The sequence below is a fragment of the Aphis gossypii genome, chromosome 1, assembly GCF_020184175.1.
Source record: "Aphis gossypii isolate Hap1 chromosome 1, ASM2018417v2, whole genome shotgun sequence".
Taxonomy (NCBI): domain Eukaryota; kingdom Metazoa; phylum Arthropoda; class Insecta; order Hemiptera; family Aphididae; genus Aphis; species Aphis gossypii.
Window position 1 is genome coordinate 65,638,960 of NC_065530.1, and position 114,962 is coordinate 65,753,921.

General features: G+C 26.4%; 11 protein-coding genes across 17 annotated transcripts; 4 read left to right on the forward strand and 7 right to left on the reverse strand.

Moving 5' to 3' along the window:
* The first annotated feature begins 3,431 nt into the window (after nt 1–3,431).
* Nucleotides 3,432–12,292, forward strand: LOC114119510 (alpha-tocopherol transfer protein-like). The gene is made up of 6 exons (XM_027981085.2): nt 3,432–3,717; nt 8,439–8,592; nt 9,403–9,655; nt 11,015–11,125; nt 11,665–11,767; nt 11,948–12,292. Exons 1-6 carry the CDS (start codon nt 3,573–3,575, stop codon nt 12,085–12,087), a joined length of 906 nt encoding a protein of 301 aa, XP_027836886.2. The 5' UTR covers nt 3,432–3,572; the 3' UTR covers nt 12,088–12,292.
* LOC114119474 (uncharacterized) lies at nt 12,251–15,576 on the reverse strand. Of its 2 annotated transcripts, XM_027981035.2 has the most exons (4): nt 15,300–15,576; nt 14,837–15,199; nt 13,424–13,617; nt 12,251–13,033 (listed from the first exon to the last, which is right to left on the reverse strand). In XM_027981035.2, the coding sequence occupies exons 2-4, from the start codon at nt 15,137–15,139 to the stop codon at nt 12,919–12,921; spliced, it is 612 nt and encodes a 203-aa protein (XP_027836836.1). In that variant the 5' UTR covers nt 15,140–15,199; nt 15,300–15,576; the 3' UTR covers nt 12,251–12,918. The 2 variants fall into 2 exon arrangements, with proteins under 2 accessions (XP_027836836.1, XP_050066932.1); XM_050210975.1 differs by having other exon boundaries at nt 14,837–15,576.
* A 126-nt stretch (nt 15,577–15,702) lies between these two features.
* On the forward strand, nt 15,703–19,563 carry LOC114119473 (zinc transporter 9). Of its 2 annotated transcripts, none has more exons than XM_027981034.2 (3): nt 15,703–16,014; nt 16,773–16,863; nt 17,359–19,563. In XM_027981034.2, exon 3 carries the CDS (start codon nt 17,366–17,368, stop codon nt 19,007–19,009), a length of 1,644 nt encoding a protein of 547 aa, XP_027836835.1. In that variant the 5' UTR covers nt 15,703–16,014; nt 16,773–16,863; nt 17,359–17,365; the 3' UTR covers nt 19,010–19,563. The 2 variants fall into 2 exon arrangements, with proteins under 2 accessions (XP_027836835.1, XP_050066923.1); XM_050210966.1 differs by lacking the exon at nt 15,703–16,014 and adding an exon at nt 16,095–16,256.
* A 2,415-nt stretch (nt 19,564–21,978) lies between these two features.
* Nucleotides 21,979–33,090, reverse strand: LOC114119487 (facilitated trehalose transporter Tret1-2 homolog). 3 transcript variants are annotated; one of them, XM_050210969.1, is made up of 4 exons: nt 33,067–33,090; nt 24,067–24,219; nt 23,450–23,564; nt 21,979–23,347 (listed from the first exon to the last, which is right to left on the reverse strand). In XM_050210969.1, the coding sequence occupies exons 2-4, from the start codon at nt 24,166–24,168 to the stop codon at nt 22,074–22,076; spliced, it is 1,491 nt and encodes a 496-aa protein (XP_050066926.1). In that variant the 5' UTR covers nt 24,169–24,219; nt 33,067–33,090; the 3' UTR covers nt 21,979–22,073. The 3 variants fall into 3 exon arrangements, with proteins under 3 accessions (XP_050066926.1, XP_050066925.1, XP_050066924.1); XM_050210968.1 differs by lacking the exon at nt 33,067–33,090 and adding an exon at nt 32,142–32,328; XM_050210967.1 differs by lacking the exon at nt 33,067–33,090 and adding an exon at nt 32,120–32,328.
* A 7,432-nt stretch (nt 33,091–40,522) lies between these two features.
* Nucleotides 40,523–55,787, reverse strand: LOC114119476 (uncharacterized). Its single transcript, XM_027981036.2, has 30 exons — nt 55,478–55,787; nt 55,086–55,368; nt 54,915–55,028; nt 54,578–54,661; nt 54,278–54,480; nt 54,019–54,187; nt 53,748–53,926; nt 51,899–52,139; nt 51,631–51,840; nt 50,968–51,153; nt 50,423–50,596; nt 50,209–50,344; nt 49,945–50,139; nt 49,630–49,873; nt 46,751–46,908; nt 46,566–46,675; nt 46,366–46,492; nt 45,053–45,255; nt 44,821–44,978; nt 44,635–44,728; nt 44,487–44,577; nt 44,287–44,419; nt 43,570–43,739; nt 43,310–43,504; nt 42,685–42,902; nt 42,406–42,610; nt 41,410–41,603; nt 41,199–41,333; nt 40,989–41,109; nt 40,523–40,920 (listed from the first exon to the last, which is right to left on the reverse strand). Exons 1-30 carry the CDS (start codon nt 55,483–55,485, stop codon nt 40,688–40,690), a joined length of 4,971 nt encoding a protein of 1,656 aa, XP_027836837.2. The 5' UTR covers nt 55,486–55,787; the 3' UTR covers nt 40,523–40,687.
* Nucleotides 47,416–48,789, reverse strand: LOC114119477 (probable enoyl-CoA hydratase, mitochondrial). Its single transcript, XM_027981037.2, has one exon. The coding sequence runs from the start codon at nt 48,395–48,397 to the stop codon at nt 47,519–47,521; it is 879 nt and encodes a 292-aa protein (XP_027836838.1). The 5' UTR covers nt 48,398–48,789; the 3' UTR covers nt 47,416–47,518.
* Nucleotides 55,788–56,057: 270 nt separating the features above from the next.
* On the forward strand, nt 56,058–58,545 carry LOC114119509 (MKI67 FHA domain-interacting nucleolar phosphoprotein-like). The gene is made up of 5 exons (XM_027981084.2): nt 56,058–56,209; nt 56,348–56,509; nt 56,584–56,695; nt 56,761–56,978; nt 58,388–58,545. The coding sequence occupies exons 1-5, from the start codon at nt 56,186–56,188 to the stop codon at nt 58,397–58,399; spliced, it is 528 nt and encodes a 175-aa protein (XP_027836885.1). The 5' UTR covers nt 56,058–56,185; the 3' UTR covers nt 58,400–58,545.
* A 9,041-nt stretch (nt 58,546–67,586) lies between these two features.
* Nucleotides 67,587–73,545, forward strand: LOC114119480 (KICSTOR subunit 2-like). Its single transcript, XM_027981040.2, has 8 exons — nt 67,587–68,953; nt 69,024–69,170; nt 69,250–69,518; nt 71,451–71,589; nt 72,267–72,454; nt 72,592–72,748; nt 72,812–72,901; nt 73,253–73,545. Exons 1-8 carry the CDS (start codon nt 68,870–68,872, stop codon nt 73,403–73,405), a joined length of 1,227 nt encoding a protein of 408 aa, XP_027836841.2. The 5' UTR covers nt 67,587–68,869; the 3' UTR covers nt 73,406–73,545.
* A 126-nt stretch (nt 73,546–73,671) lies between these two features.
* Nucleotides 73,672–85,029, reverse strand: LOC114119481 (platelet-activating factor acetylhydrolase-like). Of its 2 annotated transcripts, XM_027981041.2 has the most exons (9): nt 84,869–85,029; nt 81,183–81,286; nt 78,967–79,084; nt 77,070–77,235; nt 75,738–75,870; nt 75,532–75,645; nt 75,148–75,239; nt 74,080–74,390; nt 73,672–74,000 (listed from the first exon to the last, which is right to left on the reverse strand). In XM_027981041.2, the coding sequence occupies exons 1-9, from the start codon at nt 84,915–84,917 to the stop codon at nt 73,879–73,881; spliced, it is 1,209 nt and encodes a 402-aa protein (XP_027836842.2). In that variant the 5' UTR covers nt 84,918–85,029; the 3' UTR covers nt 73,672–73,878. The 2 variants fall into 2 exon arrangements, with proteins under 2 accessions (XP_027836842.2, XP_027836843.2); XM_027981042.2 differs by lacking the exon at nt 81,183–81,286 and having other exon boundaries at nt 84,869–85,009.
* Nucleotides 85,030–90,288: 5,259 nt separating this feature from the next.
* On the reverse strand, nt 90,289–102,134 carry LOC114119511 (platelet-activating factor acetylhydrolase-like). 2 transcript variants are annotated; one of them, XM_027981087.2, is made up of 9 exons: nt 101,957–102,134; nt 97,682–97,785; nt 96,083–96,200; nt 92,932–93,097; nt 92,176–92,308; nt 91,994–92,107; nt 91,806–91,897; nt 90,687–90,997; nt 90,289–90,610 (listed from the first exon to the last, which is right to left on the reverse strand). In XM_027981087.2, the coding sequence occupies exons 1-9, from the start codon at nt 102,000–102,002 to the stop codon at nt 90,489–90,491; spliced, it is 1,206 nt and encodes a 401-aa protein (XP_027836888.2). In that variant the 5' UTR covers nt 102,003–102,134; the 3' UTR covers nt 90,289–90,488. The 2 variants fall into 2 exon arrangements, with proteins under 2 accessions (XP_027836888.2, XP_027836889.1); XM_027981088.2 differs by lacking the exons at nt 97,682–97,785; nt 101,957–102,134 and adding an exon at nt 96,318–96,446.
* Nucleotides 102,135–107,970: 5,836 nt separating this feature from the next.
* On the reverse strand, nt 107,971–109,903 carry LOC114119495 (uncharacterized). Its single transcript, XM_027981067.2, has 2 exons — nt 109,839–109,903; nt 107,971–109,759 (listed from the first exon to the last, which is right to left on the reverse strand). The coding sequence occupies exons 1-2, from the start codon at nt 109,863–109,865 to the stop codon at nt 108,302–108,304; spliced, it is 1,485 nt and encodes a 494-aa protein (XP_027836868.1). The 5' UTR covers nt 109,866–109,903; the 3' UTR covers nt 107,971–108,301.
* Nucleotides 109,904–114,962: the final 5,059 nt, after the last annotated feature.

Consider the following 114,962-nt stretch of genomic DNA (forward strand, 5'->3'; position numbering starts at 1 on the left):
AAAAAAATCTGAAATAACGTCCCTGACTGAACAACAGACGAAAACTTTCTCCGCCACTACACCACCTGTAAGCTACGGTCCGCCTATTTATCACCTGTTGCTCTAGAGTTTAGAGCAACAGGTGATAAGTACTCCGAGTGAAGACAGGTTTAAACTTTAAAGTAATACAGTGTTATATTTTATTGTAGTGATTATACCTGTATTATATATTTTATGTTGTTCCTCACTTCAACCATATATATTATTAAAGAGGAATTGAATTGAGATAAAAATGTAAGTGGAAATTAGCTTGCAAGTGAAGCGATTGTGTTTATGACTACTTTCTGAAATAATCAAAAATGTTGCTCTCTTTATAGACTTAATAAAAACTTAAATGATGCCATACAATTAATCATTTTAATCACATTGACTGATAATATAATGTAATATAATTTTTAACGATCTTATTATAACTATTAAGAACTTAAAAATCTAAAATGTACCTATTTTTCTTATTAAATTCGTTCTTAATGTATTTCGTTCACTGCATGAATGCATATAATGCACTATGCACTATGCAATATGAATTTACCATATACTAACCTATATACATGATAATAATATATTAATAAATGCATGTACCAATCATATATTAAATACATTATGATATTATGTACCTATACTGAAATAATTTAAAATTAGATAAGCAAATAGTTTTTAGTCAACATTGCACATTAATTTCTATACAACTATTTCATATTTGTATGATTTGTCTTAATAAGTTAGGTTAGATTAAGACAAACTTTACTTCAAATAGTTACTTTTTAGTTTTTTTCCGAACAATGTTTTTGAAATGTAATAAACATTTATGTAGGTGTACCTTTATAGTATGATACAACTAATAATATAATTAATTGATAAGTAAATAAAAATTTTAATTTATCTTAAATGTATAACAAAATTTTCATCAGTAAAATGTATTTATTTTGATGATTATTTTTAACTTGTGTATACCTGCACTATTGCACTATAAATCTATTTTAACAAATCGTTAAAATATTGTTTGCCGGTAGATATAAATGTATAATAATAATTACCTTCTTAGAATAGATAATATTGTTTGTTAAATAAGTAGGTAATAAGGTATAACAATAGTATTAATAATAAAATAATAAACAAGTTTCCATGTATTATGCATATAGATATAGTAATATACTATATAGTATTATAAGACAAGGGAATTTATAACTAATAATTATTTTTAAGTACCTAACTACTATTTTGTAAAAAATTTAAAGTTAGCACCCAGTCGAAACCCATGAATCGAGCTTTACTTGTATTTAAATTTAGTAAATTAATGTATGATAAAATGAAGGTACCTATTTATAATTTTTCTGGAATACTTTTTAAAGTATTTAAATAATACTTAATACAAAAAAATTAATACTTTTTACTATACACTGCAGCATTGATTTATACATAATAATATATAATAAGTATATGCGTATTATACCTAAATAAGTATTTCTTTAAGATTGTGATGACATATGATGATTTGCGTGTTTATGGTACTCGTATAAAGTATCTAAAGTTGACATAATAACCTTGTGGATCATTTTATATGCGATTATTAAATCCGTTTACGATAAGATAATGATAAGTAAGTATACAAAAAATTACAATTACCTGAGGAGTAAGATAATATAGTGTAGGTAATAGCACAATAAATATCATTATTATCTAAACCATTAACCATTCCTTTGTTTCATAAAAAATTCTTTTAATCTTAATGTTTAGGTAAGTACATACAGATTTTTTTTATAAGACAAAGATTATGTGGACATAATATGATACTTCAGTTAAAAGATAATTTATTAATACTTATTAAAAATACACTATACAAGTACCAACTACCAGCAATATTTTGAATATATACAATATACCTACATCGGATTTCCTAAGACCTAAGTATTTCTAAAATATTTATTTACAGATTCAATTTTTACATTATGATCAATCATATTTAAATTTTAAATTTTAGCAAAATCTCTATTTAACGAACTTGTAGGTTCTTTAAAAATTCATTAATTAGAAAATTTTTTAAAATTAATAAATATTTTTTTCACTTAAAACACTCATTTAAAGTGTAAAAAATGTAAACAAATAATAATATATGTATAATCTGAGTCACCACCATACGGAAAACCTAAATACCGCCATACCGGTAAATTAACTTTCTCAAATTCCTCAGAGATACAGAACTACGTGGAAATATTTAGAAAAGTATCCAAATAATATGTATTATAAACGTATTTACTATAATATATTATTTATCTATAATATATATAAACAAATAACCAGGATCAGGGAGTAGTACTCCCTGGCAGTCCCTGCCCCAAAATACCTATAGATATATCATAGAAATATACTATACTAATTAATTCAACGCGCCACTGATAAAGTATATGTGTTTGTTATTTTATTATGTTAGTTATATAGATAATTAATTAAAAGTTAGTATTGATAGCCAAATCATATAAAAAGTATGAAATTCAAAAATCAAAATTTTGTAGGTACTTAATATTTATACTTAATCCTATTATATTTGTTATCTTAAATTAGATAGGTAAGTGAATATTTAGCTATATTATCTATTGAACACGGATATTGAATATATTTTAACTATTTCCATAATCTAAACGTTAATATTTAAAAATGTCAATTTCATCAAACGCTAACCAGCTATATTGTTTAGCAGTCGGTATTATATTACACAACTTAAATAATTTAAAAATTAAACAGGTTCAATAATTTTTAAATATCAATATAAGTATACAATATATTTAATAGTCAATAGACACATTAAAATAAATATTAAATTGTACATTTTTTTGTGCACAGATTTTACAATAAATTGTTGTTCTACAATTGTATACAATATGATATGTTAAATATAATATACGATATACCAATAGAATACGTATAAATACACCATTAATGATGTACTGACTATTGATGTGGTCGTCGAACGTTCAAAATACTTCTCGATGATTTTAATTAATCATTCATTTTTATACTGAGTACAGATTCTATTTTTTCTCAATTCGGGATGAAATAGGACAAGTTTACAAGAATTAATATATTATATAGATATAAGCACACAAACAAAGGCTTCTATAATACAAATTTCTTGACTATATTTTTAATAACTCGAACAAGTCGAATATAATATATATGACTACAAGAAGTACAATTTTTTACGAACAATGAATACACGCCACGCCCCTCCTCGGTGGTGGCTATAGTCATGGCTTTATATATATATATATTAACAATAACAGGTACCTATATTAATTATTTTAGTGGTAGAAAATAAAACCAGAATCGACAAGAAGGTTAGCGAGTCTATGTGACTATATATATATGTACGTATATATATATAATATAGATGAATGTTTTTAAACATACGTGCTATACCTTATATATTGTCTTATAGTCACAGTATTCAAAGTGACGCCGATTAATCTGTTACTCTGGAAATTAAAAAAATAAATAAATTGTTCATATTAAAATAATATTTTTTTTTATACAATATGACGTATCTCATACCACCGAACGAAACCCAAATCGAACACATAAAAAATGAAGAATTCTATCAACCGTTATATAAACTTGAGGAAGATGTCACTCATCTCATGGAATGGTTGACCAAACAACCACATTTACCTAATATTACTGGTGAGTACTGAGTTAGTATATCTTAGTTTTAGATAAGTAGTATATACTTTGATGTTCGCAGTACTTTTCAGTAAGGAGATTTTAAAAGTTTAAGTGGAAGTATTCCGCTTAAGCCAACTATTTATCCCTGTAACACGAAAAAATACTGATTTTCAAAAACCATGATGTACCTATATTCACAGTACTTTTAATGAACATATAAATAAATACTACTTAGGTATTTATTATATTACATTATAACTATAGGCCTAAAGATATGAGACAACAGACACATTAATACAGTTTATCTATGAAAAAAATAATGAACTAAACTTATCTAAAAATACTAAGAAAATAATATTTTTACTAAAAATAAGAATTATTGCAACACTTATTTTAGTGTTCAGACGTTCAGTATGAAAATGCAAGTGTGCAGTTCCTATACAACTATAATAATATAGAGATTAAATAAAATAAACGCATTTAAACTTTCTTAAATGTATTTACAACTTCCAACTTCCAACTACAACTTTGCACACTTAAAATTTAACTAGGTATGTAGGTACTATATAGCAAAAAGCGTGCAATACGGATTTTTTCAAAATAAAAACTGAATTATGTATTTCAACGTTAATCGTACAGTTAAACATACAACGATAGAACCAAAAATTTAAGCTCTATAACCCTAAGTCCTAACATTTAGGAATTATCATCATTTTTATACTTCTAGTTTATTAAGTGTAAGTCATTATACAGTATTCACGAAAAATAAAACTAAAAAAAACAATTATCCAAGACATACAATTTTCAATATCTAAGGCTTTAAAAATTTAAATGATATCCTAAATTCCTAACCTGATGCATAATAATACACACTAAGCACACATACAAATCTTATGTAGTAGGTATAATATTATTATTTATTATTCACTATCACTATTTGTTTTATAAATAACAAAAAAAATTTACATATTTAATAAGTATTTAAACTTTAAAAATCATAAGAGTTGGGGTTAAAATTGATCATACCGTACAATTTTAAGTTTATAATAATATTATAAGTGATTTTGTAAATCACAACGGAATACAAAATATTACCAGGAACTCATGAGCAGAAACAAGTATGAAACTAGGTATCAATATATGCATCAGTATATTTGACGATTATGTAGCATGAGCATGTTATCATGATAATATATTATAATATATATGTAGCCATGTAGGTAACCATAGACGTATTATAGGAGGACTATGCAATTTGATGACACGCTGTAAATCAGTTAAACGGCTGTGGTGTAGGTAGTTATATACGTATACTATCTTTACGTAAATAGAATACGAAATTACGAAATGCCCACGCAACTGAACAGTTTGAACTACTAAAGTGGGATACCTTGAATTTCCAGACACTTGACAGTTTCCGGGGTAATATATAGTTTCGTGGAAATAAAAACGAATACAACAGGATTTAAAATAGTTATAATTTTATAAATATTAATTTCAAGTTTGCATTTTCCAAGGGCGTTTTATTAAATAGGTACCGGCGGTACCGCATTATTTTTACCTACTATATAGTATATATATATTATATCAGGACAAAATTGGTTTTTAGTTTGTTTTTTTTTTTTAACGTATTTTTGTACGTTTGTTTATACCTTTATACTTAGATAAATACTGGTTTGTTAGTAATTGAATTAATTAAACTTTGTCCATTAGCAATTTTATATCAAAACATCGAACCTATTCGAACCTGTTATTGTATTTACATCTCTTATAATAAATAATGTTAATAATAATATTTATTTTCTAATTAAACTTACAATATAATAACGTTCAAATAAAAAATAACAGTGAATACACCTATGTACGATGAAAATATGCTTGTACGAATGTACTATAGGTATAGTTATATTTTCAAACTCATGAGTTATGGGCTATTTGTCCTTTTTTATTACCTAGTTAAAAAAATTATTTTACTTATAGTCTATAAGTAATATTATAATAAATTATATACTAAAGCAGATTATTTTCTATTACAACAATACTGTATTATTCGAATTTAAACTTGTTATATGTGTTTTAATTGTGACTCCAGTAACAAAATATAAAACACGTTTTACAGGATTATATTTCCTTGTTTAAAAACTAAGTACCTAGGTATACTTCCTAACTACACGTTTACACATATATCTATAACTGGCTCCCTACGTTAAATATTTCTTATAATTAATACAAACAAAGATATCCTTGAAAAATGGCAATAATAAGTATATTTAGTTGCCATTTTATTTTCACCCCGATACAATAAAAATACATAAACATTAAACATATAATATTTTTTTTTTATTTATGTTGTTACCTATATAGCTTATTTTAAATAAAAATTATTAAAAAATGTTAAAACCGTTTTGGAAACTTTTACTTATTACAAAATTATACAATCGTACAACTTTTGAATTATTAATTATTAAACTAAAGTCGAAAAAGTGAAAATAAATAATAACATTTTATAAAAAAAAATCATTATAGTTTTATTAATTAACTATATAGGTAGTAATATCTGTATTTCGTACAGTGTACATTGTAAACCGTAGTAGGTACAGCAATGGAATATATTATATTTAATACCTATACGGTAAGACATATTACATTTATACCTTATACGTTAACATTGTTTGAATACAGAATTAAATCTACGTATAATACTAAAATAGGCATAGGTATGGTAATATAGAATTTACTATTCAGTTTATTTTATACACAAATATCATCAGAGTTATTGTCTATTGAGTGGATGTTTTTACCCTACATGGGATTTTGCTTATTACTATATATTTTGATATATATAATATATATTTAAAGTCCTCGTTTAAAAATGTATCAAATAATATTAAAATTAGCTTAGAGAAAAAAGTACTTTTTGAAACTAAACAAGAAATACTTAAGGTCAACGACAATATTTGTAATATATAGTATGTACCTATATCCTATATACTGCCATACCGGTATAATAGAAGTACCTATCTATCGTAGTACAACAGTCAACGACAATTTTTGCACGAATCTAATATAATATATGAATACCTTGAAGTTTAAGTAATGCTTTGTACATTTATAGGTACATTAATTATACCTACTACAATATACAAGAATATCCGGTTAACAAATAAAAATCATAAATCATTTTCTTATACTCATAATCCCTATATGCATATCTTTTGATTGCTATATATGTTAAATACGTAGGTAAATGAGTTCATATTATGATTTATATTTAATCCATTACGCATGAGTGATGAATCAATGAATCGATTATTAAATCAATCATAATATTAACCATACGCATAAACATATAAAACCACTATAAATATAGTTGTACTGTTGACGGTGGATTTGAGCTTCGACATGTGCGATATGACAATATTTTACTTTTTAAACTTACTATAGTTCTATATTTTTAATTAATTACCACCGTAATAAAAATGTATATTAATTAATTAATTATTTATATAGATATAATAGGTGCCATTATATAAGAAATGTGTATCTATCTACTTATAGCCTACATGGATGTCCCTAGATCCATTTGTACAAAGAAAAGGAAGGAACCGAAAACTAAATGGTTAGACTTGGTCTTAACATATAAAAATAAAATATATTTAATTTTAATGATAAATAATTTATCTATTTTGATAAAGTCCTAACCACATTATGATTCCGTATTATCAACACGTAACATAAAGCAAATTTTATAATATTGATATTTTAATGTTGATTATAGACTATAGTATAAATAACTATTACAAATTAATAATTTTAAAATACTTATAACTTGTTTTAAAATAGAAATATTAAAAAATAATCCTATACAAAGGGCCCTAAATAATATTCTTACCTTTAAATTTGATAAAGCTGTTCTAATAATACTTTAATTCCAATATTAATAACAACCATAAACTAACCAACTGAATAAAATAGATTACACTGAATATAAAATATTCTATACACCTAAGCGTTAATTTCGATATACCTAATATGTATGACGTCAGTTGTTATGAATAGTCGAATAGAAAATATTGTAACCATAATGAGACAATGCCACAATGGAATATAGGTAGTAAAAATGTATTAAAATCGAATTATTGAACTTGTTATTACTAATAAATAATAATAAATTAGTACAATTTAAAATAGGTATGCCATTAACATTTTTCGAAGGTACACAATTTTACTATAATATTAATCATTACAATATTGTCATCAGAAACGATAATAATTCAGTATCTAGGTACCTATTTCAGTTACATAAAAATGAAATACATCAAATACTTAGGTACCTACCTATATAAAAAATGCTACAAGTTATAGAAATGGTCACGTTGACCCCCTTCCCACCAGTTGAAGACGTTCCTGAACTCTAATTACCACAATAACTTGAGTTTACCTAACTACTAATAAGTCATTGCATAAAATAATATTATTATATGAATAAAAACTATTGTAATTTTTACTGTCCACATAACTATACTCTAATAAATTATAATAGTTTTATTATAACTTGTACTAATGATGTAGGTAGTAATTGAACAAAAGTTAAAAACTATTATGAAAATGAAAATGAAAATACCTAGTTTGTTAATTATTAGTTATTACTTATTAGTATTCATGTATAATAATAATAATTTTTATTACAGACGTATATAAAAACTACATCTAATCGCATACATGTATTTAAATTTCAGATAGAAAATGGTTAGCACATTTTATAACTGGATGCAAGTATAATTTGCAAAGATCAAAACAAGTTATTGAATCATATTTCGTAGCGCGAGCAGAATTTCCAGAATTTTTTGGCTCTTTTAATAGAGAACAGCTAAAAGAAGCTACTAAACAAGGGTAACTACTAAATTATTACACATTACTTCTTATCATATTATACTTACATCACAATGAATTATAATATTTAAAATTATTAATATAAATACCATAATAAGCCATTTTACCTACCTATTGGTTAAAATTTTAAATTAGAACGCATATTCATGCATATCTAAATTCTAAACGAAGACCACAACATTAATATTTAATTAATCATAATTCATATAGTAAATACCTACCTAACTAATAGAAGTTTTAAATTATGTAACTATTAGGGAGTTATTTTTCAGTACTTAATTATAATAGGTTCACGTATAGACTTGCCTTAATTTTTTAAATTGGAGGTGCACAATATTTAGGTAGGTACATACAATATACATGTAAAAATTAAATCCGAATTATTTAATATTATTCATCATACTACGGAAACCTAATGATACGACAATTCCTAATGGTTATTAACAAATTTTTTTTTTTTTATTAAGAATAAGGCTTCGATAACTGGATCATTAGCCTGCTAAGTTTTACATAAGATTAGTTTTATACATTTTTTTTTTTTTAAAGTAACAAAAATTATTTTTATACGTTCTTAATAATTATTAAATAGTAGGTAAGCAGCTGACTAAATTCTAGACCCTCCCTCGGTTCAAATTTAACATTTTGTTACCACTTAAACTTTATACAAATTGAATAATATACCTAAGTCAATTATTTGTTTTATTTAAAAACTAGATTAGATTCGTATACTGAATTCAGCACTGGTTCTATAGGTATATACCTACCTATCTATGAATGATAATAATTACCTAACGTTTTACACTTTTACAGATCAGTATGTTTGTTCCCAAAATTGACTCCAGAGGGTAACCGAATTTTCTGTACCACGACCCGACCGTCGTCGGACGATGACGATTATGATGTCATGCTGTTTTGTCAAGTATCCATCGCTATTCTAGATTTGCAACTCAAATTGGAGCCCATGTATGGCAACATTATCCTTTACGACTTGAAGCATGTCCGATTAGCTCAATTCATGGCCTTCACACCCACCTTAACAAAAAACCTGTTGAGATGTTGCATAGTGAGTGTATTTACTATAATACACTATACTATATTGGATATTATTTTTAGTAACCAACATGATTAGATATACAAATAATAGATAAGTATAGAGAGATACCTAGTAAAGATTTTTACCAGACACTTTTTTTTTAATATTCGGAAATTTACCGTTAAAAATATGACCAGAGCCCAACTTATAAGGAGGACTAGGGGGGCTGCAGCCCCGGGCCCCTGTTGATATTTAATTATTAAAGTGGCACTTGTGAAATTTTATGATATTCACCAAGAACAATCAAACTCATTCATCGTTAGTCTATTTGCTGAAAGGGAAATAACTAACACACACGATTTTTCAGATCTAATTCAAAAGTTTAGTGAACTCTAATCTAGAAAAAAACCGTTGTCTTAAATTCTAAATCGTGTAAATTGTTTTATTATTTACATTGACTATGTTGAAAAATGAATTACCACTTTGACTTTGTGCACAATGTACATGATGTATATCAGTAAACATTTGTTTAAATTAAAAGCTATATCTACACTTCTTTACTTATATTAATATTTTTTATTTCATCGTTTTATTTATATTAGGTAATCATCATTAAATAATTACTTATAGACTCATGGTATAATTTATTTATAATTTTATAAAATAAATTTAATATAAAAATCCATAAAGCAAAAAGACTGCATGTATAATTTAAGTTGGTAATTTAGAATTTAGAATTTAGATAATAATTAATTTTGGGGCTCCATCAAAAACTAGATCCGAGCCCCAAAATTTATAAGTTGGGCTCTGAATATGACAATAGTGTTGTGACCTACCTGAGAGCTGAGTTCCTTGGTAGTTTAGCATATTATTTAAAGTTGAAAAATATTTTCAATTTCAACTGTCTATAAGCGAGTATGTGACCCAGTCAAACATATTTGGAATAAAATTATCGACCAACTTTTAATTGACACGACACTAAGGAACGGTAAGCACTATAGCCACTAAGTACAATTTTATCAAACATTTTTTAATTCAGCATACAAAAACACATAATTTGTAAATGAAAAAATGTGTCTAGTGAAGTAGGTTTGATTTATGCCTAAATTAGACTACCTAGGTTATATTTTAGGTTATATATCTGTATTCGTATTTCGTATAGATAATAGTGTAATGATTTTTTTCTAAGATTATATACGTAGGAATAGTAACGTCTAATGGGTTGAGTTTAAAATATTTAAATAAGGTCAGTCATCTTGCAATAAAATAATTTATACGACTATATAGGTAATAGTAATATAGGTATATATAATATATTTATGTTTTATATCATAAACAAGGAGTTAAATTTATTAATTATTATTAAACAGGATTATTTTCCGTTTACAGGATTCGTTCCCGCTGCGAGTAAAAACTGTCCACTACATAAACCCACCTAAGTTCATGAGCCGCCTCATTACGTTCTTCAAGCTATTTGTGTCAAACAAAATAAGAGACAGAGTAAGTTTGGACAACTATAATAGTATATTATTGAAATACTAGTGAATCAAAAATGTCTGCAAAGCAACTAAATTCATCCTAGCGTATATAACCACTCTCACCACAAGTACTTAGTAGGTACCTACCACCTACGTAAATAGGTCGTAAGACGTAAATAGGTTTACCTATAGTTATACTTAGTGCCGGCGAAAGGGGTTGTGACCTGTGCGATCGCACAGGGCAGCAATTTGTTTTTGGAATTTTAGGGGCGGCATTGTTTATAAATAATAATATATGGCACAGGGCAGCGAAAAACCTAGCGTAAAAATAGTAAAGTTTGCTTATGCCAATTTACCATTGTTTGTTAATATTCTTCACAAAAATTTCCAAAACATAAAATATTCTTACCACCTTTATTATACAAATAGTTAAATTATCAAAATGTTTATCATCCCTATACTGCAACATACACATAATAAACAAATTAAGATCTTAATTCGTGATGTTACCTATATATTATATAGGTATATATATAATATCATTGTCTATTTGTTATATAGATATTTGTACATGATTCACTAGAAGATTTGTACCAATACATCCCAAAAGACGTATTGCCAGACATATACGGAGGTACCGGTGGAAATCTCGAAAAATATGAAGGTGAGATATACCAAATTGTAATATGTACATAAAATGCTGTGTTGGCAGTAATTACCTATGTATCGACTATTGAGTAATATAATATAGGTTCACAGATCATACAATTATATTATTTTATATATTCGAGTAGTAGAAATTCTTATCCATATTGTTATTCAAAAATGATTTTTATCCTTGCAGAAGATATGTTGGAACTTTTGATGGCTAACAAAGAATGGCTGGAAGCACGACCAAAGGCCGACTTGTCAAGACGACCAGAACATACAAAAACAGATGAATTGGATATGAATGGTACATTCAAAAAATTACAGATAGATTAAAATATCTTGGTTTGGAAAAGAATCTATAGTGATTATTAATATTATTAGTAATTTATTATAAATATACACTGTTGTCTTTATTTTTAATGTTACGTGGACAAAAATCATATTTAAAATCAAATAAACTATATAGAAATATGTGATAAATAAAATTGTTGCACAATAATGTATAAAATAAATATTTAATGTCTACATAAAAAAAAAATGTCTTTTCAAATTATAATGGTACCTACTAATGGTACTTTCAAAAGTAAAATAATGTGAAATTGTCTATCACTAGTAATTTGGTAATTTCTAAGCTGATGATACAATATCAATTCTATCACAAAATGAGATAGAATGGATCTAGAATCATTCTGTACACTTTTATTATTTATTATATTTATGAATTTATTATGAAATAAAATCAAAATATGATTGACATTGAGTTAAACACAAGTGTTATTAAATTATTACACAGTAGATTTAAATCAAATGTTTAGTCTATTAATAAATATTAAAAGTGGACACAACAATATTAATTTATATTCAACAAATAATTTGTCAAAATATTTATTAGTTATACCAAAAAAAAAAAAAACAACTATAATATTAAATATTTGCAACAAATAAATGATATGTTTATGAAAAAAAAAGAAAATATAATAGCCATGTTTTCTAATTATATTGGAAAGGAACATTAATTAAAATATTTAAAAATTAAAATAGATAGTATAAAAATAATACATAAAATGTGATACGCAAAAACAGCATAGCCAGTATACAATCAATATACTCTTAAGTTTCCTGCAAAAAATACTATAGTGTGTAGTACTTTTTAGAAATTAATACTTAAATTAAACTTCCATAATTTTCTTCTTTATTTGAATTATTATTTGGTTGCTTATTTTCATTATTTGTTGTTTCATAACTGTTAGATTCACTTTTCCCATTCACAGATTTATTACTGTAAACAATTAAATAAGCGAATTAGTATCATTAAAAAACACAGAGTAAAAATTTATTTTCAATACATTCAACAAAACAGCAAATAAAACATTACCAACACCCAATGTCTCTACATAAATAATTAAATCAATTTTAATATTAATGTAGTAAAAAATAATATAGAGCTTTGCATCCAAATTTACTATGAAAATTTGAATAACATATTTTAATTAACAAATAAGAAGTTTTAAATAGGTAATTAAGTGGAATTTTTAATAATGCTAACATAAAATTTATAAATGATACTTGAACAAATAAATCTTATAAGTTGCTATGTTAATTACTGTATATGCAATTATTGACTTGTTGAACAAATATATTTTGTCAACTTATTAGTTTAATAAGTTACCTTTCGGTTTCAATAAGTTTATTTCTTCTGTAAGCAAATCGCCTACGCAACGACGGTGGTGTATCAATGGCAAAAGGACTATACATCTTGGTCGGCGTTCTGCCCAACAAACACTTGGACCGTGTTCTAGGTGTGTTAGGAGTCAGAGGCGACTCATCCAATTTGAAACGACGTCTAGTCGTCGGTCGTAATTTCTGAAACAAAATAAAATTTGTTAGTTTGATCAACAAGTGGTAGTAATAATAGTTTGTGTAGTATAACAACGAGTACAACAAGCAGATTAAGTGAGTCATCTAGTACTCAACCAATTAATAATAATGAATAAAAACAAAAGACTGTAAAACTACATTATTTTAAATAAATTAAAATGAAATATTATATTATAAGTTCCAATAACAATATCACTCAAATATTTTAAATCCCCGAATATAAAATTATTGTGTTGATTGGTATGAAGGTGTTTGGACTCTGATAGCAAAAAAGTAATAACTGACTCAGAGCTCCACAAAGTGCAAGACCAATATTGAACTGACGCCAGAAGCATATGGCAGTATAATAATGGTCTATAGTTATTATTAATAATATTATCAATACCTAAAACATCATTAAATAAGTCTTTGTTTTGTATGTTTAACACGTTGACTGCCATACGACCGTCGATGGTCATACAATAGGTATTTGTTATACTCCAGGCATATTTTTCAATGTCTTTCAAATTTGTATATACTATGTATTTGAAAAAAAACTTTAAAAAAAATGTACTATATCAAAAGTTATGATTCCCGCTTTACCACGGTCCTTTTTTTAGTGGATTACTGTAGCGCCATAGAACATTTAATAATTAATTTAAATCAAATTCAGAAATGGTCACCAGCGGTCACAAATGTATAAAATTTGAGAATTACAGATGATTGCCTGTGGTTATATGGTAGTCAATGTGTTAGTGTTAAGATAAAATTATAATAAAATAATAATTGATCTACGAGCAATATTTTTTTTTAATATTTGTATCCCATTGCGGCATATAGCGATTACTTTTCCTATGATAAAGGATAGTAAGGTTTTTGACAACTAGGGTTGGAAGTTTTTTTTTATTAAAAAAAAACCGTTCTCATTTTAATTAAAATAAAAAAACCAACTATGGGGAATACTTAAATTTAATTAAAACAGAGAAATTTTCATATTTGTATAGGTAATGTAAAATATGTAAGTTGTAAATGATTGTAAAAAATTGCCTGAATCTGAATTGACGAATCACCTTGCAGGTATTGCTATACATAAACTTTTTTAATTTTACATGTTTTAATAACAATCATTTTTTATGAACGGTATTCGATACGGCCAACCCGAACAATGGCATTTAAAACACCAACAAAAACATAACCATCGTACGTCAAACTACCCACGACATACCTGTGCGGCCACTTTGAATCCGGTTCTGAGTTTGTTCATCGACCTAAACACCGAGCTCACGCTACGCCTCAGCGTGTCGCGCTTCTTGGTCACCGTGTTGACGGCCACCTGCCATACTTGCGAGTTGCAGTTCCGCGCCCGAGGGCTGTTCCGTACCGACTTCCTAGTCAACGAGTACGGACACTCTTCGTCGAACCTGTCGCGTATCTGCCGCTGGATGTCGGACTCGACGATGCACTCGGTGAGCGATCCTGGTTCGCAACACTCGTCGTTGCCGATGAAACTCAACCGACGGCGCATCATGACTGCAGAAATCTGTGTGTGTGTGTGTGTGACGATTTCGGAACACCGGACGGAATCCTCCTGAACGATCGCGTCGGAAATGGAAAAAAAAAAAAGAATTTATTCGGAACCGCGAGATCCGAAAGCGGACGCGAGACCAGTAACAAACGAGAGTACCTACAGAAAACACAATAGGTCACGGCAAACCGGTGTTCGGAGCGCGTGTTCTGGTAATTGTCAGTTACTGTCGCTCGGTAATCGGATGTCGAAGTGGCTCCTCCAGTCGACGCCCTCGATTAAACAGATACGGAGCTCCAGTACACAACAATAGTATGAGTAGCGACTCGTGCGGCGGTCGTTAACCGTTAAAATTCAAAACAATCCAATGCGGCGTCGTAGGCGTGTGTATGACAATAGATAACTGTGTGATCGTGTTTTTATGGTTACCGGTCCCGTCCTTAATCACTCCGCGGACGAAACGAAAACATTCTTATCGTCGTTTGATAACAATAATGTTTTTGGTTTTTATCATCGTAGGGCAATGAACATCGGATAGGTAGATATTAATAATTAATATTATGTATACACAGCGTTTGAGTAGTAGAGTTAAAGACGTGATTCAGCAGTGACTATTGAACGAGAAAAGTGAAATGTAAGAAATTTGCTCAATAGGTACGCTAATTGCACAGTTCGATTTTAATCGTTTCGTTTCGAAACTATTATAATATATTAACACGTCGGTCGGCCAAGTACCAATTGTTGGCCGTCATAATGTTTACTAGAGCGAAGGTCGATGATATTTGTACTACAAAACGACACATTCGGCATACTACTTAGTAGACAAACAAGACCAGAGAATCTCGAGACTATGATAACTTAGCTTATCATACATATTGGTGAGTATATCATATTTTATGTTACATAATAAATGATACATATTATTTAAGTTTATTAATGTTTTTATGACCATACTGTAATTGCATCATATAATCTACTTCATAATATTATAGTCTATTTTACCTAGAAGAAATTATTGTTGAATGAAATAAGCTTTAGTATTTTATTCATTATGACTCTACCAAACCAGCAGCAATTTTATTTATTTGTTTATTTAAAAATATATCAGATTATGAATCGGGTAAATGTACAAAAATATTGATTTTGCACTGCTATGACTGAGCTACTTCTTATGTACATTTTTGATTAATAACTACAGTAAATTGTTATTATTATCATTTAAATCTTAAAATTATTTTTATTTACTAACAGAATTTAAACATTGTTCTTATAACTATTAAATATACATACATATACATACACACATATATATATAATATTATTTATCTATTTACCATTCATGTATACTTTGAGTCAAAATATATTTTATAAAATAAAACATAAATGATAGTTATATAAACTATTATGTTTAATTTTTTACTTCTAAATCCATAATTCTAATCATATTTAGCTAGATTATTAGTTTATTGACATTCTAAATTTCTTGTTTTATGTTTTACAGTTGCTTTTATTATTTGTAATGTAAAATATTACATTTGTTTTTAGTTATGAAATAACTTTTTGTACCTTCATTAAGAATGATCCTACTTTTAGAAATATTAGGCATTACACAATGTAATACTTCATTTTGTTATAGGTAATCTCCTTGGAGCAGTATTGATCTACATTGAAAATCTAGAATAACGTCGTATCAAAAATTATAATTTGTTACAAAAAGCATAAATTAGGTAAGTAAAACAATTTTATTAAATTACTATTTCTAAATATATTATACCTATAATATTTGTATAAAAATAAATAATCCAAAAGTTTGTGCAAGTTTTTAAAGTAATAATGCACAAAATAATCATATGACGCCTAGTACTACCTAGTACTAATTGAATATTTTAATGATTTTAATAATTCTAATTTTATCTTTGTTTAATAGAAATTAGTTTGACAACTATAATTTTAAGTAAAATCATAAATGTTCCTTAGGGTCTTACCTAATATTTTTTGTATTAAAATTAATTTTAATGTGTAATGCGAATAGAGTAATTGGAGGTTTTTTTTTTTTTGTGTTATTTAAGAAAGTTCTTAATAAAGAAAATGAAAAAATACCCATCTTGTACATTTACTATAATCATATATTTATAAAGTACACTAATATTATTTTTAAGAAATAATATACTATTTTGGTTAATATTAGGAATCAATTTTAATTCTATTATCTTTTAATATAGAAATAAAATGACGCTGTTCTACAAAAATCTTGGGGTGCCATGCAAATGCATCATATCATCTATGAAAAGTGATGCTGTATTAATTCGCAAGTTATCACGGTATGTTACTCGATACCAAACTCACGAGATATGTATTGCAAAAAATCAATTATGGCCAATTCGATGTTTTTCTTCCATTAATGATGACAACGGTGATAATATAAAACCAAAACCAGAAGAAAAAGACCCATTGTTGAAAAGTGTCCCAGTTAAAACTGTGTTAGATAAAGTAAGCTTTGAAAAAAATGTTGATAAAGTCCAAAGACCTGAAAAATCTGTTGATAGAAATTATATTACTGCTCGTCGTGCAATGACCGAGTTCATGTTGAAATCAACTGATCTAGAAGGGCTTAAAACTATCAAACGGAGATCTCCTTTTGATGACGAGCCCCCAATAAATGTTTATTGGCGGAAAGATGTTGTAGCCAAAGCATCTGAAGTTTGGGGATCTCAGGAAGGTTTGGTGACTCAACTAATTAAAAGAGAAATTGAGAGAAAAAAAAAACAACAAACAATGTTCACTATTAAAGCACATAGAAGAAATAACCGTCGACAGACTCTAAATAAAAATGATCTCAAAACACAAAAGTCATCAGGACTATTTGGTGATTCTGGCCGTGTTGTCTTGACAGCAGTTTTCATAAACGGTATGAATACAATTTTCAAAGGTTTGGCTTGGTTTTATACTGGAAGTCACAGCATGTTTTCAGAGTGTATACATTCAATGGCTGATACAATTAATCAAGTCATTCTTGCATTTGGTATTTATAAATCGGTACAAATAGCAGATTCGTATCATCCATATGGATATTCAAACATGAAATATGTTGCTTCTTTAATATCTGGAGTAGGAATCTTCTGTATTGGCTCTGGACTTTCTATTTACCACGGTGTAACAGGACTTATTCATGCTGAACCATTAGATTCTCTATTTTGGGCATATTTTGTGCTTGGTGGCTCATTTATATCTGAAGGAGCAACATTAGCAGTTGCTATCAATAATATTAAAAAATGTTCCAAAGAATCCAATATTTCTTTCTTACAATATGTTTTACGAGGTCATGATCCTACTGTCAATGTTGTATTATTAGAAGATTGCGCTGCTGTATTATCTATTGGAGTTGCCGCTGTGTGTATGTCATTAACTTCGTACTTAAATACTCCTATACCAGATGCTGTGGGATCATTGCTAGTTGGTGGAATTTTAGGCACAGTTGCTTCCTTCATTATTTATACAAACACATCAGCTATAGTCGGCCGCTCTATTAGTCTAACATATTTAAACAAAATCAATGCTGAATTGGAGTCTGATGTTATGATAAGGGCTATTCACGATGTTAAAGGTATTGATATGGGAAACAGTTTGATTAGGTATAAAGCCGAGTTGGATTTTGATGGAAGAGAATTAGCTAAACAATACCTTGACAGACTCGATCCTGAAGCATTGATGGCAGAAGTGAAGGGTATTGAAAATGCAGATTGTGCTGAAGCATTCTTATTGAAACACAGTGAAAATATAATTGATATGATAGGTGGAGAGATTGATAGAATAGAATGGCAACTAAGATCAAAATTCCCTGAAATAAGACACTGTGACTTAGAAATACTTTAGACATTTTCTTTATTTTCTTTAACTAATACACTAAGAACATATTATCAACTGCAGACTGTCGAAGCTTATGATCAAATAAGTTTTTGCATAACATGGGAAAATATGATCTTATTCTACATGTTTATTTTAAATTTTTATTATTAGCTATAATAAATTAAAATGTATGCATATATTTTTTTTTATAAGTTAATAATGCTTACTGCATACCTAATTATTGAGTATGAGAACCGAGAAGAATTTATTTATATTGAAAATGAACAATATGGTGATTAAAAGAATGATGCTGGTAATTTATGGTATTCAGCTTGGAGACATTTAGTCAGTGTCAAAAGCAAAACGATTTTACAAAATATATTTCTTTAAATTAATATTGTTAGTATTAAACAGCTTTTAATAATATGTCGATCATATGTATTGTACTTTTTTAGATTTATTTTTATCCAAGGCCAATTAAATTTTATTTTGTATCATTCTGCAGCTAAACTGTGATTTGCTTGCATATTTATAATATAAATGTTATCATCTTTAAAATAAAATGTTTTATTTTAATTAAACCCGATTATATAGTGTAATAACAAAAAATATACACAAAAACCTTTTCTTACCTATTTTGTGTACCTATGTTAACTTTATTAATTTTAATATTAGACTTAGTTTATAATAAATAGTATTACAAAAAATAAAAATACTAAATAGTAAATTAGATCCGTTTTGTCTTATACCATTGAATAACATTTACTACTCCATAACAAATACTAATTCTATTTAGAATAATATTTCCGTTTTCAAAAAGATGTCACTAATGTATGTTCAGCAGTGGACATAGTTATTAAACGACGTTTTATAAGATATACATTTTAAATAATGATTTAAATATTAAAGTGAATTACGTATTAATTAGATATTATTAAATATCCATATTATTGTTTTTTATTTTAAAGCGAGTTATGATTATTTTTCAATAATAATACTTTAAATACTTATAAGTTATAACTTGTAAATTGTACATACAAAGTGTACTAAATGTGTTTACAACATTTTTTTAATTGAAAACAGAAATTTAATTATATGATTTATATGCCATAAGGGTGCTTTTAATTTTTAATTGAAGTTATATGTTAACATTATTATAAACAAAGATATTACAATTTATCTCATAACTTCTTAAAAATTAAAATATAGTAAAATTGCCGATAATGTTTTTACATTTAAGTCTAGTAAAAGGTCAATTCACTATTATTAAAGGTTACAACATTATATTACACAAAATTTTAACTGCGAGTATGTATCCTCTAAAAGTCTAAAAAGACCAAAGGTTAACAATCTCATATTTTGAAATTGATGTTTGTAAAATAGTGTTTGTTCATAGGTACGTATCGTAATATTTCGTGGTTTGTGATATTCATTGACCCCCTCCCACAAAAGATCACCAGACTAAAAGTGTACCATTTTATCTTTGGTACCTATCTCAAGAATATACTGCATACTACTTGTCCTACAACAATTAGCGAGTTAAAAATTCATATTCAAAAATAAATTGTTGCAATTCCCAGTGAGATTATACATGAGCTACGCACAATTTTAGCGTTAGATTTATTGCTCATAGTCAATAGGTAAGATTATTATAATAATATTATTTGAATAAGATAAATATAAATATTTCTAAATAAGATATCTGTTATAATTAAATTAGATAGGTAATTTAACTATACACAAAATATTACCTACAGTATCAAAAAAAAGGAATTATTTGATGTTCTATTTATAATAGGAATTACGTAATTTTGCATCAAAATTTTATTTAAGGGGATTGGTGACGGTGATTTCCTGTCTTTGTCTAACACACGCGCAACATAAGAATTCAGACGTTTTTTTGTCCAACGTACCGATTGATACAGTAAAGCGATAAGAATTCTGAAAACAGATTTGAATTCGTTGTCAAGTCTACTTGAGAACGGCCAGTCCACATTTTTGATATTATCTGCCAAAATCTTAAAATTATTATATTACAAACGAGTAATTAAAAAATTTTCATATTTCAATTATTTAAAAAGTTATATTTTAATATAAAAATGTGGACTGGCCGTTCTCAAGTAAACTTGACGACGAATTCAAATCTGTTTTCAGAATTCTTATCGCTTTACTGTATCAATCGGTACGTTGGACAAAAAACACATCTGAATTCTTATGTTGCGCGTGTGTTAGACAAAGACAGGCAATCACCGTCACCAATCCCCTTAATGCCGAAGCTTGATGGTAATAGAAATAAAAAATTTACATTAATTTATAACATAAGCTTTAAAGAATTTAAGACTTAATTTTAAAATTAATTGATAAATGGTAATTAACTACCAAAGAAGTAAAAAATGTTTTATGTCTGTGAGTATGGAGTACCTACAAATGGCTACAGTCCGGAAACAAACTTTATCTAGCCTGCAGAGTGCGCAGACAAGAAATGTATTTTTCAAATAATGATTATTTTGTTATTCTATTGAATATAGATTTCAAAAATTTTCATTTTAGTTAAGTTTTGGATAAACACGCGTGAGCAAATTTTGATGTCATCACCTGAAAAGTTGTCGGATTCCTATGAAGCAGCTCTCCAAAAATTTTAATCAGCAGTGGTCCCTGGTTTTATACAGCCCCGTCCTTATTATAACCAAAAAAATTAAATAATTGTTATGAATTCAAGCTCTCAATCTGCCGTATAACTGTAGGTGTAATACAAGAATTAATAGTTACTACCGAGAGAAACGACTAACATCTCGTCAGTTTGATTTATTTTTCATAAATCATAATAATTAGGTATACGAGAACCGATACAGAATCGTAATTTTTTTTCGACTAACGTTTCACCATATAAACGAACAAACACAATTTTTATATGTTATAATATTATAATTTATATTATTTAACAATAATCGTCACGAACGTAAAAAAAAAAAAAAAAAAAAAGAAAAGAAATCACATAATATTATATTTATAACGATATATTGAAAAATGAGATCCTAGAAAATCAAAATATTATTATAAAGATAAAACCGATCGTGCGCGCGCGCCGCGCTCAAAAGACTTCGTCCGCGGTACAGCTCTTCTTCCGGTAAACGCCATCGACGCCGCCGTCTGCAGTGGACTTCTTCCGCAGGAAATCGTCGCCGATCTGCTTGATGGTCTTGCCCCGGGTGTCCGGCACGATGGTCGCGACGAACACGAGCGTGAGCAGCGCCAGGGCCCCGTACACCGCAAACACGCCCGGGCCCAGCCATATGCGCAGGTACGGGTACGACTTGATGGCCACGAAGTTGAACACGGACGACATGCACGCGACGACGGAACCCGCGACGCCGGCCACGTCGGTGGGGAACAGCTCGCCGAGCATGGCGTACGGTATGGGCCGCAGTCCCAGACCGTTCATGGCCATGTTGAGCAGCACGCAACTGATGACCACGGCGTTTATGACCACCGAGTCGCCGCCGCCGTAGCACAGCAGGAACGCGGCCAGCAGGACCATGGACGCGGCGTAACCGGCGCACGACACGTACGACAGCTGCTTGAAACCGAACCGGGTGAGCAACACGGACAGCAGGACCATGGCCGCCAGGTTGGTGAACCCGGCGAGCAGCGTCACCAGGTAAGCGTCGACGGTGACGCCGAGGCCGCCGAGCAGCTGGATCATGTACGCGGTCAGCACGAACGAACCGCACGCCTGCTGGAAGAACAGGAACGTGGTCATGATCGCCATCGGCTTGTACACGTCCGGCTCGGCCAGCCGGTCCACGATCCGGGACCGCAGGCGCACCGCGGCCGCCGAGTCGCCGTCCAGCGACTGGGCCCGGCGCGTCTGCAGTATGGGCTGGGCGATGCGCAACACCCGCTGCGAGAACTCGGCGTCCACGCGGCGGCCCTGTCCGAACAGCCAGGGCGGGCTCTCGGGTATGAGCGTGCCGATGAATATGAACGCGGCGAACGACACGAACGCCGCCACGTAAGCGACCACGTACGCGGGCATCAGGGCGCCCAGCAGGTAGGTGAGGAACATGCCGAAGTTGAGCATGATGGACGTCATTATGGTGAAGCACCCGCGCAGCCCCGTGTAGTTGACCGTGATGCACTCGGCCGCGTACACCGTGGCCGGGGTCGTGGACAGGCCCACCGACAGGCCGACCAGCAGCTGGCCCACGTACAGCACGTACAGGCCGGCCGGTTGCCTGGACAACAGCAGCCAGCCCAGGCAGGACGGCAGGTTGGTCACCATCAGCGCCGTCTTCCGGCCGAGCTTGTCGATCAGCGGCCCGCTCAACAGGCAACCGATCGGCATCATCGTGGACGGTAGACTAGCTGCACCGGAAAACAGACAAAATCGTGAGTTTTGTATAGGCGATTTTCACCTATATGCGCTAAGATTGTGTAAAAAAAAAATAATGTTTCAAGTATAAATACCAAACCAAGATTGTTCGTCAACTGTTAATTGCAATTGATCCAATACGATAGCAGAATATCCAAAACTCATGCCCGGCGCCAAACACGGCATTGTTACTACCAATGCCAGCCATAACTGAGACAAACGATAAATGATAGTATTAGTAATCGCACTAATCGATGAGGACATTTGATGAAATTAAATAATAGATATATATTTTAATAATTAATCATACGATATTATACATAAATATATAATTAAGCATTAATCTGAACGGACTATAATTATTTAATTCAAAATAAACAGTTAGTAAGGTACCTACTTAACACAATGTGAATTGAGATAAATGTTGTAATTTTTTTAATAAATAAAAATCGCAAAACGTATGGGTAATCGATTATATTAAGGATAGCAAATAACGATTAATCGGTTAATTGGTATTTGGTAACCTCAATATAATAAAAATTATGTATTTATATGTAATGTGTGTGTGTGAATAAAAATATTAAATTTAAAGTTTAATTAAATAATTAAATAGATAATTGATAAGTAGGTATAATAATGTTTGTTAATTTTTTATTTTATAAAAATAATTTAATAATACAATCTAAATAATTTTTTATAGGTAGATACTAACCACTCTGCTTATTGTGCTTGTATAATGCAAATGGTGTGGTTTATTCGAGTAATTTGTGTACAGATTACTAGTTATTAAATTGGTTTTTTCATTTGACTCCATGTATATTTTGATGTTAAATTCTACTATTTGAAAGAGTCAGAGAATTAATATCTGAAAATCAGAAAATATAATATACTATTTTTAATAAATTTATATAAATCCTATTAATATTGTAGGATAGTGTACACCACACACTCATAATACATAATATATAGTATATAGTATAGGACTATATAGCTAGGTAGTAGGTACAGTAGCGTATTTAGGGAGGGTAAACTGGAGAGGAAAAAACTGATACTTATTCTTGCAGTATAGTTAAGTTATAAGAGTAGAAATTGGTATTCTATGTATTCTAACGATGGTTTCCAAGTTACGGCTAAATATAATGTGTCATAAAGGTGATAGGTATATAGTTATCATAGTTTACATAAATTATTTAATTATGTATAAACTGTGGACCCCCCCCCCCCTCAGAAAAGTTTTAAAAATACGCCACTGGCTAGGTGAAACTTCCATACAACAAACTTCCATTTAACGAATTTCTCTATAATACAAATTTTTTTCGTACCCCGTGAGACTTCGTTAAATAGAAGTTTCACTGCACATCTGTACTAGTAAATAGTAATTATACATATTAGATATTACCTAAGTTGCTTTCAAGAAGTAATAAAGTTATTTTGATTATTATCTACTAAAATAAAATGGTTTATTCATAATTCACAGACTCCCAATTCTTCGACAATAGTTTTTTCGACCAAAAGACCAGTTTTTAGTCAGAAAAAAATCAGAATTAGTTAGCTTATAAGTTTACGGACGATTACAATGATTACTTAACAGTTAACATAAACTTCAGATGATAAGCAACGCAAGTAAGAATAAAAAACGGTATAGGTTAAGTACAAACACTTAATATACAACAAATATTAATTTTTAAATATTAAAATACATTAATTCTAACTCTTAATAGTTAATACATATAAAAATATAGAATTTACAAATGATAGTAATACTTAATAGTTAATAAGTATCAATCTGATCTGAATTTCATATTACTATTTAAAGCTGAATTATAATTAAAATTATATTATCTTAGCTATAGTAAGTACTGTAGATATTGGGTGAGCATTGCAAGTTTTGCTTGATTATAACTAAATAGTAACGACAAAAATACAAAATATACATTCAAATAAATCAATATCAGTTACCACAATAAATGAAGCCCATTATTGAAATTAACAGTAAAATTTTTACTATTTTTTTATTTAGTAAAATATTAATTAATACAATTTTTACTTGTATCAATTCCCGTGGTCGTACTTGAAAAACCGGTTTCATTTTATTGTGCACACGTAGCAGATATTATATTATTTTAGTTGATTTCTTAAGTGATTCTGTTTTTATAATGTATAGGACATAGTTTAATACATATTTACATTAATAATAAGGCAGTTTCAATGCATTTTTGCAGACAATATTACATTTGAATGTATCATTGTGTGTATTTAAATAAAATATAATATAATAAACTAACGTAAGAGTTTCAAGTCCTCGCAAATACTGATGTCGATATTTATAGCTTAGGTTAGGTTAAACCTACCTATAGGTAAAAACCTTAAAAATGTCAAGATATTTTGAAAATTATACTAAGTATGTTTAAAAATTATTAATTAAACATTTGATGTAAATTTTAAGTATCTACGGTTAATAAAACCAAACGTGAAAATCGATTTTTCAAAAACTAGTTTTACATAAAAATTGACACTACGTACGAGTATTTTCATTTAAAACACTCTTTTAAGGGTCTTTTACCCTCCCTCTCCCTTCTCTACTAACTGTTTAATGACACACAAAAACATACATCATTGTAAACTCAATGTATTCATGATAAAATCTAAAACAAAGAGAATTTTTAAATCAATGAAGTATACTATGAATTATTATTTATTTAGTCATTTTCTATTTATGCTATGCTCGACACCAATGCATTGGTCAATACTGTGGAAGATTTTAGAACAAAAATATTAAGCTCAATATAAATATAATTATATAAAGCGATAATAAATAAATTAATAGTAAAAATGACGATTGCAAAATTAGAACAATTATATGAATATTTAAAATGAGTTCAATGTTTTTAATGTTAAATAATAATAAGGTAGATAATAGTATACAATACATTGTGTACTGTACCTACAAACATATTATCATTTACCATCACTGATTACTGAAATCATGATATTTATTCTTTTACGTAATTGTCGTAACATCGCAATAAAATTAACATTGTATTAACTAATGTGTAATTTATTCTATATTTTTTTGTAATTGTATGCGATATTGAAATAGTAGATTGAATATATTTTCCAGTTTTTAGAATGAATTAATGACTCATGCATCAATACTATAATAAATAATGATCAACTGCTGGTATTGATTCCCGATAACACTATTATAAACAATTACGTTTTGATAACCATAAAAATAAGTTCTATTGTCTTTATGAAATTACGTGCTTGGTACTTGGATTTTCTGGATGTATAGGAACCTACCTAAACCTAATAGTATCTACTTATATTTTGTACTGAATACTGACCTCACAGTAAATATAAGAGACAGAATCTTTAATCATATGATTTAATTATAATAGGTATAAGTCACACATCATTGTATAAATATATTAACTTTAAAATACTAATCAATCTTACCTGTTGGAAATTGATTAGTACAGTCAACTCAGCATAGTTTTTGAACATTTAAAAGTAAATGGAATAAATTATTAATGGCATATAAATGTTTTTATGGTTAAATATATTTGACATTGCTATAAAAATTTTTAAAAACTGAAATAATATACTGGATTTGAACAATAAAATAATGAATTGAATTTTGCATGATAACTTTATATTGTTAAATAATTAGCACTAAATGTTGGTAACTCGTTGAGGAATGCGTTGTATTATATTTATATAAAAATACGTAAAGATGAAATCCGAATATTTACTTATTTTGTTTTAATAACCGGCAAAAAAAATATTTCCTACTTATTTGGTACGGGCAGCAACCAAAATTTTAAAAGAAAAAAAGGTCACTTATTTGAACCATGATTGGATGAGACACCACATCGTATACACCTACTTACTTATTAATTAGTAATTACTATAGGTACTACTTATATATAGGTATTATACCACTAGTGCAGAGATTCCTAACCGGGGTACCGTGAACTTTATTTAGGGTTCCGCGAAATTATTTGAAATATATTTTTTATTATATTATTTCTGCAATAATAATTAAAAATAAAAATATATACCTATAGTTAATTTTCAATGTAAAAATTTGTTTTATAAAATATAATATTTGTACATACTATATATTATACCTACATATTACTACTTTTTTTTATACATATGCACTGCTAATCAAAAACCAAAGTAGTCGATAGGGTGCCTCCAGATTATTAGAAAATGACTAATAAGGGTGCCGTGAGTCAAAAAGAGTTGGGAACCTCTGCACTAGTGGCTATCGCTTATTGTGATTGTATATATTATATACTTTTGTTCTTATAGGTATAGAAGTACCTATATTTTTCAAAGAAATTAAAAAAGGTACCTATAATTTTAAGAATAAAATAAAATATTGTCATAATACATAAATATAAAAGTATAAAAAATTCAATCATTTATAACTATGTCTGCCTGCTTATATCTTATGAAAATATAATATACACGTAACGTATATATAAATTCAAATATTGATGGTTAAAATATGTTATTTTTTTTTAAGATATATAATAATGTAGGTAATGGTCATTGGTCACAAGGTACATAGTTCATAACTATTCTATATAATTGTATACAATTAATAATTTATGCGGTTATAGGTATATAATCTATAATATCTATTATAATATTTTATCAAGTATCTATTGTTCATAATATAAACAATTATGAACTAACTATAAAATCATTTTTTTTTTTATTATTTATGAAATATAATGTTGATTTTTCATAACATTTATTAATTTTATTAAAATTAATTAGAATAACAATCAAATAATTATTTTAATCATAATAGATAAAGTTATCACAAGTAGGTACTATTATAGTTTATACAGTTTGTACCTACTTAAAACGTAATAATTGTATAGTTACACTAAATAATAAATATTAAGTAAAGATATATGGAGAATATTATATTGTATTAAATTTAAGATCAATTAAGTGCTTTTATTATAACTATTCAAAAATCTGCTAAAAATTAATTAATTTATGTTATACAACAATAAATAGGGACTTGCAGTCACCAGAGGTGCAAATACACAATATTACAATAATTCCAACCTAATTTTATTAATCGATATTCATAATAATATCAAACATGAAATTGAACTATATGACAACATTTTTTTATAAACTGCTTATCTAAAATATATCATTAACGGCTGTTGCGGGTTGTAATTAAAACACGTAAGTATATTATATCACTGCTAAGAACTAAGAGCAAGGGCGTCTCTGGCCCTATTTTCAAGGGGGGGGGGGGCGACTTATTGATACAATTTAAAAAAAAACCAAAAATACAAAAATGTATATGTTAACCTATTTAAACAACTAGGAGCGCTATTCTAAAATGTTTAATTATTTTACGTTATTCGGTGTACACTTTTTGTATCATAATTACATATAATTACGAAAATATTAAAGTAGGTAGGTACTATTAAATAGAAATAAAAACAGAGGCTCTGGGGAGGGCGATCGCCCCATCGCCCCCCCCCCAGAAATACGCCCTTGGCTAAGAGTACATACTAGTTTCAAATTTGTAAATATCAGAGGAAAAATGTTATGGATACCTACCGGCTACCTCAACACGCCTGTTGTTACTTGTTATAATATAAATGTAAAATATAAATATAAATTATAAATTATACTTTTATTCATCAATCAATAAATAATTAGAATATAATATACTATACTACTTAAACGGCTAGACATTTTAAGTATATTATAGTAGATACTTACAAAAAATAGGTAGTATAATTAGGTACTAATAAAAAGTTTGATTATAATATTATGATGATCTCTTAGCAATCGTGTTTCAACGTTCAGGTATGATGTGTTACATAATACATTTTAAATATCAGACATTTTATTGTTTAATTAAGAAAATAGCCTTGCAATAATGTTATAATAACAAAAAAAAAAATGTTATCAATGAATTCTCATTCGCGTGACACGTATCTAACATTGTAGCAAAACGTGTTGAGAGTAATTAAAAAAAGTAACGCTCTGCTGTAGGTACAGTAGGTCACTATTATTTATGTGTTAAATTTAAATGTAATGATAGGTATCATTGTATGCGAAAAACGATTCTGAACGGAGATGATTTGTCAGCCTAGGATATATTTACCAGTGGATGATAAAAAATTTGGTTTAATGTTTAATGACCTAAATATCTCAAAATTAATCTTGTACAGAAAATGCCAATTTAATAACTGGTGTATGTTTCAAGTTTCTATGAGTTATGACTAGTAATTTTTAACTATAACCAAAATCTAAAATTATTTGATAGTAAATCGTTATTTTACAATTTTGTAAAAATTTAAACCTAAGATAAAATATTATTAATTGGCCAACGCTAAACTTCTTTTATAATTATTGCATTCTTATAATTTTTGAATCAATATAAGATTAATTCATAAGGTACCTTATTAAATTTTCAAGTATTTTGACTCAGCCAAAAAATTTATATCAACATTTATAAAAAAAAAACGAATATTTCAAATGCCTATAAATAACCTACTATTTTTAATTGTTGAAAATTTCAAGTATTTAGAAACAGTGATTTGTTTTTGAATTACAATTGTCAATTATATTAAAAATCGATTTTGTTAAAATTCCCGTTTCTGTCACTATTTTGTTGTCTTTCATGACATTCTTGAATACATTCTATAAAGACACATAATATGTCTATAGGTGCAAATATATCGTTTTTTATTCTCTTTACCTAGTTAATATGCAGCCATATAATCATATAAGTACAATAATTTAGGCAATAGGTACGTACCTAAATGTCATAATTTACAACCCATTAAAGGGGAAAAATGAGAATTGTAAATTAGAACCAATTATTTAGAAATAAAAACAGAAACTTATTATAAATATATAAATAATACCAGAATTTTCATAAATTATTTAATAAAACGAAAAAAGTATGTAAATATTTTTGGAAAAAGTTGCCATTGTGGGCTTCTAAATAATGTTAATAATACTTTGAAAATAAAAATAAAAATGTCATTTATTCACATAATTTAAAAAATCAGACCTTAGTTTACGTAATTATCAGAATTGTACTAAATCAAGATAAAATGTCTCTATAATAGATACACAATCTTGTTATCTCATAATTTAATCCCTATATTATAATTTATAATTTTTATAAATAATATTGTACCTATATATCTTTAATAGTTCTATAATAATAATAATAGCGTCCACTGTCCAGAGGCTGAAATATTCTAAGTTTACCTCTATAGCTGTATATAAAATATAAAAATACGAAGTATAAATGTTAAATTTTACAATTAATATGGTTGTCATACATCATATACATTTTAAATATTATATTTCAAATTAGTAATATTATTGTACTACAAATATGGTATATTATATATGTGTGTATACTAGTATACTGTATATGTATAATATGTATAATTATTCTATAATACAGTGGTATATAATTGATATACAAATTATGATAAAACAAATAATATTATTTATCTAAGGTCTAAACCGTATAAAAAATATATATAATACCTATTAATACCTATATATATGATTATTAAAAGTAGTTCATTAATAAATAATAATACATTTACTATTTAGATACATAAAATATTTTGAATATTAAAACATACAAAAAAAATTTTAGTTTTTACTCAATTTTTTAAATTAAATTTACCAACAAATTAACAGCCAATTGTGCAATGAAAAAAAAAATAAACAGTGAAATATTTAAAAATTTTAAATCTCAAATTAATTCACGGATGAACGAATCTATAATTTTTTTTTTTAAATTAAATTTTGTAATACAATTAGTTTCGACAAAAATCTATAGCTTAAATCGTTGTTTTAACGCCAAACAACTAAACTATGAAAATACCAACACACGTTTTGTTAGCCATTTTTAAATTTATATTATATATTATTGTATCAATACACCGAATGTATCACGATTATCTAACAGTTTTTCATTGAAATTATACTTATTTCAGGTCTCAGATGTGCGCACAAATTTACTTTTGCCACTAGTATATTCCTATTTATATTTTTATAATAATTTAACCTTAACCTTTCCCTTATAACCACTCACCACAAAATTTAACACAAAACTTGTTATTTAATATGATAAATTTAAAATACTACTAGGTGCTGGTGGTACATCTTCCCGAGTGCACATAGATAATATTTTCGTTTATTTATTTAATTTGAATACGAACTAATTTACTAATAACTAATCTACTCCATTGATTTTTATGAGTATTCAATAGTTTCTTACTTTTATTATTTTTATCTCATAAATCATAATAATATAAACCTACAACTACAAATCATAAAATATTACAAACACATTATTAATAAGATCTTATTTATTTGATGACATATTGATTTTATTACAACAAAATTTTAGATTACCTAGGTATTAAAATAATACTTAGATATTTGATTTTATACAATAATAAATATTGGACCAGCTACCACCAATACCAGCTATATTAACATCGTAGGTATACAACTATATTCGTATATTATATACCTATATACGCCATAGGTATACATTATAATATTTTTATTAGAAATTAGCATATGTATTAGGTTATATTAATAATACATTCTGAATTATTTAATCTCAAATAAATAAATACTTTACGAGAGCATTTTATAACATAGCTAATTCTTTGAATTCTTAATACTTAATACCTATATAATTTATAAAGTTAGTGTTAATGGATATTTACCTTGGAAAATAATTTTTATTACCATGCTCAATGAAAATCACAGCCGTTTTGTTTGACATTTACATAAAATAAATAATAACTAAATATCTAACACCAACATTCACAACGAGCGTCTACCACCAGGTACAGTGGACTACTGACTAGTGATGAGAAAAGAGATTGGAGTGAGGTGTGTTCCTCACTGGTACTGCGTTATAATAGCACATGGCGATGGCATTCAAGCAGACAACATAACTTACATATATACTTTTTTTGTATTGTATATATTATTAGTAAACTAGTGGGGAAGTTGGGAATAGTAGAGAGACGAGAGTAAAAGTACAAAACTGTACCTAACTGATAAAATATTAATTAGGTTTAGGTAATACTAAAATGGTATGAATGTGTGAGATGTATTATGTAGGTACCTATGTAAAATACAAAATAAATAACAATTTATTATAATTATATGTATAAAGTATACATTCAAATAACGGCTTACTTAGTTACATTATAGATAATAATATAAAGATCACGTGTTAACTGAGTAATCAAAAAATAAATAAATAAATGATAAAATTTCTAAGGAACTGCACAAATTAATTTCTTGAATACTATGTATTACTATCATAGTAATTAATATGTATTATAAATTATAATAAAAATCAGTTATACGTTTAATACATTGATAGATTTTATAATTGCTTTTCAAAATTATTTATTTATTGCTTATTCACCGAGAAAACGTAACAGTAATAAACCATATATTTCATATAATCATAGTTAATATACCATATACCAGTACGTTGTGCATATGTATTTATACATAAATGTATTAATAATTAATTTCAGTTTTTTATAACATTGCGCGCGTTTTCACATTATAAGAAACGCAAAAATAACATTTTGATTTTAAATTAATTAATTAAATTTAAATTTTAAATTTTATAAAAGTACATACGACTTACCTAAATTATTATCGCGGATTGTCCATTAGGTATACCTTGGAAACGGCGTACAGTGAACTTGATTGTTATTTTATAGATGTCTGTGCAAAAACCAAAATAACCCAAGTAAGTCGTTATTTACATCATAGCAATAGTAGGTAGACCGCAGGAACAGTAAAGTTGAAACTCTTCCCCATTAGGTACATACTTTTTTTTCAATACACAATAATAAAATTTTATAGAATGTAGTATTTTATTCTTATTATTTAATTTATAAGTCAATAATAACAATGATATAGTATACGCGGTGTTTATGGTAAAAGTGAATTCAACTTACAATACTACAAACTGAAAAATAAATCACTAATAAAAATATATAAACATAAATCATAAAATACATTCAGAATTATATAATTTTCTATGCATTGATTAAATTAAAATGTTAAAATGTATACGTACGTGGTAAGTATAAAGTAGATGATAAATTAATCATTAATTGAGCAACAATTTTCACGCATTCGCATATTTTTTATTTCTTATTACCAAACTTTATCGTATGCTTAGTAAGTACACAAAATATTTCATAACGTTTGTGATCAAATAAATAATAGGTACCTAATCAAAATTTTTAGTGTACATTTTGATAATTCATCGAAAATCAAAGAACTACGCGGTAAATATTTTTCATAAATCAAGGTCAATAATTATATAAACTGTGAAATTTGCCATCACGACAATAGACTAGTTTTTTCCTGTAATGAAGTATGTATATTATAAGTTAGCTTATAATGTTGTGCGTATTGCACCGTTTGAGTTCTAGATGAGTTGATGAGGGAGACGTTTTTTTTTAAAGAAATTGTACAGTAACTCTGTATGAGTCCAAATTAAAAGTTTGAAGTTTAACTACTTTAGTGGAAATATTGAATGCAAAACCATCTAGTTGCGCGAATTCATTTATTTTGGCGGTAAAATAGTTGAAATTTAGTTTGGATTTTATGAATATCGGTGGTGGGTTAGTGGTTTTGGGTTTTGTAACCTTCTGTGAATGCTTAACATTGACAGTGACCATTGTTAAATGTTTTCGTCGATAGAGGCTAATGGCGATAAATGAGATTTAAAGAGGTGAAAATAATATTAACTGTTTTTTCAAGTACACTTGCACATCTCTCCTTGGAGATATGAGCTTATTGAGTGATCTTAAACGTTTAAATGAACCGTGCGTAACTGTTAGGCAGTCAATTTTGTTATCGGAGAAGTCCAACGGTAAGTTAGAGCCCATTTTATTAATTAAGGTTTTTGATGAGAGTTGTTTGTTTGTAGTATTTTTTATTTTTGTTCGTGTTACTAGAGCTAGTCGAATGGTGATTAAAATTCATAATTAGATAGATAAGATGTACATGTACTATGTAGTAGGCCTTAGGGAGTATAATAATTAATAAGATATGCATTACTGATAGTTTACAGTATAGTAGTTAGATTACACAGCATCGAAGTAGGTATCTATATGTAAACTGTAGGAACGGAATCGCAACACGGTTTAGTTGACATTATTTAGTAGAATTTTGTTGATAACTGCTCTCAGAAATTATATGAGAGGGGCAATTCGAAATTTTAGTTCAGATATGAAGTGAGTTATATGTGAGGATAAGTCGTTTTGTCATTGTTTAAGTTTTTGGAAACATGTACATGCGTTTTAGATTCTGAACGGAGTGAAGAATGTATTGATTTTACAATGATGTATGTTTTTTTTTTTGTTTTTTTTTTTTTTTTTTGTTTTTTTTTTTTTTTTGTGTCTGTGTACAGCATAACTAGTCGAAATAATGCTCCAATTTCAAACAATGGGGGTGGTTTCCGATGTAAAAGTGAATATCCTTGGTGCATTATAGAGGTAAAAAGTTAACATTTTCCAACAGTTTTCAAAAAAATCGAGAAAAAAACAAAAAAAAAATGACGGAAAAACGGCAATTTTTACGCAAAACCAGTTTTCGACCAAATCGATTTTTTTTTATGGTTGTAATTCAAAAACTAATCACTGAAAATACTTGAAATTTTCACCAAATGTTAATGTCAGTGGTATCTGTATATAGTTAAATTTTCAAAAAATTTTGACTTTTTTTGAGTTATTTATAGACCACTGAAATTTTCGATTTTTTTGAGAAATTTTTTTTAAAGTGTCGATAAAAAATTTTTGGATGACCAAAAAGTTTTGAAAATTTAATACAAGGTTCCTTATGAGTTGTTTTTATTGTAGCTAAAAAAATTAAAAATCGTTAGTCACAATTTTTTTTTATAAGAGTTTATAGTTCAAATTTTTACGAAATCTGTCGAAAACGCGAAAATTTGCAAGTAATTTTGAAGTTGAAAAATCATAAAATTTTTTTTTTATAACTAAGTTTTGAAAATTTGGTACAAGGTTCTCCATACATTTTTCTTCAAATATCTGTAAAAAAAACTCTACCGGATTCAGACAAAAAATTTTTATGAGTGTTTGAAATTTAAATTTTTACAAAACCGCGTTAAATAACGGTTTAGCCTCAAACGATTTTTGATATTTGTTATAATTCAAAAAGTATAAGTCGTAGATACTTGAAAATTTTACCAGTTATTTAGATTGGCATTTTATTTACTTGATTTAATTTTCAAAATATTTTGAGTTTTTTTGAGCTATTTATAGACAACTGAAATTTTCAATTTTTCTGAAAAATTTTTTTTGAAGGGTCGATAAAATTTTTTTGGCCCTATCAAAATACTTGAAAATTTTATACAAAGTTCCTCATATATTATTCTTATAGTGATTAAAAAATTATAAGAATACATAGGCACAATTTTTTTTATTAGCATTTGAAGTTCAAATTTTGACGAAAATTCGTCAAAATTATGAATATTTGCAAATTATTTGAAGTTGAAAAATCATAAAATTTTTTGTGTTTATAACTAAGGATTAAAAATACAACACTAAGTTTTCCATAAGTTTACCTTCAAGTATCTATAGAGAAAACTCGAAGCATCATTATAGGAAAAATTTTAAGTGCGTTTGAATTTTAAATTTTAACGAAATAGCGTAACGATAACGATTTATCCTCAAACGATTTTAAATATTTGTTATTATTCAAAAAGTATAAGTCGTAGATACTTGAAAATTTTACCAGTTATTAAGATTCGCGTTTTCTTTACGTGATTTAATTTTCAAAAAATTTTGACTTTTTTTGAGCTACTTATAGACAACTGAAATTTTCAATTTTTCTGAAAATTGTTTTTTTATGTGTCGATAAAATCTTTTTGGCCCTATCAAAATACTTGAAAATTTAATACAAAAATCCTCATAAGTTATTATTATAGTGATTAAAAAATTATAAGAATACATAGGCACAATTTTTTTTATTAGCATTTGAAGTTCAAATTTTGACGAAAATTCGTCAAAATCATGAATATTTGCAAATTATTTTGTAGTTCAAAATTCATAAAATTGTTTGTATAGGTAGCTAAGAGTAGAAAATTTAATACAAGATTTTCCATAAGTTTTGCTTCAAAAAGCTATAGAGAAAATTTTAAGAGTCATTATAGGAAAAATGTTTTGAGCGTTTGAGTTTAAAATTTTATGAAATCGGAATATTTGTTTCAAAATAGAATATATGACAATATTTAATTATAATATATTATAGACTGACAAATCATCTCCGTTCAGAATCGTTTTTCGTATACAATGATACTTATCATTGCATTCAAATTTAATCTACCCTAGTCCGAGGTCTACCCCACCCCCTAATGTACAGCAGAGCGGTACCCACTTGCCGACTTTTTTTTATTGATTTCGTATTTTTGTCCGTGGTGCTTGGCGCTTGCTTCCATTTCGTCTAGATTGCATCAGCTTGCGGTAAAAAAAGAAAGATTTAAGTTACGAACCCATAATTATTATTGCTTTTTGCTGATATGATTTCGGGTGAAGTATTTAGGTTTAAAGAGTAAATAGGTACGCGCGTTTGTGGTGGGCTTGTCTTGGAGATTTTACATTGTTCCATTAGCCTTCAATTATTTTTTCGACATTACGGACAAGTCGTGAAGGCGTGAACATCTGATTGAGTTTGTGTATTCGATTTGACAATATTGTTTGTTTATTATTTTGATCGGTGATATGCAATTATTATTTTTTCAATTCACAATAAAGTAGTAGATTGGGTATGCTTTATCTATGCTCACCCGAAGATCAGCGATGGCGGTACGGTGCAGTTTTGCTTGACTAATGACTAATGAGTTGCAATTAAAATGTATTTAATTTTTTTGAAACTTAAGGGCTGTGACCAGTGACGTGTTTAATGCGGGGCAAAAGAACAATTACCCTCAGCGGCAAAATTTTAGAACTGTTTTTACAATTGATAATGAGTAGGTAGGTACCTTACAAACCTTATAGCCATGAAAACTAATACTAATATTGATATCTCCAGTCTTTCTAGTGGCCACGATGTAGATAAATTTATCAATAATTTTATAAATAAATGGAAAATATGATTGTTAGAGCGTAAAGTAAGCAGTAGGTACCTAATATTGGGATAGATTTGAGAATTCTCTGTACATTTCCATGCTCAAATGCTTCAAGAAAACGTTCTTTTAGATTCTGAACGAAGTGATGAATGTATTGATTTTACAATGGTGTGTGTTTTTTTTTTTTTTTTTTTTTGTCTGTGTACAGCATAACTAGTCGAAATAATGCTCCAATTTCAAACAATGGGGGTGGTTTCCGATGTAAAAGTGAATATCCTTGGTGCATTATAGAGGTAAAAAGTTAACATTTTCCAACAGTTTTCAAAAAAATCGAGAAAAACAAAAAAAAAATGACGGAAAAACGGCAATTTTTACGCAAAACCAGTTTTCGACCAAATCGATTTTTTTTATGGTTGTAATTCAAAAACTAATCACTGAAAATACTTGAAATTTTCACCAAATGTTAATGTCAGTAGTATCCGTATATAGTTAAATTTTTAAAAAATTTTGACTTTTTTTGAGTTATTTATAGACCACTGAAATTTTCGATTTTTTTGAGAAATTTTTTTTAAAGTGTCGATAAAAAATTTTTGGATGACCAAAAAGTTTTGAAAATTTAATACAAGGTTCCTTATGAGTTGTTTTTAATGTAGCTAAAAAAAATTAAAAATCGTTAGTCTCAATTTTTTTTATAAGCGTTTTTAGTTCAAATTTTTACGAAATCTGTCGAAAACGCGAAAATTTGCAAGTAATTTTGAAGTTGAAAAATCATAAAATTTTTTTCTTTTATAACTAAGTTTTGAAAATTTGGTACAAGGTTCTCCATCCATTTTTCTTCAAATATCTGTAAAAAAAACTCTACCGGATTCAGACAAAAAATTTTTATGAGTGTTTGAAATTTAAATTTTTACAAAAACCGCGTTAAATAACAGTTTAGCCTCAAACAATTTTTGATATTTGTTATTATTCAAAAAGTATAAGTCGTAGATACTTGAAAATTTTACCAGTTATTAAGATTCGCGTTTTCTTTACGTGATTTAAATTTCAAAATATTTTGACTTTTTTTGAGCTATTTATAGACAACTGAAATTTTCAATTTTTCTGAAAAAATATTTTTGAAGTGTCGATAAAATTTTTTTGGCCCTATCAAAATACTTGAAAATTTAATACAAAGTTCCTCATATGTTATTCTTATAGTGATTAAAAAATTATAAGAATACATAGGCACAATTTTTTTTTATTAGCATTTGAAGTTCAAATTTTGACGAAAATTCGTCAAAATTATGAATATTTGCGAAATATTTGAAGTTGAAAAATCATAAAATTTTTTGTGTTTATAACTAAGGATTAAAAATACAACACTAAGTTTTCCATAAGTTTACCTTCAAGTATCTATAGAGAAAACTCGAAGCATCATTATAGGAAAAATTTTAAGTGCGTTTGAATTTTAAATTTTAACGAAATAGCGTAACGATAACGATTTATCCTCAAACGATTTTAAATATTTGTTATTATTCAAAAAGTATAAGTCGTAGATACTTGAAAATTTTACCAGTTATTAAGATTCGCGTTTTCTTTACGTGATTTAATTTTCAAAATATTTTTTAATATAAGCTGGTTTTTTTAAACCACCTTTTTCACCAACCACTAGAAATTATATCCTAGGCTGACAAATCATCTTCGTTCAGAATCGTTTTTCGTATACAATGATAACTATCATTGGATTCAAATTTAACACTCCTATAATATATAATAATGATCCATACGGCACCTAATGTACAGCAGAGCGGTACTCACTTGCCCACTTTTTTTAGTTTTAAAAAGGATGATAAATTATTTAAGACCTTCATAGTTTATTGTCAAATAAAAAAAATTTCAGGTATTGAAAATATTATATTAGAAGAAATTGATTGAGAAAACATAATTTATATTTTTGAATTTTACTGTATAAAATTAAGCAAATTGAAAAAAAAAGTTATTTATAATCAATTTTAATTTTATGGTTTATAATTGTTATTGTTTTTTTTTTTTAAATAAAATGTCTATTTTTATATATTTATTTTATTGCTATAAATTTAGTAAGTATATTTAACATTATGTATATAAATTATTATATACATATAATAAAAAATATAAAAAACAAATCACGAGGGGAGGGCGATCTACCTATTACCCCCTTATAGGCTTGTAATTTCCACAATAGTCGGGAGAATGAAAAGTGGCCGCTTTTCAATTTCACCTTGACAAGGCACTGGCTGTGATCTTTTGGGAAATTTTAATCATGTTTACGTAATACAACAGAAAAACTGATAACAATGATAAGAAAAAAATAGTGAACAAAAATTGACACTGCCTATATTATATAAGATAAAACAAATAAATTTATTGGCTGTGCATATGGCGAATAACACAAGCAAAACAGTCATATTTAAGTGCATATTTTTTTTTTTGCAAAAGTGTATATCTACTTGATGATTTTTTAAAAGTTCTTATTCTAGATATTATTGATTAAAATAACCCTCTCTAAGACAGTTTCAATCGAATTATTAAAAAAAATTTTTTTATAAAATTATTATTGTTATTTATCCAAATTAACACTAGATCCACCACAAAATGATGTACCTAGTATAATATAATACGAATTAGCCAGTAGTTCAAATATACTATATTCAAACTATTGACTGATTTTCATTAGGAATATATACATATATTAGTCTAAAGTAATTTTCTTTACTTTGTCAGCAATCATACTTATCATTAATGATTTTTATTCACATTCAGTTTCAGTAAAATAACACATAAGTAAATAACCAATTAAAATTTTCTTATTATATAATAGTTAAATAGTATATATAATTTATATATATGTACTATAAAGTTTATATAATATTTATTTATACGACTAGTATAGTTGAGTGTTTTTGTATTTAGCAAAAATAATTAAGTAAGAAAAAGGTATGTAGGTATGTAAGTAAAACACTAAGAAGCATGCCACAACTTTTTGGTATAAAAATAAAAAATATTATTATATTAATATAAAATAAAATATAATTTTTTTTCTTAAATAATTAAAAAATAACTTAATAATAGATTTATTATTATATTAAATGTGTAGGTATATACATATATTATCACTTTACCTTACTAATTGGCAAAAATTAATTTAGTTTTTTAAAATTTTATAAGTACAGTTAATAATATTTTGTGTTTCATCATTACATATTGATAAATCAGTTGATTTTTCAAAATATTTATCTATACCCCAATGACGTAGTTGAAGACGAGCTTTTTGATTGTTACATGCAATTGCCCATATAGCTAAGCTAATATCTTTGTAATTTTGATTCGTAAGATTTCCAGTTTCTAACAAGGTTTTAATTCCATTTAAAAACACATCTAAATATGACAATACAATGTTTAGATTAATTTATTTCATATTAAAAATTATATTAATAGTGTATTACCTGATGACAAAATAACTATACGGTTTTGTCCATTAAAACACAAGTTTCTCAATATGGCTAAAGAATCATTTATATAATTTGATTTTAAGAGATCTACTAAAGTATCTAAAGCATAATCCACCTATAAAAAATGTATGTAAAATTAATAAAGATAAGAAGTACATGTATTATATTTTTTAAATTGTACACTGAAAAATCATTTTTTTTCACCTTTAAAAGATGTATTTGTCCATCATTGTAGCTTGTTAAAATTAGTAAAAACTTTAAACATTGTTGTTCAATTTTAATTGGCCGTTTTTTGTCTTTTAGATTAAGAGCCAACAAAATGCTTGATAATAATTTACTCTGGATAAAAGTTATAAAATGTATGTGTATAAATATAATATGATAAATAATAAATTTATATAAATTAAATTTATACTTTTGTAATTGTTACACGACATTCTTGAGCTTGACAACAGTTTGAAATTAACTGCAGTGTTATATTTAAAATATCATCATTCAAATGAAAATTAGTGGATAATGAAATCACTTCATGAAATAATGAAAATGATGTACATTTTGTTTTTGCATCTACTCCTAGTGTACTGCTAGTCATTGTCATTGCACTGCATGCTATAGCATAAATGTATACATTAAATGATAATTTATAATATATATTTGTATAATATGTATCTTTTTACTATTAGAAAAAGTTATATTACATTTCTGAAATTAAAATTAGTTTCAAATTGTCAAAATTGCAATGCATACACTAAATAATTGTTTCTTTTTTTTAACTAAATTAATTAAATAGGTACTGAGTGATTCTTTTATCGAATAACACTCATTATTTTAAAAGCTATAAACCTTAAAAAAAATTTTATCGTTATAATTTTTTAAGTTTTTTGAGTGATACTATCCATTTTTATTTTCATATTTTGCAGAATATTTTTCAGAGTATTTCAATACATAAAAATCCAAATTCAGACAATTAGTATACGAGTTATAACTTATAAGTATTTAAAGTTTAGGTGAGTAGGGTGGAATGGTATGGGTATAACCCACAAAATGTTGGTCTTAAACGCTCACCATAACTTTCAATATTTATAAAATTATAACTTATACACTACTCAGTAATCGACCTAATTTGGATTTTTAAACATCAAAATACATAGAAAAATATTGTGCTTCAAAATATGAAATTAAAAATGTATAATCATTCGAAAAAGTAAAAAATTAAAAATTATAATGAAAAAAAAATATTTTTACAAAATGAAATAGATTTTGTAATGTATGTTGTTTGATAATAGAATCACCCTGCATGTTATTTAATTAGTTTTATTATTTGATAATATTTTAGTAATGAATTACTACTACTACTACTAATAGTAATTTGCTAAAAAAATTTGGATATGAATACCAGCATAATATTTACCAGAAGGGCATGAAGATGTAAGTGATACTAGCATTTGTAATGTACAAATCAAGATATCAGATTTAGGGTTGGCAACAACAATAGGCCAAAATTTATGAATTAAATCTGGTAACTCAGTGGAAGCATCTTCTCTAGCATCATGACATCCGTAGAATAAATTACAACAAAATCTCACAACTTCCAAATATTCAGTTTGTAATACTTTCTAAAAAAAAAAAATAAAATACTCATTCAATTAACATGATTATTGATGAAGATATTATAATACAATATACATACTGATTTTTGGTTTGAATGTTTAGTAACTTGTAACTGCATACTTTTCAATTTAGAGATAATGAATGGTAATACATTGTTTTGCCTTGCCGTTTCATATGTTGATGGCTGCTCAAGAAATATGTTTGATAATGCAATTAATAACATTTTTCGTTTTAATTTATCATGCCATTCCAAGAGTAATGTACGAATTAAAATATTGCATACACGATGAGCAAATTCTAGATAAAATAAAATAAAAATAGTATTTAATAGGCATTTTTTAAAAATTTATTTATAAATTTTGAATATAATTATAAACATAAGTGTAAAATTTAAATTACCAATTACATATAAATGAGATAACTATAATAAAATGTATTGTTTAATATTACGAGTAGAAGTTTTAACCATAATACCATGACAAAATAAATCTGTGATCATACCTATTTATTTTGTCATGTATAATACTATTACATATTAGGCTAAAACATTTTAAGTTTTATTATAAATTATACATAAAAAAATAAACATACAGCAATGATTGATTTAAAAAAAAATATATAATAGGCTGTTAATTTATTTAAAGCTCAATATGCCCAAGTAAATTAAAGATTAAAGATAAGTATATCATGAATTATTTACTTACTTTTAGATAGTTGTGAAGTTACTAAAGAAACCACATTTAATGCTTCAATACATAAATCGTTATTTTTGGAAGTTATACTAGTTAATAATGCAGTTATAAAATTATTTGTTATAACAAATGTTTTATAATTTGTACATTGTATAACTATTGTTGTCAGTTTAAATAATGATTTCCATACCATAGTTGTACAATGATCTAAAATGTCATATAAATATTATAATTTATAATTTATTAATTTTTTGTAAACATGTTTTATTTACCTAAATGGATATTAATTCTTTCATAGACAACATTTAAAGAATTTAACAAATTTTCAAAATTATAATTGCTAACAGGAATAAATATCGTAAGAATGGAACATATGCGACCACACATCTCCATGATATTTGGTTTTTCAATACTCATAGGAGTCAAATATTTTTTTAAGCACCTGTATAAGTAAACAAATATATGATTATTAAATTAAAATTTATAGTTAAAACACTGAAAACCATGAATTCATTTCTGTAGTAATTTCTTATACATCATAAAAATATAACATTAAAGAGAAATGATTATATTTTACATAGCAGATCATATTAAATTATTGTAAAAATCAAATTAATATTAAATATGATTAAAGAAGTTATGCATATAGTGTTAGGTTAAAATATGTAGAGAAAGGATAATGTATCTAATTATCTAGACCTAATAAAAGCATAAGAATTGATAAAGCGATTTAATTTAATTATAAATGTACTATAATTTCTAATCATACAAATAGAAATAACAATCATAAAGATCTGATGAAAATTAAAAAATATCTGTCACTTCAATATAATAACTAAATATTGAAAATGATCAGATATAATCGTTACTTGTAAAAAAAAAATGAAGGAATTTAGGTATATTCATTGCTATAAATACATTCTTAATTATTCACACGAACAAAATAAATATAAAATATTTAGAAACTTAATACTATACAAAATACATACAGAAAAAGTGCTTGCACAAATTGATTATGTTGATTGAGTTCATATAAATTTACTTCTGTCAACGTAAACATATTGAAAAGCATGCAGCATATATTGGACACAAGTTTAGGAGATGTGAAAAAGTATTTTTTTTCTGTATAAAAAATTTTTTACATTAATTATTATACTAATTTATATTAACATTTGAAAATTTTACCCACCAGGTTTGGTATAATCGTAATATGAACACAAATTAATAATTTGAACAAAAGCATCAAAATCCAATTTAATAATGTATTGATGACATAGACTCTGAAAAATAAAATAAAATAAATAATATGTTGTTTTTGATCAAGCAATAAACATTACCTTAAATTTAGGAGAACAAAATAGATTTGAACAAAATAAAGTCGCTTGCTCGGCAACAATACAATTTTCCAGGCAATTTGATTCAGAAAAATAACTACAAAATAAATTAAAATTGTTATGTTAACTGTAATAAGCAAGTATATATTATAATTATATTAAATGTGGTATAACAACCAAAATAAGTACTTTAACGCAAGGTGAATTAAATTATGTGATACTGGAATATCAATAACAGCCAAGCCAGCTGAAAATTGAAAGACTAGAGCCCGTACTAATGAATCAGTACTGTGTATCATTGACCATGTCCATGTTTCCCAGTCGTACATACACCATACTTCAGAAATCTATTAGTAGAATTATATTATTAAAATATGTTTTCAACTTGGGAATGAAGCAATATATTAAACATTAATTTTACATTTGGTATTAAAATTGTATGGTGAAGGATGTGGTTCAGAACAGTTAAATAACTTCGCTGCAAACTTTTATCATTTGAATTATTTGTCACTATTGTTTTTAATGAAATAAATTGAGATAAATACATTTTTACAATATCTTTATCTATATGTTTTGTATTTTCCGTTAATAAAGTAAGACACTTCATATTCACTTGTAATAATACTGAAAAATAAATTGTATACTATTAGTATTTTGCAAACAAATAATAATTATTAATAGTTGAAAAAACTATTTAAATGTTAAAACCACTTCAATTATTATTTTTTTAACATTTATAAACATCAATAAATTTTTTATTAAAATAAATATTGAATAGTTTTAGTTAAAAAAAAAAAAAAATGAGAAACACCATTTTTATGTTAATTGTTAAGCAAATGAGTTATTAAACTTTATATACCAAGAATAAAAGCCTTTAAGAAGTTTAAAGGCTATGATGATTTGAAAATTATAGTAAATACAGCCGATTTATAAAAAATTATCTGAATGTTATGTGCACTAGTAGACTAAATATTATTTATTATATGTAAAACCATTATTAAGAAACAGTTTAATTAAACCTGAAAAATACACAATACAATTTAGATTTCTATAAATGAGCAGTTTTTACTTAACAGTTAACAATAAAAAGGTGATTCTTGATAACAAAAAAAAAATTAGTTCTAATTATGGCAAAATATTGCCATGGTAAATAAATGGTATAAAATCTAAGGATTAGAAAATAACATCTTAAATATATATACATTACAATATACATAATTAAATATAAAGGGAAGATGAGTATATCCAATGAATTATACTGTATATTTAGTTTTAAGAGGACACAACACCTACATGTGTTGTCTCTGTCTTATACACACATAACAGTTTAAAACTGTTTTGTGCGGGATGACTTTACTTCCTCGATATTTATATCAAAATCACCAACATTATAAATTGCAGTGAGAAGAACTTTATCTGTGTCTCAGCGTTTTAATTTTTATGATATTAGCAACCAATAATTTTTAATAATTAAAACCTTAAGTTCTCAAACTGATAAATTAAATTGTATTCATGCTATTAAAAAAATTAAAACGCTAAGACAAAGGTAAAGTTTTTCCCAATGCAATTTATAATTTTAGTAATTTTATAAAAATATTGAGAGAGTCATCCCTAGAAAACAGTTTTTAACCATGTTCCTCGTATATACGACAGAGACTACACATTCAGGTGTAGTGTCTTCTTAATAAACTTATATTGTTAGTATCAAATATATAGTGGTAACTATGTTTTTACCAATTTCATGTTTTGTAGATTCTAATCGATCAAATAATAGTTTTGTTAAATTTAATGTTGAAAAATGACTATAATTTTTTAAACAAAGCCAATATACTTCATAAAGTTCAATAAAAAATTGATTACACTGAAAAAAAAAATTAATTAAATTGATTTTAGGTAAGACAATGCATATTATATGTATTCTAATTATTACAAACCAATTGTTTTGATTTATCATCATTTTTAAAATCATCCGCCATATTATGATGCATAGATTCAGATTTCATCAATACTTCAGCAACCCAATTAAATTTATTAATTAAAACTTCTAGAAATATTATTTAAAAAAAAATTATTTAATCATTAGGGTTACATGATTTTATTTTATTATAAATATACATACTTTTTGTCAGTGCAAAATTTAGCAGTTTTAAAACAACGATTAATGTTTGTAAATCAGTTAAAAAGATTGGAGGCAATATTAAAAATTTTTTTAGTGCATTTTCTAATAATTCTTCGTCTACTTCAAACTGATTAATGTATACACTTATTTCTAAATACCTGAGGAAATAACAATATCTTACATTTATTAAGCTAACATAATTAGAACATTTTGAATTAATATAAAATATGTATACAACATATAAATACAATTTAGTTTGTATTTTAAATGCTAATTCTTGATAACATAGAATTCCATAGAAAGTAAATTCGCATAATAATACTTGCATATTTAGTTGTATAAAATCAAAAACAGTACCAGATATCATTCTATTAATTTTAAATGCAATCCATTTGAAATTATTATGTGATTAAATGACTAAATTGCACTTTTATTGGTTTTATGAATTCAAAATTCAATACAATTTAACTATTATACCCAAGGAAAAACAACTAAAAAACAATAAGTTGTTCTATTATAAATTATAAATATTATAAATATTATTAACTTAATAAATAGCTATAACTAAATTTCTTTGATAAACAACATATGCAGTTGTATTTTTACAACTTTTTAAAAACTCTTTTTTTTTAGAAGTGATAGAACTGATAGAAATAAACATTGAATAAAGATAGAAAATATATTTTGTATAAAAAATTAACAATATATTAAAATTTAAACGTGAACAATAATTGCATACAAAACTATACAATAGAGTTACATTTATTATTAATTGTTAGAAAAGTTTGGTTTTCTTTTTTCAGTGAATGCAGTCATTCCTTCCTTTCGGTCATCAGTTGCAAAAGTTCCATAGAACGACTTCTTTTCGAATTGTAAACCTTGACTTAAACTTGACTCATATGCGTAATTTACAGATTCTTTACACAATGCGACTATTAAAGGTGAATGTTCACTAATTTTTTCAGCTAATTTAATAGCCTCATCAACCAACTTTTCTGGTGGGAACACTTTACTAACTAATCCTCTAGTTAAAGCTTCCTGGGCAGAAATCTGGTTTCCAGATAAACATACTTCCATTGCAAAGCTTTTACCACAAGAACGAATCATACGCTGAGTACCGCCAGCTCCAGGAATGGTTCCAATTGCAATCTCGGGTTGGCCAAATTTAGCTTTTTCTCCAGCATATATTATATCACACATCATTGCTAATTCACATCCGCCACCCAGAGCAAAACCATTTACAGCAGCAATAACTGGTTTCTTGCATTTACTTAGATTATCCCATTGTTTGAGTAAACCAGTTTTTAGATTAGTTGAATAAGTCTTATCAAGCATTTCTTTAATATCAGCACCAGCTGCAAAAGCACGTTCACTACCAGTAACAACAATAGCGCCGATTGAATCATCGGCATCATAGGCAGATACTGCTTCAGTCAATTCTGTGACTAAACCATCACATAAAGCATTCAATGCTTTGGGTCTATTGAGTTTGACAAGGCCAACATTTTGTTTCTCGCCAACTTTCTCAGTAATAATATACTCCAAGTTACATGTGGATAGCTTCATTGAAGTTACAGGTGTAATAATTTTCGTCAGCGAAAAAATTAACTTTGATTTAGACATTGAAGATCTTATAAAAATTGCCATTTTGAAATATATAATATAATACTAGCTATATTAGTTTTAAAACGTTAACTTGATGGAGAAATTGTAAAAATTTCAAGAAAAATCACTTTTATAATAACCTCTAATAGTCTAATGAACTGCACGTAAAAAAGTGAATTTTATCTATGGACAACAACCAATGATTGATTATCTTTCAAAGTCAAACGTTGAACTGTAAATAGGTATGTAGAATAGTGTTAATAGCGACTGCGTAGTCGTAGTGCGTAATCCGGACTTTGGAGTTCAGACTGTACTTGGACACTTGGCGTTCTTTTAATCTTATATAATATATGCAGTTATGCCTGCCGCCTGGTAGGTGATAAGTTACCGAGTACCGGTTTGACCATTATAGACAAGTATACTTTGACTACAATATAATATAAAGTTACAAACAAGGTGTATTCGTGTATTATCACCTTGATTTCAAAATTAAATAAAAAACTAAATTACTGATAACAAATGAAATGTGTAGTGTATATGTAATGATGGGGTTAATAGACAATGTCATAACACACAATTACAAATAATTACAGTGTAGGTAATCGGAAATGTTTCCTGAAACACGATAAATGTCGTAACGTAACTATAAAAAATAAATACTATTTAATGAAAATAATTTGAATCCGAACTAAGGATATTATGAATTATGATAACGAATAACGATTCACCGGTTCACGTTTTAAAAAACATCTTTGATTTGATATTTTGATCTTTCGATACTTCGATTTTTACTTTCTGTGTAGTACCCATGTATTAAGTTCTGAATTTTGAACTTTTAAAGGTTGTGTGACACGTATTGTATAATACGTGTATAATAATTAGCTATGATAATAAATTAATCAAATATGAATAACTGACACTATATAGTTAAAAATCCTCATATCCAAAAAAACACGTCTTGTCTTGCACTACATTAAAGAATAGAGGCTTATTTTAATATTATTATGCAGTTTCTTTGTAAAATTTTTCATAGTTTAACATTGAATTGAAGTTTTTTCATACTCTAATTGAATAGTAAGAAAATTATTCTTTCCAAAATGTTTGTTAATGGCTTATAAGTCCAAGTTAAAAGTAAAATAATTAGTTTTGTTTAAATATTTATAGATCCATATTATTATTATGATAAATGATAAAAAATTTTTGAGTATACATTTAAATACAAATCATAAATAATTGTATAAATATAAGCCGTACAAAATAAGTGAAATTATTACCTCCTTAAATCGTCAAGAATGGCTAATGCTACTTGATGTGACTTGGCAGCAATTAAGTCAACCAAATATTTTTTAACTGACCATTTAATACAAGCTTTTCTAAAATGTTGAAAAACATTGTTGAATACGTGGTTTTCTGTAGTTGCAGTAAGGCCATTTTCCAAAAAATCATCAATATTATCATAATGTTTCAAATGCCATGTTAATATTAAGACTTCCATACAATTGTAGTTCTCTTTAATTTCTAAAATAAAAAATTAATTAAATATACTAATTGAAATAAAACTGATTTAAATATTTAGTTATTAATCTTACTAGAAAATAACATTGTATCATCAGAATTGTTAGCTGTATAGTAATAGTTATCAAATTTAACAGGAGTATTTATTTTATTCTTAACTACTATTGGTATTTTACCAAAGTAAGTTAAATATTGTTTGAATATACAATAAAAAAAAATTTGAAACACATATTGTTTTACAAGTGGAACTTCATAAAAATCAGACAGAACTGTAATACATAAAAACATGTTAAGTGTATAAATATATATAATCAATTATAGCATTATAATTGTTGTACCTGAGATTAATAGTTGTTGTACTTCAATATTATTTGCTAATGAATGATCATCATTAATAGTTAATTCTTTTTTCTTTGTGAAACATAAAATTAATTTTAATAATGCAATTAATAATCCACGTTCATTGACAAACATCTAAAAATTATTTGACGATATTAATAAAAAATTTAAAGCAGATCATAAGTATCATAAGTATTAAATAGCAATCCATACTTTTGATGATTTAAGTAAATTTAATATAATATCCATTCCTCTATTACAAATAAAATGTTGTTGGAGATGATTATATTCAAGTATTACTGATATTTTATATAAAGCACATTTAATAGTTTGATGACTTGAAAATTCATTAGAAATTAAATCTATCATATCATCTAGATCTTTTTCCTAAAAACATTTTATAAATTATACTCATGTTCTTATAAATAATTATAGTGAGGGCTCATGTCTCACACAAAATACAGGAAAATGATTTAAGTAGAATTAAAATAATTAATAAATTAAAATTAATATAATATTATCAAGTATGGAATTTTCCAAGCAATTAATCGTTATATGATTAACAATATTTATCCAGGTACATGTATACATACAACTAGTATAAATACATAATAAAAAAAGTTTAGTAAGTTAGTAAATAATAAATATGATATTATACTGATCAATATATATAGTATATATCATAATTATAAATTGTTCTTCACAAGCCATCACTATATAATTATAAACATAAAATAACAAAACATCTATTTACACACATTATATTCACCAATGGGTTTATCCACTTGTTCATTTACTTCATCGATTTCCATTACAAAAATATCATTTGGTAGTTTAATGTTTCTATTTAGAGATGTTTTAAAAATCCAAGTAATTCTATTATTTGCTTCAACCCGAGATGTTTTATTTTTACTGAATAACATTACAACTGTTGAATGAAGTAGCTAAAAGTTAAATTCATTATTTAAATTTTAAATATTATATAATTGTATAAATTGTATAAACCTAACCTATGGTTTTACTATAATTTCTTAAAAATTTTAATCATACAAATTTTAATTATTAAAGTCAATTTTTTTAAAACCACATTGACATCTGACATTGAGTTATGCATTACATTTGGAATATACTAAGAAAACATACTACCATAATAGTAAATCAGGTATGGAAAACCATAATTTTAAGATTAAAACTTATGCTTTAAATAAGTTTTTTTATTTTTTAATTCAGTTAAATTTAAACAATTAGGAATCAATAATATAAAATAAAAATATTTAGTACCAAAAATTCATTTTTTTCAGAACTACCTACATCTCGAAAGGTCAAAATTTTAATAGAGGTATTACATAACAATCATTTATAAACTTAACTTGATAAAATATATATCATGATAAAAATATAAATTTATAATTGTTACATACTGCTAATTTTGAAATATTTAATTTCTCTGCTTGATCAGGATCAAATAAATCCAAAACAATTTGGCCCAGAGTAGATGTTTGGTTAGCATAACAATATAATACTGGGAATATTGGAGCTAAATTTTTTAGAAAACATTTCCATTGGTTATTATTTATTATGTTCTTGCTTTTTATTATCTGTTCTATAATTTCTGACGCTGATTGACGTATCTATAAAAAAAATTACTTTATTTTAATTATCAATAGTTTAAAAATAAAACTAAAATACCTGTTCATTTGAATTATTACAGCCAAAACATATTATTTCATTCAACACATTAGTACTCAATAAATTGTTTATAAGACGGTCAATTTTTTTTGATTCGAGGTTTAAATGGTTAAATAATTTCTTCATTGTATTATTAAGAGCTAAGTATGTATAGAATACAATTTCAACAGATTTAAAAGAAAGTAAACTTAATAAAATGTTACTGTATTCCTTTTCATTATCTGTTATTTCTGTCAACTTTCTAAAGAGAATAATAAAAATAATATTAGAAAATTGTAGTATTAGCTTTGAATAAATAATTTTAAATTCTATTATAAGGTAATGTAATTCAAAAATAAGGAACTTAATCTTAAGTTTAAAAGGTTATTATTTTTAAATAATACCAGTAATTATTTTACAAGTTTAATAAATTGTCTTAATCTATTACGAGTAAAAGTGCCCCAAAACAAATCACCAGAGATTTTCCCAATAAAATAAAATCTAGCACATTTAATTATTAAGAATACTATGTACTTCCACTTTATTTATTATAAAAAAATTGCTTTATCATTTAAAATTAAAATTTTTGAATTTATGAAAGTTATAATAGTAATACTTGTTATATATTATATTATTCTATTATTCTAAAGACCAAATTGTATTTTTTCAAATTCCCCTAAAAATATTATCTGAATTTACTGTTAATTATATAATACAATTTTTTTAACGTTTCATATAATTTAATTTTAATTTTATACGAACATTAAATATAATTTTTTAAAACTTAGTTTATAAATTATGTTTGTAATAACTCCCAACTCATCAAAAATGTATTTTAAACAGGTAAGTAATCTTCGTAATAAATATATTTTATTTTGTTGTTGAAAAAAAAAATTAGTTAAAAATAAAGAAAAATAATTTATTGATTTAAAAATTAGTAAACCTATTAAATAATAAGCAGTTAACAATTTATTGTATTAGAAAAGAAACTAACATTTGCTATACAACAAGCTCAAAAAAATAAACGATAAAATAAAAGAGTACACATGAATTATGTTTTTAGTTTCAAAATTGAATATAAATACACAATATTGATAGTTTTATTAATTTTAGATTCTAAAGTGATCATCACGTAGGTATGTATTGGTTTCATTACGATGCACATTTTTATTTTAGTTTTGTCTGTCCTTTTAAGAGGTATAAATGCTTAAACTTTCAATTTATGAAGATTTCTAGTTGCAAAACGTACCTAATATTTTAAATATTTAAATAATTTGGGAAACAGGACCTTTTTACAATAAATAAAATTTAATTTTTTTAGTTGAAATTAATTTCTTTAACTATAAGATTCATATTTTTCACCAAATATTTATAACAATACAGGGAAATTCATCAAAATTACAAGAATGTGAAATAACTTTGTTGTCAATTTTTTTTTTTTTTAATTCTAACACCTAAGACTTGAAAATTAAATGTAAGATTATTTGTATAATTTTTTGTTGGAAATAAAAAATTTGTTTTAGCAAAAGCACATACAGGTTTTTATAATCAATTAAGTTTAAATTTTAAATACATTCAACATTGAATAAAAAAATCATACTAAAATAACGATTGCTTATCATAAATACATTCTACTACCTATTTTGAAATATTTTTTTTGTATTCCATCTATACAAAAATACATAAATGCATTTATAGTCATAAATTTAAATTCTAAAACACTTTATACTAGTGAAACTAAATCCTATTAGCTATTAGTATTACCATTGATTATAGAAATAATATTATAATAGTATTACTTCCTAGATACCTCTAAATTACCCTCTTCACCAGCCATTTAAAATATATATATATACTCTGTATCACTTACGCATATTTACATGTGTTTGTAATAAATTTATCAATTACAGTAAATTGTTTATGGAAACATATTATAGGTAATGAGCTTCTAAATAAATGCGCAAATTGTTTAATATCCAAATTGCTAGTGGATGATAAAATATAAGCATTGTTAACCCTTTTGATAATTTGTTGTTCTAATAATTCTTCCTAAAATAAATAAAATTAATGTAAAATACAAAATAAATAGGGTTAGATTTTATTAAAAAAAAAACCAGTTTAGTGTTATAATAATAACTCACATTAGTAACTTTTTCATACAGTTGGTAGTACAATTCAGGATAAAGATGAATCCAATATGGTTGTTTAAGTATATTACAAATTAGTACTTTAAATTGATCATTAGATGAATCATGTTTTAAAATTTCCTTGGCAATAATTAAAAACTTCAGTGAAGATAGAGGTTCATTTCTAAAAAATAAATGTGGTAAATATAAAATTAAAAATAATTCTTTTTTTAAATTTGTTAAAACATATTTTAATATTATTATTAATACTTACAGGAGTAAACTTTTGATTGTATAATCAGAAAATACTAATTCTATGTAAAATTTAATATTACAACTATTCGATATAGACGATAAAAGATGCATGCTGGACATGAACAAAGAGAAAGCTCCACCGCTATTAAAACTTATTTGTTTTAAAAGTACAGGCATCAGTATGACACAAAATTTGGCAATACCCCAACGTGAGATTTCATCCTAAAAACATGTGACATGATTAAGAAAATATTATTAAAACAAAAATACCCATAATAATCAAAAAATTATAATCAGTTAAAATGAAAAAAATACTAACATTAGTTGAAGATTCACTATTAGTTTCTCTTATGGATATTTGAGAATTAGAATCATAATTAGAACTAATACTTTCATTATTTTCCTGAAAAGAAATAGAATTTTTTTAAATTTTCTATGATACAATCTGATAAAATAAAAATAAAATAGAAATTCAAACAACTATTAAAATTAAATATTCATGCACATAACTACATAAGACTTATTATTAAACACTATAAGCATAATTTATAATATATATAAGTTATTTTATATAGTTATATTGTATTTAAACATTTAATAGATTTATATTTCTTTGCGTACAAAAACTCATTGACCATATTAAAAAACAGACTTACACACAAACCAGTAGTACATTCATGGTGTCTTCTTATTAACTTTTCGACCAAATACATTAGACATTCCAGTATCAACTCTTTTTCTTTGTTTTCATTCAGCCATTTAATCAATTTCTAAAGTTGTAATTGAATATTAAAGTTCAGAAATAAATAAACTTAAATTTAAATTACCTGAATAATTAATGGATGCTGTAAAAATATTTCTGTTTGAAACTCGCATAGAATTTTGTTTTTAAATATATAACAAATTTCGGAAACAGATGATTCATTTAAAGAAAAATTGTTTTCAAACAATAACCATTGGCTATCTTGACATAAATCAGCAACTACAGGAAAATGCCAATCCATGCCATTTGAGCAGTCATAAGAAAAATCTGAGTATTCATCTAAATTGCTAGATATATTTTTATAATCTTCTGTACCAACTATTAAGCCACCATTACTGGACCACTCTCTAATAATAAATAAAATATTACTTTTAAACAATTAAATATAACTTGTGGGATACAATAAGGATAGTATAATGTATATTATGTCATATTAATATAATTAAATATTCTTACGTTGACATTTTGAAGTTGATAAAAAATTAAAAATTAAATTATCTTTCAATGGTTTCTTATTAATTTATAAAATGCAAAACACAATTATCACTATCTAGTATAATATAATAAATACATGTTTGTATGTACATACACTACCAAATAGTGAATTTAATTAAATCAATAATAAAATGAATAATTAGGTAAATTTAATTTAAAGTATACATTTAGGTACTTAAATTAAAATTTATTAGTTACAAGTGTATCACGATATGGATTTTGTTGTATATTCAAGAATTTAAAAATGTTTAATAGAACTTTTAAGTTTAAACATTAAAACAGATTTTAAATTTTTAATAAAGACAACTTATTTATTTTATTTTTTACTTATTTAGTAATTATCACTACACTAAACACTTATTCACTTCCTTAGATGCATTTTTAAATTAAATTAAATTTAACTTCAATCTTCAATTTTAATTTTTAATATTAACGGATTTGTTCTTATCATATACCTCTATTATCTCAGTGATTATAGTGATAATAGACTGTTCATGGCATAAAGTAATATTACCATAGAAAAGAGATTATTATCTTAAATCGTCATTGTGATCTGTAGATTATATTACTGTAATCATTTCAAAGAGTCGACTCGTCGAGACGAGTTGTTTATGAGCTACACGTGCGACGTGCCTATTATTTTCTATTATTTTCTTCGGATCATCAAATATGTTTAGAAGTGGTTTTATAAAAGTAAGTAAAAACCAAATATTATTTCTTTACCTTTAATTTAGTGAATGATTTTAATTGTCTAAAATATAAACCATTTATATTTGAAATTTGGAAATTATGTGTATCTATTAAATTAATAATTATATTTATTTAATTTAGCTTAACAAAAACGAAGAGCCCAAAGAAAAAACTACAAAAGAATCCAAGGATAGAGGTGTCATTTATCTTGGTCATGTCCCTCATGGTTTCTATGAAAATGAAATGAAAAATTATTTTACACAATTTGGAGAGGTCACAAATATCAACATTCCTAAAAGCAAGGTAATAATGGCACTATGTGTAATACATTAGTTTATTTAGGTTTTTAATAATATTAATGAGAACAATAACTTTAGAAAACTGGTAGAGCAAAAGGATATGCATTTGTAGAATTTTTGTACCCAGAAGTTGCCAAGGTAGTTGCAGAAACCATGAATAACTATTTGATGCACAAAAAAATTCTTGTTGGTAAGAAAACTTTTTATAAAGTAATCAAAATTAAATATAAATATTTATGATTCATATATTTTTAGCCAAATACCTTCCTCCTAATCAAGTAAAAAGTAATACATTTTGGCGTTGTAACAAAAATAAAATTCCGCTAACAATAAAAAATAGGTCTATACATAGAAAGGCAATGGAAAGACCATTAAATCCTGAAAAAGAAAAAGAAAGTAAAGCTGCATTACAAAAGCGTATCAAATCTTTACAAAAGAAATTAAAAAGCAAAGGAATTGAATATGAAGTGCAAGTAAGTTAAATATTAAAAAATCTTTAATTATAATAAATAAAATAATGTCACTGCCTACTTTCAATATGTCATCCTATGTTTTTCAACCCAATTTATTTAGTTAGGTCTTAAAAATTTTAATTTTAAATATTATTAATAATACTTTAGTAAAACCTTTCTATTAGACAGAATTCTCCTTATAACAAAAAATATCAATAGTCCCAGTTCACATAATAACATGTGAAATTGAACTCTTTGAGAAGAAATCTCTACAAAACAGAATTGAACAATTTTCATGACCCTATTAGTAAAAATACTCTATAACATGGAAAATAAAATTAATTAAAGATAAATAACATTTGTGTAGGTACATATTTGGTAACTAGATAATCTTAATTTTATCATTGTTTGAAATATTGGTCAATGGTATCAAATCACGATTGTCATATTGAATTTTATTATCTTCTATTAAACGTACACAAGTACAGTATAGCAAAGATATCTAAGATTTATTTCATCTGAAATATAACTTTTTTTACATAGAAATATACATAGGTATGAAAATTTCTGAATCTTATTTTTTTTTCGACCTTTAAAAATTTTTAGTCCCAAACAATTCTGTTTTTAAAAAATTTTACTGTATTTACTTATTTATCTATCCATCTAATACTTTTATTTTAATATTTAGTGTTTTATGATAAATTAGCTGAATTACCTTACTTTACCCATATTTTGAACTAAAATGTAATTATTTATATAATTAAAAATTAGGTGCTTATATAATATAGGCATAAATATTGAATAAAAGTGCAGCTTCTTAAACACTAAACATCATTATTTTGCATTTTCTTAAATAGTTAAAAAAATCATAAAATTATTCAAATACCTCACCAAAAAAACAAATCAATTAAATACAATATTTTTCTGTTCCCCTCTCCCTCCTCACAACAAACAAAAAATTGGTGATATGGGGATACTTGGAGAAGTATATAAACTACTCATGAAAAGTTTAATGTCATCAAAAACTTGGTTTATAGAAGCTTGTTCTTTTATATATTTAAAGATTACTATTGAAAAAATATCATACATTTTACATTTTAAATATAAAATGAAATGTTCAAATTATTTAGATAAATTCTACTCAAATTACTAATAGTACTATAAATAAATTAATAAATATTCTTAGACCTAGAGTTTGATGTATTATGTTTGTTCATAATCGTTTTTTTTGTCTAATATATTATAATAATAGTCATTAAATTTGAATTGTCCATACTGGATAAAATAGTGATTTACTCAATGATAAGGTACACTCAAAACAGTAGAAACATACAATGTAGCAGAGAAACTTCTCCAGTTTGTTTATTTGAAAATAATGTGTTTGCAAGTTATTTAAATCTTGAAAAAATAATTATATTTTAAAATTACAGATAGCAGTATAGAACACACGGCTAATGCAGCAAAAAACAAATGATTTTGAAAGAGTAATCATTACAGAGTATATTATTCAATACACATTGAACCTTAAAATCTTACTTGCTGTTTTTATTACTTCAAATTTTCAATGTAATATAATGTCTTAATAATATGTTTATGCATTGTATATATATAAAGAAATTGTATTATTGGGGTTATTAATTTCATTTGCTTATTTTTTTTTGAATCTTTGAGAATTTTGTAGATTTTTAGAATTTAAAGTTAGTCAGATGTTGCCTTGGTGGTAGTTCCGAAGTTAAGATTTAGTTGGAGTTAAATTATCATTAATATTGTTGAAGACAATTATTAAGATGAAATGTATTTTTTTAATTCTTAAGAAAATTCAATCAATATTGAGATTAATGTTTTGTAATTAGACAGAACTGTAAAAACTGGGTGTACAAAGTGTGCACTGCACATGGGCCACAGACCTCATACTATATTGCAGGGCCTCAAAAATAGATTATAATACGGCCACACATGTCCTCTAGATTTTAGTTTGCACATAGACCTCGAGTAGTCTAGTTACAGTACTGTAATAAGATGTATATTATTTAAGCATACTAAGTGATTATCACATAACACAATTTAGGTTTGATTAATGTGATGTGTATTTGAATTGTGCAATCTAAGTGACAAGGTATACACCATATAAAATGATTGCCCATAATATTGTACAATTTGACATTTATTAAGGATTAGGACAGTTGCATATAACTGTTTGCTTGTATGATCTATTGACAGTGATGCCCAACCTGTTTTCTCCGGTAGACCACTTAGGTAAACAATTATCATCAAGCGAGCTACCAAATATAAAAGTGAATAATCTTAATCTAATGATATAATTTTGTTATACATACTACATATAAGTACGTTTTGGACTTGTTTTCATATCTTTCATTGATTAATGAAAAAAATTACAGATTGAGGTACATAATGTACATATTAGGTATAGTTTGATCTGTACGCTCTTTGTGCACGAGTGATATCGATATTAAATCATAAAATTTATATTTGAAAATATTGGACAGAAAAAATCACTAAGATAATAAGATAAAAATTTGTAACGACTAACCGGTCACATGTGGCCCGCGGGTTGAATACCACTGATCTATTGATTGCATGAAGAAGAAATATTATTAGATGACAATTTGTCTACAAATAGTGTGTGATACTGTGATGGAAATTAAAGAGAGTGTATACTTAAATGAGAATATTTTAATTTTTAACACAAATAAAATAGTTTAAAAATTAGAATTTTTTAAATAAAAAAACTATGATAAAAATGTGGTTCATAAACTAACCAAAAAAATTAATTTAAAATATTGTTTATTTTATAGAGATATAGAGGATTTTACAGGATCTATTTAAAAAAACCTATGTTATCTTTGGTAACATTACCTACCCGATATTCAAAGTACCTAATTGCTTTTATAAATATATTATTCTTTTGATAAATATTTTTTTAAAGCATTAAAAATTATATTACTTTTGATCTTTAGATTCAATAATAATATAGGTATTGCTTAGATGTCCAATTCAATTTTGATTGTTGTATCAATAATTCTAAGGACAATATTTTAATCAACTTATATCGAGTTCTGTGTTTTAGTTTGGATCTTGCACTAAAAATTAGAGTAAAAATAATAATAATTCATTTACTAAACAAGAGACAAAGAGTGAAGCTTATTTATCTCTCATTCCTAACTAACCTAATGTGCCTTTCTTACATTACACATGTAGAATTTAATCTTCAATATTCATAGCATGTTTATTTTATATTTTATTGGTGACCAATATTTTAATATGGATTAACCCGTATATAAGTTTTTTTGTGTTTAATTTACAATGATTGTACGAATTTATGATACATGTCGTCAGGAAATATACTCTGTTGCTGTGTGATACGCATATACCTATTGTGTTTTGTTGATTTCCAAATGTTTATTTTCGCATCTCAAAACATGCCTTAACAACGCGTCTCCAAGTCCTTTTATTCGACGTTCGACTTGAATGTATAAATTAAAGTCCTGTATTCTCTTGACTTTCTAATCGCATACCTATCTAGGTAATTTACCTCGTACAAACAAACAGCGCAGAAACATTTTCAACGCGCCACGGCAGGACCGCAGGAGTGTTCAGTGTTTTGGGTACGCACCTGAGCCAAGATATACAAATATTATATCACATGGTAGTATAATATTTTGATGAACTCACTTAAATCGTCGTCATTTCTGTTGATCATCGCAACATTGGCCTGTTGCACGTCCCGGCGAGCGGTTCAATGTTCCGCGGGGATGTCGCCGCAAGAACTCGAAGAGATCGAAGCGTTCGTGGGATCCGTATTGGCGGTCGCCCGACAGTACAATCTGGGAATCTCGGACCGACTGCCACCGAGGCCGGGCATGCCCGCGGATATGGTCGACGGACCGCTGCCCGACGACATGCAACGGTACTTGGAAGGCTTGCTGAGCGCCTCGTTGGCAGTGGACCGAAGGACGTTGGTAGCGATGCTGCTGGACGACACGTTGGTCGTCGACGAGGATCAGGATCCGCACCACATGTTTGATCGGATGCACGGTGGCCGGAAATCCGAGGTGCAAGCCAAGAAGTCCGTTGTACGTATGCCGAAGAAAACGCCTTAAGATGTGCTGTATGTGAGGTCTTAATTCTTATATGGAATAACATCGCACGCACCACTACGTCTTCTTCGGCACGAGGACTCGTTCACTCGCGTCTATAGAGTTTGCTGTCACCGACGCACCCGATCGAACAACACACCGTGCGGATCCTGATCCTCGTCGACGTTTAACGACTCAATCTGTCGTTCAGAAGCTAGCATCGGCGCATCGCTATTAATGTCCGCCGGTCCCTTGCCGACGAGGAGGTCAGCAAGTCTTCCGGGTATCGTTGCATGTAATTCGACATCCAAAGAACGAGAAAAGCTGTCGTACAGCGTTACCCGTGGGTTTTCTTTGTAATGTAACCCACCATTATGTCATATATATTTGTTAATACCTATAATCATAAAATATAATTTTGATCGTATATGTTTTTTTCTTCTTTGAACACGTCGTGTTCAAAATGTGATATATTTAAATAATGCTTAAGAGTTAAGTAGAATTAAAAAAAGTTGTCAACGAATGTGTAAAATTCTTTTTATCTTTCTTACTATTTTACTATTTTATAAAATATATACTTAATATATACCTAAGCATCGATTCAACTTATTTTCCCATATTATGTGTTCTCAGGAATTTGGTTAATTTGGTTTTGGTGGCCAACTTTTTTGGTCACGATCTACTAAAAATATATTTCACCTTGAGGATCGACTTCCATAGAAAATATTTGAATAACTATAACATAACTGCATAAATTGTTTAGTGTATAATATATATAGACTTAAAATAAATTCTAACATAATTGACTTTGAAATTGTCCACAATTGACCGTTTGGCCACCCCCGCGGGTTACAGGTACTATATTGATAGACATCATATTATATTTATTTTAATTTAAAATAATGATAATTGTAACTACTCTTCTAAATAATAATAATGTGATAATGTCTATCAATTATGTTTTTTTATACACGATTCATATAATATATTATTATTATATTATACTATAGCTGCACTTCGTTGCCCGTTAAAAATGCCAATTCTATAATATGATTCGAATTTTGATCAATTTATTATTTAATATTCGGTTTAACGGTGTTCAAAACTTAGACAAAAGTGACTGAAAATAGCGATTGAAAATAACGTAATGTTTTTTTTTATAATCAAATACCCCCTGTCCTCCTATATGACTTGTTAGATACAAGGATTGTCGAGTAGTTGCTAAATACCCAAGACCAGTATTATGTAAAAAACTTCCAATTTTGTAACTGACACGAAAGATATAATATATAGCTAATAGCAATAACCAATACGGAATAAGAATAGGTTATAAGAATAAACCGTACAATCTCGCACAAGACTTTACTCCCTCAATATTTTATAATCAAAACAACCATTTCATTTAATTATTAAAAATTATTGGTTACCACTATCAAAAAATTAAAACGCTACAACACAGGTAAAGTTCTTCTCAATACGATTTAAAATTTTGGTAATTTTGATGTAAATATCGAGGGAGTAAAGTTTCCCGCGCAAAACAGTTTTTAACTATGTTACGCGTGTTTAAGACAGAGACAACACATGCGAGTATCAGTATAGCGTCCTCCTAAGGGAACGCAACAGTAGCGAAAATACTGTATAAAAACATGTCAATTTTGTTCCAATAATATGGCTTACTGAATGGTTTTAGATTTTAGAGCAAAATACCTTCATTAAAAGTTGTAGAGGAGAGTTGAATCTGTATTATTGAGTATATGATTAGATTTTTGATATTTTATTTTATTATACCTATATAGAAACCATAAATAAAACTTAATTATTGCATTTACTCGCTTAAACCTATATTATATATTTTAAATTTAAGGTAATTAGTTACATATTAGGATACATCCATTAAAAATGTATAAATAATAAAACTGTGGTATTATAAATCTATTAAAAATTATATTGATAAAATATAGATATCTGACGTATATACTATTTTTGGTTTTTGTTTATCACTAAACACAAGCAAAAAAATAAAATAAAATATACATTAAATAGTAAAAATATAATCGTATAATATAAAAATTTATGAACTGAAGAATACATTGTTGAATAATGGAGATATCCGAGTGTTATACAGTACAGCTATATTTTAATCTACTGATATTAAATGCGGGTTTTTATAACTCCAATTTTAGTAAATTAATTGCATCTTTATTTATAATTTCAATGTTCATCACACAAGGTTCAGTACTTGATAAATGGTCCTAGGGGCTAGGGCCCCCATTCATCAACACGACACAGGATAGGGCCTACCGGGAAAATCCCGAATTCCCGGTGGGCCTATCGCCCTATCCGCCACTGAATGAACGTGTTTTTGGAAATATTCATCAGACTATAATAATATAATATACTTGACTGTCAAATACTCAAGTACTATAGTGGTTGGCACGAATTAAGATATACCTATTTAATACTTAATACTTAATTCGTGTTGGTCAGGTAACAGGTAAGGTTTATTAGTATTAGATAATATAATATACTAGGTATATTCCAAGTTTAAAGTTATACTGGTAGTTATACGTTATACCCATGATATAATTATAAGCTAGGTATGATGTCAATAAACTTAAATCTTATAGTTTATTATATATTTATATCATGGTTATACCCACATTTATACCTACCTACATACTTATAATATTATCTTTACGTAGAAACACATACAAATAATATAATAAACACAAAATACAAATTCCCATAGAAAAATGTTAAATTTAGCTATGCCGTGTTATAACACGTTTTCTTCGACTGATTAGGTTAGGTTAAAAGCCACCGCCATCAATACCGCGGTAGTGTGGAGGTCCTTTATAATTTATAAAATATTAGTATATTACCATTTACCAACGAATGAACGAACTCTGACGCCTGACGGCTGACACACTTTACATTTTACACGGTGGCACGTTATCGTGTCTTCAAGTTGGACGGCCGTCGATTAGTCGGTTCAACTTTTCTTTAACTATCAATGTAAGTTATAACTTATACGTATCGGTTAAATTTACACAGTTTAATTGTTTTATAAATTACTTAATTGTAGTTTTTGATACTAAGTTTGTTTTTAACTTTGTTATTAAGTTTTTGGCAGGTAAGTAATCACAAATATTCACGATTTACTAACGACTTGTTCAAATTAAAATATGTATTTCTATATTTATATTGATTAAGATTTAATTTTTACTAGAGCATTTAACGAATGTTACGAGGTCGTAGAATATTTGAATAAATGTTATGAGTTCATGTATGAGGGGAAAATGTTTAATTGCAACGCCCTGATAAGCCCTTGTTGTTGTCATTTAATTAAAAATATCTCTGACGATGCTTATAAAAATATTATAGAGGAAATGGAAAGAAGATGACTAATGGCTCTTTGATCGAAGTCAGACCTGTGGGCTGTGAGCATCGCCGTTTTACCAGCTCCTGATCATCATTTTAAGTAGGTATTTCCATTTTTGTTTTATTATTATCATTTAATTACAATATTAATTTATAATTAATGATAAATTACTAGATTATAATTCCCTAATAATAATTATAATACAGTAGGTTTATGTGTTTTCAAAATTAATATGCAACTATATAAATTAAATAAATATTATCTATAACTTCGAATACTTTTATGATTGAATAAATGTATAAATGAATTAATGAAATATAAATATACATACCTATTTAAAAAAAATCACATTTGTTGGTAAAAATGTTTGACTTAAAATTTTCCGGCATTTTTTTAAAATTTATTTTGTCATTTATAAATATTTTTTAATAAACTGTATTTTTTTTAAAATTATTTCCGAACTTCTCATTTTAATATATGTGTCGATATTTACTTAAATTACTTTGTTACTTGAAATAATTCCGTACCCAAATAATGTAGGTGGTACCTGTGATTAGACCCTAGTAGGTACCTATACTTAGGGCTTAACTCGGATGCGCTGATAGAATTGAATATTATCCCATGTCGTGAACATTCAATCACTCATAAAAATATATTGTGACTTTATACAAAAATTTTTTTATTAATTTTCAGTAAATAATAATAATAATATTTCTTTATTACGGAAATAAATTCCAATTACATTTTTTTTTCATATAATATATACGTACATAACGTACGTTACCAGTATATATAACAATAATATTAATATTTAATAATAATAATTTAAAAATTAAAGAACAAATAGGTATTAATATCATAAATTAAAATATTTAAATTTATACAATAAAAAATAAAATTAAAATAAAAACGAGATATTAATTTTATTTCTAGTAGGTACCTATAATTTGTTATATATTTCTTAAAACATTCACCATAAAAGTATTTAAAAAATTACAAAAAAGTCAATATTTTTTATAGTAGACCTTAAAATATTGGATGGAAAATTTAACATATAATTTGTAGTTGAATGTTTTGTGTAGAATAAATTTAAAGATTGGTAGTTTATTGAATTCATTTTAAAATTTATATTTGCAGTAATTTCCGACAATCAATCATATTATTTAATAATTTAATTACAAATTTCAATTTAATTTGCATAAATCGTTGTTCTAGTGAATAAACTTATTACGAATTGTATGAATTAAAATTTTGCAGTTTGGTCCTCAAATTGAATCTAGGAAAAAAAAGCCCCGGAAAAAAAGCCCCAGAAAAAAAATACGGTAAAAAAAGCCCCGTCATAGGAAAAAAAAGCCCCGTACCTACGAAATACATATTACTTTTTTATAATAGTGTACATTTTATAATTTTAAATTTTTAAACAATATACCTATCTATATTATTATATAATATTTTACACTATATAGGTATAAATATACATTCGGAATATAAATGATGAAAGTATTATATTTTATTGCAGACACTATCTGGCAACTATGTGGGTATGGTAGGTTAGGTAAAATGAAATTGGAAGTTGCTGCAGACCAAGCAAAATTGGCGTTAAGTAATGTAGGAGATTATGGTAGTACAAAACTTGGTACAAAAAAATTAACCGAAAACCGCTTAAAAAATTTATGCATGCAAATCAAAAATAATGATATATAAGTATATTAGATTTTCTTATGACTGTTAGCCACAACATTAGAAAGCAATGCTACTAAATTTTTTACCTTTAAACATTTTTTAAAATATAAACAAACAACAAACTACAATTAATAATGTATTTTTAACTGTGATATAATTAATTTATATTTATATTTATTTTAATAATATGTATTCATCTTATTTACATTTTTACATTAAAAAAAAAAAAAAAATGGTTATGGATATTATGATTATAATTAATTGTATAAATCATAATATGGTATGGGGCTTTTTTTTCCTATGACGGGGCTTTTTTTTCCGAGTACCCTCAAATTATAGTAAATATGATAAAAATGTAAACTTTGAATATTTGAAAACAAAAATTGTGACCATATGTTCCGCAAGAATAATTTACAAGATATTTTGTGTTTAAATTTTCAAAGTTTATATCACAACAAGAATTATAGAGGTTTTTCAAACAAAACTACTTTACAGTTTACACAATATAATGCCCTACGCGCAGTTTATACCATGCTGTACCAGCAGCCGTACCAGCAGCAATCGATGGTTGATATTGCTGCTGAAACGTGCTCAAAAGTCGTTAAGCAGGCTGAACCTGGGCGGAAGCCAAAAGCTCAAAAGCTGCAGCACACGTTTAACGGCAGTACGTTTGTTAATTAATTTCATTTCAGTTAACATGGCTGCGAGTTGCAATTGGCGCCATAAAAAAGGTATTGATGATATTTACGATAGTTATGTTTTTATCACAAATAATTAATATTTTTAATAAATAAAATGTTTAATCTTAATCATATAAAATATCTATATCAAAAATTCAAAGTTAATATAACATAACATTAATTAACAACTACATATACCTAATAGGTAAAAATATATTTGTCTATAATTAAAATATTACCATTTATGATTTATCCTAGCCGTTATTCAATGTTTATTGTTTTATTTATTGAAATTAACATATTTATAAACATTAGTAGGTATATATTTGCAATGTATGTATTCTAATGATTTTTAGGCGTGTATAAATCTAAACAAAAATTGAATATACTTTGATTAGATTTATTATGTTAAAATACTAGTTGTTTTTTTTTAATTTATTGATAAATCTATTTTTCAGATAACCAGAAAATCAAAATTAGGCCACCCCGCAAGCGGAACTATAGGTTTAAGACGCCCACTTGTAGGTTTCAAAAACATTTTAGTACAAAAATATTATCTTTTAAAAAATTACCTATATTGACCTCTTATACAATTAACAATTATATTTTACTATTTATAATTATTATCTGTTATAGTAGTATATATGTATACACTATACCTATTGCTATTATACCTAAGACTTCTGTTTTTTACTTATAACATATAACAATATATCATAATATTACCTATTGTGTTTATAATTATATTTTTGTTAGATTTACAATCTATATTTTATAGGTACAATTAATTATTATTTTCATTATAATATATAATATTTTATTATATTTTGTTATAGCCTATAGGTACATGGTAATTACCAATTAGGTGTTCACATTTATATTTATATTTCTGGGCTTTTTTCCGCCTACCCTGTAGAACACATAAAATTATTAAATATTTATCTAAATAAAATAATATATATTTTTTAAATACAATCTTTTACACGATGAGCTAACAGATAAATTTAAATATTTAGACAGTAAATAGATCATCTGAGGATTTTCAATTTGTAAACAGATATTATGTTTATATCTAACAATAGACATTTTGCAACTATCAGCTACTATGATTGGAATAGATTTCTTTTTTCGAATGGTAGGATTTCAATGATTAATACGAATTTGAAAAACATATTAAACCAACCAAAACCTTAATAATTGGTAATTTAATAATTCGCTATTGAGATACTATATTATTTATTATATTTATATAGGTTTTAATATTTTATTCTTATATCACCCTATCGAACTGCATTAATAAATAATGAGCTACTACAATAAATGCGAAAAACAAGTTCAAAATAATTATTACCTACTTCAAACGTTAAACAGACGAATACCACGGAGATGTCTGGTTATACGAATTATGTAGTAAAACTCAATTCTCGATAGAAAATAGAAATACGTATTATGGGCGGGCTGCCGCCCTTCCGCGAGCTCCTGACAATTTTCCGGGAGGAATCGCTGGTATCTGACTACATATTCGGAATTTCCAGTTCATAACGGAGATTTCCATTCTACTTTTACGCAAAATAAAAGTAAGTATTTTAAAAAAAATACTAAACAGGACCTTCTTTTTAGGGTATTTCTATAACCGTGGCCGTTATTGCTGGTGTGTTGCGCTATCTATTGGTCAAACGTAATTTTTGAATATGTAGTAGATTTTTAACGGATTTGGGAACCCTGCAGGTCCTTATGATAAGGATATTTGATAAGGACCTTATCAAATATTGCTAGCGAAACATTCGTGTAAATTTGTAAATGTAAAATAAATAAATTTAATGGTCTGTATTGTTTTAATACTATAAAAAAATAATATAATTAAAATGTAAGTGTTGTTGACATTGTTCTTTGATATTAATATATTGTTAACTATTGAAGAACCTTTGTGATTAATGTTGGCAAGTGTATACCTATTGTTAATAAGTGTTATACACTTATACACTGCAAAAATATTTTTATTCAATAGCTGTAAATTATACTAGTAAGAAGTAATAAAGTTTACTATAATATTATAATAATGAAATAAACATGCCAAAGTCTCAAGAAGATATTGTTCGTTTATTTTTTAACTATTTATCAAAATCTAATTATGATGAAGCAAAAGAGTTTATGGTAATTTAATATTAGCCATTAAGTATGTAGTAGGTAAATTACAGGAATTATTCAATAATGTATTTTTCAGGAGAGACAACGTTTAGTATTCTTAAACAATGCTTGGCCCAAGGCAATGTTTGATATTCTCTGTGATTTTGCTTTGGCTGAAAAGAATTATTATGACACAAATTTTGAGCCATCAAAAGATAAAATGCTTGAGCGAAAAGAAGACGAGGTACCTACCTTTTTATAATAATACAACATGACTTACCTATTATTGTGATTATTGAATCTTCCATTTATTTCCATTGTAGAATTACTTAGACTTTGTGTACAAGACTTTGTATCAAGACCTTGAAAAACTCCAGACTGAGGTTGATGATAACTATATTATAAAATTTATGACTACACTTCTACAGTTTATATCTGTTAGACTCCAACTTCTTGAACTATATGATAAATTATATGAAATCGGATCAATGAACAGTTGGATTAATTTTAGTGAGTTATCTGAAACTGTTGAAAACATTCAGAATGATCTTAGTAATTTTTCACCTGTTGATCAAGTATTAAGAATCGTACGGTAATTAAACATTTTAATGTTAAATAATTATATATAAATATAAATAAGTAATAATTAGCAGATATTAGTTCAATATGTTTGGTTTTCATATTGTATACATTTTAGAAATCTTAAAAATCAGTTGATTGAGTTTTTTATATTTTCGAAGTATTTTATTCAGTGGTGAATGTTAACTTTGAAGTATGGCCGTATGGACATGTTCATTTATCATAATGTATTATAGTATTTTATATCTAATCAAAATAAGTAACCTTTAAATTTTTTTTGTTTAAAAATAAAATCAATTTTTTTTTAATATAAAACAATAAATGTATAGTACTAAATAGTATTAAAAAATAGCAAAATAAACCAAAATGAAAATTTTTTAATATATTTGAATATAAATATTTCAAAATTAATCATTGAAGCAGCACAACTGAATGAGCATGCTCAGGGTGGTTAGTAACAAGGCTTATAGTGATGCAGGTTCTTGAAATAGCCAGTATTTAACACTGAACTAAATACATTGTATGTAAAATGTAAATGTATTTAGCTTAGTGGTATTTCACAGTGATAATGAGCATTGTATAGCTTAAAGCTATCACATGCTCTGGTAGTAACAGTTAACAATAAAATTATGGTATTCTCGTTGTATGCGGTCTATTGCATACCTTTCATCTGTTACACATCTATATATATATATTATATGGTCATTTTCAATGATTCAACGGCGATTAGATTTTATATTAACTGTGAAACTCTTATGATAAATAATATTATACTATAATTTTATAATCTAGGTCTAACGTATGAGATAATAAGTTACTTTAGTTGGTGCTATAATATGTGATACAATTTTTTGCACTCAACTAATGGGTACATACATAAAACCGCCAACCATTCCCAATTTTTTGTCAACCTTACCAGTGTTGCATACACACAATGCGTAGAAAGTTTATGGAGAGATTTAAAACTTTGAATAGTTAAAAAATGCTTGTGTACATCACCATCATTGCTGCTCTCATATTTGGTGGAACAATGGTGGTGTCTAAAAACAGTAGTGAGTACACATTTGAATGTTTTTTAAAAGATGTTAAATTGTACCTATAATATAAATAATAAAAATAATAGTCTCTTTAAATTTTCAATATATATTATAATGCATTAATGTATATTTTTTATACATTTTGTTCGTGTATAGGATTAGATAGTGACAAAGGCGTAGTCAGGATTTTTTTATGAGGGCTAAACATAAAAAAAATAATAAACACTTTTAATAATACTTTTTTAACTCAAATAGCAAAAAACTACTAATAACAAAAAATATAATAATTAAGTAATTCAAATTTGTAAGAAAATTTCCATATTTAAATTTAAATATTTTAAAATAATATAAAAAATACGGCCACTGGGGGGGGGGGGTTGGCTAAAGTCCCTGTAAACCCCCCTTTGGTTACGCCACTAGGTTGTGACATGCATTATTGAATTATTACTATAATTATGTATTATTAAATATATTATAATCTTACATTTAATATTAGTATTTAATTATGAATTTTTTATCTATGTGGTAAAACATAGACGACAAGTATGAGGTAGACCGCATAAGACAAGAATACTAAAATTATTATTTATTATAAATAGTAAGTATAATATATAGATAGCATTTTCGTAATATATTATGATTTTATTTTAAATAGTAATATATTATTAAAGATAAAATAATTTAGGATTTTTGTTACTTATGGTTTTATTCTTCAGCATATTTATAATATGGTAATAGTAACAATTCATCTGTGTTGTCTAAAGTCTAAAGTATGAATAACAATAATTACTATCAATAATATATATATGTAATATGTATAAGCTATGTTAGAAACATTGATTACAAATATTGTTTTAATATCTTTTAAATACTTATTTAATTTATAAGTATAAAATATATTTTTACAGTTATGAATTGGATTGCATTCAACATTTATTCAAGTGTCATGAACATTTGGGGGAATGGTCATATTTTGATTCGTTGATTAGCTTAAAGGAAAGTAGCGATGCATTTATCTTGTGGGAAAAATGTTATCTAAACAAAGAGGTAATAATGTTGTATTAATCAAAAATAATATAAATGTTTTATGACATTTGACCCGGGCGACCAAATATTGATCTATTTAGGGGGGACAGCTGGGCATCAATACAGCCCGGTGTAATAATGTATCAATAAAAGTGGATCTATTTTTGGTGGGGTAGGGAGTGGGACATAAAAATATAGTTAACCCAGTGCTTAAAAATTGTAAACACGGCCCTGTAAATATCTCATACTGGTAAAAAGTCAATTTGAATTTAATTGTCAATTATTATTTTTTTATAAAAAGTTATTCATCAAAATGGTACAAGATTTTCAATAACATATAAATTGTGTTTTTATTATTGCATTTTTTTTTTTATTGTTATTTAGATAGAATAATCTAAAGATTTGTCTTTGTATACTGAGTGAAGTTTGTATACGTTAGGTTAAGTATTAAGAGTAATCTTAGAGTTTGGTGTCTTCTTAATTATAAAAAGTAATTTACTGCCAACCAATTAATTAGTGACCACTGTTCACTGCTATATAGTATATAATGTATACTATACATCATATTAAGTTTGAACTTAAAAATTGAAATCATTATATTTATTTATTTTATTGTTGAAAAGTTGAACATACTTTAATGATTAAATTTATTGTAGAATTTATAATATATGTGCCTTGATTTTTCATTTTGATTTTAGCCTTGGAGATTTGGCTCATTATTTATGAGCAAAAGTACTTTACCTCCATTGCTTTTATGGTTCAAAAGATTCAAACACATGACAATTTCTAAATTTATGTTATATTTTTACGGAATACTTGTACGACAATCATCATTACGTGAAGTGAAGAATACAAGTGAAACCAAAAATTTACATTTTTTCACAAAGTAAGTACCTATAGTTAAAAATTATTTGTTTTAATTGTTCATGATTAAACTATAATCTAAATAATTTTGTACAAATATATGTTCATCAATAGTATAGAAAAAATGTATAAAATCACTGATTGTTTTTGTACTTTAAGGATGCAACAATTAAAGCAGAAGGCGGAGGCTTTATCTGCAATGTTAGTGTTTGAATCACCTGATTATGTTACTGATGACGAATCTTCTAATGGGGGTCAATCTATTACTAAAATGGATCCATATATTAAGTATAAAATTATAATAAGTTATCCAAAGGTATTAAAATTGATATGTTAGTTGTTTATTAAATTGTCAATTATTATTAAATATTTATTTTAGGTTCCAGTTAAATTTGATGTGATAGAAAAGATGACGATTAATGAAGAAGAACACTCGGTTAATAAAATTCAATTAATTACAGATGAAAATGTAAGTTGAGTTTTTCAATAATTTTATTAATTCATAAATAATATAACAAATTTAATGTAATATTTTATGTAACTATAAATCATTTTACCTTAAAATTTAATAGATCCTAATTATAATTCGCATTGAATTTACAATAAATGTAATTTAAACCAATTATATAATATATATATATATAAATACAATGCCAATAGTTTCTTAATTTGATAAAAACGTTAAGAATAAAATCACTAAATAAGTATCTTTTTTTTTTTTTTTTTAATTTATACTATATTTAACACTTAACAACACAAATTAAATTAAATTTAAATCTATCTAATATTAATTTATTGAAGCTAGGTAATTTTTTTTCAGGTTACTTATATGATAATGAGAGTGGACTTGAAAATAATTTTTATTATGTGTTTTAATGGTAAGCCTAAAAATGAAGAAAGAGAGAAAGCAAGCACATTAGAATTTGTTTCAATGCTTCGATGTCATAAATATTTTACTTCTGTTAATAGATAAATACAAATCTTTACAAAGATTATTTTTATTTCTATTTTCTTAATGCTTTATAATTGATTAATAAATTAAGTTAACTATAATATTTTTCACTAAACGACTAAACTGTTAAAGTATTTGAATATAGTGATTATTTTTTAATATTTTTTATTATCGTATTTTTCTTATTAAAAACGTTGCATATTCGTAATACTTGGGATATACTGGTTTGGAATAAACCAAACTGTACTATAAATAAACTAAAAATATTAACTAAAATTGTCCCTATGTAATAATAATAAAAAACATTTAGTATTAGTAGACTCAAAAAAACCATTAAACACCATATTGTGTACATTGAAAGGTTGTATTATACACATTATTAAGAATTAAATATAAATTTATGAGGTATATAAAACTAGTAACTGATATTTACAATATTAACTCAAATACTAAAAGTATCTTCTATAAATTTATAATGTTTACCAAGGTTAATTTTACCAAGGATAAACAGTAAGTTTTCTTTTAACTCTTTTTGTATAATGAATTACGTCTTCTATTAAGTTGTCAGAATGTTCTTTAATAAATATTTGAGCATTGTCAGAATTTGTTGGACAACCTATACAAAAAAAATATAAGCTAGATATATTAAAAAACATAATACCTACTTGTAAATAACTATGGTTATGGATACATACCGATTGTGTTGTGTAAAAATTGTACTACTAGACTACTCTGTAGATTTAATGCTGTTTTAGCATCCAACTTCTTCAGCATTTGCAAGTCTAACCAGTGACCATGCATGTAAGCTGTATCCGTAGAACTTTCATGTGTAGTTTTTTTCAATGTATATAGTTTCCGAACACCTTTAGAGTGCAAATACTGCTGAATTAAATTTATATTGGGTGATATATGGAATGTGTGAGTGTTGACGAATAATATTGGTTGTAGAATGTTTATAGGTTCTGATTTTAATGGAAACATCCAACCATCAAGAATTATAGCAACTCTATATTTAAACAAGCAATATAGATATTTTAAACACTTGAATAATATAAATGCGTTTTGCATATTTATGTATCATACATTGATACATGTGTACGTATCTAGGTAAATTTCTTATACCAGTTATGATTAAAAAAAAATGGATATAAATTTCAACATTAATTTTATAAAATCATTTAAACTGTACAAATATTTTACTAAATAGCAAATATTATTTAGTTTAATACAAGATAAGTAACCTTATAAATTAATGTTAATCTTAACTTAAATTTTATACTCAGATTGTACCTATAAAAATATAGATATAGACGTACCTATTGTATACGTTGTATTTCGGATTTTAAAATGTTTAATGTTAATATTGTTTTATTATAAAAACATTCTTAAAAAATTATTTTTCATTCAACATTTTTTGATTTTATTTCATAATTGTTTAGCATACCTAGTGTAGTTAATGTCATAATTTTGAAGAAAAGTAAAAACTAAGAATAACTAACTAAAATTATTTTTGAAGTTTCCATATACCTAAAATGTTTTTTTTTTCAAAATTTTTATGTTAACAGTATTAAGTTCATAGGTATTTTAGTATTCAGATTTTTTTGTTGTTAACCACTTTACAATTTTGTTTTAAATTAAATAACTTAAAATTATTGAATAATATAGATAAATAAACAAATTGATCTGATGTTCTACTTTTTGTAAAATAAATTATACCTATTGTCAATACAATACAATTAGGTAGTAAGTAAAAAAATACTTACTTATAACGACTGTCTTGACTTGCATTGTATATTGCGGTTGTTCCACCAAATGAAAATCCAGATGATATTATTTTGTTGACATCGATCTTATTCTAATTACACACAATTGACAAAATAAGTACTCAATAAAATATCTTAGATGCTTTTCAAAATAAATAGTGATTTAGGATAGTAATAATTTATATTGTAATGTATAAGTATAATGCTGTAGGTGTTTATATAATAAATAGATATAGCTATTAGCTGCAGACTGCAGTACCTCAACTCAATTAAACAATTAGAACATGGTCAACATGTATCAATGCTATAAAAAAAGTTACTGTTGTACCTAATTAATGCTCATATATTCTATGTCTATATGGTATTATAGTACTTAGAACTTACATTGAATTGATTCAGATCAAACGATGACTTGAGTACGTTCCTCACAGAAACGCCTGCATTGATGTCTAAAAACGTATTCAGAAGCTTGGTGCATTCTCTATGCCGAATTTTCATCTAAATGAACATACCGGCGAATTGTGTTTTAATTAGAAAATATGTACAAACAGGTAGGTACGTATTATGATTTAAATTTTAATATTAGGTACTTGGCTATTTGTCAGTGTAAAGATATCAGAGTTCTTTGTTTTATGAAAATGACGATGAATGATCCTTGTGGGGTTATCCTGCTCTGCGCTTTCCGGTGAATCATAGTAAAACGTAACAGGCGATGATTTGTCTCTAATTCGGGAGAATGTGTCACGTAGTTAAACATAATTAATATTAACAAAAAAATTAGAAAATGTTTTAACTTTATAGTAGGTATATATTAAAACTGCGGCAAGGGTAAATTTATCCAGGGCCGGTCTTAGGGAACTATGCGTCCTGGGCAAGGGAAATTAATGTGCTCTATAGTAGGCTCTTTGAATTACAAAAAAATTAAAAAATTAATATCTGAACTCTGAAGGCGCCCATGCGGCCATGCTATATATTGGAGCCCTGGGTAGTTATCGAAACTTATCTAAATTTGATGTGATTATATGCTGACAAATAAAAAAAGTATATTCATTCATTATTATTGCAATAAACTTTATGATCCAATTGTTTATAAAACTAGGTATTTTGAATAAAAATGAAAAAAAATTGAATCATTAAATATTGTTAAAAATCTAGCTTTTTCTTACAACCACTCATAAGTGACATAAATTTTAGATAGTTTCTTCAAAAGTACATTTTTAATTTAATTTTTTTGAAAATATTATAGGTACCTAAAAGAAAATATTCTCCGATCTTTAAAATTAAAGGAGGTTTTTGGAAGAAAACTGGAAAATAGTTTTTACTTTGAGTGATTAATAGTAGAAAAATTATAACAAGATAATTGAGAAATACCGGAAATATTAATCTTAATATATTTGTACCTAGCATTTTCTAGACAATATAAAGCTTTTTTTTTAAAAAAAAGTTGACACTTTTCAGGTACTTATAGACATTTTTTTCCAACAATATTTAGTTAAAAAATATCAAACATAATTTATAGTCACATTTATTTAAATAAAAATTTGAATGTTGAATACCTATATACTCGTACATATTATATAAGTAGGTATTATGAGTTATGACCGATTGTCTCCGTTTATAATCATATAAGTATAAATATCAAACAACTTTTAGTCTATACTATGGTAACCATAGACACTTGAAATTTAGTATAGAAAAAAGCAACTTTTTTTTAACACAAAAATATACTTTGTAATAAGTGTTTACTGCTATATGAATCATATAATCCTCTAAAACATTGGGTATATTTCACTTAAGAAAGGTATTTTTGACTTTTGACATCGTTGCATGGTAGGCATTTAGTATACATTTTTTTCATGTATCTATTAACTCGCGAGTCTTAAAAAATGTAATGATACTTTATTATAATTTTTTTATCTAACCTGTGTTCAATGGCAGCTACTATAAATCCGTATGATGCTAAAGTGTTACAATAATCTGAGCAAACGAATCTTGTCGCTGCGTAACCATGTGAAAATATGACAAGGGGATACGATTGTTCTTTGTCCGATATCGGTGCATCACAAATGGTTGGTATGTAATAGGGTGCTGTAATGCAAAAAATAATAGTATTATTAAAATATAATTTTTCAAAATAGTTTTTATTTAAATTTTCATTATACAAACTTATGAGGAATCTTGTATCAAATGTCAGCCTTTGGGGTTTTAATTTAAAGCGTTATTAGTTCGTAACTAAATATACTTTTCGTGGTTTTTATGAGTCGTATAAAATATCTTTAATTTATATGTTTAAATACAATATTGTAAATTTGTAACTATTTAGTTTTGATATTTTTAAAATGTGGTATTAGGTACCTATAACATTCTTATAAGAATAACTTATTAGGGACCGCATGTCTTATTATTTCAATTATTCCAGTATATTTTATATAAATAAGTATCATAGCATATAAGAGCCAAAATACTTTGAAAGTTAAATCATATGTCTAGTAAATACTAAATACTAATATAATACTTAAGATATATTGAACTATAATTGTCTACACAGCCATAAACAAAAAAAATAAGAATTTAATTATCCACGTTGGAAAAAACATTTTAAAAATTATTGTTATTGTTAGTATCAGTAGGGCTCAGAAGTTAAAGAAGCTAAAAAAGGAAAAAATATGCTTGACAATTGTAAAAAAATGCATTAAAAAATATGAAAAATAATATATAAAATAATAATAATAATAAAATATATGTAAAAAAAAATTTACTTATATAAATATACCATGGAGTAATACGTGTAAAATATTTATCATAAACAATTAACAATTAGTACCAACTCATATTCTATTAATAGATATTTTTAATTTTTAAAATTTTAAAATGTATCTGTGTAGCATTGTTTAAGTTAATTTTATTTGTCTTTTCATTTTTTACACTAACCACCAGTAAGTCACTTAAGCACTCATCTTTCATAGAAGACCTAATATAAAACTTGACTCTCTTAACTAAGAAAAAAATCTTTCATTAGGAGCCGTAATTATATTAGGTAGGAACTTATCTAATTTTTGAAATAAAACATATTTGCACAATGCATTTTTTTTTAAATACTGAAAAAATATCAAAATATATAATACAAAACACTTAGGTAAATCGTTGCTTATATTTATTGTAATCATAGGTAGGTATTTATATAATTCAAGATGCTATCTGATGAATAAACTAGTCCCGAGGATTCTTGATCAATAACTTTAGTGAAGTGTATCCCCTTATCCATAATCCATACAACATAGAAATGGATTTATTAGATATACTTAGGTACTTAAGTTTTCATACATCAGTTACCTTTATTCTTATTAGTATCTCGTATAGAGTAAATATAGGGAAATAAAACCTAGTACCTATTTAATTATTATTCAAAAATCAGAATATAAGATGCAATGACATAAAAGTCGTATCAATTGTAAAACGAGTCAAAAATCATGTCTGATTTAATTTAATTTACATCTTAAATTCAACGATTAATCGCACTCAAATAATAAATCGCTTTCAACAACGATGTCACACTATTATTATTATTATTTATATATTTAAATTATTTAGAAAAGTTACTACCTACTGAGAATTTCATTTTTTTTTAAAAGTATTAAAGTAATAAGAGAAATGTTACCATCTACCAGAAATAAACCTTAGCGTTGGAGCATTTATTGAAGTTTCTACAGTTAATACTCTTTGAATTACATTAAAAAAAAAAACAAAGATATTGTGTGTTGATAAATTTCGTAATTTTAAACCCGAATAATATCATATAAAATTTTATTTAATCCTTACCTTGGCCCAAGAGTGGTGGAAAATATTTGAATATAAAATAAGGTACATGAAGAGCATTGGCAAATTCTTTCAAATACATTTTATTTGGAATCCACGGAATCCATTTATCCGAGTATTTCTGTAATTAATAATAAAAATAATATACATATAATAGGTAATATAATTATAATACTATATATATTTATACTAAACTTTGATTAATGCGACTAACTTACAATTGGAAAATATGTTATTCCAGTTATAACCTTGTACCTTAATGTGTTAACTTTATCGTATTGCATAATATGCACAATATAGAAAATACATTTACGTTTAAAATAAATACTCAATTTCATTGTATATTATTGTTAGCATTATTAGAGCAAATTTACAAGTTATCAAATATGAAGAAAAAATAATACTATCTGTGTTTTTATAATTTTTTTCATATTTTAACTTTTAAATGATTTTTCAGTATGTAAGTATAATATTTATAAATTTTTTTTTTACTTTAGATTTGTTTATACATAGGTACTTAATACTATATATGTTAAGGTAATAAAGCGTATGTGTATATTAGTATTATTACCAGAGGAGATGATAATTTGGGAATTGTCGTGATATCTTAGTCATTGTTCACTATGATTGGAAAGGATAGTCGGAATACCTACTAGATATTCCGTATAGTTTTATCTAGTAGTAGTAAACAAAAATATTATGTAGCTTTTCAAAAATAATTTATTTCTAAATTTAATTAAAAATATTTAATATCTATCATTTTTTTTCTTACATAATTTGAGTCCTATAATTGAAGCGACGAATCTAATTATAACCGAATTTTTTATATAAATGTTTTTAAATACATCCGGACTGTTCTAAACCAGGGGTCGGCAACTCGCGGCCTGCGGGTCGCATGCGGTCAATAAAGTGATTTTATGCGGCCCCCCATTACAATTTATAATTAGTGTAAACAAATGGAATGCCACATTATGTATTTATGTTAGTTGATAAACTATAAATAAAGTAAAGTGTATGGCCCGTGAAAAATTTTATTTTTATTTTTTGGCCCCTGACACCAAAAAGGCTGCCAACCCTTGTTCTGGACGATTTTGAGCCTAATAAGCGACAGAAGTACAGAAATTAGTATTCGTTAGTCTTATAAATGGCGTCTACTATGTATAATTATAATATGTGAATTAAAATTTTCCAAGGTTATTTCATTTTGTAATTTATTTATATTTAATAATGACATAATTATTAAATACTTATGTAGTTATGTATAATGTAGGTCGTTTACTATTTTAGGCATTCATCTAATTATAAATACGAATACTTCCCTAATTTAGTAAACAGTAATATACCATTCTAATTCATTATTTATACAAATTGTATCATATATTTTGTTATTCATAAGATAGTACTATAGTAGTAAATACTTATACAGTTATACTTGCCTAGTCTTTGCTGTCTTGGAATGAAATAAATGATATGCCATTTACTTTTATTGATATGATTATATTTATATTACAATAAGTTCGAAATGGTGGTTTAAAGTTAAAACCTATATTGAAAGATTTTAGTAGGAGTAAAGGTATTATAATATTTAAGAAAAATAATGGATTCACCGTAGCTCAGTTGTGGTCGAAGAAAGGTTCGTAATGTGGATGAAAGGAATATTTAATGTACAAAAAAATCATTTTATACTTTTTGTATTATTCGTGTGTTTGGAGTGTTTTGTTTATGTTGTTAGAAACAAGATAGGTGCATATTGAATATTTTACTTAACAAAATTTCAACATTTACAATTTGTTTTCTGGTCTTACATTTTTATTTAGGTCATTGACTCATTGTATATTTCCTAATGATAATAATTTTTTATTAGTAAACATATACCTAATAACTTACTGTAAACTTATACTTGCTAGTTATTGTGTACATTATAATTTTTAATTAAAATAACTAAACAAAACTCAAAAAATTAAATCCATTCAAAAATTACAAATGGGAGTGTCGAAAAAAACAGAAAATACTGGGTTGATCATATTTGTTGAGTGGGGTGTATAAAATTTTTTTTTATTTGTACAAAATTTTACAAAAAAAGGTATACAATACTTTCAAGGTTTGGTATCAAAATTCGAAAGTGGTAATGTTAACTATATGAACCTATATATTGAATGTATATTATAAATTATTATTGATAATATGGTATTTAGAAATAATGATACTTTTATACTTACGTTCAATTGATCAGATGGAATATTAGTCGGGTAAAATACCCTAGCAAAACACCCTTCTTGGGAATATTCTGTCATCAATTCCATACATCCTGTTACGTGTGGACCTATTGTAATTAATGAATGTATTATAGCAACCAGTCATGAACCAGATAAACTAAAATATTATATGAAGTCTCAATAATTGACTATATAAAACTGGATGTATTGAATCCTATGATTAAAACTTAAAGCAATTTAAAATAGAACTAGAAGTAACAATATTTTCAACAATTTACAATATTTATAGTATGTTTGAAGTTATATAAAGGCAACCTAATAACTAAAGCCTGGATTTAAATGTCCTTAAAACCAAACAAATATGTTCTAAAAATAGCCAAAAGTTTCCTTAAAAATGCATTTTAGCGCAAAAATTACTTTAAAAAATGCCTTATAATTTTTTTTTATACAATTTAGTAATTTATAAATGAGGTACCTATAATTATTATTTTATAAAAAAAAAAAAGTTCCACAGTCAATAAGAAAGATAATATAAATATTGAATCGAAATGAATCGAATGACTGACAATACAAAGTGTATGGAAAAACCCGATAAACTTATTAAATTAAATTAACTTAAATATTAAAAAATATAAAATAAAAGCTTCAGCATTAAAGCACCCGTTAAATGAAACCAACTATGTAGGTACCTACATGGAAAGCATTGTCAAAAATCAACTAAAAAAAGATGCACTTTGCATTGCAAACTATAAAAAATTATAACTATTATAATTTACTAAGACAAAAACATAATCTATAGTAGGTATAGATTATTAATGGAATGGATTCTATATCATTAATAATTGTTGTACCTATATGGCTAAATGTGTTTAGGATATTTTAATGCAACTGTAGGATATTAGATCAGCTATAAAAAAGTATTATAATTTATAAGTCCTAATTTTTCATCGCTAAAATTATTATTTTTGTTTTAGATAAAAATAATACATTACAACTAATAAAAATAACTAAGTTACGTAAATAAATTAGTTTGCTGTTCAAACCTTTTACGATTTGATAAAAAACATGTTAATTTTAAATAATTTTAAAATTATATACATCATATCAACATATTTTTATATAATAGTGAGTAAAACTCTGCTTAAAAAGTTGTATTGTCAAATTAATTTCACCATTCGAAGCAATCTTCTCTCAATGTTTCTTCATATTTCATATATAAGCTCAAAATTGATGGGTATCTTGACGAGTGTTCCTTTTTGTTTTTTGTTACATTATAAACATCTTTAATATAGAATTAAACATAATTTATTAAGACCTTGGTTTTTATTTTGAATTTTTGTTTGATAAATATTTAGATCCAAATGACCTTGATTGTTACTACTTATAAGCATAGTGTTTTTAGATACCAAATTAGACTGTAATTTAACTAATCGCGATCGTGAGCATGAGCAATACGAACATCGGACTGGATAGAATTACTTATGGTTAGATTATAAAGTATAAGATAGTATAAGATGTTTATTACACCCATTAAATTTATTACTATAAATTCATTACAGCTAGTATACTTAAGTAGGTTAAAATGGGTATTTGTTAAGCCCCTCAAATTTCATAAGTAATTTCTTAATTATTAATTTTTAATTAGGTAATTTCTTTAAACCTCAATCATATGTCAAGCAAAAATATTTTAATCATCTATTTTTCATCGTAAGACATTTGATTTTCATGGCTTTAAGTCTCGAGCATTTATCGTGAACGGCTTCTGAATAACTAGGTATCACATTTTATACAAGAACATCTATTTTGCAAAGCGTGTAAAAAAAAAACCGTATAGTATAAAATTAACATTTAAAATAAACTAAGACGCAAAAGAATATAGCAACACCGGTGATTTAATTAAACAGTAAAAAAACGATTAACAAATTATGTCCGTAAATATAGCGATAATCAGCTGATAGTATTATAATATTATGTCAAAGTTAACTATAATAATATGATAATCAAATTTTTAATAATACTTATAATTTATTAGTAAAATAATTGTTCAGTCCACATGTATAAAACTATTTAATAATACTAATAATGTATTATATATATTCATATCTTATTCTTGTAGGTATATAATATTATGTATTATGTAATTTGCATATCAATATAAATTAATTCTTCTCTTTGTGTATCGAGGAACCTACTGGTGATTATATTATATCACATTTGGACCGTATAGACGTAAAGTGCTATCGAAGCTCATTTAATAAATTGTTTGTGATCCTATAATTGGTCTTGAAACAGTAGTATTTACATATTTTCATTTTGGGTAATTTTTATTTATGTTATGGATCTTTTTAAAATTTCCAGGTAAACAAAAATTGGCCTAAAATAAAAAAGAAATATCTATAATGCTTAGTCTTCAAAATTACCCAAATTATCTAGGTACTACATTAACACTTTCAAAAATATGGAATTTAAGATAATATGATAAAGGTGAAGAATTTTTGTTAATGGATAATAATGAAATAGATATATTAGGTTTATAAAATGTCGTAATTTACAAGTTTTATTGCAGTTTGTACACAATATTTATAGATGGTAATTTCAAAAGTTTGCAAAAATTATTTTATTAATTGTTAACTATTTATGGTGCGATAAATAATAATTATATCCTATTTGTTTATTTTTTATTGTCATCAAGTTAGTTAATACCTACTGATGAATTTCAACATTTAGTAGAAGAATGTAGAAAAAATGACATACATGCAGTGTATATTGATGTTAAATATAATATACTGCTTGTTTGATATACTATTTGGCCTTCTATTCAAGTAAGGGGTGTGTATTCCACCCAGGACAAAGTTGGCACAGAAAAATTCAACAGCTGAGACTTAGTGCCAAATATAAAAAAATATACTTAAACAAGCAATTTTCACAACTCTTTTTTGTATTTTCTTTCTTAATTCATAAGATGTAGAAATCTATTTTACTAAAGACATTATGAAAACTACATGATGCTCGAGGACGAGTATTAGTATTCACAGGCTTCTTATTGTATACTAGAATCAAATATAATAAAGAATAACACTGATTTTCCACCAGAAGAATATTTATCATCGACATAAAATACGACAAACAATTTGCGAATCATTCCATAAAAAATTAAATAATGAATTTTATTCTACTCACCCAAATATTTTTAGTTTTATAGATATTTAAAAAAAATACACAAAGTTATACTTTTATAGCGTTACGAAATCAGGGCTCGCTAAATATATCTAATAAAAATTTAAAAAATGATAAACTAAAAAAAAAAAAATTGAAAAATTACTCAAATAGAATTTGCGAGATAATTGTCATTTAAATTTTAATCTACTTTAATATAGTTCGTATAAGTTAAAACAAATAATGAAAATATGAAATTTTAATAATAATAAATAGGTATTTAAAATAAAATGTATTCAAAAATTTAAAATCGAGATAGTTAACCATTTCAATATTATAACAGTAATACATTGGTTGTAAATTTATAACGTAAATTTTAAATTTTAGTACCTATAAAAATACCAAGAACGCATTTCAAATGGTTAAACAAATTTATTTAAACATTTAAACAAATGATTATCAATATTATTAATATTATTATGTTATTATTAATATTAGCAAAATACAAATTATATTCGATTAAAAATTCGTACCTGTTGGAAAAGGCAGATGAAGCTTTTTTGATTGTTCCTTGTTCATCATTAACGTGTTTACGTGGTTTTAAAAATGGCGATTTATTTTTAAATCACTTTAGGCTCTTTAGGGTCTGTACATACTTGCACTTATGCAGTTTAACATTAATGAAATTGGCGAATGAACAGTTTTGCTAGACGTTTTATAAGACTTGACGAATAATTTTAAGTGGGGATATGTAACGTAGTTATTTCTTAAATTATAGTTTAATGATATACCTACACCATGTATGGAAATAGTAAGTAACTACCTACTACGTGCACTATAATAATAATACATTTTTTTCAACTAAAATAGTTTATTTCTACTGTTATTAAAGTATTATATTTTAGTTTTAAATTACAATACAAGATAATTACAATATAAGATAAATATAATGGAAATAAAGTTAGAAAAAATTGTTTACGATTTGCACTCGATTATAATATTTGCAGTTTTTTAGGAGTTCAATACAGGAAATTTTTTTAATAAATTAGTACGACTCATGAAGTTGGTACTCTTATATAATAAGTGATAATTAAGCCTGGACTGTACTCGATGACCCAAAGATAGAACAAATGATAGAAGTTCTATCAATAATTGACAATGATAATGATGGGTCAATAAAATTAGACTCCTTGTTCTTAGTAAGTATCATTACATTAGTTGTTTTTTTTTCATAATTATTATTAATTACATAATATTATATTTTATGTGTTATTTTAATTCATAAAACATAATTAAGAAAATATGGATTTATCCAATTCCACAATAAGAAAAATAAAAAAATTAGTAGTTGAAGATGAGTGCATTGAAAAAAGTGGCAGTTTTTAAAATAACCTTAATATAAAAGTTGAGTGATAGGTCTATCCACTGAGTCAGCTGTTGTTTTAGGCAATTGTCATTGAGTTCACAAGCGCCCATACCATGAGACTTACGGGCGTCTTGAAGCTCGCTCATCATAAGAGAATCAACCCCTTCTCTTTGAATCATTTAAATACTTAAAATATTGCTGTTATAAAATAATACAATTTAAAATAGTATGCTGTTTACCTTATCATCAACTGTTAATGATCGAAGTTTACGAGTCAAGATATATTTCAAAACACTTGAAGTCCTAATCGGTTGTATTTCTAGGACTCGACATAGTGCAACCAATTGTGGTCGGGGTAGTGAGTCAAGAGTAATTTCGTCTTCGAACAGCTTTGTAAACTTGAGCATTTCATTAGCCGGTATAACAGCACATTCTATTCTCGCCTAATATATAGTCAAGGGTAAAATTTATAAATATTGAAAATTTACAAAATCACTTAAATACTTTTACAAAAGAGTCTACAAATTCTTTAGTAAATTCACTATGACCTTTACCACATACGGACATACTGTCTAAAGTCTTTTGGAGAAATTTAGCCATCTTAAGTTTTACTTTAAGAGACTGTTTAAGTTTTGCTTCCTAAAATAATTTGTGATAAAGTAGAACATGATTTTTTTTTTTTTTAAAGAATTAGCCAACCTTTTGTTTATTTGTTTCAAATGTAGGTACTTGGTGTTGTGAATATACAATAAAAATCGACAAATCTAGTATATTCGAATAACGGAATGATAGTGAACGGAGCCCATACTATTATTCGAAATATATCGGCCACCGTTTGAATGAAGTATGAACTGAAATAATGTATAGTCATTAATTCTTAAAAAGTAAATAAATAAAATGTTTATTCATGTGGAATTTGTATCTAGTTCTTACAAACCAAGTTAATACATAACTTACAAAATTACATTTTATTTTAAAATTCACGTTTAAAAGTTAATTCTGTTTTATAATAACTGTAGTAATGATAATAATAGTTATGGTTTAATTATTATTATTTATCAAAAATAACCAAACTTATTTTGGTTAATTCATTGATAAAAACTAATGGATGCGGCATAACACAAAAATCATAATTGATACTATTATTAATCCCTAGATGTCATAATTGATAAAATTGTAAAATTATCTGTACATATTTTGTTTTCTCTCTTTTACAAAAGTTTTACTTTCTTTATCACAAAGAAGATGTGTGCGTGTAAGAACCATCGTTTCTCTCTCCGTTATGTTGATCTAAACAGTGTATGTAGAATGTATAAAGGAATGCCGTACCCATACGTTTAATATCTATGGGTTAATTTATTAAATATTTGTTTTCCTGTTACAATAGTCAAAAAAGTTAAGACAATATTAGATAAATGCAATAATAAAAAAAATAATTTTCAGTTTTGTAACTTATTATATTCGATCTACTGACAACTATTATATAAAAATTCCTAGCAGCTTCCTGTAAAAGTATGTTATTTATATACGGGTGACCGGCAGGAATTTTTCGTATTTGAAATTAACAGTACTCAATTATTTTTTACTTATAATTGAAATTTAATAGGTATCCAAAATTGTTTATGATTACAAACGACGGAAATGTCGATAGTGAAAGATCACGTCGGGTGGATGGAGTCCAATGAGTCCAGCCTCCCGAATGTAATTAAAACGTGAAAAACGTTAGATTCCCTTCGGTCACCCTGTATATGGGATAAAAGAAATAAATTATAATTTATAATTTGTCATTTGATACTTACCTACACAAATATATTACCTATATTTGAAGATAAAAACTTATACAACCTACCACTTGCAATTCTAACTATTGGTTTTTAAATAAATATAAGTAAAATTTTAAACCGGTATTTTATTTAAATTAAGTATTCTGGATATTATACATGTAGATTTTATATATATAAAAAAATACTAATATTTGATTACAATCAAATAAATAATAAATATATGGTAAGGATTTTTATTAAAATTGTAACAGGCAAATCTTACCCCCAGGATATTCTTACCGGGGGGGTATGATTTTCCTAGGATAATTTTACCCCCGGTAAGATATTCCTAGGTTATCTATACCCCCGGTAAAAATATCCTAGAATAATCATACCCCCTGAAGGGGGTAAAAATATCCTAGGACAACTGTACCCCCGGTAAGAATATCCTAGGCTTATTATACCGAGAGGGGGTACGATTTTCCTAGTCATATTTTACCCCCGGTAAGAATATCCTAGGACATTTATACCCCACAAGGAGGTAAGAATTTTCCAGGATAATCTGACCTCCGGTAAGAACAACCTAGGAAAATCTTACCTCCCGGTAACAATTTTCCAGGAACATTTACCGTGATAGGGGTTATATACCGTGATAGGGGTATGATTATTCTAGGATATTTTTACCGGGGGTATAGATAACCTAGGAATATCTTACCGGGGGTAAAATTATCCTAGGAAAATTTTACCTCCCCCCGGTAAAATTATCAGAGGGTAAGATTAATTAATCCAACGACGATCGGAATTACCGCACCGTATCAAAAAATAATATTTTATTAAAACCATTAAGTACGTATTTTTCTGTGATTTTCAAAAAAATCTTTTAATTTTAGAAAAATTCATCACGATAATATTCGTATTGATAAAAAACGCCAACTTTAATTATAAGTTAGAACTTAGAACTTAGTACACGTTTTAAATAATAACACGTCTAAATAATAATACACTTGTGTTCTCTTCACAATACAGCTACTTTTTTTTACTATAAAAATGTGAAAATATACTAATTTCTAGCTAATACCCAATTTCATTAGTGTAAACTAGAGAATAAAAATTATAAATAATTTAAGTGTAATTGCTTTAAGTAAAACAATTCTTTGACATTTGTGTTTTAAATCAAATAAAGTTTTTGCCTAAAATAATTGCTTTTACAAAAGTGTAAAGACCCCAAATGATGATCTTTTTTTTTGTAATTTGAAATTGAGATCATTCATGTGTTTTGTGACATCCAACAATAAGTATAATTTCTAAACTTATTCACAATCTGTAAGTAAAAGCAATAGTTGGTTCTTTTTAATAAAAAATATTTCAATTTCATTTCTTAGCTTAAGAAATCGAGATAGAGCTTTTTTTCCACGGCTAAGCCATTGAACTAACCAAGGTACCCTATTTCTATTTTTTTTTTCAAAAAACCTCGAAACTAACAATGTTTAAGTGCGTTTAAGCGAAAATAATTTACTGTTGATATTACTGGATTACGTGAAAAGTTTAAAGTTTTTTCTCTAAATGCCTGCTGATGAATAATAAAATGTACTTATTGGTTTAAAACTTTCTTTTTTACAACTTATAAATATATATACATTTAAATCTTTTTTGTTCCACACATATTTTTTCCATCATCACTCATCAGTAGTGATATATTTCAAATTTTCCCAATTTAAATTATACCATAAAAATGATTTTTCAATTACTTTGAATATGTTCATGCTTGTTGTAGTTTTATTGTTTTAAATATGGTGTGTTCGGAAAGTAGTTTATTTGAAACTTTAAAATTTTTATTAAGACTCTGAATAAATAAAAGAAACTGCGATGTATCAGTTGATTCGTCAAGTGCTATGCTAAACGAAATTAGCTCTTAAGTCTTATTAATCTGAGAGTTAAAATTATTGCTAATTTCGTCAATTCTTCAAGTACCTTACTGTGTTTGTAGAAATACTAATATTTTTAAAAGTGTGTGTCATTTTTTTTAGACAAATTTTTTCAACTGCTTGAATTATAATTGTTTTTATTATGTTATCAATTACCTAACAATTACCATCAATAAATAATTTTTATATTTTTGTCAATATATGTGAAATTAACTAGTCGATCAGATTTATAATTTTAAACTACTACTAAAATTCTTTTTTAATTGTAGATTTATTTAAATTGTACGTTTTTATAAATATTGTGTTAATATACAAATTTATAATAAAAATATCAGATACAAATAAATTACTTGGTCATAATAACCGTAATTGTTGTGACTAACCAAGTGTTGTTTTTGGTGTAACCGACGTAGGGTTAATATTATTTTAGTTTTTAAATAAAAATTGATGTACAGTGACTGTAATTTAACTAACTATAATTTCCTAGTAAATTTGGAAAAATTAAAGTTGTTGAAAATAAAAGAAACCTCTGACTATTAAAATATACGACTTTCAGAGATTATTTTTTTATCATTTTTTATTTTTTATATTTTATACTTTTTTTTTAATAAAAATGTCATCATATATTTGAAAGTATTACTAGGTAGTGAAGGAAATTTTAATGAAATATAATACACTGATTTATACTATAAACTACATTATAAATAAAAAATAAAGATATTAATTAAAATAATATATAAGGATGATAATAAACATAATTAGAAAATTGGTACCTATTGGTAGATTTAAAAAAAACAATAAAGCCACAATACATACACTGTAATAGGTACTCAAAGTATTCAACATTTTTCATAAATTTATAAAATTTGCAAAATTAGTAACTAAAAATTTTCAAATAATTTTAATTTAAATAGTATTTTATTTGAACATTATCTTAAAATCTAATTCAAATTACATACAGTAAAAATGAATAAACCTATTATTTATTAAACCTTAAAAATTAATAAAACCACGTATTTTTAAAAACTTATTTTTAAAAAAAAAAACAACAACAACAACAACAATTAATTGTTATTATTCTTCTATACATTTGCAATGTTCACCAAGGATAAACACCAATTTTTCGTTTTATTCTTTTTGTATAACAAATTAAGTCTTCCACCAAGTCGTCGGAATGTTCTTTTATAAATATTTGTGCTTTGTCAGAATTTGTCGGCCAACCTGAACAAAATAAATATAAGCTAGGTATATTAAACATAATACTTATTTTTAAATAACTATGCACATAGATACGCACCGATTGTGCTGTGTAAAAATTGCACTGCTAGACTACTATGCAGATTTAATGCTGTTTTAGCATCTAACTTCTTCAACATTTGCAAGTCTAACCAGTGACCATGTATGAAAGCTGTATCCGTGGGACTTTCGTGAGTAGTTTTCTTTATTGTGTATAGTTGTCGAATACCTTTGGAATAGAAATACTGGCGAATAACTCTTATGTTGGCTTCAAAGTTGTATGTATGTGTGTTGATGAATAATATTGGTTGTTGAATGTTTAAAGGTTCTGATTTTAACGAAAACATCCAAGCATCCATAACTATAACAGCTCTATATTTAAACAAACAATATGTTTTGATATTTTAAACACTAGAATAATAGGATGTGCAATGTGCATAAAGTGCATTGCATAGTTATGTAACATATACGTACATTCATACATAGGTAAATTTCTTATTATGGGATATGATTAAAAAAGTTGAACAAAAAATATTAAAATATTATTTTTTAATATTAAATATTAATTTTAATATTTTCTTGCGTAACATTTATTTATAAAAATATTATATAAGTATATAAATAAGAAAAAAATTCAAAAAAATGTTTCAGTTTAATTATATTCATTGTATTTTGTTCGTAAACAAATAAGATATTTAATACTATTATAGTATTTAATATTATACTTAAGTATTTATTAATTCATTTATATTTGGTTTATAATTCCGAACATTTTAATTAAGTACATGCGGCAAGGGCGCCCGCAAAAATTTTTACCGGGGGGTGGGACAAGATGTATATTATACATATACATACAAAATGCTAGGTTAGGTTAGGTAAAATACTGTAATAGATATACAAACATTTTCTACAAAAGTGGGGGGACATGGCCCCTACCCCCCCTGCGGGCGTCCATGACATGTGGTACTTTATTCATCCGTTAGTCAAGTTTTTGTTGATGAAAATCATTTTCGAAAAGATTAACTCACATAAATAAGTTAAAGAAAGAAATAATAAATATATAATAATATAAGTATAATTGTCTAAAGTCCTATTTTGTATAATAATTTATATTTATATATTCTATATACCTAATATTTATTTAAATAAATTATTAGTTTAAAACTAGTTGTATACTTACTTATAACGACAGTCATAACATGCATTATACATCGAGGTTGCGCCACCAAATGAAAAACCGGATGTTATTATTTTATTAACGTCAATCTTGTTCTAATTACATGTAAATAAACAAATACACAATAAAATATAATAAATGATACATAGTGTACTAGTACTTAATACTTATGTTGTATAAACAGTACTTACTTTGAATTGTTTTAAATCAAATGATGATTTGAGTACGTTCTTCACAGAAACGCCTGCATTGATATCTAAAATTGTGTTTAGAAGTTTGGTGCATTCTCTATGCCGAACTTTTAACTAAATGAAAAAACCAAAGAATTATATTTTAAATTAAAAATGTAAAATAACTTAAAATAAAACGTTACTTGGTTGTTTTTCAGGATATAATTATCCGAGTTGTATGTTTGATGAAAATGTCGATGATTGACCCACGTGGGATTGTCCTGTTCTGCATTTTCTGGAGAGTCATAGTAAAACGTAGTAGGCGATGACTTGTCTCTAATTCAGGATAAAGAATCAAGTTGTCAATAATAATTTATTTTAACAGGAAAATTAGCAATATTTAATATGAATAAGATAATTATTAATATTTTATAATATTATATTAAATTTGGTAGCAAAGGCAAATCCATCAAAATTTGATGTACTAACACACTAATAAATAAAATTTATTACTGTAATAAATTTACAGTGATTTATAATTTTTCAATTAAAAAATATTAAAAACACATAGCCAACATTTATTAAGCGTTTGATTTTTAATTTTTAGTAAATTGGTAGGTACTTTTGCTGACAGACCGTCTTCGCTCATAACCGTATACAATGATTTATCATTGAACTTCAATCGAATATATTATATATGATTGCACTAGTCTATTCAACGATGATAGGCATACTTGAATTTTTACATTTAAAAACACTTCATTTTGTAAAAGGTGTTTTCTATTAAATGAATCATTTAATCAATAATAACTTCAAAGATCTTAATTTAGAAAAGAATCTTTTGAATTTTTATAGCCATTTTTTGGGCGAAGATTTACTATTTGTTTTATCATATATCCAACAATTAAAGAGTTTTCATTATTTTAATATTATTAATCATTATAATTTTCATTACTGACCTGTGTTCAATAGCAGCGACTATAAATCCGTACGACGCTAAAGTGTTACAAAAATCAGAGCAAACAAATCTCGTTGCTGCGTAACCATGTGAAAATATGACTAAGGGATACGATTGTTCTTTGTCCGATATTGGTGCATCACTAATGGTTGGTATGTAATAGGGTGCTGTAACATCAAAAGCAATAATATTATTTTAATATAATTTTTTGATACAGCCACCTTTGTTATTCAGTATTTTCATACCTGAGTATTAATTTATTTTAATTATTTTTCACCCATTCTTATAACTAAAATTTTTAAAATTAAAAATTAAATTTGTATGTATTGTGTGATGGGAAAAACAAATTCAACAAAAACAACAATAACAAAAAAAAACAATACAATTTATCATAAAAAATCCTAAAAAATCTTATTTTCATGTCTGTCTACTATGATATAATATTGTATATACGTTTATATACCTATTTATATTATAAATAGTTTTATTTTAAAGTTGTTGATAATAGAAACCTACTAAAAATCTACTACAAACTTACTAAAAAAAAGAGAGATTACAATTTAGATTATTTTAGATCGATGTAAAAAATATGCAATATACACAGTTATTCTGCATCACTACAAACCTTAGTACCTATAATATATAAATTCACATAAATAATAAAATCGAAATGATAAAGACAGAAAAGATTTTATTGAATATTTTTGGGAAATTGAAAATCAGATGGCATATATTGTATACGAAAAAAACTGTTGACGTCTATCGTTTTTCTTGGACTTACCAACAGAATATAGGTACCATATTATAAAATATATATATATATGTGTGTGTGTGTGTGTGTGTGTGTGTGTGTGTATTTGCCTCTATTGTCATATTATTTTTCACTTCGACCGTAGTTTTTAAAATTTCAAAATTTTGTCTATGGTCTAAGTTGTTTATGGTACATTTATGAGTGAGTGGCCTTGAACTGTTCAATTCTCGATTAAATCCTTTTTGCATCGTTATGCAAATGTATCTCAATTAGTGGTGTATAGATTTCCATTTGAGAGTAACGAGTTTTGTTATTACGCATGTTTGCGAGGATCATCATTACGAGCCCGACGAAATGAGTAACCTGTACGCTAGATTAGTGTGCCTGTGTCATGGTAAAATGTGCAGCTGTTACTATTACTTATTTTATTCTCAGATTTCTTGTATTGTGTGCTTTTACTCTACCAATATTAAAATAAGTTTACTAGAGTTATAATAAAAGATATACGTACAGTGTATTCGAGTTAAGAGGACTAAAAATTTCTTCCCACGTTTTTTTGGGATATATATGAATTTCAGCACAAATTGTATTAATTAAACATTTTTAAAATATAAAATTATACATTATTCTAAACTTTCTTTACTACACATAGTTTTTATTTCATTAATCATTAGCAAAAATGTAAAACCAAACAAAATAAGAATTTAAATTTGCAAGCGGCGGAAAGTTCTCAGCGGTAAGAAAAGCAATGACTAAAATAAATTTAGTATTTTAAGTATCAACATTGTTCTGTAATTATTGAATTGTCAACAAGTTATCAGATAAAATAGAAAATTATCTTGATATAATATTTTAAACTTATATTATGACAGGTAACTGTCGTTATTATCAAACGGGGAACGTTAATAATAGGATTTAGGCAAAATTAATTGGGCTGCAACTCAGATATGACGCGAAAAAACTCAGGCCACAATTCGGATTAAACTTTTGTTCCTAGATATCTTTGGGACACAACTAAAATGCAGTCCTAAGAAGTGAGAGGTACTATTAAATATTTCGGTTGGATGGTCTTGTATTGATATTAGGTTTTTAGGGAATGAAAGGAAGTATCAAAATACATATTTTCAAAACAATTTAAAAATTAAAACTTTCGATATGCGTATGCGTAATTTGGAAAATTTTTTTCTGATTACAAAACGGACAAATGAGATTTCATGTTAAAATTCAATATTTAATCTCTTACTGAAACTTTAGCTATGTCAAACTTATGCTATATAATCTAATTAATATCTCAGATATTGTTAAATAACTATCTGAAGTCAAAAAACACACAAATAAGTAATCACTTTCACAAGTGATTGAATGTAAAATATTTTTATTACTGTTATATTATAATTTAAGAAAAAACACAATTCAACAACATGAAAAAACCAATTAGTGTTTGGAGACAGGTACACTTAATAGAATATATTATACATAAAAAAAAAAATGATGCTCGGGATGATCACTTCTGTACTAGAGTCTTTCTTAATAATTTAACAGTTTGGAAAAAATAAAATCTTAAAATGATTGCATAGTGCACATATCATTAATCCATAGTAATTACTTATTATTATGTACGATGATTCTTAGATAGTAAGATACCTACCTTGACAAACATATTATAAACACGAGTAGGTAATGCTTAGGTATATAATTAAAATCGTAGTCGATTGTAATTTGTAACTCGTAAATCAAATTATCCTTATAGCACGCATGTAGTAGAAAATATAATACAAATTAGTAGTGTAATTTTTTAAAATAGCAATAGCTCTTGTACAGTTGGTACATGAATATTAATTGATACTATATCTTTTGTCTATAGTTATTATTAATCTATATGTGTCAATTATTTAAGTTTTGGATTTTACATAATCACGTATTATACATAGGTCTCTCTTACATTCAACGTCTATATAATAATTATATAATATATGAAAAATCTATAATTATTAATAAAAGTATAGTAGATGGGTACATAATATTGTAATATACCTAATAAATAAGTAATTATTTTTTAGTACATAGATTTACCTACTCTACCAGACAATTTAGGCCGGCATCTAAACCTTACATAGCCTAATGATTTATATTTTGCTTTGCTTTTCATATTCAATTTTAGTAAGATATAAAACTTAGTTATTGCACATACAGGATAGATGGTAAAAATAATTATCAACGAGTGAAAAAAACTAAAAAGACATATTATTATGTTTAAAATTTGTGTACAGTTTGATATTTCTTTATAGTTATTATAATTACAATTTACAATTTAACATTAGTAAGTTCTAATGCTATATCACTCATTAGAATTTAATTAAACTCTATTTTCTTTATAAAACAATTAAATATTAATCATTACCTTGACCGATGAGTGGTGGAAAATACTTGAATATGAAATAAGGTAAACGAAGAGCATGGGCAAATGCTTTCAAATACATTTCATTTGGAATCCATGGAACCCATTTATCTGAGTATTTCTGTAATCAATGTAATAGTATTCATAAATAATAATATACATTTTCTAAAATTTGATTAATGTAATGAACTTAAAATTGAAAAATATGTTATTTTAGTTAAAAGGACGTTATACATACTTATTGATTCCTTCGTAAGGTGCACCATAACACATTTTACATTCAGAAAATTCAATTTTAATGAATATTATTATTAGAACTAGAACGAATTGAACAACTATCAAATTTAAGGATAAGAGTATTAACTATGTTCTTTCATTGATTTCTTATATATTTCAATTTTAAAGTGAATTACAAGTAGATATCTGGTGTATGATGACTAATAAGTATGTAAAATACTAAAGAAAAAAAATGCTTAAGACTTTCACTAAAAATAATTTAGTTTTAATAGTAGATCTACAAGTAATATTCTTAGCTTAAATATTCATAAATATATTTTATAAATTTTTTAATTTTCTAAATAACTCACTACTTCTACTTATTGAAATGTTTACAATTTTACATACTATATTGAAATAAGGATGTCAAACAAATAAGTTTTCTTAAGTGTATAGTATGTTATAATTATCTAGTTTGATAATAAGTCAATAAATATTATTTATGAATTAGTCTAGAACCCACAGATCACAGACTACAAGCTTTGATTGGGCGGAACGTAATGCATTTTGTTTCATTGCGCAACTGATATACCGACAATACAATCATTTTATCACGTCCTTTTAAGATTTACATCATACGCCTATGATATAAGCTTTATACCTTTAATAATCGAGTCACAGTAATTTTATATATTATATACACAAAAACTTTGATACTCAGACGGTTAAATCTGTTTAATATTTTATTTTAAGTATGTATCGAAAAGACAAAAATAAAGAGATTTAATAATAAAAATGGCGATTTTAATTTTAATTCAAAAAATGATGGTATGTATAAAATTAATTAGGTAGGTACCTACTGTTAATTAATACGTCTAAAAATGATTATTTTATAGCAATAAGAAAATTATCTTATTCAATAAAAACATAAAAGTGATGTATGTATTTGAATAACTAGAATTCGGCAATCGGTTGCTCGCAAAACTAGCGCATAGTCTGATCCAACACTTAATACATTATAATTTATTGCATAAAATGAGAAATGAGCTTTTATTTATATTTATATATTTTTTTTATAATATCTAATTGTTTTACATAATATTTATTACAACGTAATGTCTAAAGATAAGAGATGTGCCTTTGGACGCAGTGTTCGTTATTGTTACAGCTGATGATTTAATATAATTAAAAATACCACTCATAACGGGCATGTTAATAATTATTGGTTGATCTAGTTTGTCTTGGACAGAGAAATACATTTTGCAATAAAAGTGAAAATAAATTTTATTGTTTCTTTTTTTAAATATCAATTGGAGTTGCATTGGTGTACTATAAATTAGATATATATTGTAATATGGGACCTATTCATGAATCTTTTATACTTACACCCAATTGATCAGATGGAATGTTAGTTGGGTAAAATATCCTCGCAAAACAACCTTCTTTGGAATATTCTGTCATCAATTCCATACATCCTGTTGCGTGTGGACCTAGAAGTAAGTTGTGTAGAAGTTAATGAAATATAACAATTACATTTGTAATTGCCTATATACTTAAATCGATGATTGCAAAAACGTTATGAGTCAATTAGGTATTTAAAACTTTTGGATGATTGATAAACTGTATAGTAGAAATAATTAATTAATTTAAGATAAATACTATTTATAAAACTAACGACGTTTTTACACTCAACGCATAGTAACACATGACTAATATACATTTTTACTTATATCTTAATTTCATAAAATATGTGACTCGTGATGTTTCTTCAATCATCAATTCACTTAAAATTTATCAATAAAATACATTTGTATAAAACTATGTCATAATATGAATATGTATATAAAATTTAGATGTTATTTAATTTATAAGTATATATTGTACATTTATTATATAATGTGTATTTTATATATCAATATCAGTGAATTTTTTTCTTAGAGGATCGTGGAACTTGCTTTGTTTTGATGCAAAAGCATCTTTTTTTCTGGTGTTTTGAAAAGTTGGTCCTTATAAGTATAAAATGTGTTTTGGAAGATACTGATTATTTTAAAGTAACTTTTTTTTTGCATTTTTTAACAAAAATTACTGTAAATGTATTTATAGGGCATTTTTTGACGATTTTAGTGAATTTTATTAGTTTTTAGAGCATTTTCACAATCTGTTCATAAAATTAATGAAAACTTTTGTATTACGTATGAATAATAAATTATATAGTACGACAAGTTATCATTGATAACAGTTTTATCATTGCTAGGCCTCGATAAGTATTATTAAATTAGTAACTTATTAGTACGTGCAGAACTAAACAAGTAACAAATATTTTAGTAAAAATACTATAAAAATAAAAATATAATATAAAATTGTTTTTCAATTTTTAAGCTATAATAAATATAATTTAAATGCATTAAAGGCCCTTTTTTGAGATTTCTTAGGTCTTTAAAATCTTAGCCCTAATTATAATAGGTAAACATCAATTTTATGTACTGAGTCAAAGCAAAAAAAAAAATCATTTTTAATTAACATTTAATACATTTTTTATAGCTCTATAACTCTTACATGTCTTGAAAAAGTTTTATAAACAAGGTTTGATAAGAATTTCACCTAAAACTAGTCTCAAAGATCAAAAATTGGTCTATATAGTTTTCAAGTAAAAAAAAAAAAAAAACAAAAATTATTGTTTTTTTTTTAAACTTATTTTTAATAGAAGGGCACGAGTTTCAATTTTTTCAACTTATTAATAAACTAGGTATATAAATAAAAAATAATGATGAATTCATGAAATCCGTTGTTGTGTATGTATTAAATCAGGAGTGGCCAACATGAATATAATCATATATTCATGAGCCACATGCATGAATATCATGGTACTAAAAGCCAAAACACATTTTATATAATTTGATAAATGTTATAAATATATATTAAAAAAATTAAAAGTCATAGTAACAACAAGTAAATTTTGATTTTATTAATAAGACGTAGGTAAGCCGTATCTGTCTATGAAAAGAGCCGCATGCAGCTCGCGAGTCCCAAGTAGCCACACTTGTAATATAAATTGTAGATACTAGAAAGCATGTTGTATTAAAACTTATTTAATCATACAGTTGGACTATAGCGTTAGTTTATTTTAATTTATAGTTATTGAACAGATCGTATATATTAGGGTAATAAATTAGTTTTGTTTATACAATATTTACCACTTATTGAACTCACTTTGAAACTGGATAATTTGAGTCTTTTATCAAATAAGTCAATTAGGCATATTTGTCACATCCTCTTAAAAATATGTATACGTATTATTTGTTTCTTAAGAATTTAAATTTTAATTAAGTTTAAATTATTTAGGTATTGGAATTTCAGCGTAGTAATACAAAGATTTATATATATATATATATATATATATTATGTATATTTAATAAATAATATGCTTGATGTATATGTAAGATAAAATAATAAAATATAATATGTTAAATAGAAAAATTATAATAAATAAATACTTATTTGGGAAAAATATAAATATTTATTATTTTAAGTGTATTGGTAATAATTACGAAATTAAAAAGTATAAAAAGTAATATATGCGTTGTTTAAGTAATTTTAACTAATACTAAAAACGGAAATACTATTGTGACTGGCGATGTAAATTTTATTTTGGTTTAGATTATAAAATGTGTACATTTTTCATGCAAATCAAAAATTAATGTTTACGGAAGGATACAAACTTGCAAAACCAGATCTTGTATCGTGTTAATTTATCATTTACATTGGTTAAATGCGTATTAAATGCGACCAGTACATATTTTTTACTAGTGCATGTATCTGAGTGCTATTAGGTAATAACACATTTTTAATGTAAAGGTAAAATTGTAGAGCCATTGCAGTTATTATTTTGGGTGGTAGTTGTTTGGGCGAAGGTAATAGTTTTGACCAAAAAATAATAGTCCGTTTGGCGATTATTTGTACCGTTTGGGCGAGTGAAATTATTTTTACCTATACGAGGTAAAAACCTGGTGACAGATATTGACGATATTGTTGCTATACATAGTTAATTATGTATATTTTAAATGATTTGGTTCAATTAATTGTTGAGTGTATACTAGGGTGCCTGTTATTTTTGAAGTCTTAAAATTCGAGGAGTGCCGCCTGGGAATTTTTTTATACATTTTATACTCGTATTACAAGCATTTTTATACTTATTCGCCCCTAACGGTATTTGTAGTTGAATAAATCGTTGAAAAAACAGTATATATCTATTCACCCAAACAGATCATATTTTGGATCAGTTCACCCGAACAGTCTATTTCCAATACTTGGAACCCAACTCGGATGCTCCGGTATATTCAATCAATAATGATAACAGTAATGACATATTATGTAGTATTTAATAATTAATACAATTTTATTCTAGGCTGTTGCTAATAGAATAGAAAAGAAATCCAACAATTATTATTACTGAAGGGATTAATATTTTCATTAATTGGGCTAATAATACTCAGTATTTATTTTTATTTTATATTCATAAAAATGTTGGTTACATGGAAAATTGTATTATTTAGCTCAAATAATTTTAATTTGTTAAAATTATGAGACTTTTGTGATAAACTTTGTGATAATAAGATATTCTGAGTACTCGACCAAAACTAAATTACTTCGTACGTATAGATAGATAGATAACGCAGTACATTAATTTTATATTTACATTAAAAAACAAAGGATAAATTTGTTCGTGTTCTAGTGAAAAATAAAAGGTATTTTAAATATAAAATATTATGGAAGTATAACATTACATAAAGTGTTATATAATATATATCTACCTATTGTAATATTGTATATTATACAATTGACATACCATATGTTTATCAGAGTGGAAAATAGGTATGTGCACGGAAATAAAAACTCTGAAATATTGGTTAGAGTTTACATCACAAATAAACTGAGGTTTTAAATCGTAGTATAAAAATATTGTTGAATCATATAAGTTTATTTAAATTATTTAAATGAGTATCTTATGGAAAACTATGTTTGTACTATTTTTTTTCCATAACACTTAGTCGTTTATTGTATCTTATAATATACAATGTGCTGTATTTTTAAATTTTTTTTTAAATATTTCTATTAGTTAAGTAATAGGAATGATGTGTGTATAGGATCACATTTATTAATTTTACCACCCCATCATGACTTAACAATGATTCAATAATAATTGAAAAATTGTTTTATTTAAAAAAAAAAAATGTTTATGTTTTGGTACTTTTAATGAAGAGCTTCAGCCAATTAATGTGAATTTATTATAAGTTTTATATACAAAAAACATTTAGAATTTAAGATTTTTTTTTGTTACATTAAAAAAATTCTTAAGACATTTAAACTTTTTTCAATAATAAACAAAATTATAAAATATAATCAAAAACAAATAAATCATTTATTTTTTAAAACTATATAAGGGTTGAGTTAAAACAATTTTATGAATTTAAATGTTTTTGTGTATGATTTTAAAAAAAATATGAAGTAAATTATATTATTTAAAAAATAAAATGTATTTGTTTAAAGTAAAAAAAAATAAATTTGTGAGAGAAAGTTTTCAATAACTATTATAGTAGTTATGTTAGTAGTATCCTACTGTACAGTACAATACCCTGCTAAATTTAAGTTAACAATTCGTACCTGTCGGAAAAGGTATATGAAGCTTTTTTGATTGTTCCTTGTTCATCTCTAACGTATTTAAGTGTTTTTAAAAACGGCAATTCACTTTTAAATTACTGTAGGATTAGCGCGTTGTTTCACGTAAGTATATAGTTACTAGTTGAACGTTAACGAAATCGGCGACTGAGCAGTTTTCCTACACGTTTCACAAAACATTATCCAATGGACAATTTTAGTGGGGATATATATCGTGGTTAGTTAGAATATTGTAGGTATGAAGGTAATATGGTATACACAAATATCTTAAGTTGTTAAGTATCTATTAAAGATTTTTAAACTAATATAGATTTATTACTAGTGTTTTTAAAGTTTTAAATTGTATTTTAAATCACAACGTAATTTGTGTAGTACAATTAATAAAGTTGGTAAAAACTGTATGAGATGTTAACTTATAATACAATAAATGCAATTTGTTACTAATATTGAGTAAAGTATTATAGATATACCTAGTTAATAAAAAATAAACATAAATTGATAAAAATAAGATAAGATGTTATTTTTATTATTATTTGTTATTCAGAGTCCTTGAAGGTCGGCAATAAACTTATCTATTATTAATCTATTTTCATTAAAAAATTTAAATGTATATTAAAACTATAAATATGATTTACTTGCGCCTTACGTTTGAAATAATAATAAGGAAATTTAATTTTAAATGTTTTTATTTTTTTAACTTTTTAAGACCAGCAATATGATTAGTACCTACTAAAATATTTTTATCTTAAAAACTATATTTTAATGAAAATTTATAATCTATACAATGTACAATGAGCAAATGAGTGGTAATATGATGCGAGGTGGTGAAAAAGAAAAAACGAGGAAGAGTTTCATATTAGAAACTTCTGAACAAAGTATTGAGGAGTGGTAATTTTAGGGAGAAATAATAATATACCTACACGTTAAGTATGGTAAGAATTGAGCAAGCCATATCTAGGCAATTCGTATTATAGTCAACTTGCTGGATTGCCCGGAAGAATATCTTACAATGGATAATAATGTATAGATTTTATATAATTTACGTTATTATGACTACGTATATTGTATAAAAGTGGAAATTAACATTTATTTATATCATCAGACTATAAAATAAAATACAGATGTCTGTTATATTTCTTTTATAATATGAAGATTGGAACTATTGCATAAACTATTAACTAAGTAATTTATGGAAACATTGGAAACTACATTAATAATCAAATTGAAAATTTGAAAAATTGATTTTTTAAATAAGTCAATAAGTATAAAATATCACAATAATTTCATTATTAATTTATGATGTGTTGTTAATTTGAATATATTTTTTAATTTATAATTTATTCAATATTTTAAATTTAAAATAATAATTGAACACTTTAAATAAAATAAGTGTAAGTCTATTATAATTTGTAGTAATTGGTATAAAATGTACAATTCATAATTATTTCTTCTAATATACTTTTAAAATTATTACTACCTACTAGTTCGTTAAAAATTGGCCTTAGTTAAACGAGTTCATCTAAATTCACCAACATTTGGGTTCTGTTGATTATTTTATTACCATGAGTTAAGATTTCAATTACCCAAGACTTTTTAGTTAACACCATTGATTATAAAATCAATTATATTGCCTACTCTTTTAATTATACCTACTTATAATGATGAATATTTTAACGATATATGAAATGTAATACTATAGTACAATATACCTATTGTTACATTTGACTTAAAACAGTTAACGCGAAAAATAGATAGAAAATATTAATATTTTTATAAGTACGTATACTATTGCATTGTAGGTTAGTATTTATTGTTATAATAATAATTAACCAATATACTTTATTAGCTATACAGTTATATCTTATACGTTTTTTAAGTTTTTATGCAATATAAAATATTTATTATGTGCATAATTATTTATTTAAGCTTCAGTTTTATATTGTTTATGGTCTGAAATCTGCAAATGATACCAACAATAATAATTTCAACAATAATAAATTAATTAATTATAACAATTATATGAAAACAAATGTATTTAATAAAATATCCATTATATATTATTATCATTAAATATTATCTATATATTATTATGGCGTATAGATTAAGCAAGACTTTGGTACTATATTATTGTGTCCGACTAACTTAATACTAGGATAATTTTACGTAATTATTAAAATTAAGTAAAACAAAATTATTTTACAATAACATAGGTATTTTGTAACTTGTGAGTAGGTACGCAATGTGTGATATGAACAATTTGAATATCTTAAAAACAACCTAACCTAAATAATACTGATATTGTATGAATAATTGCAAATGAAATAAATAGAATACTGGATATGCTAACGCTAAAAATAATTTACATATCAGCCGACAATACCATAACATTATAAACATAATACAAACAATATATAGACTATAGAGTATAGACGTAATAATGCGATTTATATAGGACATAGTATTGTAATACGTCATATACCTATTATGCAACTAATTAAGTTATCGATCGAACACGAATTGTACTTTGTTTTTGTATAGAAAATAATTATTTTTAAGAAAACAAAAAAAACTAAAAGAATCATGTGAATTTTATGGTTAGTTATTATGATATAATAATATAACTAATCGTTTATCAAATATTATGAAGCTGTTTTTTTCCTGAAAATCAAATGGTGAGTTATCTTGGCTTGCTTTATTATAATTAAATAAGGTACCCAAGTATCTATATTTATCTTTGAACATACTACACGAGTATAACGATGCTCAATAAAATGATCTGCGAGGCCACATTATCCGCGCGAGTAGTACTTAATTTATACTTAAAATAACTAACTATGATTTCCTTGTTTATTTGTTTTATAATGTGCTGAATGGTCAATAACGATTATTATACTTACGGATAGAAAGATTGTTTTTTAATATACTTATTACTTATTAGTCATTTAGAAGCACTACCTATTATTATTTATCCAATGAATCTTTATTATGACTCCAATATTTTAGATTATTAACATCTCAATTTTCAATCAGAGTCGGCGCGAGTATACAATTTTTGGTACAATCTAACTATCAATATATTTGAAGAGAGGGAGGGGGAATTAGAAGCTTGGTGCTAAGTGTCTTACACTACTAATTATGGTTTTTTAAAAATACCTCTGACCTAATATTATTTTTATCATCATATCACAAATTTTATTATGAAATAATTTTTTTTTACTTAGTTTAATGCATTTATATACATTAAGAAGAATAAAAACACTAGTAGATACTATTGCTTTTTATTTTTGTATTTTAATAACCAATTAATATCATTTATATTCTGAACGATATTATGAATTTATAGGTTATCTATATTATATACTTTTTTAGCCACATCTTTTCGTAAATATTTTTCCATATACAATTTACTGTTTTTAATAAGGTATTACTATTCTAAGACTTTCACATATAAATATATAATGATATCTATTATAACTATAATAATAGTTATTATATATACTCAATATAGTATATTATATTTAAAAAAATTGAATATTCTTCATTATTTATTTATAATTTTTGTAAGACATCATTCGACATTATTTTGTATTATTAATTATTATTGACCTTGCCATCTTATATTATATTAAAGTAATTTAATTTCTAAGTAAAATAATACAAATTACAACAATTATGTACTAAAGTAAATATTTTGTTATGCTTCTATAATATTATAGATGATAAACGTCGATTTTATGTCAACAATTTTAATGTAGAAAACGTACACATACTATTGACTTACGTATTGAAATATTATGACAATGTTTAATATTGATGTGCTAAATAAATTTTAACTTGTATATTTATATTATAGTTAAATAATATTATCAATTTTTGTTTTGGTGATATTTTTAATTAAGGAAATATAATTTTTATGAATCATACATACAGGAAATTATTAAATAACAAAAATTAGGCAATTAAATGCTTTGTCTAACGCCAAGTGGTTCCTAAATGATCGCCTGTAGATTAGACTCATCTTAAATTCTCTAGTAGTCCACGATACCAATAAATTTTTTTTCAAGTCCACACATTTTTAAATTTATAAATTAAAGTAAATGAGAGAATACCAAAATTTAAATTAGTATTATCTTTTGCTACTTAATACGTCTTTTTAGTTAGTCTAGCGTCAATTAATAAGCTAAAATATTTTTATACAACATTTACTTAGGTAAATATTGCTTATTTAATTTCTTAAGTTCTATAGTAATAATTCAACATGATAAAATTTTACTCAAAATTGAACAAACCCTTTAGGCGTTAATATTGTAAATTACATTTAGTACACAACTTTTATATCGTATCAATAAATTAAAAATAAATTTTAGTGACGTATTACATTAAATTTGTATATTGCATATATAATCATTAAATAAAAAATTAAGTCACTGTGTTCTATTTCTTAATGGTTGTTGGTCTGTATACATACAATTATATCATCGCTCATTTTTAATGTATACCTATGATAAAAAGTTGTCATATTTTCTATTGTGCTGAAGTGCAGAAGGTTAAGTAAGTAGATAAATGGGTAAGGGTTTTGCAAAAATACAAAGTTCGTATAAAATGCATTATTATAATAGAAAAAAAATAATTATTTTTTATAATAATTTAGTCACAATTGCAACAGTTTCTGGGAAAATTGAAAAATCTAATAATTTTGATTAATGCTTAATATAATATAATGCATAGGGTAAGTGAATAAATTAATAATAAAAAATTAAAGCTTTATTTTTTATTATATTTCATCAAAATATTTTCATGTTTTTAAAATTGAGAGAATACTTTTAAAATAAAAATATTTGTTTATTTTATGGTTGTGATGTAACAACCATGCAAATAATATATTTAATGTATTCTTCACTGTCGAACTTATAAATTATTATAATAGATAGTAAGTACTCAAAATATTATCTAGTTGTATAATTATTAAATATACAAATACAAGAAAAATGTTCAAACTCGAGCTAATGAGAAATAAAGAAAAATTAATAATAATAAATAATATTGACATGTAAAAGAGAATGGTGAAACACTTTTTATTTTTGAAAGGTGTATCCTTGGAAAAATTTAGTGGTCAATAACCAATTTCAAATATTAGATACTGGTAAGTATGAAGAATGTAAAATAAAGAAGGTAAGACATAGAATTCGTTATCATAGGCTTAACAAGAAACAGCTACAAATGATATACAAAATAATACAATTCGGTTTTGATGAATCTTGATTTGATGTTAATAAAAATGATTTCAATATAATGCCGAATCCTTATTCAACTGAAGGCCACGTAATAAATTGGTTCATATTAAAATAAAATAAGTGCAGTAAAAATAGTTACGAAAAGCAATTTCGAAGAAAAGCATTGTCTCTAATCTTGATCACTCAAATAAGGTTATTCAATTTATCTTTTAATTAAGTATTTCCTTAAAATTATATGACTCTTGGAATTTTTAATCATTTTGTAAAACTTTATTTTCAAACATTTATATATTTTTAACTAATAATTGTGGTGGTATATACTTAGATTTTCAATCGAGAACAATTCTAGTAAATTAATATTAGTTAATAAGTTTCTTTTTCAGATCATCATAAGTCCCGTATTTTCTAATTCTATTATCATGGACTATTATAAGTATAAAAATAATTAAAAAAATCTAAATAAACCTTTGCATAGGTATAGCATGTTATAACTTATAACAATATTTAATCGTTATTGATGAAGGAAACAAACTAAAATGAATTAATTATTTAAAAATATACATTTCGTGGTATAATAAATTTACAAATCTTTGTTTCGACAAAAATATGTTCGTATTATTTCTGTTACCTATAAAATACGAAAATATAATAAGTTTATTCGTTACGTTTACGTATTTTTACTTTTTTTAATAAGTAATTTATTATCGTAGCCCGTTGAGAACACAGTATAATAACAAATGTTAAATAGTTATGTATGTATCATTACATCGGCAACAGTAGTAGCTGGCTAAGTACAATTTTGCATGATTATTAAAATAATAGTTATTTCAATATCATGATAGAACAACTCTGTACTTTAAGCGATTGGTGGACTATAAGCAATTTCCAAAGCGATTTTATTAAAAAAAAAAATCATTTAAATAAAAATTCATAGAAATAATAATGCAATTAATAAAAACAATAATATTAGCAATAATAATAATAATAATAATAATTATGATGATGATAATGATAACAACAATAATAAAATAATTAACGGTACTCTTTTCACTTGGACTTTCAACTTAAATAACAATATAAAGTAACAGCGGCAGCGCTAGTCCGGAGTTTCGGTCGTTACAGGTCTGCTGTCTGTCACGCGCCCGTCGTCGTCGTCGTCGCCGCCACTGACGATCTGCACGCTCCTGACCGGCGTCTGCTGCGTTGTCGTACTACGGTACGCCAGCCTGGTCGTCGAACGTTCGCCTATCCTGCTTTCCGGGTCATAACGCGGGCTGGTGGACAACAGCATCCGGATCAGTCCGTCCTTGAGCGTTTGAGTGACTATCGGCGACGACGATTCCTGTCCCCGCACCGCGGCGGTCGTCGGACCCGGAATCCGGGGCCCTTGATAGTAACTGGGCACGTAGTAGTTGGGCTGCTGATAGGGCATCGGGTACGGGACGGGCGCTGGGTAAGGGGCGACGGACACGAGTTGCGAGACGCGCGCCTGTACGAACGACAGTATGAGCTCCATGAGTTCGTCCCGAAGAGCCACCAGACTGGGACCGCGCTGCGGCGGTGGCGGTGCGATGTACGCGACCGGTCGCTGTTGTTGGTACGGCAACATACCACTGTTGTGGTATGTGGTTTGTGCGGCCGCAGTCGCCGGGTACGATGCCCGCGGCTGGTATACCGCGACGGGGAGCCGCCCTTCGTGGTACTGAACCGGGCCACCGTACTGCTGGCCGACGTCGTCTCCTTCGTCCTGCAGCTCCTGCGCCGCTCGTCTGCTGCTGACAGCGTTATCGCGGTGTTCGACCGACGGTGGCGTCGCCGGACGGTCGTACGACGACCTGACCGGCATCAGCTCGGACATGAGCGCTGACACGACGGGCGACACGGGTCCCGACTCCTGGAGGCTGGACCGGCCGTGCACGCCGTACACGTCGGGCGCGTCTCCGTCTTCGTTCCTGGGCAGCTGTCTGCGCAGGTCGTTGCCACCGCGCCATCGTCGTCGATCGTCTGAGTCCGTTTCCTCCATCAAATCGGGCGTCACGGCTATCGTGACCGGTCTCTTGGACACCAGCACCTTTTTCACGCCGACCGACTTGCCGTTGTCCAACTTGTTGTCCGACTTGTCACCACCGTCGTCCTTTTTATTCCCCCGATCGGCAGTCGTCTGCTCGGTGGGGTCCGGCGACGGCCTCGGAGACTCGCTGCCGGCCGCCTGGAAACCGGACGAGTTGCTGGCCGAGTACGACACTCGCTTCAGCCGTCCCGCGTCGTCCACGAACCCGAACATGCCTTTCACGTTGCCCGCCACGTCGCGCGTTTCCACTTTGAAGCTGCCATCCGACGCTTCGTACCCGAACGTGTAAGAACCGTCATCGTTCACCTTGTTGATCTGCTTGAGGATGGACACGTCTTTGGGCTGTGTGGCCGGAGTCGTGGCCGCGGTCACGCGCTTACCCGAGTCATCGGCATCCACCACCGGCACTGGTTCGGATTGCTTGTTGGCGGCCTTTGCGCTCGGCGATTCGCCGGACGCCGCGACGTACGCCAAAAACAGTACCTGAGGACACGTAACGTTACAATTATGAAAAAATTAAACGGGCATTTAGGCAGACAGACAGAAAGATAGATAAATATACCTGTAAGATGGTTGTGGACGAGACCATTGCTCCGAGTGTATTGACAACGGTCACATCGGTGCGGGTCTCCTAAATAGATTTTGGCTGGTCGGTGGCAAGACCGCGTGCGAAAGCGATGGGGAAAATTCGCACGGTGTATGAAGTAACCGCGTGTGAGAATCGCGCGTTATTACAAGTTTCGACAGATTTTACTGTCAATTGAAGCCCTGGTAAGTCAAATAGACCTCGACGCTATGAAGTCAAAACGACCAAGGTCGACGAAGGTTGACTTTCTTTTCTATTCTTGTATTTTGTCATTTTAACAATACAAAACCAGTCCGTAGCGCATACTTTGTAGTAGTGATAATAGGTATTATTATTAATATAATATTTAGTCAGATTCGATTAAGATAATATAAGTGTAATAATGTCAACAACACGACTTAGGTACTGTCTTTCCTTACCGTGGATTTAATTGACCTTCGAAAATTTGTTTATCACAAATCACAATATTATATTTTGTCGTTGAAAAAAAAACAAATAGATATTTTGACAAAACGTGCAGCGAGTAGTGACTTATTTCGATTAAGATATTATATTGATCAAATTGAAAGAGTACAACGTAAATTTCTAAAATATGCAGCATTTATTTTAAGTATCGACCATCGGCCACCTCATGATTATAACCCAATTTTAAATAAGCTTGGTTTATCATCCTTAGTTGATAGAAGAAAAGTTACTAACCTAAAATTTCTCTGCCTACTTATAGATGGTTGTATTGATTCTCCTGTTATTTTTTCATGATTAACTTTAAAATCCCCTGCTCTTCTGTCCGTCAAATTTATCTATTTTTTATTCCAAAATACAACATAAAATATTCTAAGAATTAGCCAATCTTTAGAATGATGCGTATGGCAAATAGTGATCCATCATTTCTGTTGTATTTGTTGTATCTTTTATTGTGTTATTCATGTTTTTTTTCAAGTATAATAAAATAAGTAATTGTCACTATTGTTATTGTTATTCATAGTTTAAGTTTTAATTAATATTATCATATTATTTATAATTGGGCTCAGCCTGTTGATAATAAATAAATAAATAAATATTTATATATTATTATTATTACTCATGACTTTTTCATCTGTGATATTATCTCGTATTACTTCGGGGCTAACTTATAGTTGTTCATATTAACAGATCCACTGCATTTTAATATTCATGTAGTATTGATAAAATACTGAAGTAATAATTATATACAGAATACAGGTTCTGTATTTTGATGAGGTACATTATCTGTTAATATTTTTGTAAAGAAAAACTACACGGAAATAGCCAATAGTTAGTATCTACTTGATTGTATGTGTTTATACTTAAATTAATAAATAAGAAATATATATACCTATGATTGAATTACGTATTTTTTTTGTCAATATAAATAACTAAATATATAGGAATGGTTAATGGTTATGAGTCATAACTTATAACAATTCTGTACCAGATTATTTTATTTGACAACAAATGTATTAAAATTATGTTTTTAAAGAATTCATTAGTTATTATTTCTAATGAATTATAAATAGCTAATATGTTAAATGGATTCCTTATGGATAAGGAAAATGCCCGTAAGCTTGAATATTTAGCCGTTGACTTAATAGCTAACAACACAACATATTTTAATCTATATTATCATCTGCTTTAAACTAAACAGAGGTTGACCAAAAACTGAAATGTAACACTTTTATAAGACACAAAAAATATCAAAATCTTAAACATTATAAAACAAATCAATACGTAGGAAAAAAATTAAAAAGAAATGGAATCTAATTTTAAACTTTAACTTATGTAGAATCATCTGAAGTTATAATAAAAATTGCAATTATATTAATTATAACCAAAAAGTTAATGTAGGTACTATACAGTTTTTATTATATTATAATAACTCGTTATTTTAAAAAATGATTATTTTAAACATTTAAATCATATAATTTATTTTAATGCCTTATAGATAGAAAATTTTAGGTATTGGATAGAAAATTAAATATGTATTTCACATCTAGAATACACTATAATATATTTATAATATATTATTTATATTAAAAAGGACACTGATATTTAACCGTTTCTTTTTAGTTTATGTATTTCCAATTCAATCATGGTAAAAAATAAAATAACAAATGAATGTGAGATTTGTGATTGGATATATAATCTATGTTTCATATAAAAATATAAAATAAAACAAATTTTTCATAAATGTTATTTTTTTAAAATCTATAAAATCTATGTAAGAGTAAAGATGCTGTAAAAAAAGTAGTTACGTTAATTTATAACTTTATAAGTTATCTACCAAAAAATGTAATTTAATCATTTTGAAAGTATCTGTATTTATATTCAAATCCTTTTTTTTTTTTTTATCAAGTATTCAAATACGTATTACTTTCAAATAAGTATCTGTTATTATATTTTAATACTCTTAAAAGGTAACTTTTACAAAAACCGTTATATTATGTAGGAATTGTTTGATAAAATCTAACCGATAAAATGACGCTATAATAATCACTTTAATTTTTAGTTCTAGGTATGAATATATAATGTAATATATTATTGTTTAGGTAAAAAGGTGGTAAATATTTTTGAATACTTATAAATTATTTATAAAAATTAGAAATTAGAAATTAGAAACAAAAAAATGTAGTATATAATAGATATTATTATTCGCATATAATATTATAAATATAATGCGTTTGCCTCTTATTATATACCTACATACTATATTATATATACATTATACATATTATATTATATTATATAAATTATAATATACTGGTAATTCTTTAATCAAACAACATTCATCATTTAAAAATCAATAAATGTTTTTAAAAGTATTTTTTTACATCATTTCCAGTCGAAATAAAACAACATTTATTAATATTTTTATCCATTATATCAGTGGTAAAGAGCCAGAAGCTGATATCTGCAAAATGTTAATTTTTCAGGAGAAGCGTTTTTATTGTTTTTTTGAAATTCAAAAGTAACTACATTTTTATTTATAATAATATTATTTTTTTAAGTTATTTAATTTTTTGAACGACAACATACATTTTTAATTTTATATTTTGTAGAAGAAACTTTTTTAGAGAATTTGTATACATAAAAATCGAAATTCGGACGAGTAGTTTATGAGTTATATGACTTTATAAGTACCTATTTAAAGTTTTGGTGAGCGGAGTGGTGAATTATACTGGGATACCCCGCAAAATCATTAAACTTAAAAAATTAAAACGATAAAAATTATGATTTTTTTTTAAATATGTTGTTTTATTTTGACTGGAAATCAAGTTAAAAAAATATTTTCAAAAACGTTAGTGTATTTTAAAAATAACGAGTCTTCGATTAATATCTAAATGGCCTATATGAATGAACATCGGTATTATATCGTATACTAATCAATAATTTTCACTTAATACAACGATAACTTATCATGACGTGCCTGTATTATGTTGTATATCCACGATAATAATATTATAGTAACGTTATGAATAATCGACGAGGTAGAATCTCATAGCCCCTCGGTCGTGTGGCCAGTATAATATTTACCTATTGGCTATTACCTATATACAGTGCAGTGTAAATAGTGTAATAGTAGTCGTTATACGTGGGCGGCGTTAACACGTTCCGGAAAATCATCTAGGTTTGTGACAATAATATTTTGAACGATTGTTACAGTTTATAGTAAGCATATATTAATATCCCGATATCCGGCTACAACACGTGGTCACTATATAAACACAATTATAAATATTGTAATGTATTTGATAACAATAATAATAATATATATTGTGCACTGGACGGACGCACAGGTCGTGCCGGGTTCGAAAGTGCAAATGTATTTGATTATTCGCAATGCGGCAGTGCGGACTATACATATAATATATTATGTGTGTTTGTATATATATATAAAAAAAAATACAATAGTTAACAACCACCTGCGCGGCGGCTGTACCAGCTTATACTCCGAGCAATGACCCGTCGAACATAATATTATAATAATGTCACACGTATGTGTGCAATTATGCTGCAAAAGAAAATATAATAACATTCTGCGCGTATAGGTATATAAATAATACGATATTATGCTCTCGGACGAATATTTACGAACCAGCCAGTAAATATAATAATATCATAACCGACTGTTGTGCCACAGCAGTGAGAATGGCAGCTTCGTGACCCCGTTCTTTGCCCGTGTTAACCGCGATATTGTTTTTTATAATTTTATCGTAATATCGTATTATATACATAGGTATATAATATATTATACGAATCACAATGGGAAAAATATTTCGGTTTCATTAAACGGTCATCCGGTTGCTCAATAGTACAACAAATATTTCGGTAAACGCTGACGATTTATGTTTATTCTTTCGAATAAATATAATATAATATACACCTACCGACATTAGGTTATACAATATAATATTTTCACAGACTATACAGTTCGTTTCATAAAAATATAACTTCTCGGTGTAGTACTTACTGCGTTAACGTAGATCACTGTGATTCGTTTTTTTTTTTTTTTATGAACAACAATATCAATTGTTGTAGGTTTGTATAACCAATATTTAAAGAAAGAATCGTATATTTTTGTAATTGATATTATCATATATACATTTTTTTTTGGTTTTTTAAAGTCATTCTATTTTGTATCAAGTGTTAAACACTATATAAATATAATATAGTGAATACTGTACAGCAGATGATATAATTTACTAATTGAAAAATTATTTAAAAAAAAAAAACAATATTATTAATATAATACATAGCCTCATAAATGTAGATAGTTATATGGATATTTGGATTCGTATTTTATGTCAAATATTATTGTAAATAAAACAAATTTTTGTTTTTTGAATAATTATGTTCTTATTAGTATTTTGATTAAAGTGTTGCGTTATCATAATTATTAATTGTTACTTGTTAATAAATATAGTTGAAAACTTGGAAGTATAATTTAAAGTATATTATATAATATATTGTTCATAATACTATTGAAAATAATTCACCACATTTACAAATCAAGTCATAAAAAACCAATAAGGTATATTTAATTTAAATAATTGTGTACAGTGTATATAGTTTTAATTTAAATAT

Bases quoted from the DNA above. Each gene is read 5' to 3' on its own strand.
- LOC114119474 (XM_027981035.2), bottom strand. From the start codon at position 15,139: ATGATGCGCCGTCGGTTGAGTTTCATCGGCAACGACGAGTGTTGCGAA. The intron at 13,618-14,836 runs GTATGTCGTGGG...ATTTTGTTTCAG, and splicing joins GATTCAAAGTGGCCGCACAG to AAATTACGACCGACGACTAG. The intron at 13,034-13,423 runs GTAACTTATTAA...AATTGTTTACAG, and splicing joins AAACTTATTGAAACCGAAAG to TAATAAATCTGTGAATGGGA.
- LOC114119510 (XM_027981085.2), top strand. From the start codon at position 3,573: ATGACGTATCTCATACCACCGAACGAAACCCAAATCGAACACATAAAA. The intron at 3,718-8,438 runs GTGAGTACTGAG...TTTAAATTTCAG, and splicing joins ACATTTACCTAATATTACTG to ATAGAAAATGGTTAGCACAT. The intron at 9,656-11,014 runs GTGAGTGTATTT...TTCCGTTTACAG, and splicing joins ACCTGTTGAGATGTTGCATA to GATTCGTTCCCGCTGCGAGT.
- LOC114119509 (XM_027981084.2), top strand. From the start codon at position 56,186: ATGTTTAGAAGTGGTTTTATAAAA. The intron at 56,210-56,347 runs GTAAGTAAAAAC...TATTTAATTTAG, and splicing joins TTAGAAGTGGTTTTATAAAA to CTTAACAAAAACGAAGAGCC. The intron at 56,510-56,583 runs GTAATAATGGCA...CAATAACTTTAG, and splicing joins TCAACATTCCTAAAAGCAAG to AAAACTGGTAGAGCAAAAGG.
- LOC114119473 (XM_027981034.2), top strand. From the start codon at position 17,366: ATGACGCTGTTCTACAAAAATCTTGGGGTGCCATGCAAATGCATCATA.
- LOC114119511 (XM_027981087.2), bottom strand. From the start codon at position 102,002: ATGAACAAGGAACAATCAAAAAAGCTTCATATACCTTTTCCGACAG. The intron at 91,898-91,993 runs GTAAGTACTGTT...ACATGTAATTAG, and splicing joins TTGATTTAAAACAATTCAAA to AACAAGATTGACGTTAATAA. The intron at 90,998-91,805 runs GTAAGTATACAA...GTTTAAATATAG, and splicing joins TGTTATGACTGTCGTTATAA to AGCTGTTATAGTTATGGATG.
- LOC114119487 (XM_050210969.1), bottom strand. From the start codon at position 24,168: ATGGAGTCAAATGAAAAAACCAATTTAATAACTAGTAATCTGTACACA. The intron at 23,565-24,066 runs GTTAGTATCTAC...CGTTTGTCTCAG, and splicing joins CAAGCACAATAAGCAGAGTG to TTATGGCTGGCATTGGTAGT. The intron at 23,348-23,449 runs GTATTTATACTT...TTTCCGGTGCAG, and splicing joins TGACGAACAATCTTGGTTTG to CTAGTCTACCGTCCACGATG.
- LOC114119495 (XM_027981067.2), bottom strand. From the start codon at position 109,865: ATGGTCTCGTCCACAACCATCTTACAG. The intron at 109,760-109,838 runs GTATATTTATCT...ACGTGTCCTCAG, and splicing joins CGTCCACAACCATCTTACAG to GTACTGTTTTTGGCGTACGT.
- LOC114119477 (XM_027981037.2), bottom strand. From the start codon at position 48,397: ATGGCAATTTTTATAAGATCTTCAATGTCTAAATCAAAGTTAATTTTT.
- LOC114119481 (XM_027981041.2), bottom strand. From the start codon at position 84,917: ATGATGAACAAGGAACAATCAAAAAAGCTTCATCTGCCTTTTCCAACA. The intron at 79,085-81,182 runs GTAAGTATAAAA...TATTAATTACAG, and splicing joins TTCCATCTGATCAATTGAAC to AAATACTCGGATAAATGGAT. The intron at 75,240-75,531 runs GTAAGTTCTAAG...GTGTGTAATTAG, and splicing joins TTGATCTGAATCAATTCAAT to AATAAGATCGATGTCAACAA.
- LOC114119480 (XM_027981040.2), top strand. From the start codon at position 68,870: ATGCCAAAGTCTCAAGAAGATATTGTTCGTTTATTTTTTAACTATTTA. The intron at 72,455-72,591 runs GTAAGTACCTAT...TTGTACTTTAAG, and splicing joins AATTTACATTTTTTCACAAA to GATGCAACAATTAAAGCAGA. The intron at 72,749-72,811 runs GTATTAAAATTG...TATTTATTTTAG, and splicing joins TTATAATAAGTTATCCAAAG to GTTCCAGTTAAATTTGATGT.
- LOC114119476 (XM_027981036.2), bottom strand. The intron at 50,597-50,967 runs GTGTGTAAATAG...AAATGTTTTTAG, and splicing joins AACCCATTGGTGAATATAAT to GAAAAAGATCTAGATGATAT. The intron at 41,604-42,405 runs GTAAATATTATG...TTTATGCTATAG, and splicing joins TACATCTTCATGCCCTTCTG to CATGCAGTGCAATGACAATG.